The sequence below is a fragment of the Mesoplodon mirus genome (genome assembly GCF_964341445.2).
Source record: "Mesoplodon mirus genome assembly, chromosome: 16".
NCBI classification, from domain to species: domain Eukaryota; kingdom Metazoa; phylum Chordata; class Mammalia; order Artiodactyla; family Ziphiidae; genus Mesoplodon; species Mesoplodon mirus.
In genome coordinates, this window is record NC_138992.1 from 73,963,709 (window position 1) to 74,107,887 (window position 144,179).

The 144,179-nt window shown below is 45.1% G+C and overlaps 2 protein-coding genes across 4 annotated transcripts; both read right to left on the reverse strand.

The window, feature by feature from the left end:
- Window positions 1-4,266: 4,266 nt before the first annotated feature.
- LYN (LYN proto-oncogene, Src family tyrosine kinase) lies at window positions 4,267-116,211 on the reverse strand. Of its 3 annotated transcripts, none has more exons than XM_082601253.1 (13): window positions 115,991-116,211; window positions 59,519-59,592; window positions 56,166-56,211; window positions 55,225-55,330; window positions 53,336-53,434; window positions 53,111-53,214; window positions 51,648-51,797; window positions 50,203-50,355; window positions 42,273-42,455; window positions 40,121-40,197; window positions 16,439-16,592; window positions 13,688-13,819; window positions 4,267-5,615 (listed from the first exon to the last, which is right to left on the reverse strand). In XM_082601253.1, the coding sequence occupies exons 2-13, from the start codon at window positions 59,585-59,587 to the stop codon at window positions 5,413-5,415; spliced, it is 1,476 nt and encodes a 491-aa protein (XP_082457379.1). In that variant the 5' UTR covers window positions 59,588-59,592; window positions 115,991-116,211; the 3' UTR covers window positions 4,267-5,412. The 3 variants fall into 3 exon arrangements, with proteins under 3 accessions (XP_082457379.1, XP_082457377.1, XP_082457378.1); XM_082601251.1 differs by having other exon boundaries at window positions 59,456-59,592; XM_082601252.1 differs by lacking the exon at window positions 115,991-116,211 and adding an exon at window positions 81,197-81,215 and having other exon boundaries at window positions 59,456-59,592.
- LOC309792036 (fas apoptotic inhibitory molecule 1-like) lies at window positions 18,835-24,054 on the reverse strand. The gene is made up of 2 exons (XM_082601261.1): window positions 23,647-24,054; window positions 18,835-20,243 (listed from the first exon to the last, which is right to left on the reverse strand). Exons 1-2 carry the CDS (start codon window positions 24,034-24,036, stop codon window positions 20,094-20,096), a joined length of 540 nt encoding a protein of 179 aa, XP_082457387.1. The 5' UTR covers window positions 24,037-24,054; the 3' UTR covers window positions 18,835-20,093.
- Window positions 116,212-144,179: the final 27,968 nt, after the last annotated feature.

Genomic DNA, 144,179 nt, shown 5'->3' on the forward strand with positions numbered 1-144,179 from the left:
GCCCCTTCCCACCTCCAGCCCAGAACCAGAAACTCAGCGGGGGATGAGGAGGCAGGGATTTGTGATAAGGAGGTGATTCTGAGACACTCTCAAGTTCGAGAATCGCGCCCAAGCTCCACGCGTCTGGGGGGCTCTGTCCTTGAAGCCCCCCGACGTCCCTGCCCCCCCCCCTCGCTGCAGCCTTTCTCTGGAACTCCCCGCGGCCTCTCCTTCTGCTGCCGGCGCTCGGTCCCTCTTCAGAGCCAATCCTGAAGGTCACTTCTGTGGGAGGCCGTCTTGCTTTCCCTCCGAGCCTGCTCTTGTAACCAGCCCTGCGGTCTCTCCTCAGAACGATCTTCTTCACCTTCTGTACCTGAGTGTTTCCTTATAATAGTTTTCTTGCACTTGCACGGTCATCACTGCACTTGGCCCCTTAAAGCCGGCCATCTGAGACTGTTCAGGACTGTGTTCAACAAAGCACTGGATTGAATGACTGCTATTAACCCATGGAAAACCTTCTTTAGAGCTAAGTACATGGACAGAAAAGAGATCAGGAGTGATGATCGGCTTTGGGAAAAAAGTGTCTTACAAAGAAGGATTCAAAAGATAATCCTTTAACAGGGCAGTTGTTTTAAAGTGATTTATCTCTCCCATCAAAACATCTGGGCTCTGGCTCCCCCCGACAGTCTGAAGGCTTCCGTGTCTGATGTGTTCCCAGTTCTGTCACATGTGCCCGCCTGCCCACATCAGAGAGACTCTCTCAGGGCACTTAGATTTGGGAGTCTGCCGTCTAGTGCTCAGAGTTGGATGGAACGCTCCCGCATGGTCTGACTTTCGTGAAAGAGCATCTCTTTTTGTTCGTGGTCCTTTGCCAGCTACTTCACTCTTTATTTCAGCAGCCACAGCTCACTGGCAGCTCTGTGGGCAACTAAACCCATGAGACGCCTCTCCTCACTTGAACTGCGAAGTCTCAGACCTCCCTGACGCGCGTCTCATCAGAGAGTATGTTAATGACTATGTTGTTTCAAACAGATGCATAAATACTTTGCATCCTGGAACATGGCTGCATCAGATGAGTTTTAAGGAACCACAACCCCCACGTCGTCTATCTGAACTGGACTCACCACTGACACTGAAAGGTCTTGCCTGCACTTCAAGCCCTCTGGCCCGTCCCCTTCACCACAAAAGCCCAAAACACTCCAAACCAAGTTTTTAAAGAACTCATTTGGTGGTAAAACCTGATCCAGAGCTATTTATAGGCTATATTCATCCCACTTCCTATGAATTCAGGCATTTTTTCCTGCAGAAATGTTTTATTTGATTAATGGTTTCTTCTCTAGTGTTCACTGAAGGTTTGCCACCAAATATTCAGGATATTCATTGTATTAACCTTTTAAATAAAAACAAAAACAAAAAACAAACCTTAAATCAAAAACACATCTGACCCTGAGGGTAGCAGATGAGGGCTTAAGGACTTGTCTGAGCCCCAGCATAAGTGTAATTTTAAAAAATTCACAGATTGTTTTCTTGCTGTGTGGCACGGTATTGACTTTTGGTGCTGTAAATAAAGCCACCTTTGGTTCTAGAAGTTCTGTATTAACATTGCACATTGGCCAATCCAGATTATATCTGACAAATCTCTCCAACGGCCTAGAGATGGAGGCCACCAAGACTGCCCCCATCATTTCCAGATTTAAGGGAAATATTCACTATCACTCGGTGACCATCTTGGGAGCCTTGGGACATTTTTGGCACTTGCTCCTACTCAAAGTATTTAGATTCTTAAGAACACAGGAAATTAAATTGGAAGGCTTTCCTCCTACACATTTATCATATTAGAACTTTCTGGGATAAAATTTTATCAGTTTAATACAGTTCATGATATGAAATGGAGCACAAATGTTATCAAAGCATTTTATTCAAAAGCGTAGTCTCTGTAAGTTGTCTTTAAAAAGTGTGAATGGTGAGTTAAATTATTGCATGACTTTTCTCCCCATATTAAAATTTTTAGAAGAAATTTCCTCTCACATCTGTGTGGACTCCAGTGGGGCATTTTTAAAGTAATTCCTTTGCCCACTTAGAATATCCAACTGAGTCAGGAATATTCCACTGTAAAGGTATTTCACTTGTATTATTTTGCAAGAAAACATGAAGAGAAGCCAATCTATTCCTTTTGTGGCCCTGAATGCCTCTGATTTCTCAGCCGTGCAATAGTGATAGTACCATCCAGAACTTCAGGAGTGACTGTGTGCGTTCAAGGTAATTTTTTAAAGTGCCAAAGCACAGAAGAGAACAAGGAGAGAATGGTGGGTGTATGGGTATCTTTGTGTATTTATAGTCATCATTCCCATCAGGAAGAATGGCAAGGTGTCCTCAGTTCATCAGGTAGTCAAAGTGTAGAGATAGAGAACTGAAGTCTCATTCAACCAGCAGAAGTAGAAATGAAGATACAGAGAGGAAAGGTCGGTGGTGTGAGCTCATCTCAGAGATGCTCTGGGCAGAGAACACCAGACGCTTGGGTGTGGAACGCGGCAGTTAAAATCATAAGTGTGGGGGGCTGAGCAATTGTTTTAATTCAGTGAAGCTTGTGAGATGCTGGAGTTTTGCTACTGAGTACCTTTCAGCAGCTACTGCCCAGGATGTAGTTTTTTTGAGCAAAGGGAAAGCCTTCACCACAGGCAAAATGAGAAATGAGCTTATACTTAGGTTTCAGTGCCCTTGATCTATCCCACTGTGTAAGCAAGTAAATATGACCCCTCCTTTAATTGACCCCCTTCTACACTCTTAGGACAGGAGTCAAGGCATCTGTGGTGTACGTATCGTGTCCCCTAAACGAAGGCCTGGACATGCTTCCCCAGTGGGATTCTGACAGCACCTCGGGAGGCCTTCTTGGAGGGGCTACAGAAGTACCAAGTGTCCCCTCCTCCTCGGGACATGTGTCAGGCCTACGAGCTTTACTTTAGGTTCTGTGAGCTTCCTGTACCTAAGGAAGGAAAAAGGCACATTTCCTCCTCCTTCTTCCTCCTTTTTGACTACATCCTCCTCAGGGAAACTGAACTATCTGGGGAAAGAGACGGTCTTTTTTTGGGCAGATCACTTCGCAATATGGGTCAAAGCTGGGGGGCGGCTCTCAAGCCTGGGCATGCATTATACTCACCTTAAATTCACTGGGAAGCTTTTCAAGTACACTGACACATCCCCTCCCCGCTCCCCCAGAGCAGAACAACAGAGTCAGTGACTAGGGGTGGGGGGGAGGATTCCGTTTTTCAAGTTCTCAGTGACCTGGGACATGAAGATGTAAGCCAGCCTGCACGCCTCTGCACACCGAGATTAAACAAACACCTACCCAGCCCCTGATTCTGCCTGCCAGGAACCCTAACGGTGCGTGCTGTCCACTGAGCACCCTGTGTATGGGCACAGGCTGAGAGTAAGCCAGGAGGCCCGAGGTGACGGAGGAGATGCTGGAAGTAAAGGAGCACAGACTTGACCGAGGGGGACAGTGGAAAGTAAAATGGCCAAAGGAAGCAGAATTGAGAGGAGAAAAACACGGAGAAGATGAATTTAGTAATTTCTTAGAGACTTCTTTTTGCTTTAGGGATTCCTTACACTTTCTCTCCACGTTGGGTCACGTGTGTGATTCTGAAATAAAGCGTGAAGAGGTGGGCGTTTGTAGAAGATGCACCGTGGCGAATCAGGTGACCAGCTGTGCAGGCATTGGATGATGGTAGTTCACCTTTGTGAAGATGGCTCTTGTGAATTGAGAATTGTAGACTGTTTTAGAAAGGACCATTAAAAAGATATAAATATCACACGGGAAAAGAAGTTAAAATTTAGGGAAAGCAAAATATTCCATCCCTTTCCCCAGGCACCCAACATCTAGGCAACACAAACAAAATGAAATTGTAATGGTGCTTGCTAAGCCTGTTTGAAAACAAATCCTGTTGGGCCCCCATAAAGGGATAATCAGGTGTCCAGCCCAGCAACTCCTCCGTTCTCCAATCTGAAAACACTCAAAGGATGGAGGTGGAACTTGTACCCAATTTTGTAAAGGATGTTGTATCTAATGGATAATGTTGTAGATAATGTTGTATCTAATCTACCTCTCATCCCACCCCACCAACTGGTACTCAGTTTTATATTGCTGACAGTAGGAAATGTTAAACACCAGTGAAAAGCTTCACGTTCCTGGGCCAGGTGTAGTCAAACAAAATCAAAAATTGAAATATTAGGTATATACACAACAGCATAAGTGAAATGTGATGTGATATAGCATTTTCCATTCAAAGCTTACAGTAGAAAAATTTAATAAACAAAACCTCTTGTCTCTCTTGTTCCAGTGGCTCAGTTGAGCCTCCTGACTCATTTATTTTCCATCACATCTTCATATAAATAGTCTCACACAGACCTTACACAATTTAGAAAAGATTGCTGAATCACAAAAATAGCTCCCAAATATGGCATTGTTACTTTCTAGAGTATGACTAAAATGAATACTTGATCATTAAAACAATATTCAAAATCATTTGAAGCAATAAAGAAAATTCTGATGTTTTGTAAGGCCCTAGAAGTTTCTGCAGAGATCAGAATCTTATTGTTCTTCCAAACTACATTGTCCAAAAAAGTCTGGATACAGGAAATTGTGGATTTGAAAAGCTGAACCGTTAAAAAGTATTCCTTCTTATGGCAGAGCAGTTTCTAAAGCTCCTTTCCAGGGTGGTTGGGGCAAACCCCGGCTGCTGGGGTGGGGTGGGGGGGTCCATGTCGCTTAACACGGCTGCCCTGTCTGCTTGCAGGTGACACTTTCAAGGAAAGAGGCCCCCCCTTTTCCCAGCTGGGGTTCTAAACGGTCTCCACCAAAGGAAACATTGAACAGTCTCAGATTGCAGGGGGTGGGAGATCACTGAAATCTGGGAACGACACTGAAGCTTCTGACTTCACCTGCAAAATCTAACAGGTTGGATTAGTAAATTTTTTTTTAAACAAAGAAGCTAAAGCATAGAGAAAATACAAAGAAGCATCACGAAAGGCATATGGTTATTTTACTTTTATAAATGAGTTTAGCTGTGCTTCTGTCTGGGATTTACTGAAGTGGCCTCTGAACCTCTGAGGCACACATCCCGTTGTAAACACGAGGCCGATATGGGTGCACTTTTGGTGGGACACGTGTTGTCTTCTCAGAGGCCCGTGTCCAGATGTTGGTCTAGCGAGGCCGGACTGCCCACGGGGAGCAGGCCAGGCCACGCACTGGTAGGCAGTGGCCCCTGAGAGCAGAATCCTTTCCCATGGGGGGTGTTCTTCCTGAGTGTTAGCCTCGTGTGCGGGAAGCAGGGGTGGCCGGTGACCCCAGCCCAGGAAATAACTAGTGAGCAGGGATTGTTATGTTTTCCTTTTAGGAAGGCGGCCGTCCCGTGAGTGGCCTGAGTCCCCTGCGCCCTAGGGCTGCTGCTGGTACTGGCCCTCCGTGGCCGTGTAGAAGTCATCCAGGACGCTCTGCAGGTAGTCGAACGTGGGCCTCTCCTCGGCCTTTTCTTTCCAGCACATTTTCATGATGTCGTAGAGCTCGTCCGGGCAGTTCTCCATGCGGGGCATCCTGTAGCCCTGCGACAGGGCGGTCATCACGTCGGCGTTAGTTCTCCCTGAGACCGAGAAACCACAGGTACCATTAGAAGCCTGACCCAGGCTCACGCACTGCAGTGGTACCCACCTCCTGCATCTGTGGTTGAAGCAAAGCTTCGGAGGCTGCCATGGGCCGAACTGTGTTCCCACCACGCCCTCCCCTGCAAACTCGTATGTTGCACTCCTAGCCCCCAGGACCTCAGAATGTGACTGCATTTAGAGATAAGGCCTTTAAATGGGTGACCAAGTCAAAATGAACCCTTTAGGGTGGTCCCTAACTGCCTCTGACTGGTGTCCTTATAAGAAGAGGAGATTAGGAAAGGCCAAGGGAGACACATGGAGAAGACGGCCATCTCGAGCCAAGGACAAGCCTCGAGAGAAAGCAAGCCCGCCGACACCTTGATCTTGGACTTGCGGCCTCCAGAACCAGGAGAAAATAAATTTCTGTTGTTTGAGCCACTCAGTTTGTGGTATTTTGTGCTGGCAGCTCTGAAAACTGGTACAGAGGCTAAGGAAGTTTCTGTAAGCGATGAAATAAATGTTAGTACAAAGGAGATCAAGGCAGCATTCAGTTGCCAAAGCGAAAACAGGCAAACGTGGTAAATGGAAGACAAAGTGAGTTCTAATGACAAAAGGACACTGGACTTGACAGACCTTGTGAATGAACAGCCCAATCCTAACACTTAATCTCACTTTCTTTTGTAGTATTTTTTTTTCCAGCTTCTACCCGTAAAACCAAAAAAATCATTTTCCCGTACAGTATCTGATACCAATACTTTTTCAAAATTAGCTTTTCATCGTAAGTCTACTTAAAGAAGTCAGGATCCTTAAGTCAGCCGGACCAGTTGTTTAATTCCCGCTCCTCAAATGGTCCCGGCCTTCAGTACAGGACGATGCAGAGTCCGTCAGGCTGCTGGAAGGAGCACATCTCAACAGCCTGCGAGGGAAGCGGGCTGCCCGCTTTTCCTACGGGGCTCTGCAAGAGAGCTGACCACGGAGGATGGCTTTGACTATGGTCACATGTCTCAGGGCAGTTCAGATGCTGAACTGTCCATCTTTGATACTGAGAATAGCTTTAAGGAAAAAAAGGTCATTTAAATAACATTTCCCTCCAGTGCTAAAATGGGATATCGAAACACGCTCATCTAGCACTTTTAGCAGGACTTATCCACATCTGGGTGTTTTGCCTATTTTGTGGCTACCTTATTCTGTAGGGACATGGGCTCCTCTAGTGAGGAGATATACCTCATGCGGAATATTTTCATGCGTAGAATACATATAATATCTGGCACACGGGGAACTCCATTCACCCCAACCATTTCCTTTCCATAGTTATCTCCTTTCCATAGCCATAGATTTTACCACTAGTGGTCACTGGAAAGATCCTAAAAGATAACTAGACAGTTTAGGGGAAACATCTTTGACTTGATTGGAAACAGAACCTTCTTTTGAATTTATTCTCAAATCCGTGTTTTTCAAATTGTGGGTCACCACCCATTTGGGATCAATAAATTGATTTTGGGGGAGCTACCACTATTTTAAAATATAAATTACCAATATAACAGAGTAAAATAGAAAAGATCAGAGTGCGCTGTACATGGCAAAAGTCAGTGTGGTTTTGTGAAACTTTTGTTTTACATATGGAGCGGGTTTCTGTCTATTTCTTACTGTGGGTCATAATCAGTGACCTCTGAGCTCCTGTGCCCTTAACTAACCTTTCTTCTTCTAAGGACACAGTGACTGAAGGGCCCTGCCTGGATTTAAACCCTGAAAAAAGACACGATTATTTCTGTCTTGGAAGAGCCCTTGTTTTTGAAATAGAAAGACCCAAGCCAACCTTATAACTGTTAAGATCTCTTGAAAGTTGTTTACATGGTGAATTAATTTTGCTCAAGTCTACTTCTGAAACATCATCTTCGTATATTTGTGTAACGGGAATGTTCTAACTGGAACACTTCATTTGCTTCTCATTGCTTGAAGCCAAGGGGCTGATTTGCATCGCTTTCTTTAATTGGGGTTCTGGTCTCCATAAATTATGTGGCTTCAACATTGCTCTGGCTTCTGTAACTAGCCAAGCTCACTTGGATAAATTTCTGAAGAAATATCTGTGTTTACTTCTACATGGGCGTTGGGGAAAGTTCTGGGGTCCTGGCAGGAGGATTAATATCCAGGATAAAGGAAACAGCAGCTGGACCTGCAAGGCTGGGTAGGAACACCTCTTTCACCTCCTTCCTGGAGAAGCCCCAGTTGCATAAAAGGTCAGAACGTGCCCACAGAAGATAAATAAACCTTTCTAGGGCCCACGGTGCCGCACTGCAGATTTTCTTCTTCCTTGTTCTTATATGTTCTCCTAACCCCAAAGAACTCTCTCAATGATGCAGACAAAGGCCAGGCACGCCCCAGCCTGCCTGGGGAATCTGACTTGATAAGAGGAATAAAAAGAAGGAAATCTGAAGTCTTTCTTTTTATGTACAAGTAAATCTACCAACAAAATACGGCTATCAACGGACAAGTCTGATGGAAGAAAGAAAGAGAGGAGAGAGACCTTGACCGAACCCTAAGATCAAACCCGGTGCTGGTCTGTTGCTAGGTTGAAGACAGCAAACACCCATTGGCTGGTGATCTTTACAGGCAAGCAACTTCATAGTCCACCCTCCCTCCTTTCGACAAGCGTGTAGTGAGTACTTCCTACGGGTCATGAGCTGGCACTAAGCTCTGAGAGGTACAAAGATGACTAAGACCGAGTCCTGTGCTCAAATGGCACACAGCCCAGTGGGGAAGCCAGCTCAGGAGACGGAGCCGGGGGGTGGGCAGGAGGTGACATCTGGAGTCGGTAGGAATTGGCAGAGACTAAAAGTTGGTGAAGGAGCAAGGGAGGGAGAAGGACGCAGTACAGCAGAGATGAGAAGAGGGACGGGGGTTAGCGACAGGAGACAGAAGCCCAGGCGCTCCAGGAGCCAGGACAATCTGTAACGGCAGAGCGAGCCTGTATGTGCGAGCAAAGGAAGTACAGCCAGTCCGGGACCGCAGTCTCCCGCCCAGTGGGACTTCCAAAAGGGCAAATTATTTTTTTCTGAGCACTGCTTGTGATGGAGCATTTGCAGCAGGATGAGTTTCCTGATTCTGGTTCACATATAGCTTAAGGTGCTAGATATATCTATCTGGCAAGAAGCAGCCAGAAAAAACACAATGCTTCCGAAAGCTTCGCCTTTTTCAAACCTCCTTTCTCTTTATAAGAGCAAGGCAAAACAAACCCCCAACCACAAAGGTCCCCTCTAGTTTCTTTACAAAATTCCTATACAAATATGACGACAGTTTTGCTTTTAAGATAGTGAAGGATCTTTTTGCCCCACCTCCCTTTTCCCCTTTAATTCATCCCCAAACAAAAAGAGAAGAAGAAAGAGAAAAACGGCATCTCTGATGTAATCAGGAGACACCTGTCAGCCGGAGGCAGAAGTGGTCTGAGCCCAGAGAAGGAACGTGACCCAAGCGCCCGCCAGAGAGGAGTCAGCAGTGGATGTCTGGTCACCACATCTTGGGACGGGGCACTCCCGGGCTGAGGTCAGTGCTGCAGGCAGGACTGGACCTGGAACCCGCCTGGCAGGTGCCCAGGTCAACGCTGGAGGAAGGGAAGGAGAGAAGATCCAGGCCCAGTGGACGGGGTGCAGGGGGCGCAGAGGACTGGAAGCAAGGAGACTGAGGCACACCTGGCCTGGGCCACAGCCTGGCTGCACCTGAGGACGCCAAGCTGAGTGAAATGATCCGGCACAAAAGGACACATACGGTACGGTTCCACCTATAGGAGTGCTGAGAGCAGTGCAAGTCCTGGAGACAGAAAGTAGAACAGAGGTGACCAGGGGCTGGGGGGGCAGGCGGAATGGGGACTTAGTGTCTCATGACCCTAATGACCACAGTATCAGTTTGGAAAGATGAAAAAGTTCTGGAAATGAATAGCGGTGATGGTCGCACAGCGCTGTGAATGTACTTAATGCCACTAAACCATACACTTAACAATGGTTACGATGGTAAATGTTATTCTGTGTTTCTTTTACCACAATAAGAAAACCCACAGCAACAGCAAAGAAAGACACTGATGTCCGCTCCCCAGGGCACCTCTGGAATGCTGATGGCCAGGCGGTACTCCCAGCGGCAGGGCCTGGAAGATCCTCTTCAGAAGGAACTAAATAGCCCCAGAGAACAGACCTGAAGATACTGCGGGGTGAGGATGCCGACAGGGGGCCCGGTGGTCCAGAGGCCCTGGCTCCCACGAGACGTCTCAGTGAAGCAAGGGCGAGACGGTGAGCCTCAGAGGAGGACAGTGGACAGGATGACAGCGACAGAAGCATAGACAGGGGGCTCTGAGGACCACCCCAGGAGGTCTACTGTCCTACCAGTGAGTGATTTGGAGAGAGGCAAGGAGCGAATTTTCAAAGAAGCGACATACGAAAACTTCCCCAAATCTATGGCTACAAGTTTCCAGGTCAAAAGAACAAAACAGGTACCCAGCATAACATAAAAATGACAGAAGTGTCACGCCAAGGTACATGGCCATAAATCTCAGGGACAAAGAAGGATCTCGAATTCTTCCATAGAGGAAACGGGATCCTAGGGAGAAGACAGCCATCAGCCTTCAGGCCAGCCACTCGGGAAGCTGAAGTCAGTGGAAGAAGTTGCTTAAACTTCTAGGTGAGAACGTCTGGTGGACTAGCGTTCGCAACATAAACAAATTTGGTAACTGGACTTATTTAGCCATTTAAGTATATTTAGGACACGAATCTCTCAAGAAGAAGTCCTATTTGGAGTGGGGTCTATCTTCTAGGTATGAACTAGAAGAATTATTATCTTTGATGCCTCCAATTTTCACGAGACAATCTCCAAAGTCGAGTACGCAACAGTCGTGATCTGTTTACACATTCGGTGTCCCCACCCATGAGGACAGAGTGCTTCACGGCAACAGCTTTTGGTCTAGGGGCTACACACTGAAATTCATAACTAGGGGCTACACATTTAAATTCACAACTAGGGGCTACACATTTAAATTCACAACTAGGGGCTACACATTTAAAAACATAACAATAAAATATGGTTGAAATGGACTAACAGTAAACGAAGACAAAGGAGTTTTGAGATTTGCCCCAAATACAACAAATAGGTGCAAAGCCCTTTCCTAAAAAGCAGGTCATGGAAAAGCCCTTTTCTGCACTACATCCTCTGTGCACAGAAGTTCGTGGTGCCAGCCGTGCCAGTCCAAAGCGCCTATTCAACGAGTAGGACTGCAAATGGGAAACGACGCTCGCATACTCCACTAGCACTTGCTTCGTCTTTGACGACCAGAATTTTGGTAAGTTTATCAACAACATTGTACATTTGATTCTCACATTCCCAGAGTCTGTTTTATGTGGGTGCTGTCCGTTTTGGCATCTAGTCGCTCTGGGTATTTGGTGAAGCTCTAGTTATACACGCCTTGATATTCCTGGGATGTCTCTGACAGATGCACCAGGAATTGAGAACAGTGGCTGCCTTGGGGGCAGGGGTTGCGTGGCTGCAGACAGACGCACCTGTCACCTTACACCGCTTTGTACCTCTTGGACTTAGAACCATGTGACCATATTCTTATTTAATAATAACTAAAATGGAGGAAAATCTTTACTTAGGAAATAACAGTCTGTGTATGATATTTAGAACTATGAACAGCAAATGTTAGGATAAATAGCCAAGGCTCCTGAAAGCCAATGTGTCTCAGGAGCCGACAAGAGTGAGGCCCCAGAGGCAAGTTTCCATCAGAAGCCTTTTGCACTACCTGATTTTTAAAATATATTTTTTAGACAGGAAGTAAAATATTTAATGAAAACATACTTGTAAAAAGTTAGCCGCTTCAGGAATTTATTAAGAAAAAATTCATGTAACCTGTTATTTCATTGCTCAAGGATAGTAACATTTTGATATATTACACCTTTCAGTCTTTTTTTTTCCTCTGTTCATTTTATAGGAGACTTTCTTATTGCTTTTCTGTTTTTATTCCCCTTTTCTTTCTCTTAGCGCCTTTTTATTTTGCAAAGCTAGGCATATAGCTTCTAAACCACAAAAAGAAGAGACATATCCAGCACTTTTCCGGGTAAAGAAAGTATTCTCCGATAGCTTAATTGTCAGTGGGCCTGTCGTAAGCAGTTTTATAACAGTGATGGAACTGGCATGTGCTGTCTATGTTCACCAGTTTCCATGCACTCTATGAATCGAGTCCTCCGACAATTAAGTAAGTAGGATTGTCCACTCTGTTCACATGTCCTAATGCTAGGGGCTCTCATAACATACAATGCTTGTGACTGGGAAACCTCATCAACCCAGAACTCCCGAAAGGATGACACATCCCTGGTCCTATCAGAGGACAAGAGACTGCAGAATAGACCAACTGATGCTCTCTGGTTGGTCCTATTAGGTTTGTGTGTGTGTGTGTGTTGTGTGTGATTCTCACTGCTTTTCTACTGGTTATTTTATAATTTTTATGGTTTTTCACCCCAAGCATTTTCTAATCGTGGGCATTGAGCACAGCAGGTCAGACTGAGGAGGCCGGGATTCCGCAGCAGCTCTGCTAGGAGCTCGTGATGCAGTTCTGGGCAAGAGTCCGCTTCTTGGAGCCTCAGGGCCTCGTGTGCACATCACTGTGGAGCATGCAGTACATACCACACAACATGTGTGAGGCTGTATGTTTATCTGATCAGATGTCATATATATATATATATATATATATATATATATATATATATATCTACACACTCTGAGTGTATAATCTTTCTCTATAGGTTATAGCTTATAGATATATAATGTCAGATATCCGGGCTGATCAGGAAATACTGTCCCCATTTTGCAGTGGTGCTATTAATGAACTTCAGTGTCTAGAACAGAGCGGCCGTCAGAATATGAAACGTGGGCACCAGAGGGGTTTCACGGTACGGTCAGCCCACTGCGCAGGCACCACTGAAGGCCTTCCCCTCCAGCTGGCCCCCCAGGCCCCAGCTTCTCTACGGCTCAACCCCGAAGAGCAGTGAGGGTGATGAGGAGCACAAGGACCGTGCGACTGCTCTGTCCCAAAGCTTCCGGTCTCCTGGAGTCAGGGCCGAAGCCCCTGCTCGGGACCCCGTGGGTCACCCAGGCCCTTCTGTCAAGTCACTGAGTTCCCTGCTGCTGCAGGGGTCACTGTTTAGAACCTGCAACCCTATCCCACCCCCCAATCTCCATGGCGCCCCTCCCATCCTACGCACTGGCCCGATTACCAGTGATTATTATTAGTGATTGTTATCAGTCTCTCCCTCCTCAAGTATTAGCTCTCAAGGGCAAAAGCTGGGACTGCTCCATCCGGGCACCTCATGAGTGCCTGGCACCCTCAGATATTTTTTGGACGAGGGAATGACCTAAACATTAAAGATTTAATTTAAAATTGGCCGTATCCATTAATTTTGTTAAAAGCCAAACATTAACAAGAATGTGTCAGCTTGGGGAAAATTCCCTCTTCTTGCACATTCCAGCATGGATCCTGGAAAAAGGAGGAGCTGGAAGAACCTGGCTCCGAGGAGGTTAGGAATCCGGAAATACTGAACGATGTCCCCACATACAATATGTCAAAGACCTGAAGAATCTTTCACTCACACACACAGGTGGTTATTTCCTGAAGAGGCAGAGACGCCAAAGTCCCTTGTATGAACTTCTGTTTGAAAACTGACCGAGAAAGAATTGTAAAAGCCTCATCTCCACGTCCGTATCCTCCTCCATCAGGTGGACTGCTCGGGAGGGGCACCTGTGTCTAATCCTCTAATCCATCCTTATCAGCAATACCTGTGATGGTGCCAGGCACATTCTCGGCAGCAAGTGGTGGAATTAATTAGCGAAGCAAAAGAATATGCACTCAATCAGGCAAGAAGGCAGAGAAGTTTCTAAGCATATTTTAGGACACCTTCCAGTAACGACAGTCAAAATAAAGTTCTAGCACCATGGGCTTACTTTACTTTTGGATATAAGTTTATCTTTTTATGACTCGTGCCACTTGGCTTTTTTCTCCTATATACCAAGTGAATGGAAATAGATAAGTAACTGATACCTGGGTAGGGAATTTTCCCATAGGTGACGATTTCGTACAGGAGAATTCCAAAGGACCACACGTCAGACTTAATAGTGAAACATCCAAAGTTGATTGCTTCTGGAGCTGTCCACTTAATGGGAAACTTAGCACCTAGGGCAGAAGACACAGGTGTTTTACTTGGATCTCTGAGCTGAAACAAGAGTCATGGGCGTGTGACCTTCACACTTTCCTTTGGGGGGGAAATTTTAATGAATTATTTTGAACAGGTTAGCACATACACACAGTAGAAAATAGAGATGGTACAAAATGTCATACTAAGAATGTTTGCCTCCCTCTGTTTCCCTCGTGGGCATTCCCCTCTTAAGAAGCAAAGTTTCTTGTGTATTCTCTTAGCGAAATCACAACTAGCACACTTGAAAGATGAGAACATGACACCGAATGGAAAGGCATCTATTCTTAGCCTATACACCTGTCCCTCGACATCAGCCTTCTAGAGCACGTATCCTTCGTGTTCAAATTTTCTCTAATGACCCAGAGCATGTTTATATGGAATATAAGTATCTCGATGTGTATATTCTTGTGGTTAAATCTCTTGAAGCCTGTTCCAACGGGGATTTTAGATGCTACTCCAAGCTTTCATTTGATAGGACCAAATATTACTACTCTTCTAGGAACTGCGTAGGATGATGATCTGCCCAGAGTGAGATGATGATGAAACTAGGTTTCTCACGAGAAGCTGGTGAGGCTCAGCTTAGCCTCAACTTAGCCGCCGGGTCACACTGGGAGGCAAGCCTGGCCCCGGGGAACTCGCAGGGTCACCTCGAGGGAAGCAGGGACTCGGGCACTTCTGCACCCTGGAAAGGCAAGGGCTTTCCACCAACTACTATAGAATTTTAAAAATACATTTGCCTTCACGATGTCTTTGCTTTAGACTTTTCTGTGAAGTCCAGACCTAGTGCACAGGGCGGGGCCAGGAAGGGCGGGGCTGTGGTTGGGGCAGAGCCAGGGGCGGGGCCTATGTGTGGGGAGCCTGGGGTCCAGCATGGCCTTGGGGGGGGTTGACTCCCGGTTCTGCTGTTTCCAGCCAGCTATGACCCCGGCAAGACACTTACTGCTTCTGTGCCTTCTTGGCACTTCCATCCATGAAATGAGTAAATAGCAGAACGTCCCCTGTTGCCGTCAGGGTTAAGTGGGTGGGTCTGCATGCTTGGCACAGAGGAAATACCAGTGAGGGTAAATATCATTACTTTTGCCCTGAGGTGAACTACTGTTTCCTTCTAGAACCCGAGCTCTCTGCATTAGGCCACCTGTTTCTCGTGTGAGACTCTAGGCTTGTCAAATTCTACAAAACCGATGTAATAAATTCTGACTCATGCACTTTGAGGCCACATCTCCTGGGTTTGAGTCCTGGCCCTGGCACTTACTATGGGGCCTCAGAAGCTTCTGAACCTCTCCTTTTTTCTCATCTATAATGTGGAAACAGTAATACTACTTATCACATAGGGTTACTGTAAAGGTAAATGAGATGATGTATGGAAAGCACTTAGAATAGCCGCTGTCACGCTGCAAATGCTCACTACCTCTTAGCTACTTCTCCTCAGACTATTTTCCTTGACCTGCCATTTTGCTGAAGATAATTAAGGCCAAGGATAAATTATAATCCACCTAAGAGAATGTAAACTTGAGGCAGGAGAACTACCGTAAGTATGACGAATGCAGGAGATGCTAGACAAATCAAATCGATGTTTTCAATTTGTTTGTCACCTCTATAAATTCTGTGGGTACCTTCCAGAAATAACACACATGTAGTTAAAATAATCCTTGTTTAACAATTCTTAGGAATGTCAAGAAAGTGCTTGGCTCTTTCAGAAGAGAGAAAGCACTGCAAAAAAACTCACTTAGCTTTCACGAGTGAGACCATCAGAATCCTCAGATCATAAGCAACACAGAAGAATCTCCAACAGGAAAGGTCAGTGCAGCCCCAGACAGGGCTGGCCCCAGAATGACAGGCCAGGAACTCGAAGATTTACTCTGTGCGTTTTTTGGTTTACATATATAATATGGAAGGTGGGAAAATAAAGGAGTGTATTTTTGTAGTGTTATATTTACTTCTGTGTGTGTGATCATTTCCATGTTTTAATTTGTAGTTAAAAGGCCAGAATATAGAGTATAGACTTATTGTTACAAATATTTTCTCGAGGGCTTCCCTGGTGGTGCAGTGGTTGAGAGTCCGCCTGCTGATGCAGGGGACACAGGTTCATGCCCCGGTCCGGGAAGATCCCACATGCCTCAGAGTGGCTGGGCCCGTGAGCCATAGCCTCTGAGCCTGCACGTCCGGAGCCTGTGCTCCGCAACAGGAGAGGCCACAACAGTGAGAGGCCCGAGTACCGCGAAACAAAACAAAACAAATATTTTCTCGATAGTTAAGGAAAGTATACTTCACTGTTCTGGTGAAAAGCTCTAACAAGTAATATGAACAAAGAATAATGATCCTGTCAAATCTCATTTTGTTTTGCCTTGCTTAATCGAAATACAAACGACAGCATTTGTAAATTTCATAAAAGTATCTTGCAGAGCTAATCAAGAGAGTAAGTTTTCAAAACAATTATTAGAATAAACCACAAACAGCAACTATGGTGCATTTTGAATATTGTACCAAATGAATTGTTTTTCTAGTGATGTCTATTGTAATTGCTTTGTTAAAAACAGGCAAAACCAAAATAAAACTGAACAATAACCCAACACCTAAAGGTCGCTCCGGGAACATACCTTCCCTGGCTGTGTACTCGTTATCCTCAATCACTCGAGCAAGGCCGAAATCGGCGATTTTGCACATGAGGGACTCGGAGACCAGGACGTTCGCGGCCCGTAGGTCCCTGTGGATGTAGTTTTTCCTCTCGATGTACGCCATTCCCTCTGCGATCTGGAGACAGAAAAAGGCTCTCCTTTACCTGTTCCATTTAGGCCCATATAGGGACACATGGAGAAAACCCAGAAAACTTCTGAGGTCCTGAAATCCTTTCATGTACGATATCCTGATCATTCAAATTTTTAAAACAGCAGGTAAATTACAATCGCCATTTTGAGTCCTTTCTAAAATAGCTGCCCCCAAACCTCCAAGGATGGTAATCACTCTCGACATGGTTATTTAAATAGCTATATGTCTCAGCCTTTTTTAAATGCGTGGAGACTTTTCTTCAGATCCTACTAAATTCCTGCATGTAGATACACGGATGTTTGTATCCCAGTTTTTCAAACGAGGAAAGAGAGCCAGGGAAGTGCCGTGCCAACACAGATACATTATTGGGGTGTCAAGAACAGGCTGTCCCTGGTCAGCAGTGTCCTTGCTGTCGGGTCAGTCAACTGCCCGCAGGCCCCGGGCTCTAAGCTCTCTGCACAGTCCCTCCAGGATGAGCAGAAAGGGTCACCCAGACATAAAGCTGACAGCAGGAGAGAAGCACGGATAAAGTGATAAAACAGGGGAGGTGAAACGGCTACTCACCGCTTACTAGGAAATCGGGTTTGTAAGGAATCAACATAGGATTATTAAGGAAAACATTACCAAATTATAAAGATAAGAATCGAGAAGGAAGGAGGAAAGGTAGGAAGGAAGGAAGGAGGGAAAGAAGGGAAGGAGGGAGGGAGGGAGGAACCAAGTAGCTGTGTCTGGTGAGCAGTTAGAGGGAAAACTAATTAGGATTGTGTCACACAGGAATGAACGCATTCTGCGGATTCTACCCTGAATTCCAGGCGGCTCAGCGTGGAGGACCTGAGTACTCCCACACCCCACCCTCAACAGCATCCTCCTGGCTCAGTCAAACGCCACTGTTTCAGCCAGGCCCTGCGGCTTAGCAAAAGCTTTTTAGCTCCTTTACTACAGGGGGTGCTTCTCCTGACCTCCGCCTGGAATGCCTTGCTTCCCCTCTCGGCCAGTCACTAGGCTTCCTTCTGGCCAGAGGGCCTTCCCTGAACTCCTCTTGCATAATTTCACTCTACACCCACCAACAATGGTCAATTTGTACAAAAACCATTTGCACCTACTGACCATAGCTTTGCCATTATTTTGATGCTGTTGAAGGTGCTTACTGCTATCCTGCCCTCCAGACAGCAAACACCACCAGGGAGTAGCCACCTTACATCTTTTCTGTTCTCACTTGTATCTACTAGAAGCTTCAGCCACGTCACTCCCCTCTTCTCAGAGCCGAAGAAAGTTCTTTGGTAAATGTGCTGGGTTTTTAATGTTACCAGGATGCTACGCTGTTTGCTCTCTGCTGCAGGAATTTGCCAGCTGCTATTTCTGTGGCCAGAAAAATCTGCCGTATAATAATCAGAATACACCAGCTCAGTCCCAAAGTCCTGGCAGCCCAGGGGCTCGCCTGTGACTCGCCCAAAGAGTCTTGAACAGGTAAAAGCATAAATCCGAAGGAAGAGGTCTGAGCATCTTCTTTAGTAGAAACGACAATTTGATAACGTACACCTTGACTATGACCAAGAATAACGTGTGTGGCACGCAGGCTGGGCCGGTAGAGTGGAGAAGACCCAGGCCATGCGACACCTGCTGAGTGGACTCGGGGTCCAGCCCCTGCCTGGACGGCTGGGCCAGCCTCACACAGCATCCCTCGACAGGAATACCTTAATCCTTTGTGCAAGAGCACCCAGGTCACTCCCTGCATAAAACTAGACTCCCAGATAACATCTGAACCCCTCAGCGCTGCTTTCAAGGCCCTGGGTGACTGGTCCATTATCCTCCACCTCCCACCACTGCCTCCGTCCAGGATCCTGGCTCCTGCAGCCCCTGTCGCGGGGCAGGTCATCCTGCAGGTCTCAGGGGAGATGGCCCTTCTGCTGAGAGGCCTCCCTGACCCTCCTTCTCCTCCAGTGTGTGGTCCCAGGGCGCCCTGTTCCTCACCTGTTTACCTGGGCATCACAGGAATGTAAACCCCTTAGGGCACACTCCTGTTCTTGAGCCCGCATGTAATGTTCCAATGATTCTAGACAAAGTGGGCCAGGAACCGGGAAGAGCCGAAGCTGGCTGCTATCGCAACATGTCCACGAGCTGCAACTACTGAGACCACGAGCCGCAACTACTGAAGCCTGCGCGCCTAGAGCCCATGCTCCGCAACAAGAGAAGCCACCGCAATGGGAAGCCCGCACACCACAAAGAAGAGTAGCCCTGGCTCGCCGCAACTAGAGAAAGCCCGCCTGCAGCAACGAAGACCCAGTGCAGCCACAAATAAATAAATAAATAAATAAATAAATAAATAATAAATAAATAAAAGTGTCCTGGGAACTTGTGGGTAAGGCTTTTATCACACTCACCCGAGTTCTGCATTTACAGAAACCCGAATGCATTTTTTAACACGATTCTCTGAAATAATAACAGACTTGAGGCAAGCCCAGCTTAGTTTGGCTTTCTTTTCCACGTCAGAGTGCTTTAAGGGGCTCATATTCCAAACAATAATAATAGCGTTCACCAAGACCAAGTTTCTAAACAACAGTGCTTGCCAAGTGGAATAAACAATAGATATGAGAGCAAAAGAAAAGTTTTCGGATAGGGCTGGTTTTGAGGTCAAAAAAGACTACAATTCTCTTCTTATGTAAAAAGTATTATTTCCCTGGTCTATATGTATTTTTCTTTCCTGGTTTCTTTCTTTCTTTTTAAAACCTTAATCTTTTTTTTTTTTTTTTTGGTTGTTGTATTTACTTTGGCTAAAGTAAATCCAACTCTATTTCTCTATTTCGCAACAGCAGGAAGAAATCATAGACCACTCTGGCTAATGGAATCCAGGATCAACTTTGCTTGCACGGATATGTTCTTGCTCCTCCAGGTCACTTAGTCTGACCGTTGTCAGCACTGCAGAAAGAGCTGTTGCATAAATGCATCCCCCCCAGGCTCAGCCATCCTCGGGGACCCGGGGAGAGGGGAGCGCTCTCCTCCTACTTTCTTTTTAACTAAATTATAGTTGACTTACAATGTTTCAGGTGTAGAGCAAGTGATTCAGTTATACATAGATATATATGTATTCTTTTTCAGGTTCTTTTCCATCACAGGTTATTACAAGATACTGAGTATAGCTCCTTGTGCTCTACAGTCGGTCCTTGTTCTTTTTTTTTTTTTTTTTTTTTTTTATTTTATAGCATTTATTATAGTAAAAGTTGCTCTTGTAAAACACTAGTGATTTTTGGTCCGTATCTTATTTTCCATTTGACATTAAAACATTTTACATTATTTACAAAATAAATTGCAATATTTATGATACATAATTTTTTTCCTGACCTTTGGAACATTACAGTTTCAAGTAACTAAAACATAAAGACATGGCGACTAGATGTACTGAAAAGTACATACTGAACATATTTAATCACCACAGTAATTAAAAAGTCCTGATCTTTACTTGTTAAGATTAAAATCATTAACATGAAGTCATTCAGGAATCCCTGGGATTTCTCTGTTATCCACAATGAGAGTATGAATAATCCCTTCTTTCCGCTTCCCACTACTGACAGCCTTTATGTAACAGTCATGGTTCCCAATACTGAAGTGAGTTTCAGTCCCGTCATCTACAAACTCACCCTGGGCAAACAAAAGAAGGAGGAATTAGTGTTCCAGAAACATTTATCTTTGTCTAGAGCATTAACATCACCTAAAAAGGGAGGTATAATGAAGTACATATTAGTTCAATGTTAAACTTTGCAAGATTAAAGTTAGAAGCTTGTATTTAGATGCTTTTACGTCTCTGTTATGAAGGTTTCTTATTTGCACCCCCTACAGTCTTTAAGAATCTTAAGTTTCAGAGAAAAAAAAAAGTGTACCTAATGGCTATGTGTCTATAACATATACTATGTAGACAATGTAGACTATTTTCAAAAGTAAAAATAATAAACCTGATAGCAAACATTTATTAGTGATTTATTCTATACAAAGAATGGTTTACATGCATTATTTTGTTGCATCCTCACAATAACCTGATTGATTGGAGTACGATTACTATCCACATTTGATATGTGAGGAAACTGAGGCACAGAGTGGTTAAATTACTTGCTGAAGGCCCCAGTCAGTAAGGGATAGAGTGTTCTTAACCACTCTGAACATCTGATTCCCCAGTGTGTAAGGTGGCTTACAATAAATACATAACATAAAAAATAAAACCAGTGAGAGGCCCACGTACTGCAAAAAACAAAACAAAACAAAACAAAAAACATAAAACCAAACACTACTGAGTCTAGACTTGCTCTGTCCAGTACAGTAGCCACTGGCCACATGTGGCAACTGAGCATGTAATGAGGTGCGTCTAAAATGAGATACTCTGTTAAGGGTAAATATACACTGGATTTGGAAGACTTAGTATGAAACAAAGAATGTAAAATAACTCAGTAGAAACTTTTTCTATTTATTACATGTTAAATGATAATATTTTTGATATACGGATTTAAATCAAATTTTTATTAAGATGAACTTCACTGTAAAACTTCTGAAATCTGGCTACTAGAAAAGTTATATATGAAGCTCCTATCTGTGGCTCATATTTCTATTGAACATCACTGATCTAGAGTAAAAAGATAGGGGCCAAGTAGTACAGAGAAGGAAGGAAGAACAGGAGGCTTAGAGGATAAAAGTGAATTATGCAAAGAAGCATCATCAGACTCACAACTTGGCTATGAGCTTCCTGGCAGCCAAAGCAGAGCAAGGCCCCGTAGCTAACATTATCCAACCAAGGAAAGCACAGGAGGCATCAGAGAGGGAAGCTTTTTCTTAGCTCTGGGAAGAATCTGGCCAACACGGAGGTGTACTGACCACAAGGACTGGGGGTGCTGGTCCTGGAGTCTAGTGTATTCTTTTTACCCCTTTCCACATTGAGTTTTGAAAAAACCCTTCAGGTCATACTTCTGTAAAAATCAATTTGGAGGGCAGAGGAAGGGTTGAATAATACAGTCCTTGTGAGTAGCTTCTTGGTAATTTGACAGATACATAGTCTTGGTCACGATGCTTTGAGATGAAAAGGAAATGGAGAAAATAAGCTGTAAGTCACAGGCAGCAAGAGCAGGTGTGCATAGTGCTGGGGAAGACTGCCCGGATATGGAGCTGCCAAAACTGCCTAGGTCGTAGTTACAATGAGGAGGCAACTGAGTGAGAGCTATTGTCCAAACACTTGTGGTTTCTTGTCAATTACTGAGGAACAAAGACATTGTGGATGGACATTATTTTCAACTTCCTACTTATTTACAACCACATTCTTAAATCTCTCTTTACATTTGCACTGGAGAATTCCTGGAGGGTGGAGGGAATGTGATCCCAAAGTGCAGACTCTCCATCTAGAGAATTCCAGGGTAGGAAAAAGAGAATAGGAAGGTCTAGCAGATGTGGCGTCGGGCACACAGTAGGCATGGAAACTTAAGCTGGTCCAAAAGGAGACATAAAATACTGAAGAGCCCTCCAAGCCTCTCTGCATAAAAGTCTCGATGGGTAGGTTTAACCCAGAGGGTGGATCAAACTCTGGAGGATCAATTTGGAGTGAGCCCTGGTTACATTTCCCTTCAAGAATTAAAACTAGGATTAATAAAGAGAAAAGCATTAATCTTTGTAACTTTTGATTTCTGGCTTGGGCACTTCCTTAGAAGCAGACTGGCTATAAGACCCAGCTAGTCTGCTGAATACATTTATCCCAGACCTTCCCTCCAAGCACATCTCCTCACCTTCCCAGACCTACAATAGAGAAGGGAGATGACAGCAGCAAACACGACTTGCAACTAGCTAAGCTGTGCCGGGGAAGAGAGCTGCTCACGATCTCTAGCCCTGGTGTTCATGTCCGAAGCCATGAAAGGGGACACCAGGGCTGGTATACCGCCTGCTTGCCAGCTGACCCCAGAACACATGGGAATTTCCACCCAAAGATTTCAGCTCCTGCTTCCACACTCCCAGCTGTCCAGGACCGCCTCCCCTGCTTCACTTCCTCCCCTGCTGTACATACCACGATTATTTCCTTCCCACTTGAGATGCACTCCTATATTCGTCCCACCACAGCCCTAACGGCGCAAGCAGCAAAAGCCCAACACACTGGGGTTTGGATGGGGATCTCACTGTGCTCGGCTTCAATGGGTGGGGTAGCCTCTTAGCACTGCTACTCTACAAATTCCACTTGTCTTCTGGGGTTCGTGACAGTGCCCTTTCCTACCTGCCTTTGTGTCACCTGACATTGTGTGCGTCATTTCTTTTTCACAACCTTTGCTTTTAGAGAAGTACTATCTGCTTTTTGAGTGTATGGTGTAAAGCCTTCCTATTCAGAGTGTGACCTGTGGACCAGCAGCTCTGGCAACACCTGAGGACATGTTAGAATATGCATTTTAACAAGATCCCAACTGATTCTATGCATGCAAGTTTGAGAAGCAGTGGTATAAAGCACCCCTTTAACCTGGATAAACACAGGAGGACTCAACCTTTGGGGAGGACTTTTTTTTCTTTCTTTTTTACAAACCCTTGTGTCGAGGGCTGACTTTCAATAAGTTTGCAGCAAGGGAGCTGCTCTGCTAGGTACGAAACCCGGACCCAGAAGCAGATTGTCTACGAATGGTTTAGCACCAGGGTCCCCACGAAACGGGCGTAACGGGCGAGGGGGCGGCCACCTTTCCAGCCGCGTCCGTGTCCCAGGACGAAGGACTCTGCGCGGCAGATTGCGCTGCGCTGCACCGCGCCGGGGAGGATTTTGTAAATGTGGGAACTCTTTTCAGGGTAGAGGCTGGTCCAGGAGAGGAAAGGTAGAGTATGAGCTTGGTGCCAGACATAAGTTGTTACCAAACTCTCACTGCCCCAGGCACTGCCCAGGAAAGGTCTTCAGATTTTGGAGTCAGGATTACTTCATCTCCTTTTTGTTTTTAACCAAGAGGACCTTCGTTACTTATAAAATCTCCAGTTAGGAAACACAGCAACGTTTCAGTGGTCACTCACGCACATGGTGAGAGTAATCAAAAGGTCAACTCACTGCTGTCTCCAGTTTTGTACCGTTGCACCACACATCCATAGTGTCTTTTTCCAGCACAACTCTACAGTCCTCACCATCCAAATGTAATAACCAAGTATTGGTAGTTTTTGATCTGTTCTCCATATACTTCTTGAGACTTTTCCCATTAATTTCCAGAGTATATTCATAAGCAAAACCACTGACAGCATCTATATTTATGGTTGCTTTCATCTTTGCAGCTCCAACACAGAAGGTTTCTTTGCCCACTAATTTGAACATCCATTCTTTTCTTATCTCTTCCTTCCCATCTACATATACCACTCGTTTGCCTGATGTGGTCCCATGTTCGAATTCAATCTTATGGACTCCATCACTTAAAGCAACATCCCAAACAGCTACGAGATCTGTCATTTTCTCCAGGCTGTAAGGAGGGCTTAATGTTAACCCGAGTGTCTCCCGGGAGCGGGGGTTCGGCTCCTGCGCTTCCTTGCTTGTGCTTTTCTGCTCCACTTTTCCGACGGCGACGAGTATGAATTTATACTCGGGGAGAGGCCGGAGCCGCGGGTCACGGGGCCTGGCCGGGTAGGGGGGCCCCGCGGCCCGCCCCGGTCCCTGCCCCGCCTGCGGCCCGGCCGCCAGGAGACACCAGGAGCCCCCTCCCCGCCCCCCGTGCGGGCCCGGGCCTCACCGCAGGGTCCGGTCCTTGTTCTTTATCTACTTTATATATAGTAGTGTATATCCGTTAATCCCATTAGCTCAGAAAGGCTGATCTGTGGGCTTCCCTGGTGGTGCAGTGGTTGAGAATCTGCCTGCCAATGCAGGGGACACGGGTTCGAGCCCTGGTCTGGGAGGATCCCACATGCCGGGGAGCAACTAGGCCCGTGAGCCACAACTACTGAGCCTGCGCGTCCGAAGCCTGTGCTCCGCAACAAGAGAGGCTGCGACAGTGAGGCCCGCACACCGCGATGAAGAGTGGCCCCCACCCGCCGCAACTAGAGGAAGCCCTCGCACAGAAACGAAGACCCGACACAGCAAAAAAAAAAAAAAAAAAGAAAGAAAGAAAGAAAAAAAGAAAGGCTGATCTGTGAAGGAGTTATGTGGAGTCGTTCAGGTTTGGTGAAGACACAGTCTGATTCAGGAGATTGCTTTGTGCCCACAGATATTTTACTTAGATGATGATGGTAACAGGTAGGTGGCTGATTGATAGGTAGGTAGGTAGACATATAGATGCATAGTTAGACATTAATAACCACTACTTCTCCCACCACGAATGGAGCACTTTTTATGTACCAGATACTGTTTTACATCCATTACACCCAATTCACGTTTCATCTGAATAACAACTCTATCCGGTAAGTTTTATTTCCATTGTACACATGCAAATGAAGCTTAAAGAGGTACAAGAACCTGATGAAAGCCAGGAGGGAAGGAGAGAGCCAGGATTGACACCCAGGAGTGTCTGACCGCCAGATCACATGTCAGAATGTTCCATCAGCAAGAGAGCTCATAACTAGATGCTTCTGGAACTCAAATTTTTCATCGAGAGAACACTATTTTACTGAGAAGAGAGAAAAATGCTTTTGAAGATTCCTCCTGGAATTCATTGTTGTTAAACCCCAATTTCACCGCTCAGAAAAGCTACCACAAACCTTCCCCAGGCAGAGCTCAGGATACCCATCTCAGGAAGGACATACAAGCTTGGTTTGGGCTGTCTTTGTCTAGAACAGGGTTTCTCAACCTTTTTCCATTATCATCTACTAAGGAGAAATTTTTAATTAAATAAAAAATTTTAAATTAAATACAAAGAAATAGGATTTTGTCAGGTAGGCCTGAGCTCTGGAGGGCGACAAACTATCGTAATATCTAAGATTTTCCCATCTGCCAAGAACCAATTTTCAGTCCCTTGGGGGCAACTTGCCCCATTTTGTTTTCTTGGTCTAGAAGAAGCTAAACTGAGCAAAGAAGGTATAAAGCCCATTTTGCCCTATGACTCAGAAGAGAGAAATAAGATGGATGGTGATCTATTCTTGGCTTGAATGAGGTTAAGGCTCTGTCAGAATGAAAATAACCAGGCTAAAATTAAGCAGGAAAATATTCTTTCCTTCAAATAGCCCTATATATTGCAAAAAAAGCAATGAATGTCTTTCCCTTTGGAAATTTGATGGGGCTAAAAGGAAATTACATTCCTAGGGTCACACCACAGGTTAGGGCAATGGTTTGGAAGTGACTTCAATTTCCCTTCTGTGCATTTAGCCGTTAAATGAAGTTTAAACCCTTACACCAGTATTTCTTAACTCTGGCTGTGTACCGGGCATCTGATCTTAACCCGGGTCTCATCCTAAATCACCTAAGCATGCATCTCTAGGTGTGAGGCCTCCCTAGGTGGTTGTGCCCTGCAGTCTGGGTGGAGAATGGTCCTTGTCCCTTATCACCTCTGGGAGCTTGATTCTGACCCTGATTTATTCGATCAGAACCTGGATTTTAACAAGCTCTCTGGGTGATCTGTATGCACACCGGACTTGGAGAAGAATTGCGGTAGATCCAATGCTTTTCAACTTCAGCTATTTTAGGATTTAAAGTTCTAGACAGATTGGAATGAAATCTCCGTCTCGACACCACGAGTAGATGGACTGTTGTCCTCCTAACACTGGGGAAAGGAATTCCCCAACAACTCAGCTGAAGAAAAAGAAGGAGCAAAGATGGGCAGAGCCAGCAGGAAAAAGCCCAGGTGGGGAGAGGGGCGTGCCATGCTGAAGCTGGGGAGGTGACGGGCCAGATAATGGGGGTGCGGGCTAGTCCTCGTACATCAGCAGCTCAGAACGTGTGTCCTGAGCTTTTGTTTTTCTTGTAACTAAGGGAGAAGGACTCCAGCCTTACAGCTCAGAGGCAGGGAATTCGGAAGCGCTTCCTCCACATCATGGTTCTGGGGCTGGGCCACTACTTAAGAGGGCTTAGGAAACTGATTGAATCTTTCAGCTTTAAATCATCTGAGGGGATTCTCTACCTCTTGGGCCACGCCAGCATCACGCCAGCATCAGGCTCAGTGATGCACAAACACGAGAAAACCTTGACTTTCTAAACCACCTGCCAGCACTAAAGAAGAACTAAAAACGTCTCGTCTCCATGTGCTAATTTCCCACTCTGTATTAGAGAGTCTGTGTGTGAAGCTACTGGGCATTTGAAGTGAAAAAGCACCCCTATTACTTAAAATGAGAATAGTCGTACAAGGAGATAAATTTAGTGATGTGTCTGTACTCCTGGTTTAAAGCTACCTGATTTAGGGTTACATGTGCTTGTCATTTCTTGAGCTCTTCAGCCCAAATAGCGTGGCGGGTGTACAGTTCCTAGTTCCTCTTTTTGTACCTTCAGTGGAAACATACGGTGACATGTTCTCTGTTTGATGTTTCTATGTGCGTGTGTGTGTGTGTGCATGTGTGCGTGTACACGCATGCACTGCTGTCCTGGGAGGGCAGGGAGGAACTACTAGGTAAGTGAGTGACCCACTGGGATCCCAACCTGAGCCGGTAACACAGCGACTTCTGGTGAAATCCCAGGCATCTAGTACCCAGTGAAAGTTCTAGGCACAGAGGAGATATTAAAAATGATGCTTCCTGGGCTTCCCCAGTGGAGCAGTGGTTGAGAATCTGCCTGCCAAGGCAGGGGACACGGGTTCGAGCCCTGGTCCGGGAAGATCCCACATGCCGCGGAGCAACTAAGCCTGTGTGCCGCAACTACTGAGCCTGTGCTCTAGAGCCTGTGAGCCACAACTACTGAGCCCACGTGCCACAACTACTGAAGCCCGCATGCCTAGAGCACGTGCTCCACAACAAGAGAAGCCACTGCAATGAGAAGCCCGCACACCACAGCAAAGAGTAGCCCCCTCTGGCCACAACTAGAGAAAGCCTGCGCACAGCAACGAAGACCCAACATAGCCAAAAATAAATTAAAAAAAAAAAAAGATGCTTTCTGAGTTAGAGGCCAACCTCACCTTGTCAGGTGCGAAATAAGCCACCCCCCAGCCTCAAGGCCATCCTCCAGGGAGGTCTTTCAAATGTGCTGTGAGAAGGAAAGGCATGACCATCGGGCACTCACCAATCAGCTTCCCAGCCAGGGACCTGAAGGGCTGGAAACACACGTGACCACAGAGGACACTCTGACCCCAAATACTGGGGATTCTGCCTCTCCCACTGCTGGTGTGAAGGCGACGTGCCAACCTTCCCACAGATGCACCCTCAGGGGCCCACAGGCACTGCCTCCTCCAAGGGGAAGAGACCCAGCCTCACCGGTTGGTGGGTGCACGGCATCCATCCCCGACATCTGAGATCCCCGGCATTTGAGATCCCCAGCTGGTGGGGCACCTCGGAGGATCACCACGGACACTCCCTCTCTATGGCAGTGTTGCCAGCGTGTGTCTATTTTTCAGTACGTCAGTATCCACACACGTGATTTTACACACCCCCCCCACATGCATACACACCACGCAGACACATACAAACTTCTGGGAAGTTTTCAGAGCGCAACATTCCATAAAGCATTATCCTTCTGCTTCCTCTATCATTTTCTACCCATCCCCCAACACACACACTTACATATGCGCACACTTACACATGCGCACACTTACACATGCACACACTTACACATGCGCACACTTACATATGCACACACTTATGACGGGCAGGGTGGCAACAGAACGCAAAATGCTTTGCAGATGAATGTTTCCTGGGGTATGAGGTCAGAAATGTTAAAGCAGAACAAAGTTTCCAGAAGCATCTGAGGTGAGCATACTCCTTTAAATTCCCTCTCCAATATCCACGTTTAAGTAGAAAGTCTCTGTTCCCATTCCCCAGATGAGGAGGAGACCCTGGGAGCGGCCTCCGCAGACATCTACACGCACCCCTGCCACACTGCCCGGAGGAAGGCAACCCAGGACCCTCCTCTCTGGTCATCACATACATTTACTGAGAAGGGAGTTGCCAGGGACCATCTGGGGCTCGCAGGATGGCGATGCTTGGGGCAGGAAATACCTAACACCAACGCCCGTTGGGTATATACAAGACAGACTTATTTTATGTGGAATACAATGCTGGAGAAGAAATCTCAATTAAGTTTTACAGACCAAGGCAGACTCAAATAATCCTCCTTGCAAGTGACTTTCCCTGCTAGCAATGGCCACAGAGGTCACGCATCTTTTTCTGTTTTTCCCAGAGGCCCAATCAAAGTTGTGAGCCCGGCATTCCACCCAGCCTGCCCCAGCCTCCAGCAGGCTCCCTCCATCCGGGGCTGAGGCTCTGAGCAACAAGCCTGTTCCCATGCATGCGATCAGTGCACGGACCACACAGGTGTCACCAAGGACCACGAAGGATGCTCTGGACACACAATGGAGTGTTTGCATGGATGACCTTGCCGTGTGAGTCTTGCTTTAGGGTTCTGCGTTCACCCGAATTCCTACCGCTGTTCTGAGAAACGGGCAAATAACAGGCTATCTTGCTTAGTGAGTGATTTTTAAAATTTTAATGAGAAGAACCCACATGTGAGTCAGACGACGGAGGGAATAAAGGTATAAAGGAACCTAATTGAGGGACTCGATGTGATCTCTCAAGCAGAGCTAAAATCTGCCCCAGGAAATTCCAGCCTGAATGAGAAACTGGAACCGAAAACCCAATCTGTCTTAGAATTGGCCAGTTGGAAAACATTCGTCACTTAGACAAGCAGTGAGAGAGACTGAACAAGAAACCTGCCAGAAAGCAGCAAAGACTAAATTTTGTCTTTCTTGTGGCTCTATGTGTTCCATTAGGCATTGTTTGCCTCACTCTCTAGATACGTATTTCCTTCCTACACTTGGGGAAAGTAGAATTCAAATAATTAATTACTTTCACAAGCCTTAGGAAGCTTACAAAATAATAATAATGCTAATATTAATAAGTTGGAACCAAACAAATGGGTTAAACCTACAGTCTCTCTGATGGGGTCTCACACCTCTCCGAAGGGTCCTCTCTATCACCCCTGGGGTCAATCCCAAACTGACCTAAAAAGACCATTTAATTACAACACAAAAATAAAAAGGAAAAAAACCCAGGAAGTTGAAAGTAAACACACCTCCTCGCTACTCCAAATACGATAGCATTTGTTTTGTAGTACTTGGTAGTTTCTATAGATATACTTTTCTGTCTATTAATATTCATAGATCCTCCATACTGGATCCCTACACCCTTTAATCCATAATTTGGATAGAGGAAGGGATGGCATAGAGCTCATTCCTTGCTATGTTTGGAGGTCAAATTTCCTAGTATGTTTTACCTTTATTGGGTTCTTAAAATATTCTTCTTTATTCCTCTTTTCCAAGCAAAACTTCTAAGAAATAATGGAGTTTATTGCTTTGATGATGATGATGGTGGTGATGATGATGGTGATACTGATGATGGTGGTGATGATAAGGATGATGATGATGATGATGATGATGACAGCTACCATGTATTGGCTGCTTACCCTGCCCAGGCATCTTGCCAGGCATTTATAATCCCTAAAACAAGCCTATGAAAGTAGCCAATATTCATAGTAAAGATGAGAAAGCTGAGTCTTGGAGAAGTAAAAATTTTTCCTAGATAGACTTGGATTTGAATCCAAATCTGGCTGGTCCCACCTCCTGTGCTCTTAACTATTTATCTATATAGCTTCTTTCTTTAAAAAGAGCTACAAACATGGGCTTCCCTGGTGGCGCAGTGGTTGAGAGTCCGCCTGCCGATGCAGGCGACACGGGTTCATGCCCCGGTCCGGGAAGATCCCACATGCCGCGGAGCAGCTGGGCCTGTGAGCCATGGCCACTGGGCCTGCGCGTCCGGAACCTGTGCTCCGCAACGGGAGAGGCCACAATGGTGAGAGGCCCGCGTACCGCAAAAATAAATAAATAAATAAATAAAAAAGAGCTCCAAACAGTAGAATGTTTGCAAGCTGACATCAGGAAAAAGGAGAGAAAGGAGAAATAATAACTAGATCATTTAGAAAGTGGCCATGTTAAAGTCTGCAATCTGTAATACCTTCATAGCTGAAAGATGAGGGCAGAGCTTGACATGTACAAATTTAGGGCTGGTGAGGTTTTTGTGACGGATCAAAATTCAATCAATCCAAAAGCATGCAAGGACCCACAGAGTCTCAGGGAGACATGATTTCCACATAGAAAACTGCACTGAATAATCATATTTAAACCAGTAAGTTTCCATGAAAGAGATTTACCTTCATTAGCAGCAAAGGAAGAACCATTTGTCAACTAATTCTCATAGACTTCCTCTTGTAAAAACTTACTGGACCAGTTCACATCCATTAGGATCGCTGTTATAGAAACAAACAAACAAACAAAACAAAAAAGCAAAAAAAACAGAAAATAAACAGTGTCGTTGAGGAAGTGGAGAAATGAGCACCCTCGTGCCCTGCTGGTGGGAATGTAAACTGGTGCAGCCACTGTGGAGACCAGAAGGAGTGCTCCTCAAAGAATTCAACATCGGACTACCATGTGACCCATCAATTCCACCACTGGGTGGATACCCCAAACCACTGAAAGTACACACTTGTACAATATCTAACTGATATTTGCACAGCCCTGTTCATAAGAGCATTATTCACAAAAGCAGAAAGTGGAAACAACTAAAGTGTCCATCAGGGGATGAATAAAAAAACCAGAATGTGGTCTCCGCGAGCAATGGCGTCTTATTCAGCCATAAAAAGGATGGAATTCGTTTGTTTGTTTGCGATACATGGGCCTCTCACTGCTGTGGCCTCTCCTGTTGCGGAGCACAGGCTACGGACGCGCAGGCTCAGCGGCCATGGCTCACGGGCCCAGCCGCTCCGCGGCACGTGGGATCTTCCCGGACCAGGGCACGAACCCGTGTCCCCTGCATCGGCAGGCGGACTCTCAACCGCTGTGCCACCAGGGGAGCCCAAAAGGAATGGAATCCGAACACAGGCTACAACATCGATGAACTTTAAGGACAATACGCTAAGAGAAATAAGCCAGTCGCAAAAGGGCAAATACTGTATGATTCCACTCATACGAGGTACTTGGAGTATCAGATTCACAGAGACAGACAGTAGAATGGTGGTTGCCAAGGGCCGGTGGGAGGGAGGATGGGGACTTAACGGGTACACGGTGTCAGTTCTGCAAGATGAAAAGGGTTCTGGAGATGCTGGTGGTGATGACTGCACAGCAACATGAAAGTACTTCATGTCACTGAACTGTGCACTTAAAAATGGATGAAATGTATGTTATGTGTATTTTATCACAATTGAAAAATAAAACTGGGAGCTTCCAGTTGTAGGAAAGCAGGAGCAGAGGTGGTAAAGGCTGCTGGCCCCAGGGAGAGTGGGCAACGCCCATCACCCACCCCTGCGCTGTGTGCTGACGACCAAGGAAACTCTTTGGCAGCTTGTGGTGGCACCCCAGGTGGGGACGCCCATGCACACCTGGGGGACCAAACCACACTAGGCAGTGGTCAAGCCTCCTCCCGCATCACTTCCGCCCCGGGCCACCCCTCAGTCTACCCTCAAATAAACCCGGCCTTGACGTGAACACACAAGTAGGGGTTAGAAGGAAGTAGACCAATGATGCCTCAGAAGACAGTTGGACAGTTGTGACTGTGGATCAGAGACTTACAATGAGTCATCTTGGATTTTATACAAAACGGGGGGCAAGTTTCTTCTCAAAATCTCAAGTTTTCCACTCTGCAAAGTGGCGATAAGAATAGCATCCACCTGGTAGAGTCCAGAAGAGACTGAAAAGGAGAATGCAAGGCTGCTCGGTGCATGATGGAGATGAATGAGCACCGTGACTAAGATTAATACCACTACCATTCATAACAAGAAGACCCACATCCAGACCTGGTTCATCACAGTGAACTTACAGAAGGGCTGCTCTCTAACAGCCGAGGGGCTGTAGGTGGGAGGCTGCCCACAGGTGCCCGTATGCAGCCTCAGGCACACTGCTTCCCCTCTGCTGAGCGGCTGCCGCCACCCTTAGGAGAAGCTGGATCCAGACTCTGCATCCGCCGACGGGGCTCCCCGATACCGGCTGCCTGAGGCTGTAAAGGGATGCCCTGTCAGGGATCACTCCCCACCAGTCAGGGAAGGGACTCCCCACTCTGTACCCCCAGGACAGGGCAGTCAAGAGCCTACACTCAGATTAGAAATCTCCTTTGCTTATTCTCTCCTCTTCTGCATCAATTTCACTGCTACTATTGTCATCTAGATGACCTACCCCTGGATATCCCTGGTGGTCCAGTGGCTAAGACTAAGTGCTCCTAATGAAGGGGTCCCGGGTATGATCCCTGGTCAGGGAACTAGACCCTGCATGCATGCTGCAACTAAGAGTTCGCATGCTGCAACTAAAGATCTGTGTGCCGCAACAAAGACCCGGTGCAGCCAAATAAATAAATAGATAAATATTTAGATGACCTACCCCTGATCTGCAGCTAACGAGCCATGCTTATCACCCTGGAAGGAGAAGAAGGAAGCAGAACGTTCTCAACTTATGCCAGGGATGGAGAAACAAGAGGAAAGCCATTGGCACTTCTGTCCAGTCTTTTGCAGGAGAGAGGATGTGTCATGGCCGGATCAGTGCTGCCTCTGAGGAGGAATGTGGCCTGACTGGGTACGCCCCACACACCTCCAGCTGAGGAACAAGTCACTGGGCAAAAACGTGCAATTCTGCTCGGTGAAAACAGCTGTGACTGTCAAGTGACTCAGAAACATTCCTACTCTGATCTCTTATCTGGCTCCTGGGGCCTAAGGACATACATGCAGAAAGTAAACTTTTGTCCACAGAAATGTTTTGTATTGTTACTTACATTAGTGAAAAAGTAGAGATTCTCCAAATGTTCATGTACCAGGGAATGGTAAGGAAATCACGATACAGTCACAGGAATAGAATATTATATCGTAATAGGTACATACATGTTTATGGAGAGTTTTCAATAAAATGAAAAACTGTAATATTCACTTCAATACGTACAAAACAGCACATATGGTACAAACCTAACGTGTAATGAAAAGAATAATGAGAAAGGATGGATAATGATGAACTAATAACAAAAAATGGGTAAAGAGCTTAAAGAAAGTTCCCAGAAAAATAAACTGCAAACAAAGAAGGAATATAGGAAAAGATGCATGACCTCATCTATATTAAATAAACACAAATTACAACAAGGAAATACGAAGTTTGACCTATTAGACTGGATTAGAGAGTTAAGACTTATGTCTTAGGGGCTTCCCTGGTGACGCAGTGGTTAAGAATCCGCAGGCCAATGCAGGGGACACGGGTTCGAGCCCTGGTCCGGGAAGATCTCACATGCCGTGGAGCAGCTAAGCCCGTGCGCCAAAACTACTGAGCCTGCGCTCTAGAGCCCGCGAGCTACAACTACTGAGCCTGCATGCCACAACTACTGAGCCTGCGCTCTAGAGCCCGCGAGCCACAACTACTGAAGCCCACGAGCCACAACCACTGAAGCCCGTGAGCCACAACTACTGAGACTGCGCTCTAGAGCCCACGAGCCACAACTACTGAAGCCTGCGAGCCACAACCACTGAAGCCCGTGAGCCACAACTACTAAGCCTGAGCTCTAGAGCCTACGAGCCACAAGTACTGAAGCCCGAGAGCCACATCTACTGAAGCCTGCGGGCCACAACTATTGAAGCCCGTGTGCCACAACTACTGAGCTTGCGCTCTAGAGCCCACGAGCCACAACTACTGAAGCCACGTGCCCAGAGCCCGTGCTCCACAACAAGAGAAGCCCCCGCTCGCCGCAACTAGAGAAAGCCCGCGCGTAGCAACGAAGACCCAACACAGCCAAAACTAAATAAATAAAATTTTTAAAAAAGAGGTCTTAGAGCAGCACTCTGGGTGCTCTGTGACAGACGGGCTCTGCAAGAAGCAGAGCTGAAGCCCAAGGCTAGTTAGGCAGCTACAAGGTCATTCGTCCTGAGAGAGTGTTCGACTTGGGTCAGAGTGACAGCGGGGAAGGAGTTGGGGCCTCTCAGCTCGCGCCCCGCTTCCCAGCCCAGGCCCCACAGTGAAGTCCCTGGCCCGCTGGGACATGTCCAGCTGGGTGTCCCACACTTCAGTCCCCACAGCAAAACCGACCCCCGCGGCCCCCAATCCCGGCTCCCACAGGGTCAGGCGCTCGGCTGTCCATCCAGACACCGGGCGACACCTTCGCTTTCCGCTCCTGCACACCTGGATGGGCGGGGCTCCGTTCGGCCCGCCCCCGCTCCCGGGACCCCGGGCTCCAGCCGCGGTCCCTCCTCAGCACGGCTGTGCCCCGGGCAACGCAGGGCGTGCGGATCTCGGCGCATCGCCTTCCTGCTTAGACGTTCACGGGCCCCCATCGCTCCGAGGATGAGAAGCAAGCTGCCCGCACTCGCGGCTGGGCTCCCACAGCCGCCTCCTGGGCAACGCGGGGCGGCCTCCGGCTGCGGGGTTCAGTTCTCTCCGGACTCAGCCTCTTCAGGTTTCAGGCTCCCAGGCCAAAGTGCTCTTTGGTTTGGGGACACGGGGGTGGGGAGGAGGCCGGGGTGCTGAGAAATCTAGCTCTGATGGAAAAGCTTCAGGTTGGCTCCTGCCCATGACAGGGTGTCCCCTTTGAAGATGAGCTTGGACGGAGCACAGACACGCCCCCGCCCCCTCCCTCCACCTTTCCCGGTCTCAGGTTTACAAAACACAGCAGACCCAACCAAAGTCAGCAACAAAAGACTATCACCCTGTGGTTTCTACAGCGAGCACGGGGTCGGGGGTCGGGGGGTCGGTCAGCGGCCAGCGGGGAGGCCCAAGTGCACGTTACGGTAAATGCAAACAGCACCCACGGCCTCCTCAAAGGTAAAGTATAACCCCCGAGAGGCCACCTGCTGAGTATAATCCTTTTTCGCTTTTCTCCAATAAGTACATCACTTCGGTCACCTACGGAGCACTGCACTGCCCCTCCCCCGTAACGCGGGGCTTGGCGGTGCTCCCGCTTTTCCCTAACGTCCGCGTCTAGCTCTCAGGGCCCCACTCCCTGTCACCCCTCTCCTGTGCCCTTAGCGCCAAGTTCCCTCAGCCACAGGCGCCTCCCCACACCCGCCCCTGCCCGGCCTGGCAGGGCTGGCCGGGTCTCCCAGCCTCGCCGCCCGCGACGCCTGCCCTCCTGCCGCCCCCGCCCCTCCTGGGTTCCACCCTGCGCCTCGGGCTCCGCAGCGCGGCCCGCTCCGCCCCGGCCGTGTCCCCAGCGCGCTGCCCACTGCCTCCCCGCTACTTCTCCTCCTGCACCCAAAAGCCATAAGCTCCCTGAGGCAGGCATGCGCCTTGCTCATCCGGTCCCTGGCACACGCCTGGCTGTGCTCAGCACGCGGTGTGGTGAAAAGGGGGGGAGGGTACCGAGAGGGTGAGGGGAGCACGGAGAGTGCGAGCCACGCGCTGAAGACAAAGAGCAACTGAATTGACTGCAGCCCCCATCCAGTGCGTTCATGTCCACGTTTAAAAATGAGCAGCTGGTGCGGCTTCCCTGGTGGCGCAGTGGTTGAGAGTCCGCCTGCCGATGCAGGGGACACGGGTTCGTGCCCCGGTCTGCGAGGATCCCACATGCCGCGGAGCGGCTGGTCCCGTGAGCCATGGCTGCTGAGCCTGCGCGTCCGGAGCCTGTGCTCCGCAGCGGGAGAGGCCACAACAGTGAGAGGCCCGCGTACCGCAAAAAAAAAAAAGAACAGCTGGTAATGAGCCCTGCCCGCTCCTAAACTACTTTGGTTCTAGCCTTGCAGGCTTCCAAGATGAGTATTTGAAGAGGAAATTATTTTGTGACTTATAGTCATGCTGACCAGAAATCGCCGCGCCTGGATACAATCATTCCCAGATAAGAGGCAGGGCTGGCACGTAGACCAGAAGTCCCACCGCCTCCTCCTGGACATGAGCTGAAAGCTTCCTATTGGTGCTAGAAAGGTTTCCAGTCAAAATTAAAGCAAGAATAACTTCTGCCTTTTCTGCTGTTAAACAACCAGTCGCGGTTCCTCTGCTTAAATATGTCAGACACCCCAACTGCCTAACCGAAAAAAAAATGTTCCTGTTTTACGCTATTTTATTTTATTTTTAAATTAATTAATTAATTTTTGGCTGCGTTGTGTCTTCGTTGCTGCGTGCGGGCTTTCTCTAGTTGTGGCGAGCAGGGGCTACTCTTCCTTGCGGTGCGCAGGCTTCTCATCGTGGTGGCTTCTCTTGTTGTGCAGCACAGGCTCTAGGCGTGTGGGCTTCAGTAGTTGTGGCTCGTGGGCTCAGTAGTTGTGGCATGCAGGTTTAGTAGTTGTGGCTCAAGGGCTCTAGAGCACAGGTTCAGCAGTTGTGGTGCACGGGCTTAGTTGCTCCACGGCATGTAGGATATTCCTGGACCAGGGCTCGAACCCGTGTCCCCTGCATTGGCAGGCAGATTCTTAACCACTGTGCCACCAGGGAAGCCCTTTATGCTATTTTAAAATGACAGCTTCCTATTCTTCCAACTTTTTCAGAAGGAAGCTGCGTATGATCAGTTTTGCAATGCTGACAGTAACTCTACTTTCATTTGTCCATCTTGTAAGTTTTCATGGCTGAAGTTTAAGTCTTAGACATAAAATTCATTATTCAGAAAAGATAATAGAGGATTTACGTGCCTGTCACCTGGGTACTACATTCGTATGATGCATTCATATTCCTTTATTTAGAGCAATGTCAAAATCTTATATCAGCATCCTCTGAGTATACTCAGAAGCATTCATTTTAGCTTTTGGGTGATAATTGACACAGATATTCTAAGTAGGAGGAGATTTTCTTAGTCGTAGAACATCAGAGCCGAGGCAACAGGAAAGCTGACTGGTGTACCCCTCTCACAGAGGAGGACCCCAGGGCCAAAGGGATGATTCTCCCCAGGCTGGAGCAGGTTTTCCAACTCTCGGCTCAATGCTTTCTCCACCATTAACATCATCAATAGCTCCATTCACAAAATGACACTGATACTTCTCATATTGTGTAGAAAGAGAGAACCACCGTGTCTATAAGACAGTTTACATTGGGAATGGCTTCCAAGCAGTGGTTCCTCAACGACACACAGCAAGGGACCACCCTGTCCTGATGGCCGTGCGACCCCTCAGCAGGGCGGACCCGGCTCAGACGATTTTGTGGAATTAACTGTCTCTGCAGTGCCGGCCGCTTCCCCTGCAGGAGGGTCTTGTGGTTGAAAGAAGAGCTGAGAACGTGGCCTCCCTAGAGTCACGTGTGAGAATTCCCGTGTAAAGAGGGGAGATCACATATGAGGTGGAGAGGGGACCCAGCCTCCCGGATGAGACGCAAACCAAAGTCTGTCACCTGAGTTTCCACATGCCACTGAACCTGATCCAGTGCTTCGATGTGATTCTTCCTCCAGCTTAGCTAGATTAAAGGTGATGACACTATTACTTAGGGGTTAATACCAATAAAGGTTTTGAAAATAACGTAGTTGCTTCATTATGAAATGATTTGTGGGTGGGGGGAGGTATGGAGGAGGGGAGCCTTGAGCTGGACAATGAGATCCTAACTTAGCTTCTAGATTCTTTACAAAGAGACAGCATGAGGAGACCCACTCATTGGCAAGTGCTCCAGAAACTTCCCCAGAACAGCCCCCTCCAGACACTTCAGACCCCATTTACCGCCAACAGACTGGTGGGTTCCAACTTAGAGTTATTACAAGGGATCCCCAGTCTATATGCTGTTTTCTTGGTCAGTAGATGCCGTAATGAGGGCGGACCCAGAAGCTCTGATGTCAAAGGCCTTTGTACTGAACTGGCTGAGAATCACATGACGGTAGACTGAGGTATCCTACCTGCCTTGCTTTCCCAATTTCTAACTTAAATGTGGCTTAAACTTTAACACTAGGGGGCAAACTGTATCTTGAGCACGATTACTCTGTGATAGAAAAATCTACATCTTGGTAATAGAGATTTTTTCGGAAAAAAAATGCTAAAGACGTTATTAATTCTGATCATCAAAATCCATAAAAGGGGAAAATGCGTATCAGCACAGTGTCAGGTGCAAAATCATCATAGGGGCAACTCTGCTCACGGAATGACAGTGGGGTGCAGAGGAAAGGGGCAGTTATTTACAGTCAGAGGAACCAGGATGGAGCCCAGCAATTCTACCCACTTTTCTGTAACCTTGGGCAAGTCCAAAGTAAAATGTATTAAAATGTATCCTCATCTGTAAAATGTATTAAATAACAACATAAATGCTTTCAAGATTGTTGGGCTTAAATCTAATGATGGAAGCAGAAGTGTTTTATTATCTAGAAAGAGTTAAAGAAATGTTACTTGCTGTTATAATCATGAGCCAAGCTTTGACTTTAACCCTCAACACATCCCCTTGAAGCAGCAACAACCATGCCCCTCGGACAAGCGAATACACTGACCCAGGAGGCAAAGGCCTTCCTGACAGTGGCTACCAAGTGGCCGAGCCTCGGCACCAGCTCCAGTCCGGGACGCCGGGCTCCAGCTCTGCCCCTGACACTCTGCTGCACAGTATGTGTTCTGGGTCTTCCTCAAAGTGCTTTACCCGTGGACCAACTCATTCCTTCCGCCTCATCTTCCCAAGAAGGCCTTATCAATTTCCCAAGTTTTAAAAGAGGGTCCGAGGAAGAAATGGGCACAAGAAATGAAGACCATAATGACCCCCCTTTCCCAGAACTTCTAGAAACCTCTCATGCTCCTTTGGGCTTTATGGTACGTGCTCTTCCCAGCATGAAGCACCCACGACCAATATCAAGAGACAAGCAAATCGCTGAACATGGCTGACGGACACAACGGAACCCTGAAAAGTCAGTAGCTGGCAACATGCAAATGTGCATTTCCTTGCGATGCCAGGCAGAGGGCTGGGTTTCTGGGTAACTTCCCTCTCCTCTGAAATACACTTCAGAAAACATCATGTGATTCCAAACTAAACAAATTTGCAACTTTTAGGCTAGTACTAGAAATGCTATAAATGAGTATTTCTCAGAATCCTAAAGACACACCCAACAAGAAGGAGTGAAAGGGGGTGGAGAGGGAAGGAAGACGGTTCCTCTGTTTTCGGCAACACTGAGCATTTAAAAGCATCAGTACTTTAGATCCGTAACTTACATACCACAGACGCATCACTTAGAAGGTGCTGTGCTTACACCCCGTGGAGTTCTTCTCCAAAATGCATGCAAAGTGATCAGCTCGGTGGTGCTGCTCCTACCTCTCATGCAGAAATGAGCACAAGTATAAAGGGGTGGACCCGGGTCAGAGACAAGGGCAACCAAGTCAACACTCGACATGTGCGCACACACATTCCGAGGGAAACACCCATCGCCGCCTCCAAAGACACATCCTTTGGGAGATCTTTTTGTTATCACCGCTACTGGGAAACACAACGCAAAGGCCTTCTCCCCGGAAGTACAATTCCATCCCAAGTCTGAAATAGGGAGGTTTTGCAAATTTACAGCATGCCGGTGTTTTCATACTTCACCTGAGCAGAGAAGTCGATCAGCTTCGGAAGCAGCACCTTGCCTCCTTCGTCGCTCTTCAGGAAATCCAGCAAACTGCCTGTTGATAGAGGAAGGGATCGTTAGTGTAGTTCAAACACACAAGAAAAAACTCCAAACAAAATTCAAAAGATCATTCCTACTGGCAGGGCAGGGTGGGGCGAGGGGACCACGCAAAATGACTGCTTTGTAAATCTGTGTGGTCACCACGCCTTTTCCTGATGTGGGTCAAACCCAGTCCCCTTTAACCTGTCTCCTTTGACCTGATGTGAAATGTACCTGAGCTCCAGGTAAGAAAAGGTGACGGTGGACGCTGCTGTCTTGCTACTGAGCACTTCGTACCTGCCACCACGCTACACGTCCTCCAGCACCTGATCTCCAGAGCTTCTCTGGGACAGAAACCAGCCAGTCCTCCCAGGGGGCCTGCCTGTGTCCACAGCAGCCACTCAGCTGGGCTGCTGCCCCCCGTGTCCAGCATGGATCTCAGCTGTGCCCCAGGTGCCCAATGAGTATTTGATGAACCAACTGCGCTTTGGAGGAAAGTGAGACCTTACTTAAAGGGGCGTGTGCCCACAGGCAAAGTCTCCTGCTTCCTGGGGCTTTACCTCTAAAACACGACCTGCTTCTTCTTCTAGAACTTATAGTGCCAACCTGAGGGTAGGCTTGGGCAAGTTCTGTACCTCGTCCGAGTCCCTGTCAAGAGGGCAGGTCCCAGGAGCTCTATCAGAGTCCATGGGAGGACAGGTTTAAAGCACGTGCCAGGGAGCTGGCAGGTAGTAAGCGCTCAATTAATCCACAACGAACACTGCTATATTTAAAATGGATAACCTACTGTACAAGGTTACAATGGATACAAGGACCTACTGTAGAGCACAGGGAACTTTGCTCCATATTATGTAACCACCTAAATGGGAAAAGAATTTGAAAAAGAATAGATACGTGTATAGGTACAATATAACTGAATCACTTTGCTGTACACCTGAAACTAACACAACACTGTTAATCAACTATCCTCCAATATAAAATTAAAAGTTAAAAAAAAAAATCAAAAAAAAAATCCACAACTCAGAACAGGGGTACTTAGCCCTCAGACTGCTGGGGAGATTGAGTGAGATCCCCCAGGGAAGACATCAAGAGCAGTCTGACATATAGTAATTGCTCAATACAAGGTAGGCACTGTTATCCGGAGAAACTCATGTTTACATTTATGATTAAAAATACTATTAGTTAATTAATCCAACAAGTATCTACTGAACTCCTGCTTAAATGTCTGATCCTGAGCCTGGCTTCTGGGTTGTAGCAACCTAAGCCACAGGCAATAGGGCTTTTTTTTAAAAAACAACGTTCTTTATCAGAAGGACTCTGAGGGACTAATATTCTGAAATATTAACATATATTATATAGGAAAATGTAATAATCATCTATCTAACCTATTCAGCTATGACGTACACTATAATCTCCACTCTGCGGGAGACCATTGTTAATTCTGGATTACGGCTTATGTGTCTTTTCCTCCTTCATTCCTTCTGAAGATGCTTTAGAAATCAGTTAGCAGTTTATTAGTATTTCTACTGAACTGGAGGAAGAGGATGGTGATTCAAGGTCCTTCATCTGAAGGTGACAACAATGGGAGAAAAGATGGTAGCTTGAAACCTCTTCCGCAGGGATTCTGTGATGACACAGGAATTTGACCTTGACAAGGTTTAAAAATATTTACATTTTGAAGTGATATCCTGAACATTTAGAGGACGCTAAAGAGGAAATGGAACTGGTTTTGAAATTTTGAGATCTCACATTTTGAACCCATAACAATAATACTCTTACTTGAGATCCATATTTACTTATTTGACAGACACCTCCTGGGGGCTGACTAGGTATGGGGTACGACTCTTGGAGCTAATATGTATGTGGAGACAAGTGCAGAGAAACTAGGAAGACGACAGATCCATTTTGGAATAGATGACTTCCAGTGCGGTGGTTTATGAAAAGGCTTCATTTTCCTATATGTGCTGATGCTTTGGGAGTGAGCCTGCTGTTTTACACTTGGAAGTATCTGCGTCTTCTTGGAACGTTTAGGTGTTTTCCTTTTTGAGGGTCCGGCCTTCACAAGCACGGGTGCCGGTGGGTGGCGCTCACCCTTGGCCATGTACTCGGTGATGATGTAGATGGGCTCCTCCTTGGTGACCACGGCGTACAGCCGCACCAGCTTGTCATGTTGCAGGGTCTTCATGAGGTTGGCCTCTTCCAGGAATGCTTGCACAGACATTGTGCCTGGCTTCAGGGTTTTTACAGCCACTTTGGTACTGTTGTTATAGTAACCTAGGGAGAGAAAAGAAGGGAGGCCGTGATTTATCAAAAACTTCATGCAGACTTAGAAGAATATTTAGTTATAGACAGAAAAAAACTTCTATGAACTCTACAGTGTTACCATTCTCTAAAATCTGTATATGTAACATTAGGGGCAGCTGAGTAAAGGGTAGAGGGGAATTCTCTGTACTATCTTTACCAAAAAATCCCTAGAATGATTCTGAAATCAAAAGGCTTTTTATAAAACAATAGTAAAATAAAGCTCCATATATGCACCGCACCATTTTCTCTAATTAATAAAATGTTCTTTATCCAAGACCAAAAAACCACACACACCAAAGCTCTATATACTCCTTTGTACACACAAACCCTGCCAATGGTCTGGAAGAAAATACACCAAAATACACCAAGGACTGGCTTAATTATGGGTGATTTAAATTTTGTTCACCATACCTTTAACTCTTTACCAAATTTACTGCAATGAATATGTATTATTTTTATAATCAGAAAAGAAAAAGCTTTGCACTTGAAAAAATTTTTACTAACTTTAAAGTAGAAACAATACACTAGAGTCAAATAAACATTTCCCAACGTTTTCAAAGAGAACTGGATTCTGCGTGAACGGAGGGCTCTGGGCTGAACGGTCTGGGGACCACGTCCCGCCCCACCCGCTGTGCCAGGAGATGCAGCGCGAGTGTGGACAGTCCATCAGGGAAGATGCCTGTCTGAGTCGATGGACTGCAGCATTCCCCACCCTTGCTTGACCCCGGAACACTTCTTCATGTACCTTTTCACACCCCACAGAACGTACTTCGGGAGATACTGTCTACTTAGTCTAGTTCCCCCAAGGCACCGCTGTCCTGGGACCTGCCTCAATGATGTGCTTACTGTTAAGCTTGAGTTTCTCTTGGGAAAGCTTTTTCTCAGTGGTTGGGGCAGCTTTTTCTCAGGTTGGAAAGCAGAAGTAGAGATAATCACATGCCCCTTTCCTTTCCTTTCTGTTTCCATAGTTCTCTTAGAAGTACAAAAAAGGGTGAGGAGGAAGGGAGTGGCAGCTGGTCACCACCAGGAGTCATCCTGCAGCTCACCTCTACTTGGTGGGTTACAGCCTGATAGCACCTGCCCCAAGAAAGACACAAGTCTAAGGAACGGTGATGTGAAAATGTCCAGTCGCTTTTCAGGTCACACGATTATTAGCAAATACGCAGCTTATGCTCAGTGAAAATCAACAATGGTGGTTGGTCTTTGGGTGGCAGAATTTGGGGCGGCTTTGACTTTCTTTTGTTCTTTTTTATTTTGATTAAATTTGTGAATGAGTATATATCTTCTTCTTCTTTTTTTTTTTTTTTTTACAAAAGGAATTATTTTTAAAAAGAAAAGGAAGTATGTTTCTATTTCCACACCTTCCAATGGGTAAAAAAAAGTATTAGTCTGCAGCTAACAGTCAACTCTAGTTAGTGATTCTTCTTATCATTAATACTGCTTTTTCTGCTAAAACCTTTCTGTGTGTGTGTGGTACGCGGGCCTCTCACTGTTGTGGCCTCTCCCGTTGCGGAGCACAGGCTCCGGACGCGCAGGCTCAGCGGCCATGGCTCACGGGCCCAGCCACTCTGCCGCATGTGGGATCCTCCCAGACCGGGGCACGAACCCATGTCCCCTGCATTGGCAGGCGGACTCTCAACCACTGCACCACCAGGGAAGCCCTAAAACTTTTCCTTTCATATTCTCCTTTGATTTGTACTTAGTAGTAGCTTTCCATGCCTTACAGAAAAATGAAGAATGCAGTATATAAAATAAAGTAAGCGTGGGACCATATGGATAAGACAGTAATATAAAGCTGACAAAATATTGTCCTAGGTCATTATCACAAGCCACAACCTACACAAAATAATGGAATTATGAATATATTAAACTGATTTCCATCTCAATGCATAATTACAAACAGTATGAGCTTTCAATGGCTGTAAAGAGTAAATTTAAAGTAAATCCCACCAACAGAAGTCCTTTTAGGGGCTTCCCTGGTGGCGCAGTGGTTGAGAGTCCGCCTTCCGATGCAGGGAACACGGGTTCGTGCCCCGGTCCGGGAAGATCCCACATGCCGCGGAGCGGCTGGGCCCGTGAGCCATGGCCGCTGAGCCTGCGCGTCCGGAGCCTGTGCTCCGCAATGGGAGAGGCCACAACAGTGAGAGGCCCGCATACCACACACACACAAAAAAAGTCCTTTTAATATTACATTTGAATCAAAAAGTTTCCATTATAATTTGTTTAAGAGTTCATAAATAGGTCTTCATTTACATCGATGTATCCGTGGCAAAGTACAGCAAGGCGTAAGAAGAAAATATACCCTCTTTGATATATAAAACTGACAAAGGACTAGTGTCCAGAATATATAAAGAATTCCTATAAATCAATAAGAAAAATAGAAAAATAGGCAAAAGCTTGGATGGGCATTTTACAAAGAAGAAATTCTAATAACTAACAAACTTGTGAAAGAAATTCAATCTAATCAGTAATCAGCGAAATGCAAATAAAGCCACAGGGAGAAACCACCTCCCAGCAAGACAAAAATGACAAAGTCTGACAATCTTGAGTGCTGGTAAGTGCCGGCGGCTTGGCAGGGGAGCCGGGGCAGTTCCTGCAGCTCCTTTCCTGGGCTCTTTTCTGAGCATCACTGAAATTCAGTTGTAAAGCTTCTGTCTCCAACAATAGCCTCAAGGTCCCTCGAAGGATGTAGACAGAGCAGACTCCTTTCTAGTGCAGTTGTGTTGAGTGACCACCCACCCGGGCTGTGCCGACCTGGGGCCCACATCTACCCAGTACCACTGTGCTGTCAGGAAAAGGAACACTGCCGACCCTTGTACGTTGCTGGTGAGAGTCTAACCCAGACGAGAGCTTTGGAAATTAAGTCGGCAGCATTTCATGGAGGTGAAGATTCATACACGGGTGATCCAGCAAATCCACTCCTGGTCATCTAGAGAAACTCATGTACCCTCGCACCAATCAGCACAAAAATGTTCCCAGTAGCCTTGTTCATAGTAGCCAAAATGTGGGAGAGACTCCAATGCCATCAATAAATAGTGAGAAATAGGTAGGATTCCTTTACATAAAGTTCAAAACCTAGCAAAACTAAACTATACTGTGGACACCCCCCCCCCATATTCAAAAATAGCAGAACTACAAAGAAAAGTCAGGAAATTATGGCAAAGTCAGAACAGCAGCTGCCTTCGGGGGACAGGCGGGGTTGTGACTGGCAGGGGGTGAGTGGGCGCTTTGGGCTGTGACCTCAGTGGTCACCACACAGGTTTTCATGTTGTCGTTAGCTAGGAAATCCAACATTTGCGTGCTATGTACTTTTCTGTCTGCTTGTTACGTTACATAGCAACCAGAGAGAAAGGAGCAGAACTACTCTCCCTTTGTTGTCATAAAAGCCATGGGACTCATTCAGGCTTTCACATAAAATAAAATTATGGGTAAAGGATGAAGAGAAAAATGCTTTCCAAGCGTAGGGGGAAAAGTTAGCAGGAAATACTGCAGCTGCTAAAGATATTAAAAATGCCGATAAAGAGTTTGAGATGGACAGTGAATAAAACAGCTGTGTCAGACACAGCTCCAGGATGGCAACAGCTTCCACCCTGTGGCCTCTTAGGGCTGTGACATTTGCAGGATAGGGCAGGTTTCCACCTGCACTAAAAGGCATGATTTTTATTCAGCGCTAAGGATCAAATTGTACTTTACCAAGATATTCCCTGGTAGTGGCAGGTTCACACCAGTCACAGAGATTTGGATTGTCATTACACATGGAAACATACCCATTACTATGTATAAAATAGACAACAAGGACCTACTGTATAGCACACGGAACTCTGCTCAATAGTTTATAATAACCTAGAAGAGAAAAGAATCTGAAAAAGATTCTTATATGTAACTGAATCACTTTGCTGTATACCTGAAACTAACACAACATTGTAAATCAACTATACTTCAATAAAAAATAAATAAATTTTTAAATAAATAAATAAATAAAAAGGAAGTTGCAAAGCGATTTTAAAAAATCTTGTGAAGCTAGTAAATAATTTCGTGTGGGTACTGCTCTCTGCCACAGGTAAAGAAAGCCGAGAAAGCTCCAACTCCAGGTGTGACTAACTTGCACAAAAGAGCCTAACTACCACAAAATGGATGGTGGTTTTACAAAAGATGCATGTAGTTGATTTTAGAAGGTGGCTGGTGATTCATTTCAATGCAGCTGGCTCCTGTGAAAATTGATCAAGCAAAATTCAACGCAAAATCAGTTTCCTTTCTTTCCCAGAGTCTCTTCAGAGACCAAGTGGCAACAGGAAACATCACCCTTCGTGTCACTGATGGGTCAGTTCCCTGGGAATCCAACAGCCCACTGAGGAAAACGTGTCTCCAAGCTAGATGTCAGAGGATCACCGGGACAAGAGGAAACAGCTTGAGGAAGAAACTCCTTTCTTTTATTCCCCACCCCCTGCTTCCCCCCCGCCCCCCCCCCCCCCCAGAACAGACCACTTCCTCGTATTTGTCTATGGTGCTTAGGACCAAAAAACCCAGACAATACAGAGTGTGCCTGGGAGTCTATGAGCCACTTCTCACGCTTGACGAAAATATTCACTTACTTAGTTAACAGGGTTACAATTTTTAATTTGTTGTCCTTTTTATATCAATGAGCAAAGCTAGCCAGCTTATTTCTTGAGAAGTAAAAACTAAATTCTGGCAGCTCTAAGTTGCACAGACCTTGCTCTTAATGGGTCCCTCGGTCAGAATGAGACGTGCAGACACACACGGGAGAGGGGCATCCTGTGACCTGCTTCGCAGCACAGCACCCACCAATATTCTTTTGGTTTTATTCCCCAGCTTTCCTCTGCTAAATGCATTCAACAAATTGACGTAATTTCAGTGGCTAAGGAAGAGCTCCCTGGCTGGCAGCCAGAATCACAGACCCATGCTTGCATGAGATCCCAGATCAAAATTTTCTATTGTTTTCCTTTTCTCTTCTTTCTTTTCCTTCCTTCCCTCCCTTTCTTCTTTTCTTTCTTTAATACAAAACTAGAAGGAGAAAGGCACAATTGAAAAACAAACAACTTTCGATCACAATATCCTGGCAGTGATATTATGCCATAGTTTTACTATTGGTGGAAACTGAGTAAAGGCTACATGGGACCTCTCTGTATTATTTCTTTTATATATACGATAGCTTTATTGAAATATAATTCATATACCATATCATTTTCCCATTTAAAATATACAATTCGGAGCTTCCCTGGTGGCGCAGTGGTTGAGAGTCCGCCTGCCAATGCAGGGGACACGGGTTCGAGCCCTGGTCCGGGAAGATCCCACATGCCATGGAGCAACTAAGCCCGTGCAGCACAACTACTGAGCCTGTGCTCTAGAGCCCGCGAGCCACAACTACTGAGCCCGCATGCCACAAATACTGAAGCCCGTGTGCCTAGAGCCCGTGCTCCACAACTGTGCAGTGTGAGTTGATGGCCTTGCTCTTAGGAGACACCTGTGTAAGTGCTTAGGGGTGAAAGTCATCACCTCTGCAACTTACCCTCAAGTGGCTCCACAATAACAATAAAATACGTATGTGTGTGTGTGTGTGTGTTTGTGTGTATAGAGAATACAGCAAAATATTAAGTGGTGAATCTAGGTGAAGAATATACAATGTTTATTATACCTGCCCCTATTCTGTGGATTTGGAAAAAATATATTAAGAAGTAACTGCAAATACCTCAGGGGAAAAGTGGCAATTTAAAAAAAAAAAAAGAGCAGATACCAGTTTGACAGTTCCTTCAAAAGTTAAACAGAATTACCATATGACCCAGCAATTCCACTCCTAGGAGGATGTATATACCCAAGAGAAATGAAAACATTTGTCCACACAATAATTTGCACATGAATGTTCAAAGAAGCATTATGCATAATAGCCCAAAGGTGGAAACCACCCAAATGTTCATCAATGGATAAATAGATAAGCTGTGGTATATCCATACAATGGAATATTGTTCAACCATAAAAGACGAAAGAAATTCCGACACAGGCTACAACGTGAGTGGACCTTGAGGACACCATGCTGAGTGAGATAAGCCAGACACAAATAGACAAACATCTGTATGATTCCACTTACATGAGGTCCCTAGGGTATCACAGCCATAGAGAAAGGAAGCAGAAGGGTGGGTGTCCAGGGGCCGGGGTCGGGGGGGAAGGGGAGTGTCTAGTGTTTCCTTCTGGAGCGATGGAAGTATTTTGGTACTAGATAGAGGTGGTGGCTGCACAACCATGGGAATGTAGTAAATGTCACTGAGTTGCCCACTTTAAAATGATTGATCCTATGTCACATGAATTTTACTTCAATTTAGAAAAAAAGGTGGACAGAGGAAGAGGGGAAGGAAGTGACGATCTGGGTTGCAGAGGGTGGGCAAAGACACACCTAGAGCGAGATCATGCCCCCAGACCTGCGGGCCCGACCGGAGACACAGTGCCAGTGAGAAAGGTGAGGTTGTGTACTCATGAGTTACCTGAACTCTGTTATCACGTTCCCAAAGACTTACAGCGCAGTAAGAATCAATTATATGCAGAGGCATATTTAAACGATCCTTTGGCTAAAGCAGTGACAACAGGAGAAAATGGGCAAAGCTGTGATCCCAGCGGCTGAGATTTTAGAGGGAAACCTCTCCCTCGCAGACTGGCTGGGCTGGGGCTGGGTGGGTTTTAAAAGCTGCCTGGCCCTTCTCTTTAGAAATCATGTTTGCTCTCACTCACACAAAGCTGGCGTGGAAACAATGATGCAGTAAAAAATCGTTTTAAAAAATTCTTTTTACAAAAGAAAAAGGAATTCACAGTCATTATAAAAGCTTTAGAAAAGACAGGTGGGCAAAAAGTATCTGCTGGAGAAAAAGCCACTGTTATCATTTTGGTGCTTTTCTTGCCAGCCAGAGAAGGCAGTACTTAACAGTAAGGAACGATTCTCTAACGGTGGAATTTTGAGTATCTTTAGAAAGTTTCTTGGTGAGAAACTGCAATACCTGTGAGGCTTCCTATTAAGCCCACTAGCAAGGATGGTCCTAACCCAAGTGTACCCTCCCCTGAGATGCAAGCACATTCCTGTACTTAACATGTGTGTCCAGAGAATCTGGTGATGAGAGAATCACGCAAGAGTAGACAGAACCACCAGGATAAATGCCCACTGCCCCTTTCCTTATAAACATTCATCCTTGGGACTTCCCTGGTGGCGCAGTGGTTAAAGGTCCGCCTGCCAATGCAGGGGACATGGGTTCGAGCCCTGGTCCGGGAAGATTCCACATGCCACGGAGCAACTAAGCCCGTGCACCACAACTACTGAGTCCGTGCACCACAACTACTGAAGTCTGCATGCCTAGAGCCCGTGTTCCACAACAAGAGAAGCCACCGCAATGAGAAGCCCATGCACCGCAACGAAGAGGAGCCCCCACTCGCTGCAACTAGAGAAAGCCCGTGCACCCAGCAACGAAGACCCAACGCAGCCAAAAATAGATAAATAAATAAATCTATGAAAAAAAATTCATCCTGAAAGAGAACTACTAAGTCACGAGGAAGAGGAAGAGTCTAATCACGTAGGTTGTGTAGGCTAGTTCTTGGCACAGGTGGACAGAGGAAAACAAAAGCAGCGATGCTTCTGAGAAAACTGATAGAAATCGGCCGGAGCCCTTATTTCTCCTGCTGTCTCCCCCAGGAGAGACTCTGGCTCTAGAGCCACACTCACCCATCCAGACTTCCCCGAACTGCCCGGCACCGAGCTTCTTCACCAGCTTAATGGATTCCCGGGGGATCTCCCAGGCATCTTTGTCCCACGGCTTCTGTGGTTTGGGACTAATGCATGCCTTCTCCAATCTTCTGCACAAGCCATCTGACTGCTCTAATTTGAAAGAGAAAATAAACGTGGAAAAAGTCATCCCTTGTATTTTACCAGTATCTGTAGGGCAGTCTGGACTATGAGTCTTATCATTTTCAACTTGCCAAGGTCTACGAACCTAAAATGCTTATAGGGGTATCTTCTGCGTAATCATGACTTTTGAAATTCTTAAATGAAAGACAATTTAAGACAGACTTGATTTTATTCATTAGTAATGCTAACCTATAAAAATAAAAACAACAAAATGAACAGATAAACAAAGGCTGACATGTTGTCACACTTAATAGAATATAATTTTAATTACAGAGTCCATGTAAGCTCTCCAGGGCACAATGGCGGGAACTTGGTCATGTCACCACGGGGCCCCAGTGCCAGAACAGGGCCAGGGCTCCACAAGCCCTCAACACATGTGCCAGATGGATAAATGGATGGGGGTAACAGAGAGGGAAGGAGGACTCCACAAAATCTGGGGTACTTGCTCTCTCCATATTTTGGGACCTACGCAAATTTTATGTGTAATCCCTTGGAGCAGGTTGAAGAAATAAGCAGTAACAAGAGTTGCCCACTACAACTGGCCTCAAACACACAGTCATGGGTTCAGCTTAGCCAGGCTGTAGAGCAGACTGGCGACAGAGGACCACTGACAGGCCACTTCTAAATATTTTGGTGTTATTGTTATTTCTGTTCTCTTTTACCAAGAGTAATACATACTCGTGGTATGTACTTTACACACACATAGACGTATACACTAGGACACAGTTCTACAAATTTGCATTCTTATTCCAGATATTTAAAGATGCATTGTAAAAATATGTACTATGCAAAAATAATATCCATTTTTCTCTTTGCAATTCTGGAATGTTAACTGTTAAACAGCACAAACTAGGAAGGACTAAGATAATTATTCACAAAGATCAAATCTGACTTTGAATGTATACTTATAGATTCATTTAGAACCAATTATAGAATATCATCCTCCAACTTTATCCAAAAGAAAGATGATACATAAAACATTTTATTCAACATAGTATTGGAAGTCCTAGCCACAGCAATCAGACAAGAAAAAGAAATAAAATGAATCCAAATTGAAAAGGAAGAAGGATAACTGTCACTGTTTGCAGATGACATGATAGTATACATAGAAAATCCTAAAGATGTGACTAGAAAATTACTAGAGTTCATCAATGAACTCAATAAAGTTTCAGGGTACAAAAAAATTTAATATAAATGTTTGACACCATATATTTATCATAATAGATGTATCTTTTCTTGCCTGACCTTGCATTTTCACTTACTTTGGTAATGCTTAATCATGTCACTGATACAAGGAAAAGTGATTCGTGGGGAGATGTAATAACCCCCATTGTCCAGACTTCTGATTTTGTAGTGCTTAATAACGTCACCATGCACGGGGTCATAATCTCTGACAGACAGAGAGTAACTTCCTGTGGGGGAAGAAGTACAAGCAAAGATTACACTTACATTTTGTAAATAAGATTGGCATTATGGGGGAGGGGAGGAGTGGGAGTTTGGGACTAGCAGATGCAAACTAGTATGTATAGGATGGATAAACAACAAGGTCCTACTGTAGAGCGCAGGGAACTATATTCCACATCCTGTGATAAACCATAATGGAAAAGAATATGAAAAAGAATATATATATGTATAATGGAATCACTCTGCTGTACAGCAGAAATTAACATAACATTGTAAATCAACTATACTTCAATAAAATATTTTTTAAAAGGTTGGTATTATACACACCGTGGACACATTTTGCCATAGAAATATGCAAAATATAAATTGAGCATGTATATAGTGCATAATTTTAAAGTCTTATAAAAAGTCTACTTGACAAATAAAGCTAGTGTTTTGTTTGCTGTGAAGCTTACCAACACACTTTTTCTTCTTTGTGATGGGTTTTTTAAAAATTATTTTGCTGAATTGAAAAGTTATTTTGATTTTCTTTCTCTTAAAATTTCAAGTTTTATACTAAATAATAATTTAAGAGGCTCAGTAAACATAAAGCATGGTAAAAATAATAGCCATAATTATGTCTGCTTTTATGTTACTTTTAGTAGCAAAACTAATAATTTAAGCTTGTTATTTGTTATCAAACTATAAAACTTTCACTACCAGAACATAGTACAGGCATATCTCAGAGATATTGTGGGCTCAGTTCCAAACCACCTCAAGAAAGCAAATACCCTAATAAAGTAAATCATACAAACTTTTTGGTTTCCCAGTGCATTAAAGACATTATGTTTACACTGTACTGTAGTCTATTAAGTGTTCAATAGCATAAGTTTAAAAAAACAACATATATACTTTAATTAAAAAAACACTTTATTGCTAAAAATTGCTAACCATCATTTGATCCTTCAGTGAGTCATAACAGTAACATCAAAGACCACTGATCACAGGTCACCATCACAAATATAATAATAAAGAAAAAGTGTGAAACACTGCAAGAATTACCAAAATGTGACATAGAGACACACTTGCTCATGAAGTGAGCAAATGCTCTTGGAAAAATGGCACCAATAGACTTGCTCGATGCAGGGTTACCACAAACCTTCAGTTTGTAAGAAACTGCAGTATTTGCAAAGCGCAATACAGTGAAGCCAATAAAATGAGGTCTGCCAGTAATTGACTTTTTTTCCAAAAAAAATTCTTTTTTTTTTTCAGGATTCTAGAATCGTTTCTAAGAATGATTTCCTAAACAGTGTTTTATAAGAGGCCTTATGTCACTTCCTACCTTTCAATGTTTCACTTTCTCTGATAAGAAAAGCTCCAGCACTGTTCCCTGGTGCCAGAAGCTGCCTTTCTGCATCTTTCCTGGTTATATCCTTGAAAAACCACCTGAGAAGACATATTAACATTTCATGGGTGTTTTAATCCCAGGAAGGAAAAAGACGAAGAATAAACAAGAAACCCAGAGCGACAAACAGAACTGTCCCAGATGACATGGGAAAGGACTCACTCTTCTGTTTCCAAGGTGTTGACTTTGGCTACATAGTTGCTGGGGATGAAGCCTTCTCTCTTTGTCGAAAGGGATTTAGCTTTCCACCATTCTCCATGCCTGGAATAGAAACATGCATCCAAAAGGGTTTGTATTCAATGACTGAAGAACTAAAAGAGCAATTGTCTTAATGTGTCTGTCTTGCAGGGTGAGGGAGGGCGGGGAAGACCCCTGGAAACCCAGAATCCAGGGAGAAAGTTCATACTTCTTGCTAAAACATAAATACGTTTAGTGATGGAAGCAAAAGCAAACAGTCTCACGACTGAAGTGTGGGTCGCTGTGCTCAGAGCTGCCAAACGGGAGTTGGTGAAAATGGTTCCCATCTTGCAGAAACAAAAAGTTCACATTTAAGAAACGCTTTAGGGTCCTTACAGAAGTGGGAGTCAAGGGAACAAAGGGCCATAGCTCCTATGTTATAAACTCCTTTGTTAAAACATCTCATTACCATAGACACAAGCCATGGGAAAAAGAAATAGAAAACCATAAAATAATCCAAAGCAGCTAGGCCTCATCACCACACTCTCATCTTCTGTGAGAGGTGTGGAGCCAGGGAAGGGGCTGGGGAGGGAGGAATGGACGGGTCCCTGTGAGCCTCAACTATGTTCCCCATCAGATTCCCACACCCAGACGGGACCCTCGTCTGCAAGACGTGAAAGACAATTATAGCTGCCACTAGGCTGTGGTCCACTACATGTCTGTGCCATGTTTATATATATGTACACACATAATCTTCACATCAAACCCATGACAGAGGTATTGCTGTTCCCGGTTCATAAGTGAAGACACTAAGGTGTAGAGTTGAAGTGACTCATCAAGGTTACACAGCTATCAGGTGGCAGGGCCAGGATGTGGCTCAAGTTCACACTCAGCCAGGAACTGACAACTGCTCTCAGCCTCTGAACATCATAAACTTAAGGGTCTCCCGCCTCCAACCAACCAAGGGTGTCCCAGTTGGCAGGCCAAGGTGACACCCTATGAAAGATTACTAGAATTCTTGGAGTTCATTATTCTCAGCACAGTGCTGAGCCCTGTGGTCTGAGCAGGGCCACAGGTGTGTGAGTCAGCCTGGAGGGGTCAAGGAAATGATGTCCAAGCATCTTCACAGAAACACTAAATGCTGAGTGGGGACTCTCCCGAGACGACCACTGCTTCAGCACCACGCCCTGAAGAGTCACACCCAGTTGGACCCATACACCCAGTCTTAATGTGAGTAAAATAACTAAATAAATATGGTAAGGGGCTTCCCTGTTGGTGCAGTGGTTGAGAATCTGCCTGCCAATGCAGGGGACACAGGTTCAAGCCCTGGTCCAGGAAGATCCCACCTGCCGCAGAGCAACTAAGCCCGTGCGCCCCAACTACTGAGCCCGTGCTCTAGAGCCTGCGAGCCACAACTACTGAGCCCACGAGCCACAACTACTGAAGCCCGCGTGCCTAGAGCCCGTGCTCTGCAACAAGAGAAGCCACTGCACTGAGAAGCCCGCGCACTGCAACGAAGAGTAGCCCCCACTCACCGCAACTAGAGAAAGCCTGCACGCAGCAACGAAGACCCAATGCAGCCAAATAAGTAAATAAATAAAATTTTTTTAGAAATGGAATTAAAATAACATGCAAACTCCACATAGACCCACACCTCTTAAGGCAGCACTGATGGATAAGGATAGAAAGGGAAAACCCTTGGGAAGTGCTCACAGCAAAGCCTAAGAGGAAAATCTCTCTAGCCCTGCTCCTTCGGGAAGCAAGGAGGCTGGGGGCCCCATGCACACCCCAGAGGGGTGTCTGCTGCATTGTGCTGCTGGCGGCCAAGCCAGGGCAGCAGGCGGGGTTGTGGGGGGGTGCCTGGGCGCACTTACTCCTCCAGGACTTTCATCTTCTCTCCTTTCTTGAAGGACAAGTCATCTGGGTGGATGCCATCATAGGGGTACAATGCAACCACGATGTCTCCTTGCTCCTCTGGATCTGAAAATGAAGAATGCAGGCAAAGACCTTTGAGAATGCACAGCAGAAATGTTGTAACAAATTCATGTGTCATGGGGAACAAAGGATGCAGTGAGGCAGTGAGAGACGGGCAGCTGGAATAAAGACCTGCTTCCTTCCGAGTGGTGCTCGGGGCCCACGTGGTCCATGGCCGGTCACGTACTGCACACACCGGTACAGTGTCCGTTATCTCAAATCACATAGACCTACGACCACAATAACTTCCAACTCTACGTTTAAGAAATGATACACCCATGCTCATAGCAGAGTTATTTACAAAAGCTAAAGGGAGGAAACAATCCAAACACACTGTGACAAAACAAATAAACAAACTGTGGTCTATACATACAACAGAATATTATTCAGCCTTAAAAAGGAGGAAAATTCTGACGGATACCACAACACGGATGAACCTTGAAGACATTACGCTAAGTGACAAAAGCCAGCCACAAAAGGACAAATACTGCTTGATTCCACTTAGGCGAGATTCCTGGAGTCGTCAAACTCATAGAGACAGAATGTAGAATGGTGACTACCAGAAGCTGGAAGGAGGAGGGATGGGAGTTCCATGTTTGATGGGCACAGAGTTTCAGTTTGGGATGAAGGAAAGTTCTGGAAATGGATGGAGGTGATGGTTGCACAACAGTGTGAAGGTACTTAGTGCTACTGAACTGAACACTTCAATGGTTAAGATGATTAATTCTATGCTATGTATATTTTTTCACAATAAAAAAAAAAATCAACAGAAACACCCAGGACAACTACTTTACAGAGGCCCTAACAGTAAAGAAACGTCCATGCTGCTGTGAAAACATACCTTTATTTTGAAACCTCTGTCCTGGTAAAAGCTGAGAGTCTGCAACCTACGAGAGAATATTTGTTAGAAAAATACATGTTTAGCTTTTTACACTTACATTCGTGTTGAATGTTGCATCATTTTCTAACAGAAGCGAATGGGGTTTAGATTTGTTAATTCATTAATCCAGAAAGAAGAGGAGTACCGACGGGCAGTCCTGTGGAGCTGCGTCCTGACCTCCACAGCCCAGGGAACGGCTTTTCCTTCTCCAGTGGCCATGGGCCTGGCGGCAGGAAATGACCAGGGCTCTGGACAGTGGCGGCGAGCTGCTGACCCAATCAGCACCCTCCCTCTGATTTGGTACCAGACCCCTAATATTATTGGGGGAGGCAGTGTGCCCAGCTAAATGGTGATGCTCTCCAATTCTCCAGCATTCTATGCAGATGCGGAGGAGTTTATCTGCAAGCAGGTCGTATGGGGCTTTGGGCCTGACTCTCGTATTCCCTGGCCCTCTTCTTTCTGCCTAGAAGAAGGTAACGAACTGGGGTCTCAGCAATATGGAAACCAGTCACCAGAGACAGCAGAGAAAATGATAGAGAGGGGCCCTGGGGGTCACCTGGGGCCCTGGTGACCCTGTGGAAGTGCCACCCGGCCCAGGACTACTGATCTTCACAGCTCCCAGACTTGTCTTAAAAACTGCAGTCAGGGCACGGTCTCTAGCAGCTGAGAACAAGTGCTAACAGATCCATGCTTCCTGTGGCCGACCCCGATTCTGTTATGGGGAGAGATGGCATCGCTGTTATTTTAGTTGAGAGATGAATTATCAGGAAGGGTCTGGTGGCACAAAGCCCACCTCAATCACCTTTTAAATCAAATCCCTTTTTCCCTCAGTGACTGTGGGGAGGATGTGTAAGACCTCTTGAGCTTCTTTTAGAGAAGGTACTGTCAGAGGCTTACACCCACAAATCATGTTTCTCCTTGATTAAAGTGATTTAGTGGAATGGGGACCAAAACAGTTTGTACTGAAACTTAAATGTCTGATGAAAGTCAGCCCATAAAATCTCCGGGGGTGGGGGGCGTTACGTTTTTCTGGTATCAGAAAGTCTTGGGTCCATATTATCCTTCAATGCTGATTTCAAGAAGCTTTACACTGTTTTCTAAACTCATTTAGATGTGCATCATTGGGACGCATGATCAACTTTAAATGAGTTAACAGAGGAAACAAGATGATAAACTGATTAAATCATTTTGAAAGCAGCAAGCTGATTTTCAAATATCCAAGAGTCCTTAATTGACAAATGTTTTAACATACTTTTTATAATGACCAAAACACGTGTATGGAACTCATCTATCATCACTCTTTTTCTTTAAAATGTCTTTTCCTTAGAGTGTTGTTGAATTTGCATCAGTTCAGCCTTGATGTCACATCACACCACCTGTAATCAATCCAGGGGTGGATTTTGGGCACGTCTGGCCGGAGCTGAGTGTTATCTATGGAATAAGGCCAACTGCCTGGTTCATAAACAAGGGCATCTGTGACCACAGAAGGCACAGGAAGCGCTCCCAGTGTGTGGGACGGAACTGAGAGGCTTCCAACATGTTTACTACTTCTGCTTTCTAACTTAACTTTTAACCTCCTTTACACTTAAGAAGAGGGAAAACGGTGCGTAAGTTTGTACTGTTTTCCTTTGCTTTTCTGAATACAGGACATCTTCTTTCATCACGTAAGAAAAATGGGGGTTTTAAAGCATGTAAAATCTATAGCACATGATACCAGAAAAAGCCAGATCCTTTTTATGAGAACTTTGAAGTCTATAATAAGAAAACTGTTCGTGAGTCCAATTCCTGTATCATTTCACATTTTGTTAGTCATATTTCCATAGAATAGTTCCACATCTATCTATACCTATTTATGCGATGTGTTTTTAAATATTACATTTATATATTTATGATCACTAAATTATTAAAGTTATCAATAATCTTATACATTTTGAGTTTCTATATATAAAATTACAATGTTAATGTATCTGTCTTGAAATATCAAGTATGGTAATTAATAGCATAGTGTATTCACTCTTCATCTCCACTTCTTATTTTTTTTGCGGTACACGGGCCTCTCACTGTTGTGGCCTCTCCCGTTGCGGAGCACAGGCTCCGGACGCACAGGCTCAGCAGCCATGGCTCACGGGCCCAGCTGCTCCGTGGCATGTGGGATCCTCCCGGACCGGGGCACAAACCCGTGTCCCCTGCATCGGCAGGCGGACTCTCAACCACTGTGCCACCAGGGAAGCCCTCCACTTCTTTTTAAGAAGGCCAACAGTGACTTATCAATTTCAATAGTGACATGTGACTTTGGCACACGTCAACCTGCAGCATCATGGGGAATGAGGGGAGAGGGCTGGCAGAGGGCGTGACAACAATAACCTACTTCTGGAATGCCAAGGCATTCAGAAACATGTCAGATTAGAGAAACTATGAAAACTCTTAATGAATGCATTTGGGCTAACATGGAATAAGCTACTTCTAGCTTAAATGCTGAGGAATTCCATAAAAGCCAGGCAATGGGAGATATACATACATACATATAGTGAGTGAATAGATGGAGAGGATATAAATCTGAAATAAAGTGCATTTAAGGTTGTAATTATCCAAAACTCTGTTCCTCTCTCCCATGAAATGTGGCATCAGTCCTTCATTTGCCAAGCATTTCTCAGATGCATCAAACAGCACATCACTCATATAAAAATGTTGGTACAGATATCTGTGTAAGGTTAGAAGGCAGAATTAGTTGTGCTTTTTTTAAAAAAAACAATCTTTTAATCCTCTGTAATAAGTCATGGCAACTTCAGTGTTTGTACTATTTTGAATTAATTAAAGAACAACAAGATGGGATAAAGTATGATACACCAAAGGACCTATTTTGGCTTCTGACTTGAATCCAGCATTTCCTTCTAGTCTCACTACCTATCCTAAGTCACACCAGCTCAGATACATATCTTTATATATAAAGAGTGGGTCTTCACACCAGGGATAGGAAAGGTGATTATCTCCACACATAAGAAGGTGACCAAAGCCCCCTTTATTGTACATTAAGTGGCCTGGTTATTCTGAAAACATTTATAAGCTCTTTAAAGGATTAAGTTACAAAGCATATCAAAAATTATTGGAGGCCCAAGTAATTGACATGATTTCTTTTTTTCTTCTTCTTCTTCTTTTTTTTTTGCATGCACATGGTACAGATTTGGTGCTTAAATTACGCAGCTATGCTTTGATCCTGCTGTGGGAATGCTCCCCTGAGACTATCTACTTACTGGCCTTTGCTGTTTATTGGACGTTGGATCTCTCACATAAATAGTTCGGTCAGTATTACGTACTGGTTGAGTCTTCAAATCTATTCCATCGTCTTTCAGATTGTCTTTCCTTTTTGATTTTATACATCCCATAGTTCCTGTTGGAATACAAAAGCCATGGCATTGTTTTACCATTCCAGAACTGGCTTCAAGACACCAAAATCTCTCCATTAACGAAGAGTTAAAAAAATACGCTTTTATTCTTCATTGCGGATGGTTTAACAAAGTCAAAGGTGGATACTGTTCACAAACTGGCTACTTGATCATACATTTGTTCATTCATTCATTCAAAAACTATTTATTGAGCATCAGTTTTATGTCAGCAAGATATAATTCCTGTACTGAAGACACTCATAGTCTTGTGGCAAAGATGGGTTAATTAAAATTACAATACAATGTGGCAAGTCAACGACAGAGGCTGCACAGGACATAGGAAAAGACATCACACTCAGGCAAGAGGAAAAGGATGTGGGCAGGGAAGTGTCCTGAAGGAAATGCTCTGTGAGTCAAAATGGGTGTGATGTCAGCCAGGTGGCAACGTCAGTAAAGGGATTCCAGGAAGAAGGAACTTCACATGCAAAGTATTGGCCCTGAGATAACAAGGTCCCTTCAGGGAACTAGTTCAAGCTGACCCCCTCAGTGAACAAGGAGGGAAGTCCAGGAGTTGGGCTGGAGAGGGAGGCACAGCTGAAGACAAATGTCACTGTGCCAGGTGAAGTGAGGGGACCTGGGGCTTCAAAGGCAAACGTGATTAAGAGGAAGAAGGCATAGAATCTGGCTCTAACCCAAAGTGGCTTGGGGCCTGGGGCAATGGTGGCGGCCTTCACCAAGACTGGAAATAAAAGAGGAGGCACAGGTATGGAGAAAAGATGCTTGCAGGAACACCCAAACAATCACATCCTGTATGCTTCCCAGTGAGACTAGTGGGCCTGGAAACCAGGAGAGATGTCCGAGCCAGAGGCACAAAAGGGTGCCGTCAGCAAGCCTAGGGCTTCAGGGGAGAACCGCCGACAGAGGGGAGGGGGCTTGTGTGGGCAACCAGACAGGCAGAGCCACCCCTCTAAATGCTAGACTCTTATTCATCTATTCAGTTAACACTAGGATGTGTAGAGTGCCACCCAAAGCACTCTGGGGACTCCAAAGATGATTTTAAAACTGAAATCGGATATGAATGTTGCTGTACAGTACAGCCTCATGGTCAAATTTATACATTGAAAACAAAACAAAATCTGTTATGAGCTCCATTAGAAGGTCTTAGAGGGCAGCGTTCCCAAACCTGAAGGCACCCCAGAATCGTCTAGGCTCACAGGACAGATTCCCTGGACACAGTCCAGGAAGTTCTCCTGGGCCCGGGGAGGGGGCGAGAGGCGGGTGCTCCCCAGTGATCTGTGTCGTTCTGAAACACTGCCAAGGCGGACCCCCGCCTAGAAGTTTAGAGGACGAAAGATGGACGGTTCCGCGTGGGGAAGGCGGGCGGTGGGAATTCGGAATACCTCCTGCTGTGCAGAGACCCTCAGGGGCTCTTCTCTGAAGGGCCATCCTCTCTGCATTGTCGTCCTAGCTCACACTGCGTTTGGTCCTGCAGGCTTCCAGGAGGTCTGCGACCTTCACCTTGTTTATCATCTCATTGGTCGACGTAGGAAGCCTCTAAGGACAGCCACACCCCTTTCTGAAACTAGCGAGCTGTAGTTCCCAAAATAAAGGGGAAGCAAGCACTCCTTTGACTCAAAATAGGACAGTTTTTTGGGGTTTTTTTTTTTTTCATTTGCTAAAGTTTCTGAAATGGAGATGGGTTTTCTAGTTGATCTGTAAATAAACAGGGGAGTTCTTTTCGGACCAGTCCCACTCTCAACCTCCAAAGGAGCTGTGTTTAAATCATCCGCATTAAAACGGTGATGCCGGAGATGGAAACAACCTAAGTGTACATCATCGGATGAATGGATAAAGAAGATGTGGCACATATATACAATGGAATATTACTCAGCCATAAAAAGAAACGAAGTTGAGCTATTTGTAATGAGGTGGATGGACCTAGAGTCTGTCATACAGAGTGAAGTAAGTCAGAAAGAGAAAGACAAATACTGTATGCTGACACATATATATGGAATTTAAGAAAAAAAAAGTCATGAAGAACATAGGGGTAAGACAGGAATAAAGACACAGATCTACTAGAGAATGGACTTGAGGATATGGGGAGGGGGAAGGGTAAGCTGTGACAAAGCGAAAGAGCGGCATGGACATATATACGCTACCAAACGTAAAATAGCTAGCTAGTGGGAAGCAGCCGCAGAGCACAGGGAGATCAGCTCGGTGCTTTGTGACCGCCTGGAGGGGGTGGGATAGGGAGGGCGGGAGGGAGACGCAAAAGGGAGGGGATATGGGAACATATGTATATGTATAACTGATTAAATTGGTTAAATAAAAAAAAAAGTAAAAAAACAAAACAACAACAACAAAAAATAACCGGTGATGCCTGAAGGAGGGAACTCGGTAGCGGAAAAGGCCACCCCGCGCGGACCCCCGATTGCGCCCCGAGCTGCGAGGGGAGGAGCCCGGAGGGTCCCCGGGACGCACGCGCGCCCGGCCCGGGCAGTCTGGCTTTCCCCGCGCCCGCTTTTCTCCCTGGGCCCTAGCCGGCTGGGTCACTCTCTTTTTTCCAGATCTGGACCCAAATGTTACCTCCCCAGCAAGTCTTCCCAGCCACCTACGGAAAAGGTCACCTCTCTGCCCCCTCCTCACGCTTTACCCTCTCATTTTTCTTATCAAGACGGCCGTTCCGTCACACGTAGGTTTCTTTAAGGTCAGCTCCCCAAACGGAGCTGAAGCAGACGGGCCGGGCCCCCAACCTGCTCCTTCCCTGCCACGTGCCTGCTCAGAGCAGGTGCTCCGAGGGCTCACGGAAGGAAAGGAGGGACCAGGCGCTCTGGCTCTGGCTGCTGCACTCGAGGCTCCCAGTACGCTCATCCCAACCTCTCCTGCTCAAGGTGGGCGAGGAAAAGGAAAGGAGACGCCCCTGCCCTGGCCGTTGTGTTTTTATTAGAGACAGAGGGACAGAGACCTCTAGCACTAACTTCTAGTTTATAGGAAACACAGAGGTTAGAGGAACAAAATGATCAGACAAATCCACGATGTGCCAGAAGCTGGGCACCTCAAAAAGGACAGGGGAGGGCTTCCCTGGTGGCGCAGTGGTTGAGAGTCTGCCTGCCGATGCAGGGGACACGGGTTCGTGTCCCGGTCCGGGAAGATCCCACATGCCGCGGAGCGGCTGGGCCCGTGAGCCACGGCCGCTGAGCCTGTGCGTCCGGAGCCTGTGCTCCGCAACGGGAGAGGCCACAGCAGTGAGAGGCCCGCGTACCGCGGGGGAAAAAAAAAAAAAAAAAAAAAAGGACAGGGGAGGGGAAGGGGCGGAGCTCTATCTTGAATGAGATTTGAATGAATGGGGGAGGGGGGAGGACACATGGCTGGATCCTTGGGGAAATCTGAATAGGTGTGAACGTGATCGTGGGCAACTGCGCGCTTTAAAGGTGTGATGACGGTACTGCGGTCACGCAGGAGAAGGTCCACATCAGAGGAGATGCACGCAAGGCAGGTAGGGATGCAAGCTCATGGCATCTGCAACTTTCAACACTTCCGCCAAAATGAAAAAGAGAAAGGGGGCCGGGGGAACAAGAGGAGGGGACAAATGTGGCAAAATAGTAAAGTAAAAAAACAACAAAAAACAAAAAACAGTTCATCTAGGTGAGGGTATTCTTTTTTTTCTGTAGATTCGAAATTTTCAAAATAAAAAGTCGGATAAGGGTGAAAATAGGAGGATGGTATGAACAACTTTATGAAAAAAAATTTTTTTTCCAAAATATTAGGAACCCCTGTAGTGTGTATGTGTGCGCGCGCGCATTTGTGTGTGAAGGTAGGAGATGAGATTAGAAAAGCGCTTTGTGGGTCTTCGTTACAGGGCACAGAGCGAGGAATCGGTGACCCAGACCTCTGAAGGGGTGACGGCGATTGTCCGAGGGCCTGCTCCGTGGGAAGGAAGACGGAGAATGAAAATAAAAAGCAGGTGGATGTGTGAGGCGGTGAGATAATCCGCAGATTATCGTTTATTTACGCTTATGTCATGCTTTCCCCTCCCCCATCACATGGATAATTGAGAACCAAAAGTACGTACTGTAGAGGAAGGCCCCAACCCATTAGCACTGAGCTTTGAGTTTGGGTCTCTGCAATTCAAACACTCCAGCGAAAAAGCTCAGAGAGCATCTCGCTGCGTCAGGGGATAAACACCACCAGCTCACACCAAGTCCTCAATTCTTTTCACTGTACGAAGGTACCAGAAAAGCACAAAACACAGGCACCCCCAACAAAAACTGAGAGCACAGTTATGTGTTTGCAAGTGACAGGAGCTACGCTTTACAATGAGTCACACCTTAGTATTTTTCAATTAAACATTTGTAATTTTCTGAGCATCTCATTTAATCCTCGAAGAAACCCCATGACCCAGGTATTATTAACCCCACTTTACAGAGAAGTAAACTGAGGCTTGCAGAGATTAAATGGCTGGCCTGAAGCCATTGCACAAGTGCATGATGGACTCACATAGTTTTAGCCTAAAGTCTGTGCTTTTTCTTTTTTTTTTTAAATTACCATGTTGCCAAACAATGGCTATTTTGAAACATGCATTTTATCTCCTTATTAATAATACTAAAGAGATTGTTTTTATAGCCTCTTCTTTCTCAAAAGGATCTGAAATGCTTTTACAAAAAGTGAGTTTAATAAGCTGGAAACAGAAAACTCGAGGCAACGAGAAGAGGAGGATCAAATGTGGAACCTGGTGGGCACCAGATCTGCGGTAGCAGGCTTCCTGGCAGGAGGAGCCAGAGGAAAGCCCGCATCATCGCGCTTTCACCAGGGAAAGAGGAAGCTGACCTGGTCCTTGCCAGACAGGGAGGCCCCGGCATGAGAATTCTAAAGTTTTGTATGATGGGCTTTACATAAAGTGCTGTGGATGATGTAGATGACAACGTCTTCAATTTTTTTGTTTGTTTGTTTAACAGTAAATGAAGGCACATTTTATGTGTGGAGGCTGTGAGTTACTCATAATAATACCTGAGTGTCTGACATGCAAATACAACCCTGGGATGTTCACACATAAGCTCGAGTAGGTGATCTAATGAGACAGAGACAGTGGGCAACCCTCTGTCACAAAGGCAATACGAACGAATGTTCGTATCAGTCTTATTTATACTACAGAGAAGAGGTGTCCATCAATAGGGGAGAGTCCATTAAATGAGACCAAACGGACATATTATGAGACTGAAGTGGGGTAAAAGAGAGATTTGTATAACTTGGATGTTCTTGACCACCAATCATTATTGACTGAAAACAAATCATATATATCAATCAATCAGTATATACATATATATACACGCACACACATACCCATATATATGTAATGTCCACAGAAAAAAGTCTGAAAGGATACCCAGTACCATGTTGGCTGGGTTCTGAAGTCCACTTGTAAGGTGCACAATCATATACAGAAATTTTCTCTTAAAAATTCCTAAGGAAGACACCACAATTTGCAAACTATTTTGGAGTAAAGGACTGTGAAGTTGGATTGCTAAACTCAGATCCTGGGTCCCTCAATTATTAACTGTGGGAACCTGGGCAAGTGGCCTAACCTCTGTGCTTCAGTTTCCTTCTGAAAAAATGGAGGTAACTTCATCGAGCTCATTAGGCTGTTATGAGGATTAGATGAATTAAATCAGTTAATATTTGTAAAGTGCTTAGAAGTGTACTTAAAGCAGCACACAGTAAGAGCTAGATACATCTTTGTTAAATACATAAATAAATGTGGTCCAAATGCCAGTTTTCCCTCCAACATTGGAAGAGAAACAATCCCACCTCACCCCAAACAGGGAACAGCAGAAGCACATCTCCCATCTCAGCCTCAGGCTCACACATGGGCCACTTGCATTTTCTCCCTCTCTGTTCCCTCCCCTCTTTTGGGCAAGGTACCCTATATGCCATGTTACTCTGCTGTCCACTTTTATAACATGATGACCTGAAAGTAAATGTGTATATTACTCTGTCATTAAGGAAGAAGCGAAGGAATTGTGTAGTGAAAGAGGTTCCTGAGTTTGGATTTGTATAATATACATTTTGGGTAATATTTTGTTATTCATTGTCAGTTTCACAAGTTTAAAAGATATTCCATCATGTCTATTTCAACCTGAAGTCCATACAAATTCACCTCCCTCTCGGCTATACAAAGATTTTTAAATCACCAATTTCTCATATTCTGAGAGCTTAAAGAAATCAAAAACAGGAAATTGGATGCCACTTCCCCTATAAAATCTAAATCCACGTTTTAACAGCTATTTCACACAATCCTAGATCTTAAAATTTAAAAACAAAGGTACTAGAATTTAACCCCTGAGAACCTAAATTTCTTGCCTTTACAAAGTGCTACAAAAGAAACTTTTTGTTTTTATTTTTATTACGACTTACGCATTTTGTTTTTTGACGACTGATGCATTTTCTGCCTTTATCCTAGCAGCCAAAAAGAAATTAAAAACATTTCTTTCCCACTTCACTGCAACTTCCCAAGCTTAGTTCGTAAATTTGCATTGCGTTTTCCCAGCAGCAAGTGAATGACTCATCCACAGGCTCTGAAGTCTCCATCCTGTCACTGTCCTTCTCTTGCCTGATCTTGCAACATCAAGTGGTCGTGTTCTGGAGCAACCAGGAACATCTCTAGGGTAGGATACAGACGGCGCGTGGGAAAAAAGAGAAAGACGTGGAATTGCTTGCTCTGTGTCTGGCACAGCGCATACCAGGATGATACCCCGATAGATGGACCTGTGCCTGGTGATCAAAGGTCCCTGTTAGAGTGGACCTTGGCCCATCAGCCTTGAAGCTGCACTTCTGTACACTCAAGCCTCCCGCATGACTGTGGAACGAGCTCATCTCCAAAACAGTTTTCTGAGTTAGGGGGCCTAGAAAGAGAAAGGAAGCCCCAAGGCCATGGAGATGGGTGGTAACGATCCCCCAGACAAAAGTGGCCTTGAGCTTCCAAAGTAGGTTGAGTTTGGTTCAAGGGTCATTCACAGGGACTCGTCCTAAAACAATTCTCATCCATGCAGTCTGCAACCAGTTGCATAACTCAAGAGATGTACTTTGCCCACCCAAACAGAAACCTTTTAGACACCCTTTGATTGTTTTCCTTCTTACTTTACTTTCAAGGATGAGACTTTGGAGGTTTTTTTAGAGAAGCAAAGTCCACCGAGGAGTTGCGATGTTTTCTCCAAACTACTTATCAGAAAGAAAGGGGGTCAGAAAAGACTCACAGGTGTCCTCGGGAGGGCAGAAGAGGAGAGAGTGCCAGAATTAACTCCACGACCAATGCCATCACTTCCAACCTAAGTAGCTGTCTTTTCTTTTGTCGATTTTCCTAAATTCCTTTTGCAAGAGATAGAATTGAAAAGGGTATATAGCCAGACTCTCTTTACTTAGGCAACTAAGGTTTTTGTTTCTTATACACCATAGTAATCATTTTCATACATTCTTGATATTTTTCCTCAATAAAATCACCCAGAAAGCCATTGTCAACACAGTTGGAAAGCTGGTAACCCAAGTCCACCTGGCTCCAGAGCCTGGCTTTCTTACTTGACCAGCCTCTACTATAAAGCCTTCCCTAAGGTCTAAATACCTTATGAAACAAGAACACTGTCTTGGGGCAACTAAGTCAATGTCATTTTGGTACTTGGCAATCCCCAGCTCCCAGTTCTCCTCGAGGTTCCGTATCAAGAGCAGGGCTTTGACGACTTAGCCCGCAGAGCTGCTCCTGTGGTATGAATTTCACCTCCAGCCTGTGACTAAGGTTGAGCCATCGGGCTCCCCCTTGAAGGAAGGGCGATGTGATTTAAAAGAAGTACTCTTTGATTTACAAGAATGAGGAACAGGAGCCTGAAGGGGAGAGCACTGGAAAGACTAGGACTGGGATAGAATCAGTGTCCAAGGGGGCAGCCATCCCCCGTCCACGTTTTTTTCTTAACTGAGTATCTCTGGCTTTCTTGCTTCTATGTCATTTCTTTATTACTATTATTATTATTTAATTAATTTTTATTGGAGTATAGTTGGTTTATAATGTTGTGTTAGTTTCAGGGGTACAGCAAAGTGAATCAGTTATTCGTATACATATATCCACTCTTTTTAAAATTCTTTTCCCATATGGGTCGTCACAGACTATTGAGTAGAGTTCCCTGTGCTCTACAGTAGGTCCTTATTGGTTGTCTGTTTTATATATAGTAGTGTGTATACGTCAATCCCAATCTCCCAGTTTATCCCTCCCCCCTTACCCCCTGGTAACTGTAAGTTTGTTTTCTATGTAGGAAACATCCACTTTTCCTAGTAAGTACCAGCTGGGTAAGGGGGTGGGGTGGGAAGTGGCTTTAAGACTGTCTAGATGGTTCCAGGTCCCCTCCCTGCTTTGTGTCTCCCACACGGTGGAGCATGAAGGAAAGGAGGTGTCAAGACAAGCCTCCCCTCACTCAGCCTGCTGAAGGTTTGAAGGGGACCCAGGTGTTTCCAACTGTCCTAATGGGATCCACTTGCTTGGGGGGCGGGTGTCAGTGTAACATTCCCCCCAGTCAGCAGTGCCAGTCCTATCAGCAGGCACACCAAGAACATGGAAAGAATCTATGGCTTCTTTCTCCCCAAGTAACACAAGAGAAACCTGCATCTACCTACATCTTGGAAAGGAGCAGAAGAAATGTGAAGGACCAAGCTCTTCTCTTAAAGGAGAGAGTCGTGATGGAAAAGTGACTATTTAAAATGGAAAAGATCTGAACCCACTTGGCAAACTGAAGGCCATTTTTCCACCTGCTGCTACTCAGACCACTGGAGAGAGAAGAGTTAGACAATGTGAAGCTTGCTTTCTTGCTTTCTTTGCACAGCTGAATTGCAATTGTAAAGTCTGAAAGCCTGCTACCCACAAGATGCAGTAGGTTCTGGAATTAGATAGTGGTGATGGTTTTACAACTCGTGAATACACTAAAGACCACTCAATTGTACACCTTAAAAGGGTAAATTGATGGTATCTGAAGTGTATCAATAAAAAATTAATTTTAAAAAGGTCCTCCCCCACCCGGAAATGAGAGATCCACTGCAGTATGGCTGATTTCTTCTTCATTAACTTTTCTTTATGCCTTTGTGATCAAAATCTGATACATTTTAATTTATCTCGTGTTTGCTGATGTCTTTATCTGGTTTGAAACCATTTCTTTATTATGTGCTTTAAGACACAGGCACGGCTGCAGGAAGACCCAGGGGTTAGGAGTGAACCATAACATGAATGTGTAGCATAAAAACGTAAAGCTAACCTGACACGAAGATATTTTGAAATAATGATGCGTAAATACAGCAACTTGACTGCATTTATTAGAACTTTAATAAACCAGTACAGTTTTAATCACTACATGTATTAGAATAAGTCCAGAAAAGAAGTGCAAGACAACTCCAGAGATAGATGAGGTTCAAACACCTGGAGGTTTGGCGTCCAGGACAGAAAAAGTGGAAGGGTAACTTGGCTCTTGCCTGGAAGAGAGAGCAGAGAGGTCACGAGAGGTGCAGCGAAGTTAGGAGTTAGGACACCTGACTGCTGGGTCCAGCCTGGACTGTCCTATAATGATGGACAAAACCACTCCCGTCTCTGGCCTCTAATCTCCTCACCATGAAATGAAATTGCTGGGCTTGACAGGAGAGAGTAAGTGATAGTCTTCACCTTGACAACACTTATCAAGGTCTTTAAAATGATCCACTTCCCAACAAATCCTCACCTCCATAAATAAGTGATTTCTAAGAAAATAACTGGGCAGTTACACAAAGCTCTGTAGAACAGGATTTTTATTGTGAGACTGTTTGTAATACCATCCAATTAGAAATAGACTTGCTTGACATGGAAGCAACCTAAATGTCCATCGACAGACAAATGGATAAAGAAGATGTGGTACGTGTATACAATGGGATATTACTCAGCCTTAAAAAAGAACGAAATAATCACTTGCAGCAACATGGAGAGATTATCATACTAAGTGGAGTAAGTCAGACAGAGAAAGACAAATAGCATATGATATCACTTATATGTGGAATCTAAAAAACATGATACAAATGAACTTATTTACAAAACAGAAGCAGACTCACAGACTTAGAAAACAAACTTATGGTTACTAAAGGGGAAAGGTTGGGGGAAGATAAATTAGGAGTTTGGAAGTAACATATACACACTACTATTTATAAAATAGATAACCAACAAGGACCTACTGTATAGCACAGGGAACTATACTCAGTATTTTTTAATAAGCTATAGTGGAAGAGTGTAAAAAAAAGAATATATATATATATATATATATATATATATATATATATATATATATATATATATAGTATACAACTGAATCGCTTTGCTGTACACCTGAAAGTAACACAACATTGTAAATCAACTGTACTTCAATTAAAAAAATAAATTAAAAAAATAAAAAATGGACTTGCTTGCCAAATAATAGGTCATTGGTTAAATAAATGTAGAACAGTTCTTGAAATTCATTTCACCCAAAGCCAGTTTTCTGAGGATTTTCATTTTACAAGATGATCAGTTTATCAAAATTTGTATCTTTTAACTATTTGTGAGGTGTATATAATTTCATATTTGATGGGATGTTTTAACAGCTTAGTTTACTGACGGTTTGTGTTAGTTTTCAACAGCTTAAGGGTATAACAATTCTTATCAAATGTAATTGTTTTAAAAGCTTTTGAAGATTTCTATGATGCTTTTTTTTAACATCTTTATTGGAGTATAATTGCTTTACAAGGGTGTGTTAGTTTCTGCTGTATAACAAAGTGAATCAGCTATACATATACATATATCCCCATATCTCCTCCCTCTTGCGTCTCCCTCCCACCCTCCCTATCCCACCCCTCTAGGTGGTCACAAAGCACCGAGCTGATCTCCCTGTGCTATGTGGCTGCTTCCCACTAGCTATCTATTTTACATTTGGTAGTGTATATATGTCCATGCCACTCTCTCACTTCGTCCCAGCTTACCTTTCCCCCTCCCTGTGTCCTCAAGTCTATTCTCTTTGTCTGCGTCTTTATTCCTGTCCTGCCCCTAGGTTCATCAGAACCTTTTTTTTTAGATTCTATATATATGTGCGTTAGCATACGGTATTTGTTTTTCTCTTTCTGACTTACTTCACTCTATATGACAGACTCTAGGTCCATCTATGATGCTTTTTTAAGGAATACTCTATTTTTAGAAACTAAGGACAGTTGAGTCTTCTTAGAACTATATTAGCCTTAGTTATTAGTAATTAGTAGCCTAATTATTAAGAATATGAGATAACTGGAGAAATTTGATCATTTACTGAATATTTTTTAACAGAGGAATTTTTGTTATGTTTAATAATGGTATTAAATTTATGTTGAAAAATGATTCTCTATCTTTTAGAAATAAAATTAAAATATTTATGGATGTAATTTTTGAAATAGTAACTAGTAGCTTAAATGTAATATGAGATACGTTTGTTTCTGTAGTTTCCTAGTTCATTTCTTAACTTTACATTTTTAGGATTTTAAGCTAATTTCTAAAAATTCTTTGACCCTAGTAACATGTTTTTGGTTATGTTTGAGGCTCAAGTCTTCTGCTTCTTTCTAGAAATTCCTCTACACACCTTCACTTCCTTTCCGCATCTCAAAGCTGTTCCATCCTTTCATATCGAATGATTTTACAAACAGCTGACAGATCAACACAGCTTCATTTCTCCTTAGAATCCAGAGGTTTAGCATGCTATATGTGTTGGGAATGTTTGATCACTTCCAATTTCTTTCTGATGCTTCTAAATTTAAATCTAAACTTAAATTAAAATTTTAGTTTTTTAATTGCACAACCCTCAGACTTGATATGCCATTTGAAGAACTAGCAGGAGAACATTAAAAATGCATAAAGTTTCAGGCTTCCCTGGTGGCGCAGTGGTTGAGAGTCCGCCTGCCGATGCAGGGGACATGGGCTCGTGCCCCGGTCCGGGAGGATCCCACATGCCACGGAGCGGCTGGGCCCGTGAGCCATGGCCGCTGAGCCTGAGCGTCCAGAGCCTGTGCTCCTCAACGGGAGAGGCCACAACAGTGAGAGGCCCGCGTACCGCAAAAAAAAAAAAAAAAAAAAAATGCATAAAGTTTCTTTAAAAAATAGAAATAATATTCAAGTAGTTAAAAGAAACACATCTTCTGGTAAATTGAAACATTTGATAAATTCATCAAATTGGCCTTTAGGCAATTGGCCTTTGTAAAATTGATCTAGAAGATGATACCTCAACATGAAAGAATAGTAGTGGTCACTAAAATATTGTACATTATATTTGTTGACATAAAAAGATATTCACAATATATTTAAGCTAAAAAACAATACATATAGCATAATACCATTTTTGTGAGGGGGAAAAGATATGAATAGGCAGGAAAAGAGTCTAGGAAGAAAAATCGTAAAATATCACAATGTTCATCTACAGGTGATTGGGCTGCAGGTATTTTTGGGTTTGCCTTTTTCATCTTCCTATCATATATATATCTGTGAATAGGAAATTATATATATATATATATATATATATATATATATACACACACATTATATATATTTAGATATATACAACTTTATATATATACACGTTATATACATATATATATAATTTCCTATTCACAGATATATATATGTATACACACATATATCAGAGTCTGAAGGACCTTACGTCACATTATTATATAAGGGTAATTAATTACCCTTATTCTAAAATTTTAAAAGATGTTTTTCATTTTGTGTAAATTATATATATGTATATATAACACACACATATATACGTGTCTTTATTATATATATATGTATATATATAAAACATGTAATATACACACATACATAAACTTGTATAAAAATTTTAAGACAAGAGAATCTGAACCCATGGTCTAAGGTCCTTCAAGCCCTGTTAATCTGTGAGAGTAAAGAATCTGGGGAGGATGTAGCTGGAGCTGTCGCCTTTGCTAAGATTGCTAGGAAAAGAAATGTCAATCATGAAGACTGTTACAGACCTCAGGAAAACGGCTCGGCGTCCAGGAGATGCAGCCAAGTGCGCTCTGGATGGACAGCAAGGGCCTGCTGGCTGTCTCAGGAGATAACAAGCACTCAGGTCCCCAGGTGTACACAAGAGGCAGGTTCAGTTGATACCTACAAGCCCCCTTCTCTTTGACTCCAAGAAAGTTGGAAAGTCATGCCCAGATCCATGACGGGAATGAGGGGAGGGGCAGGGAAGGAGCTGGTGAGGCTGGGGGAAGGCTACGGGGCTGAGCTGTAAGAGAGGAGGCCAGGGTCCTGACGCTCTCATGACAACAAATACACTGAAGATGCAGTGAGGCTCCCGGAATCAATGTGCACAAAGCCGGTCCCCATTTGCATAACTCTTAGTTGAACAACTTCACACAGAGGAAGACACGGGGGATTGATGAAACGAGCAGGGGTTTTTTGGTTTTGTTTCTCTTAAAAATAAAAGGGAACACTATGAAAACAAGATGAGCTCATGGAAACTTAGGCATCACAGGGAAATGTATCATTTAAAGGACCAGAAGAGGAAATTCAAAGCAGAGTCTGAATTATGTACTACAACCCAAGAAGTGGAAGAAACATCAACCTTGTTTCTAGCCTCAGATTTTTATGATCAATGATCCAGCCACCTATCTTTAGAAGTATATATAATGATATATTTAAATTTTACTTTAAGAGGTCAGTCAGGTTTACATAAATAGATTTCACAAAAAATAGAAATGATTATGAAATTGAGAAAAAGTGAAACTAAGCCCAAGACAGCGAAAAGAAGCTGAAGGTTGTATCTTACCATAAGTTTCTGCACAATTGTTAGATACAGACCACAAATCTCCAAAAGTTTAGGTTTTCTAGAGGCTAAACCAAAGAAGAAAACATGCCGTGGATAAATCTGCTTCTCTGCAACAGGCTTTCTCAGCCTCAGTACTACTGACATTTGGAGCCAAAAATTTCTTTGTTGTGAGGTTTGTCCAGTGCACTGTGGGGTAGTTAGCGGTATCCTTGGCTTCTACCCACAAGATACCAGGCATGACAACAGAAATGTCTACAGACAAATGTCCCCGATGAAAGCTGCACGGCAGGAAATCTGATGTTTCAATTACTGGTAATGATCCTAAGTATAGATATTTTCTGTTACAGAGTGGGGCAGAACCATATGCTTTGTCACTCATCAGTGAATGATGGGCTTATTATTCCATTATAAAATGTAAAGGGCATAGCCAGAAATCTTGTTCAATAGATGTCTGCCACTCTGCTTATACACACAGAAAGATACAGACTCACAAAAACACACGCACACAGACCTGGTGTTTGTTGGACTAGACCCAGAAACTTTCTATGAGAAAATCATCACCCTGACGCTATACTTAAATACAGACAAACTAGTCTCATGAGGTAAACCTAGAAGAAACAGTAAGAATGATCTATTCTACCCACCCCTCTTATGAAGAAACTAAGACTCAAGGAAGTCAAACCAAGATTAGTTACTCATAGATTTTATTTTCACTGAAGGTAACAAAAATAAACCCTCATTTAAAAGTATAGTAAGCAGAATAAAGAGTCCAGAAATGTAGTCAATTGATCTTTCACAAAGGAGATAGGCAATTCAACGGAGCAATGGCAGCCTTTTCAACAAGCGCTGGCAGGAAAAACTGGACATCCACATGCAAAAAGAAAAATTAATCTAGACCCAGATCTTACATCTTTTACAAAAATTAACTCAACATGCATAACAGAACTAAATGTACAAATGCAAAACTATAAAACTCCTAGAAGATAACAGAGGAGAAAATCTAGATGACCTTGGGTCTGACAATGACTTTTTAGATACAAAACCAAACGCATGAGCCATAGAAGAAAAAAATGGATAAATTGGACTTCATTAAAATTAAAAACTTCTGCTCTGCAAAAGACACTGTTAAGAAAATTAAAAGACAAGCCACAGACTGGGAGAAGATCTTTTCAAAACACAAAGGACTAGGGTCCAAAAATACACAAAGAATTCTTAAAACTCAATAATACAAAAACAAACAACCCAATCAAAAAATGAGCATGAGATCTGAAAAGACACCTCGCCAAAGACAGAGAAATGGCAAATAAGCCTATGAAAGATGCTCCACGTCATATGTCACAAGGGGGATGCAGGTTAAAACAGTGAGATACCACCACACACCTATGGGAGTGACAACAATCCAAAACACTGACACCACCCAAGGCTGCGGAAGAGGTACAACAAAAGGAACAAAAAATGGTGCAGCGACTTCAGAAAACAGCTCGGCAGGTTCTTACAAAACTAAATATACTCTTAACATATGACTCAGTAATTCTACTACTTGGTATTTACCCGCATGAACTGAAAACTTCGGTTCGCACCAAAACCTGCCCACGGGTGCTTATAGCAGCTTTATTCACAATTGCCGAAACTTGGAAGCTACCAAAACATCCTTCGGTGGGTGACTGGAGAAACAAACTGTGGTCCATCCAGACAATAGAATATTATTTATCAATAAAAAGAAGTGAGCTATCAAGCCATAAAAAGACATGGAGAAAACTTAAATGCATATTGCTAAATGAAAGAAGCCAATAGGAAAAAGCTACATACTGTATGATTCCAACTCTATGACATTCTGGAAAAGGCAAAACTATGGAAACAGTTAAAGTTCAGTGGTTTCCAGCAGTTGAGGGAGAGGGAGGGCTGAATGGGTGGAGCACAGGGGATTTTGGGGGTACTGAACTATTCTATATGACACCGTAATAATGGACACATGTCATTATACATTTGCCAAAACCCACAGAATGTACAGCCCCAAGAGTGAACCCAATGAAAACAGTGGACTTTCGTTCAGCATAATGTATTAATACTGGTTCATCAATTGTAACAAATGTATCACACTATGCAAGATGTTAATAATTAAGGGAAACCAAGGGGGTGGTGAGTACATGGGAAACCCTCTGGACTTTCCACTCAGTGTTTCTGGAAACCTAAAGCTGCCCTAAAAAGTAAAGTCTATTAATTTTTTTAAAGTATATTGTGATAGAATAGGAATCAAGCCACATACTTTTGAGTATTTTAGAAAAACGTATCCTCAATTTTGAAAAGACTATTGCCTTAAAATATTTCTGCTGAGAAAAGTTGTACACAGTTTCTAATGTGCCCCTTCCAGGCACCCAATATTCTTTACAATGATCAAGGGCAGGCTGTTACCTGCTCTGCCTTAATCGTTGTGATGTAAAACACAGTCGAATTTCATTCAATCTTCTTGACTGAATTCCCAAACTTCTACAATTTTAGCTTGGAAAAATAACTGGCAAGAGGTAGAAGTTCTATTGATGTTTAATAATAAAGTGGTATTCCTAACAATATGCCTGTAGCCATTTACGATAAATGCAAGATACGACTGATTTAGACGTAAGACAGCAGGCAGAGACCATCTGATGATGCAGCCCTGAGTACGCACACATATTTGCATAGTGAACAGGATTTTATCAGAAATTAGTAATCCTGCAGAAGCACCGCTGTCTACCAGTAGTTCAGTAAGTCGATTAAGTAAAAATAGGATGGGTGGCTGATGTGTAAACTATATGGCACCATTCAAGGGACTATTGTAGAGCCACTGAAATTGAGGATAAGAAACTGGTTGGATCTGGTGAGTAAAACTGGATCAGGGATGCTAGGAAGGAGGGGTAGGTGTCTGATGTTTCATATTAAAGCTTTTTAGTTGTTCTGCTTTTTAAATTATGTGCAAGTATCACCTTGAAAGTGATACGCACTCATTTTTAAGTATGACTAAAAGAATTCTGTGACTAAATTTTAAAAAAATGTTTATAATGTAATTTTTTTAACAAAGCGAGGTTAAAATTTAACCTACATTGTGATCACATATGTAGAAAAGAGTTTAGAAAGGAATATGGAAATCAAATTAAATCAAAATGGGGGGAGAATCAGTACAGTGTTATGATATGTGATGGGTTTTTAAATTACAAATTACAAACACTTGCTTATTACAATAAAAGAAACTAATTTTTTAAAAAATTGAAGGTAAAATAAAAACAGTTTCACACTTTTTTTTTTTTTTTTTTTTTTTTTTTGCGGTACGCGGGCCTCTCACTGTTGTGGCCTCTCCCGTTGCGGCGCACAGGCTCCGGACGCGCAGACTCAGCGGCCATGGCTCACGGGCCTAGCCGCTCCGCGGCATGTGGGATCTTCCCGGACCGGGGCACGAACCCGTGGCCCCTGCATCGGCAGGCAGACTCTCAACCACTGTGCCACCAGGGAAGCCCCACTTTCACACTTTTATGGTCAGTTTTTATTTTTCTCCCTCTCCATTGCCAATAGTGTAGCTATGACAAGCTACACTGTTTTACTTTCATAAAAATATAGTGGTTGAAAAGAAGAAAAAAGGGACTTCCCTGGGGTCCAGTGGTTAGGACTCTGTGTTTCCACTGCAGGGGGCACGGGTTCAGTCCCTGGTGAGAGAACTAAGATCCCACATGCCGCATGGTGTGGCCATACATTAATTAACTAATTAATTAATTAAAAATACAGTGGTTGAATTAAACATGAAACACAGGGAGCCACTTACGGCAGCCATCTCAATGCAGTGTGGCCTCGTAGACTCTGCATGAACTGGAAGGCCAGCAGCCCCAAAGGTGCAGTTTCTGTCCTGCTGCCTGGATGGCAGGGCCGCCTCACTTTCCTCCGATGCAGTGGGGGAGGCATCGATCATCCCCACGGGGCTGGGCTGGAGTTCAGGGGCGTCCAGGGAGGCAAAGGCACAGAAGGCCCTTCCTTCCCGTGGCCTGGACCCCATTCTCACGCCCCAAGCTTGTGGTAAAGTGTGATGGCTAAAAGCCAGGCAACGACTCTAACCTGGGAGACCAGAGGTCACGGGGGCCAAGACTTCTTTAAACAAAGGAAGTAAGGAAGAGAGAGGACTGGAAACCATTCCCTGGACTAATAAGCTTGAGGACAAAGCCCTGACTTACCAAGAGTACTGTACGATCCCAGATGCCGGCAGAGAGGATCACTGTACACTCCAGGAGTTTAAAAGTGCAAAAGAGGAAACTGAGGCCAGGGCTGGGTCCACAGTTACTTTCTTAAAATAGGTGTGGCCCAGAAGTATCATAAGTTGGAGGAGAAGAAAGAGAAGGCGGAGAACAGGCCTACACGTGGTTCCCAAACGGTGTGCCGAGGCACCCCAGGGCGCCGCGGAGAACTCCCAGCGTTCCTGGGGATATTTCACATTTTCAAGGGAATCACAAGGACCTCTGCTGGACACTGTGACAACTACTAGCTCTACCTTAGATTGTGCCACACCCATTTCACCCACTCACATCTGCCTGAAAGCGGATTCTCTGTGGTTGCTGTGATAAAAAGCAGCTATCCCATGAAGATAAACCTGGGTCAGAAAGTGAGGATGGTGGGATCCAACTAAGATCCCAAGAGTTGAGAGGGCATGTGGCACAGGTACACACACCCCCTCAGTCACGTCCATTTGGGAGAACAGACAACTGTTCTGTTTTTGCTTTCGGTGGGTGTGTATCATTTTTTCAGATGGTACTATGTTGTTACAACAAATGCAGGTGAAGTGGTTTGGACCCACCTCCCTAGTCACTGGAACTCTTTGGTGCCTCTTCTGCTCTAGGATTGCTGTGAGAAAGTTACTGCGAATGTCATTTTCATTGGCTGTGAACCAAGGGGCTTTGGGAAACTATGAGCCTGCGCCTTTAAAAAGGGCCTAGCACCAGGAGAGCACAGAGCAGGTGGGTGCTGTCAGCTGGAGCTGCCAGGCTGAAAGGGCAGAGGGTGTGGCCCCTGCAGGTGCGCTTGGGGGGAAGGGGGCGTGGCGGTATGCCCTTCACGTTGCCTACCCTGCTCTGAGGAGAAACCACTGGTTCCCAGGAAGTGCTGACACTGGAGAGGATGCCCCTGGTCACTTTCGGAAAACTTTACACCACTTGGGCAGCGTGATGGCTCTTCTGTTGAATTCCCATTATTCTCAGTGCAAATTTCTCATTTTTCTCACCACCCTCATCACCCAGGCTCAAAAGCTCTGTCATCTCTGTGACATCCAGGTCCCATCTTATCCTCTGGAGTCAGGTCTCCATGAAGCCCTGTCATCTTCACAATGTAACCATGCTGGGTTTCTAGGCTTAGGGAAATGCATGGGCCAGATAAACAGTGTCATTCTGACAGCTTCCCCCTACATTAGTCTTCTTTCTCTACTTTATGATATTAAGGACTGACTCAAAGGTCCGCTTTAAGTCTAACTGTTCTGGGTGGTGTGGTCACCTCCTAGCCGGTCTCTGTGGCATCGGTCTTTTCCCGACTCTTTGCTCAAGTTTGTGAATTACCATTTCATCATATCATTGAGATTCAAAATCCTTCAGACTGCCTTCTACTGTTCACCTGATTAAATGAATGAATACATACATATACTCAGAGCCAAGCTTCCAAACTGAGATGTGCTCTCACTCACTGCCTCCCTGCCCACCCCTCTATACTTGCATGACATGAATGTAGATTACAAGATCTATTTTATCATCTGTCTGTCTCTCCTTGCAGGACTGCAAGCCCCGTGAACGTAGAGATTTTTGACAGGTCTGTGCCCTGTTGTATTGCCAGCCCAGAGAGCAGGGCTTGGCGCTTGGAAATGCGCATACACGTGTATCATCACATGGAACGCCCAGTAGAATAAATGCTCAAGAAGCGTTAGGCATTATTATCACTACTCTACCACCACCTCGAATTCTGCTACCAACACCTCTCCTATTGCCCACAGGATAAAATCTCAAATATTCAACTTGCCCCTCACAGCCCGGCTCCAGTCCACCTCGACACCGACTGTGTCCAGGACAGAAACTTATATATATATATATATATTTTTTTTTGCGGTATGCGGGCCTCTCACTGTTGTGGCCTCTCCCGTTGCGGAGCACAGGCTCCGGACGTGCAGGCTCAGCGGCCATGGCTCACGGGCCCAGCAGTTCCGCGGCACGTGGGATCTTCCCAGACCGGGGCACGAACCTGTGTCCCCTGCATTGGCAGGCGGACTCTCAACCACTGCGCCACCAGGGAAGCCCCAGAAACTTGTATTTATTGATATGGCGGCACCACCCTACCTTCCCCGTATAGGCAAATCCCACTGCTCCTCCAAAGCCGCATTCAAACCAAGTCTTGTCTACATCCTTCTCTCCCGGACTACTTCTCTCCACAATCGATTCGGGACGTAGCCGCAAGCCCCGGGACGCCTCGGACGGTCCTGTTTCGCGTGGTTCTGTGCCTCTTGCGTTGGCTCTTGTTCATGTGTAGGTAGCTCTCTCCTCCGTGGAGACTGTAAACTCCTGGAGAGACTCTACCTGCCCTGCCTGTCACCTTGCTTCCACCGCCGAGACACACACAGTCCCCCTACCTGGTCACCATGATGCAGCAACACACCTTCGCTGAATTAAAGTTGAACTTGGAAACCCCATGGACTACAGTGTGCGGTCAGAAGCACTTCTGTACACAGATCCCATTCTTTTTATCAGCCACAACCTCTCTGGTTTATAGCAGATGATCAAAAAATGTTAGTTCCCCAAACTGTTTTAGTTTCAGACATATCTAGACCATGACAGCCACCAAGATGCCCCCATTCACTGAGAGTCTGCGACCATTTAAAGAATTTGGGCTGAAATCTCTACTTAATAATTTTACCCAAAATGAAGGAGCCCAGGGCTTTAGGATGAGGAAATTTGGGTCCAATCTGGTTCCTGCATTTACTAAGAGCCATATAAACATCAGCAAGTTACTTAATTAAACTTCATTCTACTTGGGACTTCCCTGGTGGCGCAGTGGTTAAGAATCCACCTGCCAACGCATGGTCATGGGTTTGAGCCCTGGTCTGGGAAGATCCCACATGCCACGGAGCAACTAAGCCCGTGCGCCACAACTACTGAAGCCCACGTGCCTACAACCCATGCTCCGCAACAAGAGAAGCCACCGCAATGAGAAGCCCGCACACCGCAACGAAGACCCAATGCAGCCAAAAATAAATTTTAAAAAAAACAACGAAATCTAGCACCAATGGGACACTCTGTTTAAAAAAAAAAGCTTCATTCTACTCATCTGTACAATGTAGATAACACTCTTCTTTCAAGGGTTATTATGAGGATTAAACGCAAGAGCCTAAGTTAAATGCCCCTCCTCAAAAAAGGGAACAATCGGTTACTTCCCGTTTTCCCTCCCTGTCCCCAGAAACAGGGAGAGCCAGATTATAGTGACACTATCACATGTAAGTGAAGAAAGGCTCATGCGACTTTTGGCACAAAAAAAGTTGCTAAATAAAAATTGCTAAGGAGGCTTTAGCTCTATACATGTAGCTGAGGAGGATTCCACTGACCACTGAAGCACTGCAGTTTCCTCAGCACTGCAGCTGACCTCTAAGGAACCCCACCTCCAACTCCATCCCAGCCCCCTGCTCCCGTTACTGAAATGGAAGTGGTCCAGATTTCAGACCTCTCCCCATCTCACGCTGGGCTCCCCTCAATGAGTCCGCTCGATTCTCTGTCTTTACAGCCTCACTCACCTACTGGGCAGGCAAACGAATTCCGTATCTGCAGATCTTTCTTTTTCAGTTGGCTTTGAGTCTTTTCTCGGATTTTGTCACCAAGAGAGTAAAAACCCGAAGAATTCTATTTTGGGCCTCGAGGCGGTTAGGCCGAAGGACCAAGGGAACAAAGGAGCAAAGAGCTGGAACACAACTCAGTCCTGGGTCCTCCACTCCCAGGTTTACGCCAAAGGATAAAGCCACCTCTGTCCAGCTTCGGTGCCTTCAGAGCCGAGGCCCAAGCCTGTCACGGCAGCCACCATGTCCTGAGTTCCTCCTGCAAAGTGGCCGTTCTCTGCCCATCACCCCTCCACCTCCGGGATGCCCTCCAGCCAGTCTCACGCTGAGCAGGAAGAGTCAGGACGGGCACATTAGGCCTTTCAAGCAGCCCCAGGAGGAGGAAGTTTCTTGTTCCCACGGGCCTGGGTTTTTCTCTTTTGGGTGTGTTTTCTCTTTCTGAAACCAGGAAGCTCGATTTGCCTAATGGTCAAACCCAAAAGGATTACAGATTCTTTCTGCAAGAACCCACAGCCCCGTGGCCCATCCCCCCCTGTTAAAAGCAGTCTGTTTCCAAACCACCCCGACACAGGGGGGCTTTCTGTTCTCCCCAGTGAAGCCTGTTTTACGCCATTATTTGGATGAAAAATACTACATTAACAGATCACTCATATTTCTGTTTTCCCCCTCTCACCAAAACGCTAAAAGTGCAAACACTAAATTATATCTCAATTCCCTAAAGAGACAAGAAGCACACTTTCTTTTCCCTCTGCCTCTCAGTGCACTCACTTGGAAACTGAGGCCACTGCCCCCTACCCCCAGGGCCACTGTAGGGTGAGCTGAGCTGGTCCCCAGGGCACCCACTCTGGGAGGGCTCTTGTCAGCATCACTTATGTGCGGTTACCCACGACTGCCTGATTCTTCCCAAAGAATCCTTTCTGCATTTGTCACTCTTAATTCTTTTAAATGTATTTTCAGTTGCGCTGGCGGGAGCAGTATGTCCTGTATTTGGTCCATCAATGTATTTATTAGGCCACAATTCCTAACGTGAGCTGTGCATTACAACACCGTGGGGGCTTTTAGGGGAAATGCCCTGGCTCTACCCCAGACCATTTAAATCAGGATCTCTGGGGGTCAGGCCTGGGAGACAGCATTTTAAAGTCTCCACAGGTGAACAAGTAACGCTAAGACTTTTAGGTAGTGGTGAGTGCCATGCAGAAACAGCAAGGTAGCAGAAGAGGGAGGGACAGATGGTGGGTGAGCAGGTCTGTGTGAGAACGTGCTTAAGCTGAGGATCCCATGGAAGGGAACAGCCCCGCAGAGTCCCGCACGCTGATCAGAGACGGAATGGGTGGTGGGCTGGGCTGACCCAGCATCAGAGGCGGGAAGTCGGCGAGGCGCCATGTCCCCCGAGCACCCTGGCTGCTTCCAAATGCAGACTTGCTTACTCAGCCCTCCCTTCAACTTGGGGCAACTTTTGTGCAATCTCTCAGCTTCCTTCCAGTATTTCCCCCTTTCTGCTTACTACAGCCAGAGGAGGTTTCCATGGAAACCCAAAGAATTTCTACTAATGCCACAGGTTATTTAGTTTAAATTCATCTCCTGTATGGAGTCATAGTTGACAAACATGGAACTTCACATCAGGAAATCTGGGGGAATGTATTACAGCCTAGACCACCAAGCATCCCAGATGTATTCCTCTACCTTGTCTGGACCTCTATCTTCTCCTCCGTTGTATATCACGTGGGTCAAACTAAACACCCATCTCTTCCAGCTCAAATTCTGTGCAACTGGGGTCACTGTCACTTGTTGAATCTAATGGAGGAGAGACATAGGAGGCACAAATATCTGTAAGACACGGGCCTCTCCCCAAGGAGCCGAGGGGATTAGTCCTGGGGTACGTGGAGGCTAGTTTCCCAGGGTGCACATCCTCGGGGAACTCTTTTCTTCCCTTCTTTCTCCAGTTCATGTCACCAGCTCATTCTAACCACCTCCCCCTCCCACACTCCCTCAACTTCACAAGTCTGATAAAGTACTGTCAGTGTATGCACTGTGTCGAAACATGTAAAGAGCAGTTTCAAAGCATGACTCTACCTGACCTCAGTCATCACCCCACATTACCAAAACCTGGTCTTTTATTTTTCTGTCTGCACACACACACACACACACACACACACACGTACACACACACAGCGTTACCGTCCCCACATCTCTAGTTTAGAGCCAGACAGAGGTCAGCGTGTGCCCGTCTCTCAGGGGTGGGGCGTCGTGACATCCAGCAGACACGATGAGTGATTTATGTCTTCCTTCACATCTGGTGCTCAGGAGTCACATCAAAGGCAGGACACCCATTTGGAACCATTGTTCCAGTGTAAGTGTCTACACCGCTGCCCTCTGATGCCAATGCACGGCTCCATTGCTCTATGATCTAGACTCTGCCTGTGCCTTCCTGAGTGGTGTCACATTTGGAAATCAGGCATAAATCTTTCAAAATCACCCAAAGTAATCGGATGATGTCCAGAAGAAGCAGAAAGTTTCTCCCGAGAAGCACGATTTTTGAACATCTATTTATTTTTTTTTTTTGCCTTATAACAAATTTAATCAGTTATACATATACATATGTTTCCATATCCCCTCCCTTTTGCGTCTCCCTCCCACCCTCCCTATCCCACCCCTCCAGGCGGTCACAAAGCACCGAGCTGATCTCCCTGTGCTATGCGGCTGCTTCCCACTAGCTATCTATCTTACGTTTGGTAGTGTATATATGTCCATGCCGCTCTTTCACTTTGTCACAGCTTACCCTTCCCCCTCCCCATATCCTCAAGTCCTACTAGAGAATGGACTTGAGAAGCACGATTTTTAAACGAGCAAAGAGCACACGATGGGAAACACAACCTCATCAGTTCTAAGTTACTGGTTTTAAATAGCTAACGTCTATTTAACCCTTACTGTGTACCTGGTACCGTGTCAAGCACTTTACGTGGACTGTTTCATTCAGTACTTAGGACGATCCTTCATATACTACTATCATCTCCATTTAACAGATGAGAAAGTTGAGGCTTAGGCAGGTAAAGTAACTTTTCCAAGGTGACAGAGGCAGTAAACAATGGAGCCAGAGTTGACCTGCCTGCTTTCGGGTATGCACCACTTGCCCCCAAAATCCTGAGAGTCCACATTTGAGCGCACGCAGTGAAAGCGAGGACCACCGTGCCCCACTGCCCACCCAGAATGGCTGCCCTCTGGGAGTGGGTGAGACCGGCTGTCGGATACTGGCAGGTAGAGGGATCCTTAGTGGGTGGCGTGAGGCTGGCAGAGGGCAGGAGCAGGAGAGAGCGATTACAGAAGACACCTGTTCAGGGCAGAAATGGGCGGATACCAACAACTACTCAAGAAACGTTACAAGTCCCCTCCTGATGCTTTACAGAAGAAGACAGAGTCAACATTTCTGAGCTGGAGAAGACTGAAGAAGGCATCAAGGCCAGCAACCTCCGCATCTCCTGGCAATGGCTTCGAAAGGCCAACTCCCAGCTGGACCTCGGGTATCACTGTCTCTCTATAAAACAAGGAGGTTGGACTAGTGAATCAGTGGTTCTGGAACTTCAGCAGGTGTGAGAAGTGCTGGAGGGTTTGCTCAACCTCAGGTCGCTGGTTCCACCCACAGAGGGTCTGATTATGCAGATCTGGGTTGGGGGGGAGATTGGCATTTCTAACCAGAGGCTTGACGATGTCTGGAACGGCGGAACAAAATCGTAAAAGATCGGGCAAAGAACGGTAAGAGTTGCAGTGGGAAGCGAGCAGCATCCAATTCTAGAATTCAGGGAGCTTGGACAGCCGCAATGCACTGTGATGGAAATTGAAATGAGAAGACACATTTTCAAAAGGAAGAACAGATAACAGATTAGGCTTTAAGTGAAGGTACAGCCTCAGTCAACCCATGTTTAATATACGAATTATAAAATGGATCTTTTCATCTAATTAACAAACCCATCTCTACTTCCTGTCTATTTGGACGTCATTCAATTATCCCACTTCAAAGCAGGAGGAACCTCAGGCACACAGCGGGCTGAGAGCCCCTCCAAGCCCAGTGGCCTGGATCCCCCGACACGAATCCAGGGCCATGGTTCACCTTCTCTGCATCTGTTTGAAACAGCTCCTCTGTTACAGACAAAATGAACAAGGTCGGGGGGGGTGAAAAAAACAAAACAGCAACTGCCTTGATCTTTCTTCCTTTTCAAGTAGGTAAATCTTCTGGATTTTGTTCTGAGATGGTGTTTTCTCATGTCTGGGCGGGGAGAGGGGGGCTGGCGGGAAAGACGTACAAGCAGCACAACCACCATGGAGACTGTTGTCTGGATTCCCAGTGAAATTCTGGAACGGAGGCTCCAGGGCCCCAGGGCCCCAGGGCTTGGGCTGGTGGCTGGACGCCTGCAGATGGTCTCAGCAGGGCCCAGTCAAGGCTGCTGGTCGGCCTGGCCCATGCACATGGCCCCTCCCTCTCTGAGCCCCAAAGGGGCCTGACACTCTCACACATGGACACAGGAGCACTCTCACTTTTTCTTCTCCACTGTCACTTGAAGGGAGCACCTGCTCCCTAAGGTATGGGCTCATCCCAGCAGGTTTCAAGTTAATACATAAAACACTTACAGAGAGCACAGGGTTGGCCTCCTGAGGACACACTCAGTGTCCCCCGAGCCCCTCAGGATTAGGGCCTGGACCCCCCGACTTACCTCAGAACCCTACACTACCAACAGAGCTGAATTTAAAACTCTCCAGGGGCTTCCCTGGTGGTCCAGTGGTTAGGACTCCATGCTTCCACTGCAAGGGACATGGGTTCGATCCCTGGTCGGGGAACTAAGATCCCGCATGCTGTGTGGTACGGCCAAAAATAAAGAAAAAAATTAAAATAAAAAAACCTCTCCAACCTGGCTTTCCTTCCTCTTGCTTCCCCTTTACCATTCTCCTGCCACCCCCGACACACACACACACACACACACACTCACACAGACTCACACTCAAGTACACACACACTCGTACTCACACACACACCATCCGCCCTGCTGCACGCTGCTATTTCCAGTTACCTTTCCAAACACAACGGCAGCTCTCTCCCCCGTTTCCTCGTTCCTCACAGGACAGAGCTTGGCAAGAGTCGCCCTTCACGACAACCTATATCCCGGGCTTCATAAGCCGCTTGCATCACCCTGACACACCCTGTGGACCAGCCCCACGGAAACCCAACCCTGAGGCCTCCATTCTCCTCCGAACCATCGCACCTGCTTCTTCCTGGAATAACACCCGCCCTCCCCCACTCCGCCCGCCCCATAAGCAGCCTCCTTCTCCTTCTTGTTTCACATGAAGCATTTCAAATCCCACGTCCTGTGTGTAAAGCTGTCCTGAGCTGCCAGGCAGCACTGCCCATCCCCCCAGCCTCATCTCTTATCTATATAGCATCCTCAGTGCCCAGGACTCTGCCAAGCCCATCAGCAAACACTCAACAAACTTTGATGAACTATTTAACTAATACAATCATTTATGTCCAATTATTTCCCCTTCAGTCTCTCAAAAGCCTCTTTCACTCACACCTTCAAGATAGTTGCAATTCAACAATTATTATTTTTTTATAATTAATTAATTTATTTTGGCTGTGTTGGGTCTTCGTTGCTGCACGCAGGCTTTCTCCAGTTGCAGCGAGTGGGGGCTACTGTTCGTTGCAGAGCACGGGCTCTAGGCACATGGGCTCAGTAGTTGTGGCTCACGGGCTCTAGAGCACATGCTCAGTAGTTGTGGTGCATGGGCTTAGCTGCTCCGCGGCATGTGGGATCTTCCCGGATCAGGGCTCGAACCCGTGTCCCCTGCACTGGCAGGGGTCATGTTTTAATTCTTTCACTCAAGCCAGTGTTTTCCAGATTTGCTAGTTCACAAGAATGACAGATATTTGTTAAAAATACAGATTCTTGGGCCCTGCTCTAGGCAGACCCCTGAATCCGAATCCACATGGAGAGTGTGGACATTCGTAGCGAACAGTACAGGTAATTCTTATACTGATTTTGACTAAGGGCACATTTTGCCCCCCACTAAAATATGAGCCGCTTTGGAAAGAGAGCAACATGGTAAACTCTATTGGCTATTCATACCTGAATGTGAATTTCTGGTAAAATGCTTTATTAAAAGATTTAAACAGAAGGGATGGAGAAAAAGAAGAAGTCATGGGATAGGCCCAGTTTTGATTTTTGCAAAACATTCTCTGGATATGAGGCCACTTCACACCCAAACCCTCTGTAATCAAAATACTTATCTAGTCAAGTGGCTTCTTCCTATGTAAGAATAAAGTCAAGGTGAATGAACTTTTTATAGGGGCTGCTTTAAAAGAAATTATAATACTTGTAGTTCATTTTTTTAAAGACGTATCTTTTTAAATCAGGAAGTGCAATATCACAGCTCGTGTACTCTTGTTTTTCCCTCATAATGATAGAATTTCATATTTAGGCTAAAATTTCAGAAAATACTTAAGTGCAGCCACGCACTTAATTGTAATGTTGGATCTTATAATTGTAATGTTGGGTCTAATTGTAATGTTGGGTTTTATAAAAGTTGTGTCTAAGACACTTTTGTGTCCGGTTTACCTCGGCTGTCCTTGGTCGACCACATAACCACTTCATTGCAAAAACTGTCTTGTTTCATTTACGCCTATCGATGGATCCTTAAAGACACATTGCGAAAGAGGCACACAGAAATCTGTTACATAATGAAATAGAAATATTCTTTAGTCCAATTCCTAGGAAGTACATTTCTTTCTTCCACTGTTTCTCTTAGCAGCAGCTTAGCTGGGGTCTAAATATTCATCTAGAAAATAGCTTGTCCCAGTCACACTGTGTCCTGAATTGCTTATCTCTCTTCCATTGGAGCAGAGAACAGGGGAGGGGGAGGGGAGACGGCCGGAGGGGTGGGCCTGGATGGGGGACAATCTAAGAAACGTCCACGTCTTCCTGTTTACATGCCCTGAAATAAGGCTTGTGGGCCTCACAACACACATGCCCCCCTCCCTCATCTTCTCCAGCCCAGTAACGGGCCCCCCAGGTGCTGAGGTTGGAAACCCAGAAGTCACCCGAGGTTCCTCTTTGTCTCACTCCCCAGATCCAGCTTATCAGCAAAGTCTCCCCATGGACATTCACCACCCGTCCCCAGTCTCCCTCCCTCAGCTCCACCACCATGGCCTCTCAAAGCCAGAGAAAATGCAGGACATCCAGTTACACTGGCATTTCACGGAAATGGCAAATCATTTTTTAATATAAGTATGTCCACAATATTGCATGAGATATGCTAAAAATTCATTCATTGCATACCTGAAATTTAAGTTTAATCTGGCATTCTGTATTTTTATTTGCTAAATCTGGTGACCCTATCTGCCCCCGCATTCCCTACAGGGCCAAATCTTTATCTGTTGATTAAAGTCCTTCCACAGCTTTGTTCAGAAATAAGATTTAGGTTCTTTACCGAGGGCTGCAGGGCCCTTGGCTGGAGAAGGCAGAAGAGGTTGGAGAGGCCCTCTGCCTGCCTGTTTACACTCTCTCACCCTCATGCTTCGGCCATCAGAAACCTCTTTCTTCTGTGCAGACACCCAAGCTCATCCCCACCTCAGGTCCTTTGTACTTGCTGTCTCCTCAGCCTAGAGCCCCCACCCCCCGCTGGGTGTCTCCCACTCTCTTCCTCACTGCCCAGAAACCCCACGCTCCCCTGGCAACCTAGCCAAAGCAGCACCCCCGGCCCCCGTGCGCCCTCCATCCCAGTACTTAAACTTTCCGCAAAGCCCTTCATCCAACCTGGAAGCAGTTACTGGTGTATGGTCTCTTTGTCCTGACTGGCAATGCCTGCACCTCAGAGCAGAGCCTGTCTCTTGTTCCCTGTCTCCAGAGCACCTAGACCTGAACCCGGCATTGAATCGTCCCTCTAAGACCTATTGCTGATGAATGAATGAATGAGTTTCCCGCCTGTGAAATGAGACTTCCTTACATTCTAAGCAGTCTTCACTTTGGCATGTTCAACTTTCATAATAATAGGTTGACATCCCTACACAACCTTTCCTGCCCCAGACTCAGACTTTTCTCCATCAAAAAGCGAATGCACAGTTGCATGGTGCTGCTGCTTGCCCCTCCAAGTTCAGTCACCAGGAGTCCTGTCTCAGTCAGTACCCAGTGCAGTGCGTTACTTGAGTGTTTCATTGTATTTTAAACTGGTAATTTAAAAAAAAATTTCGTGGAAAGCCAAAAGACCAAGGTGTTGATATGAATGCTGTAAAAAGCAACAAGACGAAAATGACAAGGTAGGTTGAAAGCAGGGACTCTTCAGCCTTAAGCAAAACCCTCTTTTTGGTGTAAGCTCGTCGACTTATTGTGAAGAAAATGCACGCAACTTGAGACCGTGGGTGAAATGCTGAACATATATCGATAACTGAGTCTAAACAGGAATATGTAATTTCGAAATGGTACAAATTGTTCAGCTGTCCGGGAATGGAAGCCCTTATCACATACGACTCTATTTCTGGCTTTCGGGCTTAGGAGCTGCCACGGACCGTCTGCACCACAGCTGAAAAGCAAGGCAGCGGGTCCTCACACTGCGGCATACGACGACCCCTCCTGTTATTTTGTAATCCTCTTGATTCCTGGCAATTGTTGGAGTCTCTAAAGAAGAAAAACCTGAAGTTTTCGTTTGGACTCTTCCGGGCTGCTAGAGGAGTAGAATATTGGCAGTGGTCATCCAGGCCCTTTGGGTTGTTTAGATCGGCAATTTGAAGGCGGGCCAGGAAACCACAGGACACAGGAGGCAGGGAAGTGCCTAAGGCCCCGTGTTGGCTGGGAGAACCCGTGAGCTGACTCCAGCAAGAAGAAAGAAGACACACAAACACACACGCTAACTAGAAGCAGTCGTTCCAGGAAGTCGTGCAAAATGCTCCCCATTTCAAGATTCTAAATGCTCGCATGGTTTCTTTAACCATCTAACAGAGTTGTGAAAGATACAGGCACCTATTTTCTTTGAGAAAAGCTTGGAAATGGACCAGGCCGAGTCCTGACATGGGGACCACTTGGCATTCAGCACACGTGCACGAGAGCCTTCCTCAAATGGATGCTGGGGGGAGGGCAATGAGCAAAACCGTCTCCATCCTTGGGAGCTCGGGGCCAGTGGGAGAAGCAGGCAAATCGACACTGACTCTGATGGGACAGGTGCCCAGCCGAGGTGTGTGCGTACGCTTCGGGGCCGCAGAGGGAAGCAGACAGTCCTGCGTGTCCAGCCTGGCTTCCCGTATGCATGAGGCCAATGCCTCAGTTCCAGCTGAACTGACCTCGCCATATGACAGTGTTTTTAGTTTGCTTTTCTTTCTGAGGCAAAAGGCATACAGAATGTTCTGGAGATGAATGGTGATGATGGTTGCAGAACAGTGTGAATGTTCTTAATGCCCCAGGACACTTAACAATGGCTAAGAGGGAATTCCCTGGTGGTCCAGTGGTTAGGACTCTGCGCTTTCACTGCCGAGGGCTCAGGTTCAATCCCTGGTCAGGAAACTGAGATTTTACACGCCGCGCAGAGCGGCCAAAAAAATAAAAATTAAAACATTTTTAAAAATTAAAAAAATAAATATGGTTAAGATGGTAAATGTTGTGTTAGGTCTATTTCACCACAATAAAAACAAACAAGAAAAATAAAGTTTAATTATTACCCCCCCCAAAATGTGTACACAGTGAAATGCACAGATCTTAAGTTCCGTATGAGATGGGTTTTAGTAGATGTCTCCACCCACATTCCCACCTTCCAAAACAAGACACAAAACAGACTTATCACCTCAGTCCCCTTGTGTCCCTTTCTAAGTCACCCATTCCCCATGATCACTGTTTTTGACCTTCACAGAAAGGAAGTCAGACAGTACATATTTCTTTCTGTCTGACTTATTTCACTTAATATACTGTTTTGGAGATTCAACCAGTTGCTGTATGGAGAAATATCTTTTTCTGGTACAAGCAGTCCCATTTTATGAATATCTCATCCAGATTTATTGAACCACTCTTCTGATAAGGAATATTTGAGAATTTCTAGGGTTTTTGTTTTTATATATGTATTATGAAAAGAGCTGCTATATACATCACTGTACACATCTTTTTGTGGACACCTGCTTTCATTTCTCTTGCATAAATACCTAGAAGTGGAAAGGCTTGGCTGTGAGGCATTTGTACGTTGAATTTTATAAGAAATTGCCGAAGGGTTTCTTGCAGTGGCTGGACCATTTCCACTCTAGTCTCCCCACAATCTCGCCAGCATGCTGGGATTGTCAGTATTTTTTTTTAACGGACCGTGATGGCTCACTGAACCAGCATGAATGATGCCGAGAAAAGGGTAACGGCCCTCGGACAGGGCTACTGGTTTCCCGGAGGGCTGCTCCTTCCATCCAGGCCGGAGGGCTACCACCCTTGGCTCAGCTGGAGTTTAAATGGGGCTCAGTTCTTTTCTTTCCTTTTCTTTTTTTAACAAACCACTTTCGCATACTCTTTCACAACCAATCCTGGTAAGAATTCTAACAGATGGCGGAAGAGCAGCTCGGAGATAGGGTAACTGACCCAGGGCTCACAGGGAAGACCTCACCATCCCAGCCCTCTGCCTGAACAGGTGCCCCATCTCTGAGACTTTGGTCGATCTGGAGGTAAACAGAAAAAGAACAACAACAACTGAACGAGTTGTGACGGCACCATGCTACTTCCCGGTTCCCACCACGTACTACCTTCTTACTCGTGGGTGGCTTTGATGGAGCCTCACTCTGCAGAGGTCATGAGCGACGCTTGAAACCTCCTCTGTGTTCCGGGGAGAGGTAAGTGGTCCCCTAGCACAAGGGAGATGCTCCGGGCCTGAGTGTGAGGTCCCCCACCGGAGCAGGAGGGGCTCTGTGTACCGACACAGCCCACAACACAGCCAAGACATGCTGTTTTGGAGGGTGAGGCTCTCCCAACAGGTAGGGTGTCCCGCCCAGATGCTTCTCAAGTGTGGGAGACTGGGGTTAGCAGGCCCTCTAACCCCAGGAGACTTGCCACCCTCCTAACTGGTGCCCAGTGTGGTCGCCTCTCCTCAAGGGACGGGGAGCTATTCTGGGCACATAGTGGCTCTCGGGACATCTGACGTTCTGAGATGGACCATCCGAATTCACTGATCTGAACATTACCCCCTAACAGCCCACAGATTCCACAACGGCTGGATCTGGTCAAACGGTTCAACCTTTGTACACAAGCCGGGTGTCGAGGAGAGCTCTAAAAAGCACTGATGCCTGAGTCCCCCACTGTCCCGATTTCACTGGTTGGGGTGCAGCTTGGGCCTGGAGATGATTAAATGCTCCCCCATTGACTCTAGTGAGCAGCCAGGGCTGAGAACTACTAGAAAAGCCCTGCTCTGAAGAAGAATTCACAATCCAATAGTGTTGGGATCCTTTTATCAAATACTGAACTCCTCGCCAGAATTGAAATCATAGCAATGGACGTGCCATAGATGGTTTAACTTCAGATGCCCTGTTGGCTAGCTGTGACACAAACTATCCCATATGGCATTACAGTTCCATGCCCTTATGCCCTTATGGCGTTGGAATTTATCCACTGCCAACCTAACCCCATACCCAACTCAAACCAGAAAAAAATGCTCCAGAGGGGGAAAAAAAGGCTCTGACTGATGAATGGAACCCACTATTGAAAATTTGCTGGTGCAGTAAAGTTGACCTTCCTATCATAATTATACTTCTGTGAACATTATTTTTTTTTAATATTTATTTTTGGCTGTGTTGGGTCTTCGGTTCTGTGCGAGGGTTTTCTCCAGTTGTGGCAAGCGGGGGCCACTCTTCATTGTGGTGCATGGGCCTCTCACTATTGCGGCCTCTCTTGTTGCGGAGCACAGGCTCCAGACGCGCAGGCTCAGTAGTTGTGGCTCACGGGCCTAGTCGCTCTGCAGCATGTGGGATCTTCCCTGACCAGGGCTCGAACCCGTGTCCCCTGCATTGGCAGGCAGATTCCCAATCACTGCACCACTAGGGAAGCCCCATTATTTTTGTTCTATAAACCTGACGGCCCCAAATGGAAAGTTATTTAGTCCTGGATTTGGTTACACTCTAGCCGTAAAGAAAATGGTAGTATTTACAAAGTATTAGCTTTGGGGTACATTTTATGAAAACTATAATTCACTTATACTTATCTCAGATTTATCTATTACAAAACTATCACTATTTATTCCTTTATTTCAAGAGTCATTCTACCTTATTGTTTATAATCAGCACTCAGAGAACAAATGTTTATGATTGATAAAGCAATACTACTTCAAGTTTCAAACCCCAAGATCTACATAAAGGATAAAACACTATAAATTCTACATAAATAAACAATAGTCAGGCTAATCATCACTTACAAATGTGAAAGTCTCAATAAACCCAATGAATTCAGATTAGACTATCAACACAGAAATAGAAAGAACACAGAGTAAAGAACAGTTTCCTAGGAAATAATTTATCCCCTGATCTTAAAGGTAAAACTTAGAACAGCAGAAAACGTTGAACCGGTTTATTTCATGAAACACTGGCGATCAAAAACATATGTACAGTTGACCCTTGAACAATGTGGAGTTGGGGCTGTTGACTCCCTCACAGTGGAAAATCCACGGTAACTTTAGTCAGACCCCATATCCATGTTTCTGCATCCTCAGATTCAACCAAGGCAGATGGCATAGTACTGGAGTATTTACTGCTGAAGGTAGTCCAGGTATAAGTGGAGCCATGCAGTTCAAACCCATGTTGTTCAAGGCTCAAATGTAATTCAATTCATTATTCTTCTCTTGTTGAGGTTTAGTACATCTTGTTCAACTTTACCCCACAAGTCTGGCACACAGGAGCCTTAGTAATTTTCCCTGTTCCCCACGAGCTCACGTTGTTCTCTTGAAGATATTAAAGAAACAGTCAAAGAGGGGCTCCATCTAACATCTGCTCTACTGTTCGTACAAACGTGATGAAACATTTTTTAAAATGATGACACATCATCACTCACTCATTTGGCTTTTCTCACCCAAGATTCATTCCTGTGTCTGTCTAGGAATGAGTCCATTATGAGCCTGGGGTAGTTTATTACCCAAATCATGGTCCTAATGCCCTTTTTGGCTTAGGTTCTTCTCATCTGTTTATCTTTGGTTGAGCCAGGAAGTGCAATTAGACAAAGACATAGCATGAGCTACTCAGCTAGGAGTTCTCTCCTGCTGCATCCAGCCCAGCCTCTGAAAGATCTCAAGTTCATGGCTGGTCCTGGATGGAGCAGTGTTTCTACGGCCTGAAGGTTCTTACAAGACTAGCAACGGGTCCAAACTGTCAAGCAACGGGTTTTATTTCTGTGTTATGACCCATGTTCCTTCTGGATCGGCATGGAAAATATGGATATAAGACTCTGCTGGCTCCACCCTCATCCCCACAGAAAGCAACAATGACACACCATGTCTGCCAACGCCCAGCCTTCAGGTACCATATCTGGGAACTTTTGGTCTAGGGAAATCCCCAGAAGTGTCTCCAGCCAGGCCACAAGATGGACCAAAAGAAGATCCTGTGGAAGCGCAAGAAGGAGCACAGGACTGACGGAGAGATTAAACAGCAACGTTTATGCTAAAGTCAACATCAAAACACTTCTGCTTATACCAACTTCATCAAGACCAGAGAAAACTGGGGTTTTACTTAAAGAGTCACCTGACACCCCAGGAATGAAAGGAACTAGAGGGATCCTAATACATTTTCCCTGCTAAAGAAAAAGTTAAAGTCTTATCCTCTTTTAACTTCTTTTCAGAGAGCTATCATTCAGAAATGGAAATAGTCATTTAGGAGCCATACAGGAGACATTGGGCAAGGGGTACCGAAGTGCTGAGTGAAAACACTGGCTGGATAGTTGACATGCTTCCCAAGGAATAAACCGGTTTAGCCCCGGCTTAACCATCGATGATCTTAAACCCACTGCTGCAAATGCCACAAAGAACAGAGGAAGGGAATGGGCCTAGGACAGCTGTATGACTTACCTGATCCATATATTCTTTGCCTATTATCCGACCCTTTGCCATTAGCAATCTATTAACTACAATCTTAATAACCTTTCAAATACAGCTTTGAAGCTGTTTTATGAGAGTTATAAGAATGTAAGATAATGCTTAATAGGAAGAAAAACACAAGCTGGATAAGTATTGAGCAAAAGAAAAATGTGGGGTAACTGCTGGAGAAAAGGCTAATCCAATCATGATTCAAACTCAGCTATAAAACAAATGATTTGCTTTGCTTTGCCAGCAGAGGAAAATCATTCTTTCCCAACAAATGGTGACCAGGATAATAGGGAGAAATTGAGTCGCCAGCAGAAGTTAATGCACATAAATTCAACTGGCTTAATCCTGATCTTGCTTTAAACTCTTAATGTTTAGATTTTCAGTGTGATTTCAAAGAATTTTTTTTCTTTGTCTTTGCAAGCAGTGATGATAGTAAGAATGACACCAGTTGTCAGAACTGGGGGGAGTCTTTCTAGCTTTGGCTCTACCACTGGTTTTGAGTGTCTGGGCTTTTTTCTCCTGCAAGTCAGAGAGGTTGCACCTTGGATTCATGTAGTAGTAGGGTTGGGCTTGAAAGCCAGACTTCCTGAGTTCAAGTTTGAGCTCCACCCCACAGAGACATGATATTGGGCAAGTTAATTAACCTTTATTTATCTGAAAAAATGGGGATAGTAACTGTATTGATTTCATAAGGTTGTTGTGATGATTAAGTGAATAAAAACTTAGCAAACGTTTAGAATAATGAATGACGCACAGCCTGTGCCCAGTAAACGTCTCTGCCCCATATTTATTATTAGTCTCCCAGGAGGAATCGCATTCTTGTGTTTACATTTAAGTTAATGTATAAAGTCAACGTGATAAACTATCAAGGATACTAACGCTCTTAAACAGCCTCATCCACCAGAGCGCAGAGCAGAAGTAAAAAGAACTACAATCCTGCAGCCTGTGGAACAAAAACCACAATCACAGAAAGATAGACAAGATGAAAAGGCAGAGGGCTATGTACCAGGGGAAGGAAAAAGATAAAACCCCAGAAAAACAACTAAATGAAGTGGAGATAGGCAACCTTCCAGAAAAAGAATTCAGAATAATGACAGTGAAGATGATCCAGGACCTCGGGAAAAGAATGGAGGCAAAGATCAAGAAGGTGCAAGAAATGTTTAACAAAGACCTAGAAAAATTAAAGAACAAACACCTAGAAGAAATAAAGAACAAACAAACAGAGATGAACAACACAGTAACTGAAATGAAAAATACACTAGAAGGAATCAATAGCAGAATAAGTGAGGTAGAAGAATGGATAAGTGATCTGGAAGACAGAATGGTGGAATTCACTGCTGTGGAACAGAATAAAGAAAAAAGAATGAAAAGAAATGAAGACAGCCTAAGAGACCTCTGGGACAACATTAAATGCAACAACATTTGCTTATAGGGGTCCCAGAAGGAGAAGAGAGAGAGAGAAAGGACCAGAGAAAATATTTGAAGAGATTATAGTTGAAAACTTCCCTAACATGGGAAAGGAAATAGCCACCCAAGTCGAGGAAGCACAGAGAGTCCCAATCAGGATAAACCCAAGGACAAACATGCCGAGACACATAGTAATCAAATTGACAAAAATTAAAAACAAAGAAAAATTATTGAAAGCAACAAGGAAAAAATAACAAATAACATACAACGGAACTCCCATAAGGTTAACAGCTGATTTCTCAGCAGAAACTCTACAAGCCAGAACTCCCATAAGGTTAACAGCTGATTTCTCAGCAGAAACTCTACAAGCCAGAAGGGAGTGGCATGATATATTCAAAGTGATGAAAGGGAATAACCTACAACCAAGATTACTCTGCCCGGCAAGGATCTCATTCAGATTTGATGGAGAAATCAAAAGCTTTACAGACAAGCAAAAGCTAAGAGAATTCAGCACCACAAAACCAGCTCTACAACAAATGCTAAAGGAACTTCTCTAAGTGGGAAACACAAGAGAAGAAAAGGACATACAAAAACAAACCCATTAACAATTAAGAAAATGGCAATAGGAACATACATGTCAATAATTACCTTAAACATGAATGGATTAAATGCTCCAACCAAAAGACACAGGCTCGCTGAATGGATACAAAAACAAGACCCATATATATGCTGTCTACAGAGACTCACTTCAGACCTAGGGACACATACAGACTGAAAGTGAGGGGATGGAAAAAGATATTCCATGCAAATGGAAATCAAAAGAAAGCTGGAGTAGCAATACTCATATCAGATAAAATAGACTTTAAAATAAAGAATGTTACAAGAGACAAGGAAGGACACTACATAATGATCAAGGGATCAATCCAAGAAGAAGATATAACAATTATAAATATATATGCACCCAACATAGGAGCACCTCAATACATAAGACAACTGCAAACAGCTATAAAAGAGGAAATCAATACTAACACAATAACAGTGGGGGACTTGAACACCTCACTTACACCAATGGGCAGATCATCCAAACAGAAAATTAATACAGAAACACAAGCTTTAAATGATACTACAGAACAGATAGATTTAATTGATATTTATAGGACATTCCATCCAAAAACAGCAGATTACACTTCCTTCTCAAGTGTACATGGATCATTCTCCAGGGTAGATCACATCTTGGGTCACAAATCAAGCCTCAGTAAATTTAAGAAAATTGAAATCATATCAAGCATCTTTTCTGACCACAACGCTGTGAGATTAGAAATCAATTACAGGGACAAAAACGTAAAAAACACAAACACATGGAAGCTAAACAATACGGTACTAAATAACCAAGAGATCACTGAAGAAATCAAAGAGGAAATCAAGAAATACCTAGAGAAATGAAAACACGGTGATCTAAAACCTATGGGATGCAGCAAAAGCAGTTCTAAGAGGGAAGTTTACAGCAATACAAGCCTACCTCAAGAAACAAGAAAAATCCCAAATAAACAATCTAAACTTACACCTAAAGGAACTGGAGAAAGAAGAACAAACAAAACCCAAAGGTAGTAGAAGGAAAGAAATCATAAAGATCAGAGCAGAAATAAATGAAATAGAAACAAAGAAAACAACAGCAAAGATCAATAAAACTAAAAGCTGGTACTTTGAGAAGATAAACAAAGTTGATAAACCATTAGCCAGACTCATCAAGAAAAAGAAGGAAAGGACTCAAATCAATAAAATTAGAAATGAAAAAGGAGAAGTTACAACAGACACCACAGAAATACAAAGCATCCTAAGAGACTACTACAAGCAACTCTATGCCAATAAAATGGACCACCTGGAAGAAATGGACAAATTCTTAGAAAGAGGTAACCTTCCAAGACTGAATCAGGAAGAAATAGAAAATATGAACAGACCAATCACAAGTAATGAAATTGAAACTGTGATTAAAAATCTTCCAACACACACACACACACAAATCTTCCAACAAACAAAAGTCCAGGACCAGATGGCTTCACAGGTGAATTCTATCAAACATTTAGAGAAGAGCTAACATCCATCCTTCTCAAACTCTTCCAAAAAATTGCAGAGGAAGGAACACTCCCAAACTCATTCTATGAGGCCACCATCACCCTGATGCCAAAACCAGAAAAAGATAATACAAGAAAAGAAAATTACAGACCAATATCACTGATGAATATAGATGCAAAAATCCTCAACAAAATACTAGCAAAGAGAATCCAACAACACATTAAAAGGATCATACACCATGATCAAGTGGGATTTATCCCAGGGATGCAAGGATTCTTCAATATATACAAATCAAACAATGTGATAAACCATATTAACAAATTGAAGAATAAAAACCAAATGATCATCTCAATAGATGCAGAAAAAGCTTTTGACAAAATTCTACACCAATTTATGAGAAAAACTCTCCAGAAAGTGGGCATAGAGGGAGCCTACCTCAACATAATAAAGGCCATACACAACAAACCCACAGCAAACATCATTCTCAATGGTGAAAAAATGAAAGCATTTCTTCTAAGATCAGGAACAAGACAAGGATGTCCACTCTCGCCACTATTATTCAACATAGTTTTGGAAGTCCTAGCCATGGCAATCAGAGAAGAAAAATAAATAAAAGGAATACAAACTGGAAAAGAAGAAGTAAAACTGTCACTGTTTGCAGATGACATGATCCTATACATAGAGAATCCTAAAGATGCCACCAGAAAATTACTAGAGCTAATCAATGAATTTGGTAAAGTTGCAGGATACAAAATTATTGCTCAGAAATCTCTTGCATTCTGATGAAAAATCTGAAAGAGAAATTAAGGAAACACTCCCATTTACCACTGCAACAAAAAGAATAAAATACCTAGGAATAAACCTACCTAGAGAGACAAAAGACCTGTATGCAGAAAACTATAAGACACTGAAGAAAGAAATTAAAGATGATATAAACAGATGGAGAGATATACCATGTTCTTGGATTGGAAGAATCAATATTGTGAAAATGACTATACTACCCAAAGCAATCTACATATTCAATGCAATCCCTATCAAACTTCCACTGGCATTTTTTACAGATCTAGAACAAAAAATTCTTAAAATTTGTATGGAGACACAAAAGACCCCGAAAAGCCAAAGCAGTCTTGAGGGAAGAAAACGGAGCTGGAGGAATCAGACTCCCTGACTTCAGACTATACTACAAAGCTACAGTAATCAAGACAATATGGTACTGGCTCAAAAACAGAAATATAGATCAATGGAACAGGATAGGAAGCCCAGAGGTAAACCCACACACCTATGGTCAAACAATCTATGACAAAGGAGGCAAGGATATACAATGGAGAAAAGACAGCCTCTTCAATAAGTGGTGCTGGGAAAACTGGACAGCTACATGTAAAACAATGAAATTAGAACACTCCCTAACACCATACACAAAAATAAACTCAAATGGATTAGAGACCTAAATGTAAGACCGGACACTATAAAACTCTTAGAGGAAAACATAGGAAGAACACTCTTTGACATAAATCACAGCAAGATCTTTTTTGATCCACCTCCTGGAGTGATGGAAATAAAAACAAAAATAAACAAATGGGACCTAATGAAACTTAAAAGCTTTTGCAAAGCAAAGGAAACCACAAACAAGACGAAAAGACAACCCTCAGAGTGGGAGAAAATATTTGCCGATGAATCAATGGACAAATGATTAATCTCCAAAATATATAAACGGCTCATGCAGCTCAATATGAAAAAAACAAACAACCCAATCAGAAAATGGGCAGAAGACCTAAATAGACATTTCTCCAAAGAAGACATACAGATGGCCAAGAAACACATGAAAAGCTGCTCAACATCACTAATTATTAGAGAAATGCAAATCAAAACTACAATGAGGTATCACCTCACACCGGTTAGAATGGGCATCATCAGAAAATCTACAAACAATAAATGCTGGAGACGGTGTGGAGAAAAGGGGACCCTCTTACACTGTTGGTGGGAATGTAAATTGATAGAGCCACTGTGGAGAACAGTATGGAGGTTCCTTAAAAAACTAAAAATAGAACTACCATACAACCCAGCAATGCCACTACTGGGCATATACCCTGCGAAATTCAAAAAGACATAATTCAAAAAGACACCTGCACCCCAATGTTCATTGCAGCATTATTTACAATAGCCAGGTCATGGAAGCAACCTAAATGCCCATTGACAGACTAATGGATAAAGAAGATGTGGTACATATATACAATGGAATATTACTCAGCCATAAAAAGAAACGAAATTCGTTCATTAGTAGAGACGTGGATGGACCTAGAGACTGTCATACAGAGTGAAGTAAGTCAGAAAGAGAAAAACAAATATCGTATATTAATGCATATATGTGGAACCTAGAAAAATAGTACAGATGAACTGGCTTGCAGGGCAGATATAGAGACACAGATGTAGAGAACAAACGTATGGACACCAAGGGGGGAAAGTGGCCGGGGGTGGTGGTGTGATGAACTGGGAGATTGGGATTGACATGTATACACTGATGTGTATAAAGTAGTTGACTAATAAGAACCTGCTGTATAATAAAATAAAATAAAATAAAAAAAAGGATATTACCTTCCACATGCTATAATCATGATTTTTAAAAAATAACCTTTCAAGGTTAAATAAAACACATCAACCTGGGAGTGAAGCTGGCTTGCATTGCATTTACTTAACAGCTAAAAGAGCCAAGTATTATCTCTAAGCCTTGGTTTCCTTATCAATACCAAGAATATCAATAACACACCTTGTAAGGAATTGGTCACCTTACAGAGGACACACACTCAATAAATGAATACTATTTTTATTATGTTTTCTGTAAAAGGTAATTATTGCCTGGTACGAAGGTCAAGCAAGTAATAACTGTGCAGCCGTCATTATAAGATTCTTCCGGGAATTCCCTGGTGGTCCAGTGGTTAGGACTCAGCATTTTCACTGCCATGGCCCAGGTTCAATCCCTGGTTGGGGAACTAAGATCCTACAAGCCACACAGCCAAAAAAAAAAAAAGGAAAGAAAGGAAGGAAGGGAGGAAGGGAGGAAGGAAGACGTTATGGAAAAACCCAAATGAACTTTTTCGCCAACCCAATAAGATTCTTCCAATTAAGAAAGAAATTGGGGACTTCCCTGGTGGCGCAGTGGTTAAGAATCTGCCTGCCGGGATTCAGGGAACACGGGTTCGAGCCCTGGTCCAGGAAGATCCGACATGCCGCGGAGCAACTAAGCCCGTGCGCCACAAGTACTGAGCCTGAGCTCTAGAGCTCGCGCGAGCTAAAACTACTGAGCCTACATGCCACAACTACTGAAGCCCACGTGCCTAGAGCCCATGCTCTGCAACAAGAGAAGCCGCCGCAATGAGAAGCCCGTGCACCGCAACGAAGAGTAGCCCCCGCTCGCCACAACTAGAGAAAGCCCACGTGCAGCAATGAAGACCCAACACAGACATAAATAAATAGACAAACAAACAAATAAATAAAATTTAAAAAAAGAGAGACATTGGCTTTCCCTTCTGTGCCAAACTAACCACTCCTGGCTCCTTTTCTCCTTGAGCCTCAGACATCAGTCTCTGGTCTGAAGAAAGTGAGTTCAGTCTGGATCCTGAGGCTCATGATTATCTAGTGTTCAGTAAGTAAGACAGTCTAGATTGGGGGGCCTATAAGCCAGAAAGGTCCTTTAGCTCCCTGCAGAGCCCAGGCAGCATGGAAAAGTTAAGCCATCCTGGTGTGGTCCCTCCTTTGTCCATCGTTCATCCAAACATTCTTTCCCTTAGCAACACACGGTGCTTCTGAGCTTGGACAAACATTTCAAAATGCACTTAGGGCTCAAGTCCAAGTGCGCATCTAGGTTCAGACGACCACAGCCTTAGCAAAATCTTTTCAGTCATTTCCATATCGTTGCACAGAATAAGCTCCCTAAAGACTATGATGGCCAAAAAGTGATTACTTGGGCAAAAGGAAAAGCAAATAGGAAATGTTTGTTAGGCCTCTATTATGTTTCAAGTACATCCACATAAATAATCACAGATGAACTTCAAAAGACCTTCTGTTATGAGTCTTCACATGACACACGGCCACAGGGAGATGTCGAGAAGTCAAGTGACTTGCCCAAGATTATACCTCCAACTGTAAGAATTCATACCTGCGAAGGTGGAGCCAGGTCATGTGACCGGGTCCGCTGTCTGTCATCCCCGTAGGACGCTCCTCTCACAAAGAAGAGGAAGCACTGGCTCAAACGATCCCATTTCACTTGAGGCCTGTGAGAGCCCACAAGAGGCTACGGTCACGACTGTTCTCCAGGTGGGGAGCTGGGGCTCACAGACACTGCTCCCGCCAGGTAAACCTGGGGGTTGAGAGCAGTGCCATCACCCCTGGGCAGCAGGGGCAAATGCCCACAGTTCACCCTCAGAATTTAAAACTCCGCTTCCCAGTATTCCCTCCCTAATAACTTCCATCCAGGCTTAATAACACTGCCCTTTACTACCATCTTGGAAGATGCTGCTGGAGAGGACCTTTATTTATTTTTTTAAGTAGAAGAGCTAAAACAGAATAACTACTACGAGTATCCTGCTCCTGAGGCATCTCAAGGTAACCGTGGAGCAACAGTGACACAAGCTGCTAGACTGTTACCGACACACACCTCACCATCTCCAGCAGGTGGGTAAGGAAGCCGGCTAAACTGTTTCCCCATCTTTTCTTTTTCTATTCTCAGCTGAGGAATGCACTTCTTCACTGGAAACCTGCCCTGCTCTGGCCAGTCCCCTTGCTAATCCGCCCCTCCCCCCATCCCCAGCTTCCCTCCGGGATCCAATCTTCCGGATCATCCAACGGTGAAAACGCAGACAGCAAGCATCAGCAACTGTGGCCAGAGGAAGATGAACCTGGGGCTGGAACTGCAGGCAGTCAAACCATGGGCTCAGTGACCCCCCCCGGGGTGGGGTCATTCCCAGCCTTGGCCTCTGGACCACAACTGTGACTTCTTCGCAGGAAGATGGGCACGTCCGTACTCTGCTGCCTGTGTGCGTTCTTCATATTTCATATGAAATAGAAAGTTATACTCCTTGTCCTCCTTTAACAAATATTTTAACTTCCTGGGCATATTGGAACAATTCGACCATTCAGAATAATGGATGGGAGGGCAAGTCAAATGCATGCATATTTGTGACCAGCAAGTATCCAAGAAATGTTTTCTGAATCATGAATAGATGAAGCATTACTTCATGGGCTAATGCATTCCGCAGGTCAAACGACAGCGCTCTCTCACCCCCAACAAAAATAAATGTCAAAACTACGAGAAGCAGAACAAACAGTCAGTCATAAGGGTACTGTGTTTCTTCACATCAAAAAAGAGAGTCCCATTTTATGAAGACCATCATAACTGAATTCACAAAGCCAGTTGGTACTTTTCAATGTCTGTGTGCGCACTGGCTCTGTGTCACACAGCAGGATGTTTGATTACTTGTGGGTCACTGGAAACCACCCTTATCACACCCACATTTCTAAATTTGCATTTATACATTTATACATTTACTGAGCTATGCAGAGATGGGTAGAAAAACAAGCTATGTATGGCGAGCGCCATCTAATTTTACTAACTAATGGTTGAATAAACAGGTATGTAAATAAGCCTCCGATCACACCCAGTGTGAGAATTTTAGCAACTGAATAGCCAGGGTATAAAACCGGACCAGGACTTGTCCTCCTCCCACTGAACTGCAGTCATTCAACCCAGAGATGCCGATGCCAGCCAAACCCACAGCTTGAAAAGCTGTTCATCTGCCAAACCAAATGGCTTTGTGCTGCTTTTCAATTTCTAACACTTTATTGTGAAAAAGCCAACACAGGAAATTCAACTAAAACTTGACGCAGGAATGTAGATGCCTTTGAGGAAAGAGAGTGAGGGGAGGTGCAACCGGAGATGCTGTGTGTGAGCATCGTTTGGCTTCTCCATCTGGGGGACATTACATGAGGGTTTGCTTGGAGCTAGGCTTACCTCTGTGTTTGTATTTTGCTACATGTACATTACACTTAAATTAAAAGAAAAAAACCACCTCTACATTGGGAAAGCTTAAAAAAAAATCCTCCTCTTCACACCTATGAAGAAGAACTCCATTAGAAATATTCTTTCCTATTATGTGATTTAGAATTGGGGGTCCGTGGCTAGAAATAATGGAATTAGCGAATCAGAAAGCACCTTTCAGAGCCATCTAGTTCACCTTTTCTGAAAGGTCCTGCAAGAGAGTCGCTTAGCCTGTGCTTACAAACGTCTGACTTGTAACGGAGAAGGACCACTTCACACCCCAGCTGGGTCCCCTGCAGGCAGCTCTGATTGTTAGAAAGCTCCTCCTTACTCTCCAATCCCGATCCCTGCCTTGGTAAAATTCTCCATTATAAACTCACACCGCAGCCATTACAAAATCTTGTCAGCCATCAATCCACATGGCCCTGGATTAATGCAGAGTTAAGAGACCCTGTCCCCTTCCCCGCGAACAACTGAGCACCAGTCAGCTAGCTAGGTGCCCCAGTCAGAATAAGGGCAACTCAGCAAACTCAATGAAATGTCCTCCAGACCACCCTCATCTACTTGTACGCATTTCTGCTTATCGAGCAACTTCTTAAAACTCATTTTTAAAATTGCGATAAAATACACATAACGAAATTTATATCTTAACCATCTTTAAGTGTACAATTAAGTACATTCATAACCTCATGCAACCATCACCATCCATCTCCAGAACTCTTTTCATCTTGCAGCACTGAAATTTCAGACCCATCGAACAACTACCATTCCCCTTCCCCCAGCCCCTGGCAACCACCATTCTACTTCCTGTCTCTATGAATTTGATTTCTCTAAGTACCTCATATGGATGGAATCATACAATATTTGGCCTTTTATTTCTCTTAACATACTGTTCTCAAGGTTCATCCGTATTGTAGCTTGTGTCAGAATCTCCTTCCTTTTCAAGGCTGAATGATATTCTCTTACATGTATAGACCACATTTTGTTTATCCGTTCATCTGTTGATGGATACTTGAGTTAGCTATTGTGAATAATGCTGCTATGAACATGGGTGTACAAATATCTCTTCAGGACCCCACTTTCAATTTTGGGGGGTCTATACGCAGAAGTGGAATTGCTGAATCAAAAGGAAATTCTGTGTTTCATTTTGGGAGGAACTGCCAGACTGTTTTCCACAGCCTCTGCACCATTTTATTAATCCCACCAGCACTGCAGAAGGGCTCCAATTTCTCCGCAGCTTCACCAACATTTGTTATTTTCTGGGTTTTGTTTCTGTGTTTGGTTTTCTGGTTAATTCCATATTCTCCCTATCCTGTGCTCTAACCACTTACACACTGCCTTCCTTCTTACCAGAACTACTTGTTTCTGTGCACTGATTCAGATGCCCAGGGATTTCCCGAGTGAGGTGATGGTTACACCCATGACCACAGCAAGTTAGTTTGTCAGCCTCTGGTGTGTGAACAGCCCAGAGAGAATAGAGCACGATCAACTCTTTAGGACAGGAAGTTCACACTTCTTAAGGTTTATACCCACCACAATGACTAACACACACTACTCAATAAATATACATTTCAAAAATCCATTGCGATGACAGAAGCCCAGTTATCAACATTAATGCCACATGGGTCTGTGTGACTAGGAGAAACAAAGGGCAGACAACCACCTACTGTGTGCATCACAAATTAGGAATCAGGATAACCTATACTATCTTCCTTCCAATTTCCTGACTTTCCCATAAGGCTTTTTCTTTCTTTATCCTTTATCCATGTCTCACTTCCCTTCTCTCCTCCCTCCCCCACTCCTTTTCTGTTTGTATCTTAGGACCACCTATGGAGCATTATTTTTTTTTACTGATTACCGTCCAACCCAAAGTACACCATTCATGAACCAATCACTTGCAGGAATAAGAGGCTTTGACCAATCAGGGCCACCCTGTAGATGGGGACGCAGAAAACGTCTGCAGAAACTTCAGTGGCGAAGATGGATCCTGATGTGATCTGGGTTCTGTTGGGAAGACAGGCAGAGTAATAGTGCTGGGTGGACAGGCCAACAGTCGTGGCCCTACATATCCTGTACTTACAGCCACAGTGGATGGATATTCAGTCAATCTGACAGTGGCTGGCTTCAACTGTGCAAAAACAGTGCAGAACTAGAACTGACAAGCAGAAACTATGGAAATAAAACATTGTAGCACGAGAGAAAAGCTTTCTAATATCCACAGCTGGACAAAAATGAAACGGGCTGCTTTGGGCAACAGGAATATCCCTGTCACGGTGCGTTTCACAATGTGACCTCCTTACCTGCATTAGAATCACCTGGGACAGACCCTAACTTTTTTTTTTTTTTTTTTTTTTTGCGGTACGCGGGCCTCTCACTGTTGCGGCCTCTCCCGTTGCGGAGCACAGGATCCGGACGCACAGGCTCAGCAGCCATGGCTCATGGGCCCAGCTGCTCTGTGGCATGTGGGATCTTCCTGGACCGGGGCACGAACCCGCGTCCCCTGCATCGGCAGGCGGACTCTCAACCACTGCGCCACCAGGGAAGCCCAGACCCTAACTTTTGAGACCCAGTGTTCAAGGGAAAGTGACTATGTATGAGACACACTGACAAAATCTCTTCCTTCTCTCAGAGTCTGTGCTTCTCATGCTTGATACTAAGGTAGATGGGTGATGTCAAGAGCCCGGGGGTTGACACTTGACGCCAGGGGCAACACGTCATTTGTTAAATTGGGCTGTACTGGGCTGCCTTAGTTGAAGACATCAACTACAGCAATAAGGTAACATTTGAGTCATTTACCAAAACGTCCAGAAATGTTTTTTCTACTAGACTCTTGAAAGGTTATCCACTGGTAAAGGAATTTATGGCAAATGACAATTAAATCCTCATTTAGTGGTTATCTTCATTTATGTAAAGCTTTTAAAATAACTGAAAACCATAAAGTAAAATATACGCAGGCAGTTATGAAATTCAACTTGTTGAATTTTCTTTTTTAAATAGATTTGGCATCGTTAAATTTGAAACAACTGGAAAAGTCAATGTGGTCCAGTGAGACAAAAACTAACTCTTTCGGTGCATGTTTGATTATCCTGATGACTATAAACTGTATATCAGAAATTTCTCTGAAGCCGGGGCTGCATCCACTACCCTCATGTCACTCCTCAGATTATGAAGTCTCTTGTTCTTTCAGGATGCCTCCCTTTAAAGCCTCCGACTGGTGAATTCCTTCTCCCCCTATCCTACACAGCTCAAGCGTCGTCCCCTCACTGTCACCAAGAGCCCTGTCCTTCTGTTTGCAGCGCACTCTGTACATACACGTCTAGGGCAGCACTGAGCAGACTGTGAAAACCACATTTATGCCCCCATGTCCCACTTCTGAGGGCATCTTTTTTTTTTTTTTTTTTTTTTTTTTTTTGCGGTACGCGGGCCTCTCACTGTTGTGGCCTGTCCCGTTGCAGAGCACAGGCTCCGGACGCGCAGGCTCAGCGGCCACGGCTCACGGGCCCAGCCGCTCCGTGGCATGTGGGATCTTCCCGGACCGGGGCACGAACCCGTGTCCCCTGCATCGGCAGGCGGACTCTCAACCACTGTGCCACCAGAGAAGCCCCTGAGGGCATCTTTGAATGCAGAGGCCTTCCTGCTCACCCCTGTAGCCTCACGGCAATTCCTGGTACCTCAGGCAGATCAGAAGTTCAGCTGACCCATGACAGCAGAGTCTCCAGCCCAGGGCAAACACCATGCTGGGAAGGATGGCCTATGACAGACTCCCCCTCTAGACTCTGAACTTTACAGACGCTGAGACAGCGTCTAAGCCTTGTACTATTATGTGCCGGCTGTGTACCAGAAACAGTGTCAGAGATTATGGATTCACTCTGCTAATCCCTACCACACACCTGAGAAGCAGGTGTGGTACTGTTATCATCATTTTATAAATGCAGAAATGGTGAGACTAAGTCACAAGTGCTGGAGCGCAGACTGGGCTCAGGTTTGTCTAACTTGGAAGTCCGTCTTCTTTCCACCATATGATACACCATCTTTTCTCAAGGTTAACATGAATAATCCCTCGTAGGCACTGAATACATCAGCTATTCAACATGCCACGTCTAATTATGCAAGGGCGTTCTTCGCATAATTGCCAAGTTATGCCATTTTGTCCAACCGTCGCCATTCCTAACTATGGTGATGCTTTTAATACACTAATTTGTACGTGGGAAGAACAATGCTACAACCGAGCTGCCGCCGTACAATAAATAGTCTCCATTTAAATCAAATGGAAAATACCGATAACCCCACAGAAACTTAGACCTCAACTCCAAACTTCTTTCTTCAGCAGTGGTGCCTCATCAGGAAGATTCAGATAAATGTCCGGGCAAGCTCACCACCATCCGGGACAGTCATCAAGTTCCTACTCGCTACTGACTACAAATGATGTAGTCTGATGTCACGTAACGTAGCAATAAATGTTACTTTCTGGCCCCAGATTAACCTCTGTGGAAGTCCCCGTTCCTCTCCCGGGTTAATCATCCTCCTATTCAGAGCACACAATGAGTGTCTCTGCGTCTCTTCATTGTTTGGCGACATCACCAATACTTTATTATGGAAGAATCTAGGCAAGTTGATTGTGATGGGAAAAAAATGGCTGCCCCCCAAAAGGCTCCGCCATTCACCTCCGTCTACACAGTGCAATCCAACACTGAGTCCTGGGGACAAGGGTCCTCGGCGCCTGCGCGAACAGCCCCACCCCTGCCTGGCCGCCCAGTGATGCTGCACGAACCAGTCTCTTCTCCCCCGGACCCCCGCGGCTCCTTCTCCCCCGTGGGGTTTCCTCCTGATGCTGGGCCTGACTCATGGTAGGTTCTCAAGAAACTCAGCCCTAAATGTAAGTAAATATAAGTGGACGCTTCTTTAGGAAAATATCCTGTCTGCTTACAACGTTTGCAACGCATGAGCTCCCCCAGGGTCGGGTCCGCCTGCAATGATATCCACACAGCCATCATAAGGGCTACTTTTGCCCTAAAGTTTCCTGGTCGCTCCAACTTCCCTCTGCCGCCACGCTGGCTTATTACACGTCATCGCCCATTACACCGCTGTTCTAAAACCATATAAGTCATGCTCTTTGTAACAAAATAGAGATCTACAAAAAAGAAAAATCAGCGTTTGCCCATCACCCAGAAATAATCAGTACTGAAAACTTTAGTATAAAACAATTACTGACGTGCATAGCTTATAATTATGCATCACACAGAAATATTTTAGTTCAGAAATGGTCATATACATTACGTCTCAGCTTGTGTTCAGCTTTTTAAAAGCATCTTTCATATCGGTAAGTATAATTTAATTCTATTTTTAAAGACATTTGCAAGGTATACCATTCCTTGTATGGATGTATCTTAATTTATGTTTGTGTAATAAACTCCCTTACAGGACTGGAGCTTGTGGAATTGCTGGGATCACCTCTGTGCATTTTATTTTACTTATTTATTTATTTTTGGCCACCCCACTTGCGGGATCCTAGCTCCCCAACCAGGGATTGAACCCGGGCCCCAGCAGTGAAAGCCGAGCCCTAACCACTGGACCGCCAGGGAAGTCCCATCTCTGTACATTTTAAACCCTGCCCCATCTCACCAAGCTGGCCTCAGAGGGCTGCCTGGGGTCAGACTCCCCCAACAAGCTGGGACGAGGGGCTTTTCACCAAATGGTCTTTCTTTTCTTTTTCTTTTTTTTTGGCATACAGATGGATGCGCATTGGGGCCCAAGGTAAAGTAAGATGTTTCTTGCTACGCATCAAGGTTAAGAAGTCTGAAAGTCACTGATCTATCCCACATGTTTAACAAGAGACTATAGCTTGAGTAATTTAAAAAATAGCACCGAACACTGTAGTTAGGATTAAGAAATTATTATAATGCCTGAACATTAAAAGATTTCAAAACGTCCACTCAGAGCTCTGTAACAGTTTCCATGATGCAGTTTCAAAACGTCCATCTTTCTGTGGCTGAAAACTCCAGCATGGCCGCCGCGGGTTCTGCCCGAAGGGGCTCCACCCTGAGGGCCAGGCTCATTCTTTTCCTCCCTCCCCTCCCCTCCCCACCCCAAGGACAAACTGAACAGGAACAGAGCAGAAGGTGGTAGGAAGAGCCCGAACCCGCAAGCAAAAGCAGCGCAGCAGCGCGGGGTGGTGCCCAAGGCCAGGGCACCGCTTCCGGCCGGCCTCCGCCTCCCGCGGCACTTCTGCTCTCCGCGCCGCAGCTTCCCCGTGGAAAGCAGAAGTGGGCCTCCCTCTCCAGACGGCCTCTCTGGACCAGCTTCCCCACCGCCCCCGCGCCTTCCCGCCCCCGGGGGTTAACATCCACCGGGCGACCGGAGCCACCCCGAAGGCTCGAATCTAGGGGAGGTGGGGGGCGCCCCTGACCCGGCTGGAGGCGGCACGCGTCCACACCCATCTCGCCCGCCTCACCGTGGACGCTCACCAGCGCCGAAGAGTCACTACGGCTCCGGGCCCGTGCACGACACGGCGGAGACATGCTGGGCCCACAGAGAGACGGAGGGGAACCGGCGAGAGGGGGCGAAGGGCTTCCAACCAGAAAGGCTCGGGGTCAGTAAAGAGAGTGCCCTTAGGCGCTCACAGAAACGGGGGCGTGTGCGCAGGCCCAGCAGTACCTGACTTTGTCTCGAGTGTGAACTGTGAAACGGAAATGAGACACCCTTAAAGACCCCCTGGGCCTCATGATGAAGACTTCTTCCCTGTGTCCTACAACTAACTCACCAAGAGCAGACAGAGCTCCCAGCCTTGAGAAACGCCCACTCCGATGGACTCTATTAAAGTATCCCGGTTCGTAGTCATTGTATGGAACATCACTTATACATCTCAGCGTGATGAAGAATGAACACAGTTACACCGAGATCAACCAATAACGGTCACCTCCTATCAACTCATGACTTGAAGGCTCTGTAGAATAGTGGGGCAAGAGTTGAAGAGGGGAGTTAAGAGAAGAGAGACTGGAAATACACTGAGGTTAATAAAATGCAAATAAAGCACAGTGAAATAACCAAGACTTTGGAGGAGTTCTTTACAAATGGAAACTATATCTTGATTATAAATACAACTTTCACGAAATAGCTTGGCAGCAAATAAGAAATGTTGATGCTTTGTCAGTACTAAGGGAAAGTAAAGTTCAGGACAAGATTGAAGAGGAAGCCCAAGAATTAAGAACCAAGGCTGTTAACAGGCCCCTGCAACCTGTTAGCATGGATGAGCCTTTTAAACACGTCGTCCCCAGTAATTCCTGAAACTTGCTGTTCTAAATTACAAGGGAACCCTTCCAGCTAACGGAAGCCAAGGATATCTAAAATAAGGTTCAAGTCTTTAAACTGGCCTGTTCCAAAAATTCGAATCCCTCAATGGGCAGATTTCCCTACTATTTTCTGCACTTGGGCTTCTCCCCCAAATGGGAACTTACTCAAAATAAATGTCAGAAATGATGAGAGAGTGAACTCAAAGTTTCACAACTTAAGTATCAGGAAAGCAGACAGCTGTAAGAAACCTTTCAGTACTTCTGACCAACTTCCTGTTCCCTGTCCGGCTCTTCATCAATCTTAAAAGACGGGAGGGGATGTCTATCTAGTGTAGCAGCATGGGCGCAGGACGAGCCTTGTTTGTAGCAGGTAGCCCAGAAACGGGCAGCGTGTCTCCATGCGCCTCCCGCGGGCCCTCTCTCCTTACTTTATGCTTTGCCCTCGAGTTACAACTCTCCCTATTATAACAACCACACAAGGCGGCTCGTAGGGTTTATAAAGAGGCTGAAGGGAATCCCTTTACAAAGTATTACTTGGGTACTTCTATAGTGACCAGTAAGCACTGGAAAGCCCCCCAGGCAGTCACTAGAGCTGCTCTGACAGCAGCCAGGATAGGTGTCACCTAGGCAGCTATCAGAGCTCCCCCAGCCCCAAGCAGGAAGCCGAGCTGAAAGGCACAGGAACTCAGCTCCCCAGTAGAGCCTAAGTACCCTGCGTGCCGGTACACCTGCTCATCTGCTCAGACAGCCCCCTAGTTCAGACAGTTTCCGAGTGATAGAAGAAAATTACCTTGTGATTCTGTCTTCAACATGTTTATTAAATGATAAGTTAATTTCTTTACTTCTAAGTAGTTGAGTACCTACTACAGGTCCAAAGGCAGAAAAGGGGGAAAACTCTAGAGTTGGAGCCAGAAAACATACCTACTATGCCCAGCGATGCCACTTAACCAGGCTTGTGACCTTGGATATGCCTAAACTCTTTTTTTTGGGGGGGGGGTATCTGTCCCTGCCTACCCTCGGGGGTCATGAGAGGTTCAAATGAAATCACAGTTCAGAAGGCTTCAGAGCCCTGGATAAGCAAAAGGTATCAGCACCATCATTGCCAGAAAGAGCCCAGGAAAGGTCCGAGGCTGTCTCTGCCATCAGTGTGTCATTGATCAATGCCCCAACTAATGACTGATGACCTTTCAATGTCAACACTGTCCATGCCTGAGGACACAGAGGTCACTGAGATCAGCAGTGTGAGTGGGCTGTAACAGTGTTCCATGATGGGGACATATATTCCTATTTATACAGATTTTAAATTAATATGGGTTTGTTTATGGATAATATGGTCCCACATTTTTGTGTTTTTTTAAATAAATTTATTTATTTTTATTTTTGGCTGTGTTGGGTCTTCGTTGCTGCGCGTGGGCTTTCTCTGATTGCTGTGAGTGGGGTCTACTCTTTGTTGCGGTGCGCAGGCTTCTCATTGCAGTGGCTTCTCTTGTTGCGGAGCACGGGCTCTAGGCGCGTGGGCTTCAGTAGTTGTGGCTCACGGGCTCTAGAGCGCAGGCTCAGTAGTGGCGCACGGGCTTAGTTGCTCCGCGGCATGTGGGATCTTCCCGGGCCAGGGTTCGAACCCGTGTCCCTTGCATTGGCAGGCGGATTCTTAACCACTGCACCACCAGGAAAGCGCGATAACATGGTTTAATGTTGTAAGTTACAAGTCCATATATTCATTTGAACCAGCTAGCATCTCAAATGTTTCAGTGGTTTGTTTTTGAATACAAATATAATGGAACTAAAAGGCTTTGGAAGTCATTGAATTACAACCCCACTGGATCACTTTTCTGCTAAGAGAGTGCCATGGGTGGGGATGGGAATCACAAGTTCTCTACAAAAGTGTCCAATACCGATGATTGTAAGATAAAGTGCATCTTTTTGGGCAACATCTTACCCAGATGTAGTCTTTGCAGGCTATCTCTTACCACTCCAAATCAAGACTTCTCTCCCAGTGATACACCACAGAAACCAGTCCTGAGTGGAAATGCCCACTTAGAACACTAGCGCTGGGATAACTTGACAGTCAAAACGTTCCTCAAATCCCCATTTTAGAATCCAGGACAGAGAGGACCAGTGAGCTACAGATGCCTTAGGGGCCAGCCTGTTCTTCGGCCTTGCACAGGGCCAGGCTCGGAGCAGACTCTCCTTCCTTCTTCCAAGCGATCTCGACCACGTGACAGGCACCAGTGCCAGCATTTTGGACAAGACTGACAAAGCTTTTTTCACAGAGATGTCACTGTAGTGGTGAACGCAGACTACACACTTATGGGCAAATCATAATATAACTCTAGTTACTGCTGTGAAGGAAATACTGGCGGAATAAGTAGCCCAAGTAATTGATCCCAAATCACAGCTGTGATAAATGGTGGAAGAGACCCAAACTCGGGTTTCCTGGCTTCTTTACGTCAGCTGCCCTCTGTTCTTCACTCAGGAAGAGGGTTTTCCCATTCTGCATCCAAAGAGGCCCAGCCGATATATGTATACATATAGCTGATTCACTCTGCTGTACAGCAGAAACTAACACACCATTGTAAAGCGATTATACTCCAATAAAGATGTAAAAAAACAAAACAAAAAACAAAGAGGCCCAGTCACCAAAAGCCCCTTGTGATCAAATTAAATTTCTTCAAGCCTCAAAACGGTTTGACTTCCTTACTTCCAAATGAGAACCAAGAGCTACCTGAATCCTATCCTTTTCCAGCAGAGCTTACCTTATCAGGACGTACTTATGAGTACTCAGTAAGCTCCCGTATTCTCTCAGCGCATATTCCCCTCCGCACAGCTTTAGATGGTGCTGGCCAGAGAGAACGCTCCTGCCCTCCTGAACCCTCCAGCCGGCTGCGGGGTAGCCAAGAAATCAAAAGCAAGTCAAACCTCCTCATTGGCTAGTTCTTAGGGTGAGTCAGGCCCTGGGGTGCTGCCTTGGGACAGCACGTCTCCGGTGTATTTATTCTGCCGATTTATTAGTAAGGTCAGGTGGCTAAATCTGACAAGCAGGTTTGGGTGTAAAAACCATCAGATTGCAAAGAACCAGGGAGCCTCGCTGTTATGGACAAAATTATTCGCAATAATAACAGCACCCTTTATGGAATGTCTAGTATGTGCTTTACGTGCAATACATAGTTCAGAAGGTAGGTATGTTCTCCTAAAGATGAGGAAACCCAAACCGAGAATTTCAATAACAGGCCCAAGTTCACACTCAGCCTGGGAACTGAGTTGAACTCGAGTTTCTGAGACGGCAAAGAAGTTGGGGTAATTCAGACACTCAGACACACACACACACACACACACACACACGCCGAAGATAACGCAGGAAAGTGAGAACTGACGTTCACACCCTTCCCCCAAGGCGAAGGAAAGGCAACCCCTGAATTCTTAAAATAACTCTCGCTTCCTCTCGGCCGCCGGGGGCTCGGGACCGCCGGCCCGCAGGCCGGGAGGCGCCGGGCTCCGCGAGAGGGTGCGCACCGCCCCCGCTGCCGCGCCCGGACGTCACGCTCCCGCCGGGCCACCGGGGAGGGTGACCGCCCGTCGGCCTCGGAGGGCGCCCGGGCCGGGCCGCATCGCTCACCTCGGGGACCCGGGGCCCGGAGGGGACGCCGGACCGTGCCAGCGAGGAGTCCCCGCGGGACCTCCGCCGCGCGCGCGCGCCGCGTGGACAGGGGCTTCCCCGCCGCGCAGGGAGCGGCCCGCGCGGGGACAGCATCCGGCCCTCGGGGCGGCGCCTTAGAGACCCGCGGTGCGCCCGCCCCCGCCCGCAGCCCGCGCCCCGCCCCTGCGCGCCGGGCCGAGAGACACCTGCGGAGCCGCCCGCCCCGGCCCCCCGCCCCCCGTCTCCCGCCCGCGGCTCACCAGCTCCGGGTGCGAGTCGCGCGGCGGCGGCGGCGGCACTCCACGGTGGCCGGGGGTCCGAGCGGGGGCCGCGACGGGGCGGGGCGGGGGGCGCGCAGCTCGGGGTGCGGGCTCGGGCCCGGGGTGGCGCGGCCGCCCCGCCTGCCGCGGGCTGGAGGCTGCGGCGCGTCCGGCCCCGAGGCGCCACGGCCGGGAGCGAGCGGCGGCGGCCCGGAGCGGCGGCGGAGGAACTGGCCGTCGCCGAGCTCGGCCGGGAGGTCCCAGCTACTTCCTGGTGCTCGGATTTGCATACCGCGCCTGGAGGGCGGGGAAGTGACCGTTTGGCCCCTGCCCAAGGTTTGGGGCTTTGGCGTGGCCGTCGCGCCGAGGTTTGAAAGCAAAGAAACCTGCGTCCCAGCCCGCAGCTCCGGAGCGTGGAGCCGCCCCGGGCCCGACCTCCTCCGGCGGAGGCGGACAGAAGGATCTTCCAGGAGACCCTGGCACGTCCTGGCACAGCGACGGAACCCCTCGCGTCTCCTTTCCTTCCCTTCCAACCTACTCCCTAGAGTGTTAGGAAGCGGGGTGCCCCTGGCAGCCAACATTTGGAGTTCTCTACAGAGAGGATGCTCAGGGTCTCCTTGAGTTCTTAACCAGTAGAGTCGCTCCTTGAGGGTGTACACGGGGGTGTTCAGGGCGTTGATAGGGGGTGGGGGTGGTCGTGGACTTAAATGGCCTGACGGTTCCTCAGTTCCTCAAAACTTCTATCTCCTCCCGGAAAAATGGAGACAGGGTACTGGGAGCACGTAAAGGGCTCGCCCTGTGCCTGGCACACCTTCATCCCCGCGTGTAGCACGGTGCTTAGCGCACAGCAGGTGCCTGACCGTTGTTTGTTGAAAGAATGACTGCATCTTCAAGCTCACGGTCCAACTCAGTAAATGCCACGTACAGACCCAAGGTAGTTGATCAGTCTTGTTTTAAGCAAGATTCCGCTCGCTGGGATCTCAGCATTGCACTGCAGTGTAGCATTTACGAGGAAATAAACAGCTCCCTGTAGGAGATTTGGACTTTGTGTTAATAATAGCAGACACCTACATAGGGCCTATTGGGTGCCAGACACGGCCCCAAGCTCGTGAGACCGATGACCTTTTATTAACAATGCTCTTGAGAGGCTGGCCCACCTGGGGCTACAGCCATAGTCCAGCGGTCCAGCCTGCCGTCTTACAGCATGACCCAGGGAGCAGTCATTTATTACTGGTAACAGAGGAAACGGTCTGCAGACTACTGCCTTAACCAACAACAACAAAGTAGGATGGTTTCTACCTGTGATGATCACTGGTATGTAGTTGGTTAGTTTCCTGTTGAAGAGGCGGGATGGGGTTACCTGCTGGAAAGTGTTGATCATGTCATGGATCCTATGGAATAATTCAGTACCTGAGAGCCCGTTTCCTGGACTTTTCTTCAGAATGACCTCTTAAATATCTTGGCCTTAATCTAAAATATCTACTATTACCAATGAGTCCTTGAGGTCCTGGCTAAAGGCATCTGGCAAGTAAGAATGGGACACAGAATGTTTGGTGTTGGCTAATCCATCTGGAAGGTCCTGGCAGTGTTTATGGTGAAAGGGCTCTTGGAGCAATAAACAGAACAGCAGGCACAGCTGGGCTTGCATCAAGCTCCACCACTTCTTTTTTTGTGTAATAAAAGTAAGGATCTCCAAAAGAGATCCCCAGAAGTATTATTTATTTATGTATTTTTAATTTAATTTTTTATTGATTGAAATTTCCTTTAAATTCTGCAGCGCTTTACAATTTTCAAAAGTTTCACACACATGATTTTTTCTAACCTCTTAATAATCCCTTTTGCTTTTTAAATCCCCTACCCCTAAAATACCCCTCCCAAGCTCCACCCCTTCTATTCATTTATTCATTCATTCATTTGGCTGCACCAGGTCTTAGTTGTGGCACGTGGGATCTTTTAGTTGTGGCATGCAGGATCTTAGTTGAGGCACTCGGGATCTAGTTCCCTGACCAGGAATTCAACCCGGGCCCCCTGCATTGGGAGCAGGGAGTCTTAACCACTGGACCACCAGGGAAGTCCCAGCATTGCTTTTTGTATTTCTCTCTCTCCTCCTGTCCCTCTCAAAAGTTCAGTTAGGTGCTTTGAAATACATCATTAGTACTACTGATCTGTTCATTGCTTGATGGGAAGAGTTGTCTCGACAGATTCTCTGTTGAGAGCTGATCACAGAATGGAATGATCAGAGGCAGCTGCAAATCAGCAAAGACCCCTTAACGGGCAAGTGGGCTTCTGAAGGAGATGAGGGCTGTGACTGGGGGTGGCGGGGAGACACAGGAGAAGTAGTGGAAATAGCGTCAGCTAGGTATAGTCGATCCTCATTTTTTTCAGATCCCATGTTTGCAAACTCACCTACTCATTAACATTTACTTGTAACCCCAAAGTCAGTATACAGGCAGCGCTTTCACAGTCGTCGGTGGACGTGAGCACAGCGGTGAGCGTTTTGAGTCGCCTGACTCACCTATTCCCAGGTGAGGTCAGCAAGGTGTTTCTCTGCCCTCTGCTTTTAGCTCTTGTTATACAAACATGAGTCCTTATGTGATCTGCATAGTGCAACTTCTTTGCATTTTTGTGGCTTTTGTTGGTGAGTTCACTACTTAAAATAACCCTGAGCATAGTGCTAAAGTGCCGTCTGGTGACCAGAGCACAGGAAGGCTGTAATGTGCTTTCATGGAGGAAACAAGGTAGCAGATGAGCTGCCTTCGGACGTGACTTGCGCTGTTGGCTGTGAGTTCAGTGTCACTGAGTCAACAATATATGTTACATAAGGTGTCTTTAGACAGAGACACATAAAACAAGGTTATCTATCAATCAACTGATGAAAATGTGGCAGCCAGAGGCTCCCAGCCACCTAACCCTGTATTCGCTAACTCATTGTTCATGGCGACTGTCTAGACCAAGACCCCCGCGAATAATGAGAACTTACTGTGTGTAGGAACAGCCCATCGTTCAGTGGGAGGAAAAAGAAAGGCCTGACCTCAAGGAGATTCTCCTGCATCACGACCTTCAACTTCCCACTCCCGATCACGGCACTTACAGCTGAGACTGGCCATCTCGGCACACACTTTCATGTCAGCCCACCTACCTCGCCATCTGACCTGCAGCCCACACGCTGCCATGTTGTGGACTGTCCCCAGTGCCCCTCTGGAGCTTCCCTCCAGGGGTTCAGGCTCCTCAGTGCAACTCAGGGACTCTTATGGCTCGTCTGCGGAAGCCCCCAGGTTGGTTTTGCAGGGAGGGGCAGAGTGGAGGCTAAGACTCTCCATCCGACCCTTGCAAACGTGGCCACAGACCTGAACGTATGATGCAGAACAGTGGTGCTCAAGCGGCGGCACCTGAGAATCACCAGCCCAGGCCCTTCCCAGGTCTTTATTTATTTTTAAACATTTATTTATTTATTTATTTTTGGCTGTCGTACCCGGCATGTGGGATCTTAGTTCCCTAACCAGGGATCGAATCTGTGCCCCCTGCAGCGGAAGCTTGGAGCCCTAACCACTGGACTGCCAGGGAATTCCCTTCCCAGGTCTTTAAAGTCTTGGGGGTGGGATTCGGGGTCCCAATCATCAGAGATTTTCAGAGACTTCAAATCTCCCCAGACTGTACCAGTGAGCAGCCAAGATGGGGAGCCACTGGGAAAGACCCCCAGCCAGACATCCTGAGAGAATATGGGACAAATCTGCCAGACAGATGGATTTCTGCTCCTCACCAGTGTTCCTAGTAAAAAATGCTGGAGAGCCTTTCATCTGACGCATTTGGCACTGATGAATCAAACAAGTTGTTTGAAGTGGGGACATCATAAAAATGATGTAAATGTACCTTAAACATTTTACTAGAACTTCAACCTAAAGTACATTCATTCAGGGAATTCCCTTGCGGTCCAGTGGTTAGGACTCCGCGCTTCCACCTCAGGGGGCATGGGTTCGATCCCTGGTTGGGGAACTAAGATCCTGCAAGTCATGCGGCCAAAAAATAATTAAATTAAATTAAATTAAATAAATAAAGTACATCATTCACCCCCAATTTCTCATCTCACAGCAGGGCATTTCCAAATTCACCTTGCTGAGGTGGTGGGAGCTGGAATTGAACCCCATTCTGTCTGACTGACATCAGAGCCCAGCTCGGACCCTTAGATGCCAAGGCTGCCTACGAAGTTCAGGCTTCTCAGCCTGAAACACCCAAGACACAGCACAGTGCGCCCGGAAGCAAATGGAGAAATTGAGTCCGAGTCTTCTCCATTCCTTTACATTTATAAAGGAAGACCCAAGCTACCTGAACAAGAAATTATTAAAACTGAGACAAACAGTGAAAGTAGTATCACCAATAACTTAACTGGGATCGGAATCTTATGAAATTCACAACAAAGTTAATTTGTTACTCAGTGATACACAAGATTGTTCTACATGGTAATGAGACCAAAATAGTCAGCTATGCATAAGAAATCCTCTCCTTGGAATACTACTCGGCCATAAGGAAGAATGAAATACTGCCATTTGCAGCAACATGGATGGACCTAGAGATGACCATACTAAGTGAATTAAGTCAGACAGAGAAAGACAAATATCATATGATATCATTTATATGTGGAATCTAAAATATGACACAAATGAACTTATCTACAAAACAGAAACAGCCTCACAGACACAGAGAACAGACTTGTGGTTGCCAAGGGGAGGGGGGAGGGATGGACTGGGAGTTTAGGATTGGCAGATGCAAACTAGTATATGTATGTACAACTGCATCCCTTTGCTGTACACCAGAAACTAACACAACATTGTAAATCAACCATGCTTCAATAAAATACATTTTTTTAAAAAAGAAATTGTCTCCTATAGTCAGATCGGGGGTTCCTAGGGTCTAGCAGGGAACACCCAAAAGGCAAGAGGGAGAATTGCTTCTGACTTCATTTGTTTTCTCTCTGAGGAGGAGTCCCCAGGGCGACCTCCCACTGCTTCCTACCTTCTGATCCTCAGTGAGGATGCCCAGCCCCTGCAATCGAGCTGGTCGCAGGACCCGAGGGTCTGCCCTGTCCCCTGGTCTCATGTCTAGAGGTGCCAAACCTGTTTTCTGGGTGCCCCTCTGGTTTCTAGGGACTCATGTAGTTAGCTTTTCATAATTTCAGACTTAGAGAACAATTCCAAACATAACACAAAGAATCACCAGATATCCTTCAGCCAGATTCTCTGACTTTCCATGTTGAACCATATTTGTGCTCTGTGTCTCCTGTAAGGTTCCTAGTCTTCATCAGACTTTTCCCCATTAAGCATCCATTGGCAATTCTTGCCTGAGTCGACGGTCACTGTGATGGTTGCCAAATGCTGTATCCTATGACTTTTGAACAAAATGAACTTTCTGGAACTGGATGTGTCAGTCAAAGGAGGTAGGAAGAATTTGGAAAAACAGGTGGCAAGGATCAAACAGAATGGCATAAAACCACTTGATTCTCAGAGCAGCTTCATGATATTGTCTAATCAGAGACCTTTCTTAAGTTCGATCAGCATTAAGACCCTGGCTGTTTGGATGGAGGTGAAGGGGCGAGGGGTCACGTGGTGCCCAGGACATCATGAAAGAAGTTGGGCTTCGGGGGAAGTAAGCCAGTGCAGTCCGGGAAGCAAGGCTGGGGCCTGAGGCAGGTGCTGGGTGGGAAAGGGCTGCAGAAAGACACCTGCCCTGCTCCGGGAGTCCAGGGGTGCATCGTGCAGACCTTGATCTTGAGAGGTGCCTGCACAACTTAACTCCTTCTGGAAGATGCAGCTCCAATGATCACCGGTAATGGTCACAGCAACAAACAAGTCGATTAACAGAGGGAGGCATGGATGGGGTGCCCATCTCCAAGGCTGAGCAGAGGCCATCAACTCCACTGTCAGAACTGAGCAGAAGTCCCGCTGCAGCTGGCTGGGCTGGGCCGAGGCCCAGGTGTGGACCAGCCAGAGCTCAGCTGCAGCGCTTCTAGGCTCTCCTGTTACATGTTCTACTCCGCCGCCTTTTTTTTTTGCGTTTGTTTTGCGGTACGCGGGCCTCTCACTGTTGTGGCCTCTCCCGTTGCGGAGCACAGGCTCCGGACGCGCAGGCTCAGTGGCCATGGCTCACGGGCCCAGCCGCTCCGCGGCATATGGGATCCTCCCGGACCGGGGCATGAACCTGCGTCCCCCGCATCGGCAGGTGGACTCTCAACCACTGCGCCACCAGGGAAGCCCCTCCACCTTCTTTTAAGCTCTCCTATAAGTAGCTCTTTCGTGGGGAAGTATTTCTGGTTACGTTGATTTGGGGACCTTGAGTTGTACCCAGTCTCAGAGGCTCCATGTGGGAGCTCCAGGCAGGGGCTCCAGTGTGTGTCCCACCTCGGGGACCCAGGTAGTAAGTGTGTGGAGAGATGCTTCTGTCGGCGGAGACCCTCCCCGCTGCTCAGAGCTGGCAGGGGTCACGTCTGAGGCCTTGCGATGGGGCTGCCGCCCTGGCCTCTGTCATAGGCGTGACCACAAAGTAGTTAAAATCTTGAGCGTGAAAGGGCTGCCCGTGGGTGTCTGCGCTGCTTTCCCGGGATGAAACAAACCCGGCCTCCTCCCCAGAGCTTTACGTCACTCTGTGCTGACAGAATTGTCCACGTGACTTTCATGATGAACTGTCAGGGGCCCTTCAGGGTCTGGCTCAGGCCATCACCCCTCGTTCACCCACCGACCCCTTCAGTCAGCCTGCACACCCTCCTGGGGACCAGAAGCAACATGGCACTCTGAACTTGATTCCAGAAACACAGCATCTGGTGAAGACACGCCAGATGAGGATGTTTGTGTAAAGTTAATGACTATTATATTCTGATATTTTTTACCTGCATTGGCCAGTGTTGTATCATTTTTTTTCTTTTTTTAATGAATTTTTATTGGAGTATAGTTGTTTCTACAATGTTGTGTTAGTTTCTGCTGTACAGCAAAGTGAGTCAGTTATACATATATATACATCCACCCTTTTTAGATTCTATTCCCATATAGGTATTACAGAGTAATAGTTGAGTAGAGTTCCCTGTGCTATACAGTAGGTTCTTAGTGTTGTATCATTTTTACACACAGAGGTGTGTATTCAGTTTGGCGACAGTCTTGGATGTTGTTTCTGTCTGCGCTGCCTTTGAATGACCTCAGCCTCAAATGAATTCAGCTTCTGTTGTTTGCCCTGGTAGGAGGCATCAACTGAATCCCCCTGGTCTCTGCAGAGTCAGCCTGATAACACGGTTTGGTTATTACTGCTTCTTGTACACACATGGCCACCTTTGCTGTTAGGCGAGAAGTGTTTCATCGGACTTTCTGGATTCTAACTCTGTGTGAAGAGAGGTTGCTGTGTGTTAATATGAGCCCCACTGGCCCGGCTCCACGGAGCACGTCAGACTGACGAGCCAGGGGCCTCCTGTACTCAGCTCAGGTGTTAGGGAAGAGCTCTGCGGCTCCATGGAAATCATCTTCCTTTCCTTAACCCCCCTTCCAGAAGAGTCCAGGAAATGCAGAGTATTCCTCCAGGTCTCTAGGTAAAATCTCAACCACCCTCTAAAGGGCGGGTTCATTCCAGGGTGGGTTTATGGGTGTGTCTTTTTGTCGATCTAAATAGTTTATGTGTGTCTGTTCCTTGGAAGTCCTGTTTACATTGATTAGTTATTGTTAAGCTCAGAGAACACTGCTATCCTAAACATACAACGGTCCCATGAGCTGTCTGGTTCTTACCCAGGCATTCTTCAGGTCTCATGGTCGGTAGGAGTCAAAGTTACAAAAGGAAAAATGTCGCATTAGGAAAGTTAGAATTTAAGATGATATTTACCTCACGACCCAGTGGGAGAGTTTTGATGGAATGAGTGTGATTTGGAACTTGAGTTGCTCATTTACATGACCCCAGGTTCTGAAGAGGTTCTTCTGTGATTACTGGGTAAACTGTACTTAATTTGACTCTTTGCTTGTCTTTAAAGCAAGTCGCATGTGCCTCACACAAGTACTGTGAAGGCAGAGAAGTGACCAGTTTTCCTAATCTCTGCGTAAAGTAGTGATGGCCTGGGGCACTGGGGGTGGGGGAGGGGAAGAAGTGGAAGGAGGAACAGAAACCCAACGAATGCTTTGAGGACGTGGGATGGAGGTATTTCTATGTGGCTTAGGCCGCACCGACAGGTACCTTTATGTCTTTGTGTTCACACATCCCCTTTCGCGCTACCTTCCCATGGTAAACTCTTACCCATCCTTCAAGGACCAGTTCAAGTGCCACCTCCTCCAGGAAGCCTTCATTAGATTCATCACTTCTCTTCCTCCCTTGAAATCCTACAGAAAGTGACCCCTACCTCTTGTTGACACTTGTCACTTTCCACCCTTTCTAATGCTGTTATTTATCTATTGATACATGGCGCTCCTGCACCAGACGGTGGAAGGAAGGAGGATCCAGGCTATGTCTCTTGCTCTGTGTTTGTTGGTTGTTGTTACTCTAAGCTCCCAGCACAGTGCACAGGAGCTGCCTTGAGTTTGCCAAATAAAGTGCGAGACTGCCACCACAATGTGGGAGCCCAGGGAGGCGATGTCCAGCCTTGGTTTGTGGGGAAGACCCAGCATCAGTCATTATGGGTTGGATTCTGTCCACCCAATGATGCTGAAATCCTGATCTCTAGGGCTGTGAATGCGACCTATATGGAAACAAGGTCTTTGCAGGTTATCAAGTCAAGAGAGGGCATTAGGGTGGACCCCAAATGCATATGACTGTCTACAAAAGAGGAAAATCTGGGCACAGGTAGACAAGCCTGCACTCAGGGAGAAGGCATGTAAAGATGAAAGCAGAGGCTGGAGTGATGCAGCTACCAGCCAAGGAGCACCTCATATTGCTAGGAAACCCCCAGAAGCTAGGAGAGAGGCAGGCAGCAGGTTCTTCCTCATGGTCTTGGAAGGAACCAGCCCTGTCAACCAGACCCTGATCTTGGATGTCTGGCCTCCACAACTACGATACAGTAAAGTTCTGTTGTTTAAGCCACCAGTTTGTGGTCCTCTGTTACTGCAGCCCTAGTAAGCTAACATGGTTAGGTCTTGAGTCCGCAGTCTGTTTCAGGAGCTGGGCACTCACTCATATACACCATGTATGTAATTCTCACTGTTACGTTTGCCACACGTGCTGCTTACTGTGTCCTACAGTCGGTGAGACGCTTACTCTACAAATGAGGAAAGTGTGACGGAGAGAGATGAAGAGGCTTTGCTCATGGTCACGAGTGGTGAGAGGGGAGCTGGGGTCCACTCGGGGCTTCTGAACTGGAGCCAGGCTGCATCCGACCGGCCTCCTGCCATCCTTCAGTGAAGGCCCACCTCATCCTCGAATGCAGATGACATGTGGCCACATCCCCAGGCAGGGCCAGGAGGGTCCTGAGCTGCTTTAAGTTGAGGACGGTGTCCTACTCACATTAACTAGCACAGCATCAGGTATGTGAAGACACTCAGTGAATGTTTGTTAGATGAATGGATTTCTCAGTGGATTAAAAATTAATTTTATATCACAGGGAGCTATATTCTATATCCCGTGATAAGCCATAATGGAAAAGACTGTGAAAAAGAATATATATATATGTGTGTGTGTGTGTGTGTGTGTGTGTCTGTGTGTATGAATCACTTTGCTGTACAGCAGAAATTCACACATTATAAATCAACTATACTTCAATAAATTTTTTTTAAATTTTTCCTACCTGATTACATTTTTTTTGAATTTAATTTATTTATTTTTTTATACAGCAGGTTCTTATTAGTTATCCATTTTATACACATCAGTGTATACATGTCAATCCCAATCTCCCAATTCATCCCACCACCACCCCACCTGCCGCTTTCCCTCCTTGGTGTCCATACATTTGTTCTCTACATCTGTGTCTCAATTTCTGCCCTGCAGACTGGCTCATCTGTACCATTTCTCTAGGTTCCACATATATGCGTTAATATACGATATTTGTTTTTCTCTTTCTGACTTACTTCACTCTGTATGACAGTCTCTAGATCCATCCACGTCGTTACAAATGACCCAATTTCATTCCTTTTTATGGCTGAGTGATATTCCATTGTATATATGTACCACATCTTCTTTATCCATTCGTCTGTCGATGGGCATTTAGGCTGCTTCCATGACCTGGTTATTGTAAATAGTGCTGCAATGAACACTGGGGTGCATGTGTCTTTGTGAATTATGGTTTTCTCTGGGTATATACCCAGTAGTGAGACTGCTGGGTCATATGGTAGTTCTATTTTTAGTTTTTTAAGGAACCTCCATACTGTTCTTCATAGTGGCTGTATCAATTTTAAAAAATCGATTTTATAGACAAAAAAATATTATGCCTTTATGCATCAAAAAAGCCTACGTTGGGCTTCCCTGGTGGCGCAGTGGTTGAGAGTCCGCCTGCTGATGCAGGGGGTGCGGGTTCGTGCCCCGGTCTGGGAAGATCCCACATGCCGCAGAGCGGCTGGGCCCGTGAGCCATGGCCGCTGAGCCTGCGCATCCGGAGCCTGTGCTCCGAAACGGGAGAGGCCAAAACAGTGAGAGGCCCACGTACTGCAAAAAAACTAACAAACAAACAAACAAAAAAAAAACCAGCCTACTTGTCAGCTGGCAATAAAAAGTAACCTTTCTTTGATAGAAAGAATGTTATCTAGAAATGATAAGATCTCAGTTTTGGCCCCTGCTCCACCATTTATGAGGTATGAAACCTGGGTTTCCTCATTTTTAAACTTAGGCGTTGGTCTGCATGGCATCTATAGTAACTTCCAGATTTCAGAGTCTATGCTTCTGACAGTGACTTCCTGTGAGGACTTTCATTGTCAGTTCAGGGCATTTTACCCAAGAAAAGAATTCATTGTGACCTGGAGCAATTAATTGAGCAGTATAAAGCAGTATTTTTTGTTTAGGCCAATCAGAAGCAGCTTTTTGTTTCAATAAGGAAGGTCATTTGAGGGGCGTCTATATACAAAAGAAGTGATAAGAAGATTGTTAATATTAATAAGCTTAAACCTCACTATCATGAACGTTTATAAACCAGTCCAACTAGATGCTTCTGTTAAACAGGAAGTAAGAAAACTTTACAATGACTAGAAAACCAACACTAAATCTTCTGAAGTCCCTTTACTACGGACCTTCTGTGATCTGAACCTGAAGGTTTAGACTACAGCTGATGTACACAGCTGATGTACACGGCTGGATAAGGCAGATTCTGGAGGAGTGACAATGGTCGCGAGAGGTCATCGTCCATTTTTACTTATTTGGCAGCATGTGGGTTTCAACCCTAAGAGAAAAGCGCTCAAAAAAAAAAAAAGGCTCAGGAAATGATTGAGAACTAATTAAGCTATATTAATCAAACACATTAGGTTACAGACAGATCGATAAAAAATTCCAGTTTTAGGACAGATCATGAAATGAAGTTAAAGAGGCCATAATTGTACATATATATGTATACGCGTATGTACGGCCGTATTATGACATGCATGTGACATAAGCCTGGAAACAGGAATCAGAAATGCCACCCCCGCCCCCAGAAGGCTCTGTGGGGAGCAGCTGGAGGACTCAGCTGGATTTGACGAACAGCAGGTTTTTAATTCCAAGATGGTCGTGACAGAGCCCCTCTGTCAAGAAGTAGGGGAATTCAAAGATGTGATGAGCTTTCTGAAACTGGATTGTTTCCAGCTTTTCCATCAATTTATCCCTCTTGCAAGCCTTGCATTGCTCTGATCAAGAAACAGTGGCCCAAAGACAGAAATAGAGACATAGATGTAGAGAACAAATGTACGGACACCAAGGGGGGAAAGCGGGGGTGAAAGTGGCGTGGGTGGTGGTGGTGGGATGAATTGGGAGATTGGGATTGACATATATACATGAATATGTATAAAGTAGATAACTAATAAGAACCTGCTGTATAAAAATAAATAAAATAAATAAAGTACAATTCAAATCAAAAAAAAAAAAGAAAAGAAACAGTGGCCCAGCCAACATACATGATGTTGAGTTGGTTAATAAACTGTCTGTAGGATTAATGATAAAATGGAACTGACAGGTATAGTGCTGTCGACCCCTTTCTATCTGTGACCGTCCTCACAAAACCTCGTAGATGTCACCTTTTTTTTTTTTTTTTTTTGCGGTACGCGGGCCTCTCACTGTCGTTGCCTCTCCCGTTGCGGAGCACAGGCTCCGGACGCACAGGCTCAGCGGCCATGGCTCGCGGGCCCAGCCGCTCCGCGGCATGTGGGATCTTCCTGGACCGGGGCACGAACCCGCGTCCCCTGCATCGACAGGCGGACTCTCAACCACTGCGCCACCAGGGAAGCCCAGATGTCACCTATTTTTAATATATGCTTCATATGTATAAAACTATGATCTAGCTTGTGGAACACTGCCATTCTTATAGGTTGAAATCTTCTATTACGGGGTCCCCAACCCCTGGGCTGCAGACCAGTACCCGTCCGTGGCCTGTTAGGAGCTGGGCCGCACAGCAGGAGGTGAGCGGCAGGCAAGCGAGTGAAGCTTCATCTGCCGCTCCCCACCGCTCCCCATCCCTCCCCACCACTCCCCACCACTCCCCGTCACTCCCCATCACTCCTCATCACTCCCCACCGCTCCCCACTGCTCCCCATCGCTCCCCACTGCTCCCCATCACTCCCCATCACTCCTCATCGCTCCCCACCGCTCCCCACCGCTCCCCATCGCTCCCCACCACTCCCCACCGCTCCCTATCGCTCCCTATCGCTCCCCATCACTCCTCATCGCTCCCCACCGCTCCCCACCGCTCCCCACCGCTCCCCACCACTCCCCATCACTCCTCATCGCTCCCCACCGCTCCCCACCGCTCCCCGTCACTCTCATTACCACCTGAATCAACCCCCCCCAACCCCGGTCCGTGGAAAAATTATCTTCCATGAAACCGGTCCCTGATGCCAAAAAAGTTGGAGACCGCTGAACTATTATATGGTAATAACTCTACTTATTTTCTCTTCCCAATAAAAATCAGTCATTTTGCTGCTATTTTTCACTTTAATGTCATAGTACAGGATCAGAGAGCCAGGAAAGATCAGGAAAGGGAATCTAGTAGCTGCTACCAATGACCCGGAGGGTCCAAGGGGCTTCACAGGCTGGTTTTTGTTTCATTTCACCGCAAGGCAATGGAGGGGAAAAAAAGAGAAAATCCTTGTTTGATACTAGACTAGTAAATCGACGTTTCCAGGATGGAACCCAGGCTTTTTTTTTTTTTTTTTTTTTTTTTTTTTTTTTGCGGTACGCGGGCCTCTCACTGTTGTGGCCTCTCCCGTTGCGGAGCACAGGCTCCGGACGCGCAGGCTCAGCGGCCATGGCTCACGGGCCCAGTCGCTCCGCGACATGTGGGATCTTCCCGGACCGGGGCACGAACCCGTGTCCCCTGCATCGGCAGGCGGACTCTCACCCACTGCGCCACCAGGGGAGCCCCGGAACCCAGGCTCTGCAACTTCTGTGCTTGTGGTCCTTCTAGCACCTCACATTTGCTTCATTTTCCTTCCGTGCTAAGCAGAACAAGCGCCGTTAAGTTGTTTTATTTACTTCTCACAACAGTGATTTGTTGTTGGTTTGTTAATCCCTAGGTTGCAGATGAGGAAAGCAAGGCTCAGAGAGGCTAGGTAACTTGCCCAATATCACACAGCCAGTAAATGGCAGGAAAGAATAATGATCAAAGCCATACATTACCTTTGTGTAAATATATTAATACCTAGAGTTAAACGTTTGATCGAGTTCAACTTATTACATGTTTACCCTTCGGGTTGTAACTTGTGTTCTGTTATAACTTGAGTTGGACTAAATTTCTTGGTGAAACACAATGCTTAAGAAATTTAAGGACATTTGTGAAAACCAAACACATCTTAATTTGTTAATGTTTACTAAGGGTCATTGTTATCATTATTAGCTGAAGAAAGAAAACATTTTATTCTTTAATAAAACCTAAATAATAATTGGCTAATTTCTTACATGTTCAACCGTTTTATACATATGAGCTGACTTTTGTTCTATTCTTACGAATCCTCAACCATTTTAACTGGTGGCCTGCTCTGCTGCTGTCTACTTGATCTGGTGATTGTCTCTCCATTCCACTGGAAGAAATACAAAATCATTTCAAAGTAGGTATGAGAACTCTGTATAAAGTTGCATGTCACCAAAACAAAATTATACATCCTGTGGTCCTTCAGAGACATTCCTTAATTCCCAGTAAAAGCAAAAAATAACAGCGAAAACCAAGCACATGACAAGAGTGGGAGTGATGGGAGAGGAGAGCATGATGGACTAAAAAGCAATAGACAGGAGATTTGTGCTTTCAAATGAAAATGCATTTTGCAGGGATGCTATCAGGTACAATACTCATCCAATAGTGTCTTTAACATTTTCTGTCTTTTTGCATGCAATTGCAACTACAATTATAAGATGTTTTGGTATTGGATTAAAATGTGTTTGCTTTGACATATATACACTACCTAATGTCAAATAGATAGCTAGTGGGAAGCAGCTGCATTGCACAGGGAGATCAGCTCGGTGCTTTGTGACCACCTAGAGGGGTAGGATAGGGAAGGTGGGAGGGAGATGCAAGAGGGAGGGGATATGGGGATATACGTATACCTATAGCTGATTCACTTTGTGATACAGCAGAAACTAACACACCATTGTAAAGCAGTTATACTCCAATAAAGATGTTTAAAATATGTATATGGTTGCTTTTACATGTCATGCAGAGCGGAGAGAGAGAGGGAAAGAGAGAGAGAGGGAGAGAGAGGGAGAGAAGAAAAAATTAGAAGCATTGGAAAAACTTCACAGCGACGACAGGATGTCCTGTTACATTTATCTGGTTAGACAGACGCATGAGTCACTATAAAACTTGACACATCGGAAATGCTTTTATTGTGTGTGGTACTTTACTCCTCATAAAAGTGAAACAAATAGATTCGAGGATAACAAGCAATGCGTGTCCTCATGTAAAGGTATCTGCTATAATTCTTTTTGAATTGAAAGAACTTTAGACACAGAGATGATGATAACCCAGAACGGACAGGCAGCATCCAGTGTGGCCTTCTCTCTGAATTCTTGAAAGCTTTGGTACTTCCCTCTTCTCAAGTTCTCGATAATAAATGCCATGAGGAAGATATCTCTTGATTGAATCTCTATGTTTTACCACCGTTCTGCAAAGCTAGGATAGTACTTGCTCAACTGAAAAAACTTCATTAGCCCTTGAACCATACAAAAGTGATGTATTGCAAAAAGAAAAATGAAAAAAGATTAACAACAAAAAGTGATGTATTGCAAAAACTCACCAGTAATCTAACAGTAATAGTAAAAAAAAAAAAAAAAATAATAATAATAATAACAGCTTCACATAAAAAGGGATGGCAACACTCATTGTGATGAAGCAAAACAAATTACATGCTTTTAATTCCATAATCCTTTAAAAAGAAAAACAAAATGAAGACACATATAGGTGTCTTTTTCTTCCTCTTTTTTATTTGCAGTTATTTACACTGTCTTATGTAAGTTACCTAAAATGTCTCCTCTGCACAAAAACTTCTTCGTAAGAAATGTTTTAGAATTCCTTCTTTCCAGGAAGAAAAGCTTTTATTCATGTATTCAACCAACATTTATCAAGTGGCAGCTATGGGCTAGGCATTGTATTAGTCACTGGGAATGCTGTGGTGAACAAGATCAATAAAAAGCTTTGCATTCTGGGACTGGTATTGCAATGCGGTGGGGGGGGGAGATGAGCAGTAAAAAAACTAAATCAATTATAGAGAATGTTAGAAGGAGAAATACTATGAAAAGTGTTACCCGAAAAACTGCGCTCACCTCTGGGTGGGTGTCTAGCCAAAAGACACAACCAAGCCAAAGGTCAGGAGAAGGAAGGATTATTATTACCTTCCGCGAGTAAGGAGAAGCTGGGGATCTTTCCCAAAGCAGCATCTCCCAAAGACTTCTTGACTATGTTACCTCAACGGACCTTTCTCCTCAGTATACATTTATTGCCAAATCATATTCTTTAAAAAATTTAACCAGGTCCTACAGGGAACTATATTCAATATATATTCAATATCCTGGGATAAACCATAATGGAAAAGAATACAAAAAAAGAATGTATCTGTGTGTGTAATTGAGTCACTTTGCTGTACAGCAGAAATTAACACAACTTTGTAAATCAACTGTACGTCAATAAAATAAATTTTAAAAATTAACAGAGAAAGAAAATGTCCCTCAGTCCGCTCACTGGAATTGTAAATGATAAAATGCCCTCGTCTTGTCCACTTTTCATCCATGTTCAGATATTGGGCTGGTTGTGCATGGGTGTGTAGGCTGTGTATGCGAATGCAGGTGTGTGTGTATGCGTGTAGGGGATGTATTTAGGGCCATGTGTAGATGGTATCTGTACATGTGTAGGGGCGTGTGTGTGTGCATAGGGGTGTGTATGTACACAGATGTGTGTGTGTGCAAGGTGGGAGCATGTGTAAAGACATTTATGGGGGGTATGTGTATATGTGCTCAGAGGTGTTTGTGAGTAAGGATGTGTGTGCAGGATTGTGTTGTGTGTAAGCACATCTGTGTGCATTTATGCAGGAGTGTGGGTATGCAGGGATGCGTGTGGTGTATTATATGCATGTGTATAGATTTGTGTACATGCAGACACATGTCCGTAAGCGCAGAGGGGTGTGTGTGTGTGTGTGTGTGTGTGTGTGTAGGGAGTGTGATGTCTGGGGAAGAAGTTTTGAAAAATGGGTCAGCCATGGGGAGGGGTTGCTGGAAGTCTAGAAAATAAAGGACAGGTGTGTTGAGGCCAGAGGGTGCAGCTCCAGGGCCGGGAGGTGCACCGGGGGAGTCGCCGTCCAGTTAGCAGGGGTGGGGCGGTGACACAGTGGGCCTGCTCTAGGGAATTGTTGCTTCTTGCGACTGAGGGGCTGGCATCGGAGGGTGAGGGGCGGGTCGTGCTGGGTGAAGGAAGGGTGACACTGATCCTCAGCATCTGAAGGGTCACATCTTGGGGATCGGGGGCTGGGCTATCCCTCAGCCAGAATCCAAGCTTGGGAACGTTCCTGACCTCACTGGACCTGGGGTGCTGAGTTTTCAAACGGAAAGAACAAGGCTTCATAGGACTCGGATTAAAGGAGACACAGCTCGTAAAGGACTCGGCGTGGCGTGGCTCCTGGGAAATTCTCAGCAGACATTATTAAAGGAGAAGGAGAAGAAGAGAAAACTCCGGGAAATGCAAGGAGCGCTTGGATCTGGTAGACAAAGAGCAACTATTGTGGTTTCAACATTTCAATCGCTTTCCACGGCGTCTAATGCAGCGTGGAAGTCTGCGCATCTCCAGGCTGTGTGCAGTGAACCTTCCAGCGCGGCTCCGACGGCGGAGGGACCGGGAGCCGCCCTGGGAGTGGGCACAGGGCGCTTCTGTCCCCGCGGGACGACGTCCCCACCCTCCAGACTGCTTGTTACTGCCAAGGCAGGGGAGGGGTGACCCCCGCGACCTTTAGGCGGACTTGCAAATGCGTCTCCCGGAGGAAGAGCTGGGTTTGAAGACTGCCTGCCTGCCAGTCCAGGGCGCAAGATGCCGTGCAAAGGAAGGACAATGGCCTGTGTAATCTGCTACGTTGATCTGTCGGTATGAAGATGTGGGCTGGTCCGTCCACAGGAGACAGGTTGCAGTTCCTCTCCTTTTAAACTCAGGCTCTTACACCAATCAATCAAAACTTCTCCTTATCCATCTACAAATAGGAAGAAGAGAACTTGCCACCGATTTCTCTTTTCCTACTGCCTTTTTCTTGACTCTTCTCCTGAGCTACTAAATACTTTTGCAGAAGTTTTCGTATCCTTCCAGCAGTGTGCTAAAGTATTTGCACAATTATCTCCTTTTAATTTCACATTTATTCAACACTAAGTTATTATTGAACATTTACCATGTGTTGGAAGCCCCGATACTGGCAACGGTCCCCATTTTACAGCAGAGGAAACAGCATCTCAGCTGGATCAGGAGTCTTGCCCCAAACAGCCCAGCTGGAAGGTGACGGGAGCCCAGCTCAGCAGATGGGGCCACCCTCCCCTGGCTTGTTCAATGAAGCCCAAGGGGAGTAGCATTGTGAAAAGCCCTCACGACAAAGGTAAATTACCCTTGGCCACAGAAGACCAAATAACACCCAGGTGTTTTCCAGTGTAAAATGCCTGCTCAGCTGCCTTGGAGAACATTCTCTACCCAAAAGCTGCCTTGTTAGAACACTGAAACCAAAGTGTGAGGGAATATTCTCTTGTCTTTTTTGAAGATTGTGCCACATGAAGGAGAAAAGAGAGACTAAGAAGAAAAGGAACACAGTCTTTGGTTAACCATAAAACTAAATTTTCAATTCTTCATAAGATGAAATCACTTTTTTTTTCCTAAAAATAACTTTCTGGTTGATTTTGAGGTTGGTGGCAAGTTTTGGTCCAATGAATGCTGAATTTGTAAAACAGTGAGGTGGAAATAAATGAAGGAGAAATTTGTTTCTGATCTGATCCAATTTAGTTGTTAAGAAAAACAGTGAAACCTCTGCTTAAACATAGAACTGATAATACTGTGAAACAAAGAATGAAATATTTGAAAAACAGAAATTTCTTACATTGTTTTTGCTTAGCTTGAGGGTCAGTCTTAAATAATGAATTTTAAATAATGAACAAATTCTAAAAGGGCATTTTTCAGGACATTAAAAGTAAAATTAAAATTATAAATTGAATATAACTACATTACAAACAATATGGAGAAAAAAGCCCCCGAAGCCTGGGAATGGCTTCCCCACAAAAGAGGGGGAATTATGATCTTGTTTGTTTCTTAAAATCTTTATTACTGTTTGTCTTGTTAAAGCTTGACTTCTCTTGATTTAAAACATATAGACCTCTGCCAAACTGCATACTGCTTTTTCTGATAAAGTAATTGTTATGGGCTAAATTGTATTCTGCCCCACTTCCTGCGATCATATATTGAAGCCCTAACCCTTAGTACCTCAGAATGTGACTGTATTTGAAGACAGGGTCTTTCAAGAGATATTTAAATTAAAATGAGCTTATACAGGTGGACCCAATTGGATATGACTGGTGTCCTTATAAGAAGAGGAGTCTAGAACATAACACACAGACCAAGGGAAGACCATGTGAGGACACAGGCAAAGGAAAGAGGGCTTAGGAGAAGCCAACCCATTGGACACCTTGCTCTCTGACTTCTGGCCTCCACAATTATGAGAAAATAAATTTTGTTGTTTAAGCCACCCAGTCTGGAGCATTTTGTTATGGTAGCCCTGGCAGACCCATACACCAACCAAACAATAAACAAACAAAAGCCAGGAAAGAACCAAATCCTCAGGATACCAAACCTAGTGTCAGCATCCCCCCATTGCTTCCTGCTCCAAAGACAGAATCACATGTTAGGGAGATATGGACAGAGAAATAAATATAAATGTAATGTGTGTGCATGTGTGTCTGTAGTGTGTGTGTGTGTGTGTGCGTGCGTGCACGTGCATGCATGTGTGGGAGTACACCCTAATATTCTCTCGTTCTGCTCACCAAGGGGGCCTGGGGGCAGCAACATCCCCATAAAAATGAACACACCCAGTGCCTAGATCTTGACTTATAAATACCATCCTCCTCTAAGAAGATACAGGACTCCTAGGAGAAATGGTCAGTTTCAGGCTGGGGCAAGGAAAGTACAAGATGAGGCTGGAACATCTTGTTGAGACAGAAAACAGGCAAGTACTCAAAAAATGGTGGAAAGGTCAAAACGACACTGCAGCCACTTGCAAATCTGGATCAACTGGAGTGTAAAATAAATAGTGAGTGTAACAAATTACAATGAATTTTAGGTAACAGATTATAACCTATTGAATAAAATAGAAAGGATGAGTTTATGCTGGTATGTAAATTGAATTTTGATGAGGAGCAAGATATTTACATAGTTTCAAAGTTTCTCCCCACAAAATACTTATTAATTATAAAGGGGTACAGAGTAACTGTTTGGTAGGGAAGCCTGGCAGACACCAATTTCATCAAGTGACCAGAGTAACGAGGTGAATTGATGTCATCATGACCTGCTAGAATACACTGAGAAAGCCACAGCATTGCTTCTGTGACATTCCACCAAAACGCAGAACCTGAGCATAATCATGAGATGAAAGAGCTGAAAGGTCCAAACTGAGGGACTTTCTACAAATAACTGGCCTGTAATCTACAGAAGGGTCAAGGTCATGAAAGTTAAAGAAAGACCAAGGAACTGCTCTGGTCTAAATGATACTAAAGAGACCTGATAACTACATGCGACACGTGATTCTGGTCTGGATCCTTTTGCTCTAAAGGACGTTATTGGGACAAGTGGCAAAACTCAAATAGGGCCTGAAGATTAGGTGGTAGTAATGCATTAACATTAATTTCCAAATTTCAACAGTGGTTTGTAGTTCTATAGGAATTATACATGAAGTATTGGGGGGTGATTGTGGTTTAATAGCGGTTTTATTCTTATTTAGGTATGGAAAGACTAACAGATCAGGAGACCATGCCATTGAAGACATAGTTTGTGGGCTTCCCTGGCGGTGCATTGGTTAAGAATCCACGTGCCAATGCAAGGGACATGGGTTCGAGCCCTGGTCCAGGAAGATCCCACATGCCGCGGAGCAACTAAGCCCGTGCGTCACAGCTACTGAGCCTGCGCACCTAGAGCCCGTGCTCCGCAACAAGAGAAGCCACCGCAACGAGAAGCCTGTGCACAGCAACGAAGACTTAATGCAGCCAAAAATAAATAAATAAAATAAAATAATAAAAAAGAAAAAAAAAAGAAAACATAGTTTGTTACTCACTGTTCCCAAGAGGAGGGGGCACAGCATGCAGGTCCACATGGGAAACACCAGGGTCCATGAGGGGGGCAGAGGGAGGGAGAGGGAAAACTGGGCAAGGGCCTTCCCTGTGGCTCCCATTTGAGGAACAGGCAAGGCAGGGTTCTCAGGCTCAGGAGACAGCTCTAACTGCTCTGTGTGTATGAACTCATTCAACACACATAACAACTCTGTGTGGTAGAGCATGTCTTGCTGAAAGCGAAGTACTGGAAGGCTAAGGGATTTATCCAAGTTCAAAGAGCGACTAAGTGAGGTAGCCAGGAGTAACCCAGGTAATCTGGCTCAGGAGCTACTGTACTCCTCTGCCCAAAGAAGACTTAACAAACTGGGGACCCCCTATGCTCTAGACCTATGAGGATACAGATGGGTCTAGAAATGGAGCTTCCCTCTCTATGCCTTGGTTTCTCCACCTGAAAAACAGAAATAATAATGACATCTATCTTATAGGGTGGTCACCAGGGTGACATGAGTTAATGTTTGTAAGGTACTCCATCTGGTATGTGGCAAGGACTAGCTAGTATTAGTCATCATTATTCTTAAGGAAAAATGAGGAATTAAAGATGATTGTCACAATAAAAACTGTCAACAAACTGGGCATAGAAGAAATATACCCCAACATAATAAAGTCCATAAATGACAAGCCCACAGCTAACATAGTACTCAACAATGAAAAGTTGAAAGCCTTTCCTCTAAGATCAAGAACAAGACAAGGATGCCCACTCTCTCCACTTTTATTCAACATAGTACTGGAAGTACTAGCCAGAGAAACTAGGCAAGAAGAAAAAATAAAAGACATCCAAATCAGGAAGGAAGAAGTGAAACTGTCTCTATTTGCAGATGTCATGATATTATATATAGAAAACCCTGAAGACTCCACCAAGAAAAGTGTTAGAACTAATAAGTGAATTCAGTAAAGTTACAGGATACAAAATCAATACGCAAAAATCTGTTGCATCTCTATACATGAAAACTATAAGACATGGATGAAAGAAATTGAAGAAGAAACAAATAAACAAATAAATGGAAAGATATTCTGTGCTAATGATTGGAAGAAATGGCATAGTTAAAATGTCCATACTACCCAAAGCAATCTGAAGATTCAGTGCAGTCCCTAACAAAATTCCAGTGCCATTTTTCACAGAAATAGAACAAACAATCCTAAAATTTGTATGGAACCACAAAAGACCCCAAGTAACCAAAGGGGTTTCTTTCTTGAGAAAGAAAAGCAAAGCTGGAGGTATCACACTTCCTGATTTCAAACAGTTTACAGAGCTACAGTAATTAAAACAGTATGGTACTGGCATAAACACAGACACACAGATCAATGGAACAGAATAAGGGTCCAGGAATAAAACCACACATATATGGTCAACCAATTTATGACAAAGGAGTCAAGAATATACAGTGTGAAAAGGACAGTCTCTTCAATAAATGGTGTTTGGAAAACTGGGCAACCACATTTTTGCACATGTGCACTGACTAAAACTGGACCGCTATCTTACAGCATACACAAAAGTTGCCTAAAGTGGATTAAAGACTTAAACATAAGACCTGAAACCATAAAACTCTTAGGAGAAAACACAGGGTAAGATCCTTGATATTGATCTTAGCAATGATTTCTTTGGATTTGACACCAAAAGCAAAAATAAACAAGTGGGACTATATCAAACTAATAAGCTTCTGTACAGCAAAGGAAATCACCAACAAAAAGAAAAGGAAATCTATAGAATGGGAGAAAATATTTGCAAATAATATATCTGATAAAGGATTAATATCCATATATATAAAGAACACATACAACTCAATAGAAAACAAAAACAATCCAATTTAAAAAACTAGTGAAGGTAGGTGAAATGGGTGAAGATGGTGAAAAGGTACAAACTTCCAATTATGAGATAAATAAGTCCTGGGGCTATAATGTACAGCATGGTGACTACAATAATAATCCTGTATTGCATATTTGAAAGTTGCTAAGAGAGAAGATCTTAAAAGTTCTCATCACAAGGAAAAAAAGTTTGTATCTCTGTGAGGTGATGGAACTTAGTACAGTAATCATTTCACAATATATACATGTAGCAGACCATCACGTTGTACACCTAAAACTAATACAATGTTAGATTTCAGTTAATCAACTTTTTTTAAAAAGGTGGTTGTCAGGGTGTTAATGAGAAGCCTTTTATTTTAGGCTTTAAAACTGCCTTCTTAAGAATTTTGTGGTTTGTTTTGTTTTGTTTTGTTTTTTTGCAAATGAGTAAAGTTAGAGGCATGAATATTAGAGTTTTTGTCTTCTCATTTTTAAACCTAAAATCCTCACCTTCCTGATCACTTTGTTTTAACCACATGGAAGTGTTGATATTGGGGTTATAAGATGGTAACTTAATGAGGTTTGGGCAAATCCTTCAGTGTCTCTGACTCTGTGCTCATTAAAATAGAAATAACAATTCTGGCTTCACAAAATAATCGGGAGGATAAATTAAGAGACAGTGGAGTATAGTGGTTAATAGATAAGGTCTTAGATAAGGTCACTCACACCTGTGTTTATAGCCCAGTGTCTTGCTGAGCCTCCTTTGCTTTGACTGTAAAATGGATGTGAGCCCTTCTGAGGGTTGTTATAGGGCTGAGTGCACCTGGCACTGTTCCAGACCCTGCATCGCGTCAACACATAAGAACTAGTATGAGGATGTTGCTAAGGATGCCCTAGTGCGATGAAAGTGCTAAGAAACTTCAGGCTATGGTTGCTGCTCCTTCCTAAACAACGCTTTAGAAAAGGATTTACAATCCTAAGCTTCGACATTAAAGGTACTTCTGGGGGCACTGGTGAGACATCCACGGGACAGCTACCTGTCTGCCGGTTTCTCCTGTGCAGCAAGCATCTCGCAGTGGAGGGGTTCCCAGGTGTGCTCACCACGTCGTGCCCTCCAGTACAAGGGTGAAAACAGGTTCATCAGTACGTGCTGCTGCCTTTTTAGTTTCACTACCGGAAAAGCCTGCTTGGATGGAGAGATTTCATTTGCTATGCTTTCTGCCTTTGGGTCTGGTTTGCATTGTAAGCAGGTGTTTTTTCATTCAAAACATGTTGTGGCCCTTGGTGAAAGCCATCCTGCCGCAGGCCGCCAGTGCAGCGGGGTCGGGGTCAGGGAGGCGGGTAGGAGGGGACTCGGTGTGGGGCTGGGGAGTGGCTGATCCAGAAAATCTCCAGACGGCCAGAACCAGTCTCGAGAAATATTTAAAGTGAGAAAGCTCCACTCCCTGGCCGTGTACCTTATCTTATTTACCTGGCACCAACTGGTCTTCAATTTCCCATAACTAACCAAAGGGCATGGTGACTGTTGGAAATTTCTCAGTTATTCTGGGTTGGAGGCCAGCAAACTGTGGCCCACAAGGCCAAAGAGGGCTCAACATCTTTTTTGGAAGGCCTGTCAGATAAGAACGGTTTTTACATTTATAAATTACATTTTAAAATAGTTTTTAAAAAGAAGAAAAGCATTTTATTTTATAACACATGAAAATGAAATTCAAGTTCTTGTGTCTATAAATAAAGTTCTATTAGAACACAGTGCACTGACACACTGCCTCTGGCTGCTTTGGGGCTGGAAGGCAGAGCTTCACTATGAGTGGGAGGTTCCCCTTCCATTCAGTTTAGCAAACATAAATGAATAAACAAAACAAGAGATCCTTTCGTTTTGATATGACAAATTCTGATCTTCCAGCAGTGCCATAAGTCAGAATTTAATCTGTAAATATTTAGGAACTGATCCAAACAAAGGGGAAAACCATGACAAAAATAATCTTTCTTCTGTAAACCAAGTGCCTAATGGGCACTCCCTAACCCCTAACTGTCTCTGAAATATTTATTCAAAAAGGGAAGAAACAATTGTTCTAGGATAAGCCCTAAGCTGAAATTGATACTAGAAAAATGGAATTAAAGCCTCCAGCTAAATTATTCAAGATTGTAGCAGGAGTTGTTGAAATAATTCCTCACAATTCTCTGTTTTACTTTGGTGGCAAAGCAGGTGAGATCTCGGTGACAAGATTAAATCCTGCCTGGACTCCCAAAGGCTTTTCTTCACAAGACTCTGGATGCTTCCTGAACTGCTCCAGGTTCCAGCGATGCGTTAGCCTTTAATTTTATTGCTCCTTCCTTCTGCCTTGTGTCCCCCTAGGAGGAAACGAGTCATTGGTGTGTGTGACTTGGGAGAGAAAGAGAGAGTGTTAAGAACCACCCAGCTCTGAAGACTAAGCACCAGAAGCAAGCCAGCAATGCCATCTCAGGCCCAGATCGTGTAACACTAAAAAAAGTCATCTCAGGTCCAGATCGTGTAACACTGAAAATGGCCTAGATATCCAAAAACGGTGAATCGTTAAACCAACTGTGGTACATACACTTAGAGAAATAGTACAAAAAACTCTGTAGAAGTAGTGTGGACACACTATGTGAAGCTCAGTGGAGAAGGGCTGTTACAACAGCCAGGTAGACCTGGAGCTATTGATCTACTGATCCACTCAGGGTCCCAGTTTAAGGGCCATCCCCTCTATAAAGAGGTTCCATGTCCCCAAGTCTCTGTCCACATCTCCTGCCCTTGGGCTCAGCGTTGACCATCCACCTCCGTGTTACCATGGTCCCCCGATATTCAAAAGTCTCCACAGCCTGGACCCTCCCCATTCCAAAGGAATAAGGAAGGGAGAGAGAGGAGAGATAAAAATGATTAAATTGCAATAAACTTATTTACTGTTTTTCACAAGTAGTCATTTATTCAAATGATTATTTGAACTTTTAAATTTGATTTGAATGTTTGATACAATATCCTGTAGACAGAAAAATAAACGAGCAACTACTGAACTTACTTAACTGGAAGATCATAAATGATTTAAATAGCACACATTTTCAGGCAGCTCATCATCAAAAGAACCAAAGAAAGATCAGCATGTTGGGATCTGTCTGAGATTTTTTTTTTTTTTTTTTTTTTTTTTTTTTTTTTGCAGTACGCGGGCCTCTCACTGTTGTGGCCTCTCGCGTTGCGGAGCACAGGCTCCGGACGCGCAGGCTCAGCGGCCATGGCTCACGGGCCCAGCCGCTCCGAGGCATGTGGGATCTTCCCGGACCGGGGCACGAACCCGTGTCCCCTGCATCGGCGGGCGGACTCTCAACCACTGCGTCACCAGGGAAGCCCTCGGTCTGAGATTTTGTAAGAAGTCCCTTTGTGGCTCATCCCCTGCAGCATTTGAACCCCTAGTCTTTGCTGTTTATTTAGTAATTGTATGCCCTTTATTTGGTAATCGTTATGGGCTGAATTGTGTTCCCCAAAATTCGTATGTTGAAGCCCTAGTCCTCAGAACCTCAGAATATGACTACATTTGGAGACAGGGTCATTAAAGAGGTGATGACGGTAAAATGAGATGATGAGAGTGGGTCTGAATCCAAAGGGACTAGTGTTCTTGTGAGAAGAGGTTAGGACACAGACACACACGGAGGAAAGACCATGTGAGGACGCAGGGAGAAAACAGCCACGTACTTGCCAAGGAGAGAGGTCTCAGGAGAAACGGCCAACACCTTGATCTTGGACCTTCAGCCTCCAGAACGGTGAGAAAATGAATTTCTGCTGTTTAAGCCCCCTAGTCTGTGGTACTTTATGACAGCCTTAGCATACGAACACAGTAATTAATCATGCACTAGGGAGAGAGATCTCTTCCAAGTTCTTTTGTAATTTGACATGAGTACCATTGAAAAGCTTGTGTTTATGTTTTTTGTTTTTTTCCCCCATCTAGATGGTTCTTGAGGGCACTTCAACCCAAACCTATTTAGTTCAGTGTCCTTGTAGAACTCACCAGATGTTTACTGACTTAACCTAATAACAAAATGTGTAACTTGATTCTATGAAAAAAGAAGAAGTGAGAAAAGAGAGGGGGAAAGTTAGTACAGGGGAGATATGACATTTCTATGTGAGTGATTCTTTTAGTTAATAATTAAGCAAAGATTGAACTAGTGCTTGAAGGCTTTACCAAGTGATTTTCTTGGACCTAATCTCATTTGCTTTTTACAACGACTGGGAGAGAAATGCCACCATTGGCTGCTCGTGCAGATGAGAACATGGAGCTCAGATCCAGCACGCAACTTGGGTCCCACAGAACCACAGCAGCAGTCTGGCTCCAGGGACCAGGCTGATGGACTGAGGGGTCCCAGTCCCCTGCTTGGCTAGACTGCATTCACCAAACTCACCCTCTTTGGAAACCAAGAGGATCTGCAAGTCTTGCCTTTTTCAGCTCAGCCCTTTGCAAGATACAGAACCTTGGACCAGCCCAAGAGAGGGGCTGTGCAATGAAAAAGAAAAGTGTTTTTGTTTGTTTGTTTGAATTCGGGTGAGGGAACCCAGCCGTGGTGCTGATACAGTGCACTTGCTGCAAGTTCTCAAAGGTTTCTCTGAGCAGGTTTTTTTTTCTTTTTTTTTTTTTTTTTCCATTTGCGGTTTTCCGGCCAGGGTCAGGGAGGCTGTGCACTTAGTTACGATGCTGAAACGGTCTCACTTCTCCATTCCCTGCTCTTCCTCCTGGCTGACCAGCTGGCTAGCAGCTGGCCCTTCTTTGTAGACCTGATAAGGCGCCCCGGCCAGGAGGGCTGTTTCCCGGTTTAACACTGCTCCATCCATGGGGAGGCCGGAGGGCACCCGGGCCGGCTCTCCTGGGTCTGGCCAGTCTTCATTTGAGGCTGCAAAGCCCTCCTGCCCCTCCTCAAAAACTCGGTAAATATTCCCATCTTACCCCTAGGTTCTTCATGACCTTTTTTTCCCCTTAGATTCCATATATATGTGTTAGCATACGGTATTTGTCTTTCTCTTTCTGACTTACTTCACTCTGTATGACAGACTCTAGGTCCATCCAGCTCACTACAAATAACTCAATTTCGTTTCTTTTTATGGCTGAGTAATATTCCATTGTGTATATGGGCCACATCTTCTTTATCCATTCTTCTGTCGATGGATACTTAGGTTGCTTCCATGTCCTGGCTATTGTAAATAGAGCTGCAATGAACATTGTGGTACATGACTCTTTTTGAATTATGGTTTTCTCAGGGTATATGCCCGGTAGTGGGATTGCTGGGTCGTATGGTAGACAGGAATAAAGATGCAGATGTGGAGAATGGACTTGAGGACACGGGGAGGGGGAAGGGTAAGCTGGGACGAAGTGAGAGAGCGGCATGGACATATATACACTACCACATGTAAAATAGATAGCTAGTGGGAAGCAGCCACATAGCACAGGGAGATCAG

Excerpts from the sequence above, each read along its gene's own strand:
- LYN (XM_082601251.1), bottom strand. The coding sequence starts at position 59,587 with ATGGGATGTATAAAATCAAAAAGGAAAGACAATCTGAAAGACGATGGA. Across the intron at positions 56,212-59,455 it reads CCAATAAACAGCAAAGGCCA|GTTGCAGACTCTCAGCTTTT; the intron begins GTAAGTAGATAG and ends ATTCTCTCGTAG. Across the intron at positions 53,215-53,335 it reads AACACCTTGGAAACAGAAGA|GTGGTTTTTCAAGGATATAA; the intron begins GTGAGTCCTTTC and ends ATGTCTTCTCAG.
- LOC309792036 (XM_082601261.1), bottom strand. The coding sequence starts at position 24,036 with ATGACAGATCTCGTAGCTGTTTGGGATGTTGCTTTAAGTGATGGAGTC. Across the intron at positions 20,244-23,646 it reads GTACAAAACTGGAGACAGCA|GGTGAGTTTGTAGATGACGG; the intron begins GTGAGTTGACCT and ends TTGTTTGCCCAG.